The 144,179-nt window shown below is 42.1% G+C and overlaps 1 protein-coding gene and 1 long non-coding RNA gene across 6 annotated transcripts; one reads left to right on the top strand and one right to left on the bottom strand.

Moving 5' to 3' along the window:
* Positions 1–88,914: 88,914 nt before the first annotated feature.
* On the bottom strand, positions 88,915–138,904 carry Atl2 (atlastin GTPase 2). Of its 5 annotated transcripts, none has more exons than XR_009584517.1 (15): positions 138,745–138,904; positions 118,662–118,906; positions 106,463–106,597; positions 106,109–106,213; positions 102,812–102,862; positions 102,488–102,544; positions 101,293–101,385; positions 98,650–98,788; positions 97,545–97,672; positions 95,608–95,664; positions 94,620–94,691; positions 93,172–93,603; positions 91,324–91,338; positions 90,998–91,228; positions 90,524–90,737 (listed from the first exon to the last, which is right to left on the bottom strand). XR_009584517.1 is itself a non-coding variant. In XM_060364063.1 (15 exons), the coding sequence occupies exons 1-14, from the start codon at positions 138,860–138,862 to the stop codon at positions 91,124–91,126; spliced, it is 1,752 nt and encodes a 583-aa protein (XP_060220046.1). In that variant the 5' UTR covers positions 138,863–138,904; the 3' UTR covers positions 90,524–90,737; positions 91,121–91,123. The 5 variants fall into 5 exon arrangements, 3 of the variants coding, with proteins under 3 accessions (XP_021490022.1, XP_021490025.1, XP_060220046.1); XM_060364063.1 differs by having other exon boundaries at positions 91,121–91,228; XR_009584519.1 differs by lacking the exon at positions 91,324–91,338.
* Positions 138,905–139,029: 125 nt separating this feature from the next.
* Positions 139,030–143,971, top strand: LOC132646341 (uncharacterized). The gene is made up of 3 exons (XR_009584520.1): positions 139,030–139,579; positions 139,932–140,060; positions 143,812–143,971. It is a non-coding gene; the product is annotated as an uncharacterized LOC132646341 (long non-coding RNA).
* Positions 143,972–144,179: the final 208 nt, after the last annotated feature.

Below are 144,179 nucleotides of genomic sequence, written 5' to 3'. Positions count from 1 at the left end.
GGAAGTATGTCTCGTGTTCCCTTTGGTAGAGTATTCGTGCCCTGTGTTCCTTCATCTCAAGATCCAGGTTAACGATACCAGTGGGTTTTAGAACCGTGTTAGGAAAAACAATCACAATTTTGCTCAACTTTCCCATAACATAGTGGCAGCACGGGGAATATACTTGGCTGTAATTTTTAATGCAACAGGTGGCAAACAAAAGAGCACGAAAGGGATAAAGTCCTGAGCAGAAAACATTTAAAAATCTCTTTTCAGTCCATCAACATTAGCAGCCTGAGAGGTTTCTAAACACATAGAGAAGCATGATGGACAAGCACAGAAGCTGTTAAAGTGTGATGAAAAGCTTGGGAAAGTATCTCCAAGCTTCTGAAGGGGTGGCCCTGCTTGTGACCTTCTGAGCAAGTCCTGAACTCCGGTATCTCACTTTAGTCCCAAACGGCTCATCTCTATCAATGTGGTTTGCCTCAGAGCTGCTAATATCTATTTCATTTCCTCCACTTAATGTTTGTTGATTGACACTAGTGGAAGCCATGTCTGGGCAAGTCTGATCTCTGTGGACACTGCTTCAAGGAATCTTATTCTCTAATATGTGAGAACACTGAATTGTGGTGTTTTGTGAACACACGGAGGGCATAGGCTTCCCGTAAGTGTGTCGTCATCATTGGTGATGGTCAATATTAGTCAAAAGTAACTTCTTCAGTGGCTCTTAGTGGAGCCCAAGCTTTTCCCATTGGTCCTGTTTTTACTAGGCAGTCTGTTTTAATACCTTGCTCTCAGAATAACGCCATCATCAGCCATTATCATATCACTCCATGGGAAGCAGCTCCCTGGTGATTTATTGAAAAAGAGAAAGGAGAAATCCTCACAGTCTAGGCAGGATGGAAGGAGAGATAATTGGGAGACTTGGGTGCTCAGCAAGAACTTGAGGAGTGGGCTAAAGCAACACCAATGAAGAGTAAGAATAAGCCGTGCTTATCTCTAATCTCTTTTTTGTGATGGTTTTCCAGGCTCCAATGTGGTTATTTTTTTGAGTCCCATTTAGAACTTAGTAAGGACAATGTGCCGTTTGTCAGTGCCAATGGGACAGAATGAATGGTTCCATCACTCAGAACAGAAAGCAAACTTAGGAAGTCAGGGTATGCACCGTGTTTGAGGGGAAATAAAGAGACGACAACACCCTATACCCTTCACCTGCTAGGTGATGTCACCAAGGGGCAGCAGAAACACGGTGCTGAGAGCTCCATGAAATTTTGCTGAAAGGAAGCCCTGGCCACCAAGAGCAGACACAAAAGTTCCCCCAGAAACCTGACTGCCCAGATCCATGCATTGGTCAGGTATTCACTGAAGAAGGAAAAGTGTGCTGCCTTGTATCAGACAGGGCTTCACCACACAGGCCTTTGCCTTTCTTGGGGAAGAATGCATCTGATTTTGGGTGGGGGGGGAAAGAAGTTTGGGAAGGAGATTGGCAAAATGTCTCAGTTTGTTTGCCAAGATGTTACCAGGTCCTTACCAGGAAGAAAAACACAGTGAGTTTGGGGAGCACAGACCACCATAGATAGTGAAACCCAGAGTTAAGGCAGAGAGCTAAATGAAAGTGCACAATTCTAAAATTTGTTGTTGTTGTTGTTGATGATGATGATGATGATGATGATGATGTTTTTGCTTCCATACAAACCAATTTTTTCCATGGGACAGCTTCTGGTGTCCACCCACTCCAATTTCCCCACATGGAGCATAGAGGGTCAGCATGAAGAAGTCCAGATGGAGAAACCATCAGAGGAGTTATTCATCACTCTAGGCAAGAGGAATAGGGATTGCTTAATTTGGTCCCCTTAGAATTGTACACTTTGTCCATTTTTCATCATTTGAGGATAAATATTGCTTTTAGACCTAAGGAAACCCAAGCTAACTGATAAACTTCTCAGTTCGTATTTTCAGCAGTGTACATATCTTTGGGAGAGCAGTTTTCACCCCTTCAACTCTCTCACTCCATCTCAGATTTTAAAAAGAAAAAAAAATGTATTAAGAAAATGAAGCCAAGTGAGGCAGAGTTCAGAACTGGGGAGAAAAACACGGACATAAAAGATTCGGCAGGGACGGAGATAGTAGAAAAGAAAGGGAAGATGGATAAGAAAGTTGGGTATTGGCCAGTAGAGCCAAGCTAGACCCATAGCGGGAGGTAAAGGGGGCAATCGGGAGGCAATATAATTAATTATTCTAAAAACACAGAGAACAAGAGACCGTTCTCAGGTTATCCAGAGGAGGTCTTCTAAGTCTGCAAGGGCTTTGAGAGATCCTCATAAAGGAAGCATGGAAACCCCTGCCAAGATGGTGGAGTCAGCTTCAAGTCAGGAGCCTCCTGGAAATAAATTTTCAGACCCAGCTGGCATCTTTGCTTTTTGCTTTAGTTAAGGGGTAAAATCTGTGTTTGGTGGCTTCTCTCGCTGCTCTCTACTCCCTCTCCGCTGAATCCTTGGAAGCTAATGACTGCACTGGTCAAGCCAACTGCAAGCAATAAATCAGGGTCAGGATTCTATTGTGTTCACTCCAAGAAAGAGCTGGAGGAATTGAGACAAAGATGCAGGCCAAACCCTGGAGGGTCCTAGGTACTGGCAGAAGCTGAAAATGAGGGAGTTGGAGTAAGGAGTGTCTCCTGATTTGCTGTTGATGGCCACAGTCTGGAGGGGAATCCAAAAACTAAACAAAGATTTCAGTATGCCTGAAAATAAATAAGGACCTTTTCTAATAAAGCTACAGGGACCAAAGGCTACGTGCTTTTTCAATGCAACCCTAATCTTATCGGGAATGAGGTGTGCCAAATACTTTCTATGATGATTAGACCTTTTTTTTTTTTTCTTAAGACAGAATTCTCTCTCCCCCCGCCACCCCGGCATACTATTTCATGACTTCTATAAGAGCCTCTCTCTCATGCTTCCTTGCCATGTACCTATAAAGCAGGTGTTTTCAGACTGGAGTTTTTGACTCTTCTGAGCTATTGGTGGAGGCACTATCTTTTGGCCTGTGGCTTTTTGGAAACAATCTGGTATGGCCCCTTGTGCCCGTGATGGCCAACTTCTTTTGCTGTAATTATATCTGCAGCTGATCAGCTACAGCCCCAGCAGTGCGTGTTGTTTTAGGAGCAGCCTTCAAGGACAGCTGTCTGGTCTGGTTTCCTTTCTGTGGCTGTGATAACACACTGGCCAAGAGCAACTTGGAAGAGGAAGAGGTCAATTTCATCTTACATGTCACAGTCCGTGAAGGGAGGGCACCTTTCTTCTAATCAGAGAACTCACTCACAGGGAAGGAAGCACAGCTGAAACCATGGAGTCATGCTGCTTGATGGCTCATTCACAGGCTTACTCTCAGCTATCCTAGGAACAGCTGCCCAGGGCATGGTGCCACCCACAGTGGGCAGAAGGCTCCTATATCACACACACACACACACACACACACACACACACACACACACACCTCTAAAAGGTCTAACCAGCATGGAAATGTTTTCACATTGTTTTCCTGTGACCTGCTTCTTAATAATTATTACATGAAATAAGCATAATCAAGTGAAACCTCATTCATTCTCATTTCATCTCCAAACTCTGCAGCAGAAAAAAATCTATACTTAGGGGAGTGTGGGTTATCCATGCAGAGAAAACCCTCCATCTTGGAATGAAGAGGGCCGCTGCTATCACCCACTATTTCATAATAGAGAGCTGCACAGTGGAGAACACATGGAAACTGAATTCACATGGAGCGAAGGACTAAAGATATAGAACCCTACGTTTCCTGGAACCTAACACTGTCTAGTTCAGCAGCCTTGGCGAAGAGTCCTACAAAGTCAGAGGATGTTGAAAACAAAAGTAGAAAGAGACAATTTGCCTGATTCTTCGGTTTGCCCAGGGCCAGTCCTGCATGTCAAAACACATACGTCCATCTGTTCACTAGGCTTGACTGATTTCGCTTGGACTCCCACAGTTTTCAGTTTTCAGACCTGCTTCTGTAGGAGGGAGAGCCATTTCAGGCTAAGGAAGACTCTGTGCTACCATCTTCCTGATGTCAGGCGGCACCTATTTATACTTAAGAGTCTACTGGTCGCCAGCCTTGTGCAAGGGCCAGTGTCGGATCTAATACTTGATCTCCAACTTAGCAAACTTGAAAAGAACCTGTTGCATTACTTATTTTCAAACTGGGCTGATTTAAGAATCTCTGGGTAGATGTTTAGCAGGTGTGTTAGCTCTCACACCTGCATGCCAAGCTGCCAAAAATTGGCTTTCTTCCTGCAGTTCTCATTAATCGGCCATCTCTTACCTTCCACTTGGTTGTAATTGTGGTAGCTAGTGGCAGTTAATGATCATTTGATTCCTCAGCTTTTTGTGTGTGGCCCAGCACAATTTGGACATATGAGGGTTGGTGGAAATCTAAAGACATGCTTCCTCACAAAGGACCACTAACAGTAACAAAACACCACAAAAATGTATGCAGCACTGCCAGGTTCATCTCTGAGACTCCAAAGGAGACTGAATCAGGACTAGGGTTTGGGTGATGTGGTTATAAATAAAGCTTGATGCTCTTCTAAGAATCTCCATCTTGGAGATATCTGACAATATTTCTAGAATTTTCTCCATTGCCACTTAACTGCTTTCACAGTATGGAGTGATGGATGGAAACTGAGAGGCCAAGAGAGCCAGGCTGAATCTTGAGAGATAAGACAAAAGGGGAAATAGAGATAACTGGAAGGTAACTTTTGATATGTTTTATCCTAAACTCTGGGCTTTTCCTCACATCTCGTGGCTATTGGTTTTGGTGGCCGCCATAACCAATGTCTCTCACTAGATACACAATGAATTATTTAGTGCAAGGCAGTTCTGTCTTCTGGGCTGAGAGCTGGGTATAATTATGACATAAAACATGATACCTGCTGTGTTTCCAGGGGTCATCATCAGAAGACATTCCTTGGTGTTTCCAAATTCTCCGCTAAGAGGGTAAGACTTCCTCTTTTCACTGCCCCTTCAATCAAGTCTCAGTAAACATCATTAGTTGAAAATAATGCAAGACACTTATTCTCAAATTTATCTTCACTTTCCGGTGAACCTGTTAGGATCCTGATACTTGGGACTGAAGAGATGGCTCCCTGGTTAAGAGCTCAAACTGCTATTCCACAGGACCCAAGTTTAGTTCCCAGCACCCATATTGGGAGACTCAACTACCTGTCCCTCCAGCTCCAGGGGAATCTAACACCCTCTTCCGGCTTTCTTAGGCCCTGCACTCATGTGTATAAAGCCACACATAGACACACACACGAACATATGAATAAAAATAATTTTTAAAGGAACGTGATGCTTGTATCATTGGGATCATAACCTCCTGAAGTTAGGTCAAGTGTTGATTGTTTCTTAAGGTGTCTGGCTTATGCAAAGATGAAGACAAAATTCAGAACTGCAGATTCAGAACATTTTCCTGACTTCTACAGTCCCTAATCTTTCTTCCAACCACCTTGTTTAAGTATGAACTTACAGGGTGGAAGCTGGAAGGAGACCGGTGAGCAGCAAAAGGGCAAGATTCAGCCTGGCTCTCTTGGCCCCTCAATTTCCATCCCTCACTCCATACTGTGAAAGTAGTTAAGTGGCAATGGAGAAAATTCCAGAAATATTATCAGATATCTCCAAGACGGAGATTCTTAGAAGAGCATCAAGCTTTATCTTGATTCATTTCTGGGGCCTCTAAACCTCATTTCAGTATAACATCAGCTTTTATTCTTCTCCAGCTTTTCATTTATGGGCATGCCTGGGTCATAGCAGCCATAGAAAGCTGGAAAGCATTCTCTTCTAATTAACAGATGCCTCAGTGGCTGAGATTATGTGTTAGGAACTGGGCCAGAACAGTGCTGGGAATGTTCGTTACTGTCAACAGTCCAAAGCTTGTTTGCAGAACTGATAATGATGGTGAAGATGTCACCACTGCAGTAAAGAACTCGTAAAAGGCTTTTGTCCTGTGCCTGTCAAATGTCATCTGGCAGTGGCTCCCAAATTTGCTTTTGGATGGACTGCAAAGTCAACGTGCCCCCTTCTGACCTTGAAGAGGTAATTAGGCCTCGGGGCTCTACTATTACGGAAGGAATGGGTTTGCTACAAAAGGCCCCGTTTCGGCCCTTCTTCCTTCTGCCGTGGGATGACACAGCCCAGGAGTAGACGTCCTAGGCTCCATAGCTATAAGAAAACCTTCTATCCATGTACACATGTTAAGTCTGAGCTCAGCTGCTAAAGCAAGAAAAGTATAAAAGCTCTGAGGCAAAGCTGATTTCTCTTTGACTGTTGTAACCATACTTTATTCTCATCAAAGCAGGGCCTCTGTCTGCCCCTCACCCCAGCCCACTCCAGCCCAGCCTTGCGACTGTTTCCTTGAAATTACAAACCTTCTTCTGCCTGTGCTCGGCTAGGTGCTGGTGTTCAGTACGGGGGCATTGGGGGAGCATGGCTTCTAGTCTCAGGCTCTTCCACACATACATCTCTGTAAAAGACACCTCTTGCATTAAGCTGGTACACCGTGACATCACAGAGGGGGTCACCATTCCTGTCTTTCCCTATTGATCCTTCCCGGCCCCACGTCCTTGGTCAGGGCCAGCTCTGCCCATGAGACAGTTTAATAAATCTGAACTGCAAATGATTTTCCCTCCAGGAATGTCCCTTCTCTTTACGTAAATTTATGTAAGCAAATAGATATGGGGATGGAGAGGGAAGGAGAGTACAGTCGATGGAATAAAAAGTTCTCTCAACAGACACTTGCCTTAAAACTTGCCTGCAAAACCCAGGACCAATTAATCAGTTCCTCCCAGAATTTCAGACAGTTTCTATCTCAAAGAGCCTCATAGAACTTACACAGTACAGCTTCCTGAAGACCCAGACTCAAAAACACAGACATTTGGGAGGCATTTAAAACCCAACCATGAGCTGGACCTGACAGCTCACGCCTGTAATCCTAGCACAAGGGAGGATGAAGGAGAAGGATTACCAGGGGGCTGAGGCCAGCCTGGTCTACAGACTGAGATTTTATCTCAAATACAAAACTATGAAAAGATCGCAATTATGGCATTGTGTTGCTCTGGCTTCTCTGCTTACTTTCCTTTGGGTCCACATGTGGTAAATCTGCACATCACAGGATGTGGCAGGTAGCTGTTCCTCAGAATATGACCATGGAATTGGCTCAGATATGTGCATCAGAACCAAAACCAACCAGAATTCAAAGACTCTTTACTTAGAGCCACAAGGATGTGAGACCGAAGCTGCTGGCAGCCACAAGATCACAGGAGGTTTATGTTAAAGGAGAGTCCGCTGGGAAGAAACGTAAGCCAAGAGCTGAGAGAAACGAGGTCCTTCTCACATAATTTGAAACTGTGGGTCCAGCGATGACTGGAGTCGCTGTAGATCTTTCGGCCACATAAGAAAACACGTCATCCTTTTGTGTAAACCAACCGTGTTGGTTTTCTGTGAGTTGGATGGAAGAATGGAAAAGTTCCTAACCATTACCATCCTCTTTTGGTGATAATTCGATCAATGCTTTTCATGAAAAGGGATACTGTAGTGGGACAGAAGGACATAAAACAGTTCTCTGTTGAGGCACAGTTGGTCTGTGCATGACCAACAACTTGTGAATAGTAAGCTGAGAAGCAGTGTGAAGCAATATCTGGACATATTTGTGTGAATTTACCTCCTCCTGTCAGAACTGAGTGAAGGCAGAATACACGGGCTTCGAGTATCTTCCGGAGGTGTGCTAGAACTGGGGCTAAGAGAGGGGGCGGGGCTAAGTAACGGGAAAAGGAATTGATAGGTATTGAAAACAAGCTGAATCCTGCCTGAGGTCATGTTTTCACTAATTGACTTTTGGACTTGAATCAAAAATAACAGAATTGAAAGCCTAATAAAAATAGGACCCACAGAGTGAGGAAAACTTTTTCATAACAACCCAAGTGAGAGTAATGATGTGAGCTAATCCAATTTGAAGTGTAAACAAATTAGTTATTCCATGCAATGGGACTGAGTCATCTTATTTCACAGCTAAATGCCATGAAATAGAGAGTAGGTGGGGAATTTGGCTTAAGTAAACTGGGGGGAAGGAAGGTGGAGACGGTTTTACTGGAGGGCAGAGGGAAAGAGAATGACACATTCTCCAACAGCAGCTGACCACAGAGGCTCTTTGAAAGCTGTGTCCTAATAACACTCCAACACATGCAGACTACAAGAAACTCATTGTGGAAAAGTAGCCTGTTAGTACCACGGAAGAAAAGTAAATTATACTTTATTGTCTATTTACGGTTGGTGAACTTGGCTTCCTGGGGCCAGACATAGGTAACTGGCTCTCAGATGCCAAGTTCTGCAAAAACAGAAAACTTCTTTAAAGTTTTCTTTTAAAAAGTGCTTTCCATCATTTTTTTTCTGCCAATATGTACACACACACACACACACACACAAAATGACAACTTCGTAGAGGTGAAAGGAACTGATCATTTCAGGCAGAAGTTGCTACCTCAGACATACACAGGGTCCCCCAATTAAGAAATAGCTCCTCTGGCCAGAAGCGAGGTGGGTCTAAAGGCAGAGAAGCCAGACTATCTATGAGATCAACTTTGTGCTGAAGCCTCATGGGAAAGAGCAACTCTCCCTGAACTACAACAGGGCAGTACCTTGGCTTTAGCTCTGCTAACTGTAAGACACTGAACAAAACTCCATCTTACGGAACCTTAGCCTGTGTATGTATAAAACGATAAAGTAGCCAGTATCCCCTACCATACAGGGTCACTGTGAGAATCAGGGGTGCCGTGTTCCTTAATGTGTTTCACAGCCGGAGAATGCTGTAGAAGTGTGTGACCGCACAGCATTGCGTCCTCTGCTCCCGTCTTGAAGTCAAGTAACTGAATGTGGGGGCTGCAAAACAATTGCCGAGGGGGAACGGCTTCTAATCACCCAACAAACGAAAAATAATTCAAAATCTAACACGTAAGGAACGCAAGCTGTTTGCGGGAGCGTTCACCTGGGCTGCCTGGCATGACTCTACTGCAGCTTTATCTCCGCATGCGCACAGTATGTTCGCTGGGCGTGCTATCCCCGCCCCCACACCCACACTCCCCCCCACCCCCACACACCAGTTAGCCATCTCAGCTCAGACTAAAGACTACCCCGTGTGATGAATTGCAGTGTTGGAGTACACATGGTTTTCTGCCCTTACAGAAACATAATGGTTTAATTACTTAAAAAAAAAAAAAAAACTTTTTCCTGCAATAGTTTCTGAGTATATCAATATCAAATTAGAATATGCTTGGGTTGTTTTGTGTTGGATTATTTGATTTTCAAAATTGCCATTTGGGTAGTTCACTTGAATTTCATTAAAAACTCATTAAGTGAATTTTGATTTGAATTAAAACAGAATTTCTAACAATTTCTGCAATAGCTCTAAACATATTTCTGCCATTTTTCCAGTAAGGAGAGGAATTCAAAGTGGCATTTTCAGCATTGATATTTATGAAAGCAAAATCCTGGTCAACTCCAAAAAAATATGTAAAAATACTCTGTGTCCTGCAGGATCAAATATTCAGCCCAGATTTTATTCTTTATGTGAAAATAAACAAGTACATTCAAAGTTTGTGTACTCATTTGTATCAAAGTTGGCCTCCTCTTTAATTAGTGGATATATGTATGTCTATGCACACATATATATTGACTTATAATAAATGTGTTTATAATTTACCAGCAAATGTTTCTTTGTACACTTATTTATGTAGCTATAGTCCAAGGTCGTGGGAAAATTTCTGGAACAAATAGGAGCCTGAGGAAAAAGAAAGTTTAAGGAGTCAGGATGTGATGGAGACCCACACACACAGTGCCAAGGTTCCCAGCCGCAGACAGGAGCAGCCGTGAGGAGAACAATGTGCCGCTGATGCTGCCGCCCATCATTAAGGAGCGAGGAGGGCAGTGCGTAGGAAGCGCCTCTGTTACTGGGCTTTTGAGCTGGGCCAAAGAGCTGAGGGAGGTTTGGCTTCTTGAGCACCTCTGTTGAAATTCCCTGGGGAATTTTGTTTTATGAAATCCCCAGCAACTGTGAAACTCACTGGCTAGTGATTCAAAGCCTAGAGAGCTCCCTGGTAGATGAAAAAAAAAAAAAAAAGTATCAGAAGTTGGCTGGGCGAGCTGTGGGAAGGAGTTAAGTTCATCCACGATCCACATATGTACTGACAGAAGCAGCCCCTTCCATTTTATTGATAATTACTTTTGCTTCCAAAGCCAAAGAAGATGTGTTTGAATTGGGCCTATCTATCCAGGATCCCAGGTGATGAAATCCTAATGAACAGGTGGGTTGTGCAATTTTCAAGACTGGATTAGCAATGGTTTTATAGGCGAAATTCTTTTTTTGTTGTTGTTGTTATTTATTATGTATACAGTGTTCCATCTGCATGTGTGCCTGCAAGACAGAAGAGGGCACCAGATCTCACTATAGATGGGTGTGAGCCACTATGTGGTTGCTGGGAATTGGACTCAGGACCTTTGGAAGAACAACCAGTGTTCTCAACCTCTGAGCCATCTCTCCAGCCCCATAGGTGAAATTCTTAACACTAGAAGTGCTGGCATGTATTACAGCATAGTTATCAAATATCAATGCAGAATAAGTTCTGACTATCTAGAGCAAGGTCTACGTTGTTGAGAATGGAGAAGTGGATGAAAGGTTTGCTATTAACAGATAATATGCTTACCTACTCTAGAGGTTTAGATGCTTATTCTAAGGGGTTGACTAGAATAAGGAGCAGAGGATCCAGAATAGCTCTTCAGAAAGTAACATCCATAAATGGAATAAGTCCTGGGATCCCTAAATTTTCAGTCTGCATGTGGGGTTGTGTTTGAGGAGGTACTATCACATAGCAGCTAAGAAGCAAGTAAAACCATTCCACATGCCTCATAAAGACAGTTGTTTAGAACACCCTTCTGAAGGCTTCCCATTCATGATGTTCTCTTACCAGCTTTGAAGGTTCAGGATGTCTGGATCTTAAGCCATTTCTCCAACCCTGAACCATTCAATAAGCATACGACCTTGTTTAGATTCTTATTTAAGCAAACCAACTGTATTGGAACATTCTAAAGATAAGGAGAGACATTAAGGACGTGGATTGTGTATTTGATGACATCAATAACTTATTGTTAGTACTGGCAAGTGTGGTAATGGCATTGTGGCTATGTGGGGAAACCCATACTCTTAGCAATCCACACTTAGATGCACAGGATGAAACAACATGATCCTGGGATTTGCTTTATTATTTTAGCCAAACAAGAAGAAGGAGGTGGAAGAAGAGGAGGAGGAGAAGGAGGAAAGGCCATGGGTGAAGTAACAGGTATCAAAGCAGATGCTGAGACTTATGGGCAACCTTTGGGCAGAGTGCAGGGAATCTTATGAAAGAAGGGAGAAAAGTAAGACCTGGAGAAGGCAGGAGCTCCACAAGGAGAGCAACAGAACCAAAAAATCTGAGCACAGGGATCTTTCCTGAGACTGATACTCCAACCAATGACCATGCATGGTGATAACCTAGAATCCCTGCACAGATGTAGCCCATGACAGTTCAGTGTCCAAGTGGGTTTCATAGTAATGGGAAGAGGGACTGTCTCTAACATGAACTGATTGGCCTGCTCTTTGATCACCTCGCCCTGAGTGGGGAGCAGCCTTACCAGGCCACAGAAGAAGACAATGCAGCCACTCCTGATGAGATCTGATAGACTAGCATCAGAAGGAAGGAGAGGAAGACCTCCCCTATCAGTGGGCTTGGGAAGGGGCATGTGTGAAGAAGGGGGAGGGAGGGAAGGGGGAGGGAGGGAGCTACAGGGGGGATACAAAGTGAATAAAGTGTAATTAAAAAGTAATAATAAATAAAACTAAATTTAAAAAAGCACAAAGCTGAATTTTAAAAATGGTGTTAATTTTGGAATTTGAGCAATTGCTATTTGAAGTTTATTATATTTTATCTTTTGTATTTGGAGTTATGCTTGAATTTTTTCCCTAGAAAATTTGTCTTTTTAAAGACAAAAAGAAGCTAGGGCATACATGTAATCCTGCAATCCCAATACTCAGGAGACTGAGGCAGGAGAATGTTGAAATAATATGATATACAATAAGCCCAATGTGGGCTACGGAATTAGATCCTGTCCCCTCCAAAAAAATCAAAAGCAAAATAAGACTGACAGAAAAACAGAAACAAATACAAATAACTTAAAATACAAAAGAATAATCTGAGAATTATATTTAAAGCAATAATAAAAGATATATATTGTTGACAGATAAGACCATAAAAATCCTAATATATCTGAGTGCCCTTCGTGTAGCCACAAGTCAATAATACAGTGTCAAATATATTTCCATGCAAAATACTGAAATACAAAGTTGTAGACAAATAACATTTCAAGTTTTTATTGTTTTCTAAGCCTAAAATAGCCTGCCATTCATAAAATACTTCCTAAATTTATATTGCTCTTAAAAATCACCATGCTGCAAATCCCTCCCCTCAGAGCTCAGAGAACTCTGCAGGAGAGGAGGCAGAGTGTAAGAACCAGAGGGGACAAAGGACACCAAGAAAACAAGGTCCTCTAAATCAACACTAGCAAAGTTTGTTTTAGTGTTTTTATTGGTTTCCTGAGTTTGTGAACAAGAGGGTCTCTGTTCCAGTGCTTTCTCCTAGGCTCCTTTCCTCCTGTTTGTTTGTTTTTGTTTGTTTTGCCCAATTTCAACGCAATAGTTTTTGCATTATCTTACTAGCTTTTATTTTATTATTATCCCTTAGAAGCCTGTGTGTTTTCTAATGAGAGGAAGAAAGGAGTGGATCCAGATGGAGGCGGAAGTGGGGAGGCAGTGGGAGGCTTCCTACTCGAGGGTGGGGAAACCACAATCAGGGTATATTATGTAAGAAAAAAAAATTTTTTAATAAGAATGTGAACCTCTAGTTTCACAAAAAAAAAATGGTTGCAAAAAAGGTATATTTATTTATTTAAAATTTTAAAGAAGATAGATTTGTTTGGTTTTCTTTAAAAAGCAATACAACATCCCTAAACTGAATAATAGTAACAAACTGATGTGAGGTGAGGTGGGGCTAGGGAGAGAAAAGTTGGGTAAATTTCAAAATGGAATAAAGCTCGTATTTTGAAAGCTTTGTTTTCTGGCGTGATTCACCGTCTTCTTCACACACTCTGGGGTGAGGCCAGCGTCTGGGGGACAGCATTGCTACTCCAAGCAGAATTTCAAAAAGTTAACATGGATTCTAAGAGAAACAGCCGCTGGTATGGGGGATTTTCTTGGGCTCCTCACAGAGTTCTGAAAGCACTGAAGTCTGAGGAAAATCCATTTGTAACAGTGTGGATGAATACAGAGGGCGTTATGCCAAATGCAAGAAACTGAATTCAAATCCATAAAATCTTCCTGGTATACAGAAAGTAAAATAACAAAGCCCACAGAAGCAGAGAGAATGGAAGACATGAGAGGTTATCAAAAGGTAGGAATTCCCAGCTCTACAAGGTGAGGAGGCTTGGAGCATCTCATATATGATACGGTGACTGTAGTTAACAATACAGTAGTGTGAATTTGGGGTTTGCCAAGAAGGAAGATCTAGAGAGCCCTTAGCAATACAGGACCAGCACAGGCACCCGTCTGAGATGATGGGTAAGTTAACTAACTTGTTGGTGGTAATTACTTAACAGCATGCGCATAGAGCAAGACATCAATCTGCCTACCTTAAAGATATTCAATTTCCATTTGCTCAATTATACTTTAACAAGGCAGAAAAATTTAAAAAAAAAAAAAAACAGTGGAAAGAGATGCTGTCATTCAAATGATAGTGTTGCCCTGCCCCATCCTTTATGAGATGTACAGGCCTATGTTGTGAATCCCTAAAGCAGAGAGCTCAGAAGCAGAAGGCTAAGCTCCATGAAATATTGCATGGAGAACAACCAGATAATGCGCACGCCTTACAGGCTCAACTATTTTTCCAGCTTTGGCTCTCATTTAAGCAAGCCCTGTGTGCCAAACATTGATCTCTTCAACTGGCTTAACGGAGAATTTACTCAAAGTGGTTATTTAGCATCTTGTTAGCCAAAGGGGTAGGGATGGCCCTTTGGACATTTCAGCTTTTTACACTAACGGGTAAAGCATGAAGGGCAGGAATGGAGGTTTCCCTAGCTGCAGAGGTGAGGTGAACATAGAGGACCAGTAAGAAAGCATGTCAGTACATCAGGTGTAGTCATGTGTAGAGATTTCAGGAAGGGAAAGACAGCGGGCATCAGAGAGAAGCTGTTTAGTTAGACAGCCAAGGACAGGAGTCAGAGAAAGCAGAGCATGTGCAAACACAGCAAGACTGTCATGTAGACAGCATGTAGGGAAGGGAGGAGGCTGAGTAAAGACACAGGAGGGTCAGGGGACTGATGGAAAACCTGGAACATCAAAACAGAAATGTGTATTATATAGTGTTATGCTTTAAACATAAAATGCATGCCCCCACACCACTCATGTGTTGAAAAAATTCTCAGCTGGTGGCATGATTTGGAGAAGCTATAGAAATTTTAGGGTGTAGGGCCTAGCTGGAGGAAGTAGGTCACTGATGGGCATGAACTTGAGGGGTGATCCCCGGCAACTTCCTGTCATTCTCTGCTTCTTATGTACAATGAGCTGAAGAAGTTCCTTTGCCATGTTCAAGGTGGATAGAGCCAAGTAACCAAGAAATGACCCCTCTGAAATGGCAAGCCATAATAGATCTTTTCTTCCTTTAAATTGTTCGTGCCAGGGTTATAGAAAGGAGGTTTATGTAGATTAAAGTATTGAGGGTGTTAAAAACAGGATCTAAGATGGCCTTAGTGAAGCTAAACCCAGCCATAGTGAGTAAAATGAACTGGAGCCATGAAAGGACAGGTGGGGACAGTCTACTGGGTTCACATCACTGGGTATTTAAAGGTATATATGTCATAGAGTTTTATTGCTGTGAAGAGACACCATGGCCACTGCAACTCTCATAAAGGAAAACATTTAATTGGAGCTGGCTTACAGTTTCAGAGCTTTAGTCCATTATTGTCCTGGCAAGAAGCATGAAAGCATACAGGCAGACATGGGGCTGGAGGAGCAGCTGAGAGTTCTCCATCCAGATTGTCAAGCATCAGGAAGAGAATGCCATACTGGGCCTGGCTTGAGCATCTGAGACCTCCAACAATGCCACAGCTATCCCAACAAGGCTACACCCACTCTCTATGAGTCTGTGGGGGCCATTTTCTTTCAAAACACCACAGTATATCTCTGTGTGTCCATCATTTGTCTGAATTCTCATAGCAAGAGATGTTATTGTCCCATCTAGAGACTGAGGCTTGGGGCAATTGAATGTGCAGCTATCAAAGCAGAGTCAACATTTTCATCTAGATGCACGTACCTACTCGATTGCTTCTTCCTGAAGCTGGGATGAGTGCTGGTCCTGGAATTCTCATTAGGTGGTGATAGCTGTGGAAAAAGGAATCCAACTCTTAGTAGGACTGACAAGACTTAGTAAACAGTACAGAAATACTTGATACAGAGTAAAAGCTATAGGAAAAGCCAGAGGAAGACTGAGAATGGTATTAAAGATTACTAATTTGCCTTTGGCTGCCTTGAACTATAAATGACATTGGGAAGTTTTAGGAAGATACCTTCCTAAAAATTGGAAATTAAATTGGTTCGAAGAAGAAGATGAATCTAGTAAAAGTAACTAGAATATCACGTGCAAGGGGTACATAGACAAAGAAAACCAACCAGACCTCCCCTTCTCTCCTCTCAGAATGAGTGACTTTTTTCCTCAGCTGCGTCTTCCCAAATAATCTACCCCACTCAGAAACGAAACAAGAAAAGGTCTTATGGAGAATAATTCTTTAACCTCCCATCTCTGGGAGGAAATCCCTTTTCTAAAGCTGGCATTCTGAATAAAGCTGTGAAAGTCAAGCCAGCGTGTCTTTGCTCTGTGTTTCTCCCAGGAAATGGGCTATGAAGGCTTATTCTGCCTCCCTAAGGGCCACCGCAGGCTTTGCTTGGAGAACCAACACAGCTCAGAAACCTGAGAGGTGAGACTCAACACACTGCATCCCTGCAGGGGCGAGGCCAGCCGGTTCTTTCCTAGACCGCTGAAGAACAGAAAGGGCAGACAAAGGGCAGATTCCACAGGGGAACTCTGCCGAGGGCAAATGGAGATACTGTTAGCGGGAATGAAAATGAAACAGAGGCAGACGGTCTGTGCAATTTCTTGCAGCTCTCCACCTCATCCCTCTTCTCTGATAGATGATTTCCCATCACTGCACTGACCTATTGGTCCCTCGGTGCATGTTGTGTCAGATTGCATGGATAGCATGCGAGCCGGGGTTACAGCGGAATGGCTGGCTGAGTTACAGGAAGGAAGATTGCTTTCTGAGAGTTAAGCTTCACAGTCAATCCAAGAGTACAAGTAATCCCTTTAAAGAACAGTTGTGTTCCTGCCATCACGGGGCTCAACTAGACTCTGAGTGCTGAGATTAGCCTCATGCGTGACAAGGGGAATCCTGCTGGGCTGGAAACAAGATAATTGTCTCAGTGATTACTTGTGAGTGGCTACTGTGTACCGACAGTCAGCTCTCATGCCATCTGAAGAGACAGAGAAGCCGATGCTCATGGTTGGGAGTGGATGCTGACATGAACATGCTCCATGAAGATCAACAGGACAATGACAACATCCAAGGCAGCAGGTGACATGAGCCGAATCAAGTTCTTCTGCTTCCCAGAAACAGGGGTGGATGCGGACCCCAGGACCGCATCTCTAGTGCTACTGTGACCTGCACACAGAGAAAAGGGCACGCCAAAAGTGTCTCACATTTGTAATCCCTGCTACTCAGAAAGCTGAGGCAGGAGGATCATGAGTTCAAGGTCTACCTGAGTGACAGAGGGAGGTCAAGGCCAGCATGAAAAGCTTAGTGAGATTGTCTCAAAATGTAAAAGGCAGAAAGTGAGCTGGGTGTGGTGTGGGGAGAGGCTGGTGAACCCTGTCCCTAACAGAGGAGTTATGGATAGTCAGTGCTTTCTGCTGATGGAAGCAACATTCTTCCTTAAGGATTCGGCCCCTGGTGAGTCAGCCACACCCCAGCAGAGGGCCCCACACCTGTGAGTGTCTGAGCAACATAAACTGGACTCAACATGTTATTAAGAAAATAAAAGGGACATCATGTTGGGAGGGATGGAAGGTGGGGAGGTTGAGTCTGGCAAGAGTTATGGGGAGAAGCGAGGAATGATTAGGATCAAAAGACACTGAATGAAATTCTCAGAAAATAAGAACAACAACAACAACAACAAAACATTTCTAAGTTGGCTATGGATGTGGGTCAGTGGTAGAACACTTGTCTGGCATGCAAAAGGCCCCAAGTTCAGTCCCCAGTTCCATAAACAAGTGTGCAACTCAACAAACTTTTCCCAAGTGAGCTCACCTTGGAGCCAGCACTCTCCACCCCTCCTCACATCCTTTTTGATTCCTGTAGTCCCACTCCCTTGTTAGGAGCAGCAAGGTTTTCACCTGTTTTCAAGCTCTATGTATGCAACAGGCCTCAGTGCACACTGTGTGGCTTCTTTTGCCTAACATTAACCACATCCATGATGTTTTATCTACAGGTGGATTTTGTTCTCATTATTGAACTGCTCTTGTGACTATAGCCCATTATAATATGCTCACTTGCTTTTTAAGTGGACATCAGGATCATTTCTTCTAATGTTTTGACAAATTGTTTTTCTGCACAAATATTTTAGAGCGGATTTGTTAGAAAACAAAGACTCTTGCCTGGCATTCTTTTGTTTTGATTCTGAATTCTTATTAGACTATTTAGCTTTTTGTTGATGAAAACAGAGGAGGGAGATTTGTGTTTTTCCAAACAAAAACAAAAAAAAAATTCTTTTTTAATAATGCTGTTGAGGACAATGATTTCTCTTTGCTGGCTCTTCAGCAAGGCACATGAAGTGAGTCTGTGTCAGCTGTGAGGTCTGATGATCTAAAACAACATTCCATGCAGATAGAACTCTGAGTTCCCAGACTAAATACATTCTGGAACAAAAGTTCTCACTGAGTTTTCTTGGGCTGCCACCCAAGTTGGTTAGGAAGTCTTCTCCACAGGAGTCAGAGGAATAACAGATCTGGAGAGCCTTCTCCACAATGCAAACGACTTTCATCTTGATTGCACAAGAATGGAGGTTTTGGGGTTATAGCTGTTTCCGTGTTAACCATTTTCCCAGCTGCCACTCTCCTGAGCTCCGAAGAACGTTACCAGTAACAACTGAGTGGAAAGGGAAATGACAAATTTTATGGTCACTCATCGTTGAGCTCTTCCTGTTTCTCAAGCACCCAACATCCATAGGATGACTTATCAACATCCATAGGCGCATGCACCACCTGAGTGGGGCTGTGGGGAATAAGGATGTCATTATAAGTGTCATTAGATCACTTTCCTCTCTGGTCAAGCTAACTGGCTAACTGACAGTGTAGTTAGTCAATACTGACTTTGGAACTATGGATTGGACCATCCTGCAACTGTTTTCTGCAGTTATTGAAAGAACCTGACAAATGATGATAATGCCAACTGCTTACCGAACACTGAGTGTGTGAGTCAGGTCTCAGCGGTTCCTGACAGAGGTTCACAAAACAGAGATATACTGGCCCGTTCTCTACTCGTATGGCCAAATATCCACCAGGAATTAGCTCAAGAGGGAAAAGTGGTTTATTTGAGCTCATGGTTTGAGAGTACAGTCATGCATGGTAGTGAAAGCTTCTCTTTGCCTTGGCAGCAGACATGAAGTTTCTTGTTCACAGCCGAGTGAATCAAGAAACAGAAAAAGGGTCAGACTAACACCTCAAAGCCCCAACTCTGAGGAATGCCCTTCTGCCAGCCACGCCCCACTTCCCAAACTGTCTACAACCTTCCAAAAAAGTAGACCAAGTGTTCGAACCCAGGAGCCTCTGGGAACATTTTACATATAGACTGTATAACACAGTGTCACTTCACTAGAGGCCAGACTCCTCCTAGTGGTGTCCTGAATACCATCCTCTTGCCCTCCCCATGAACTTTCTGTGATTGGCCCTTTTATCTCCTGCATAGTGAAAATTTCCCTCTTCCTTGGACCCTTTCCACGACCTGACAGACACATCCTTGTGCCTTCCTGAAAACAAAGAAGACTCCTTTGCCATTATGTTCCCTCCAGACACAGTCTCATGCCTTAACTCTTTCACAACACAGCTTCTCCCTGTGGGAGCTGTCTGCAGTCACTGCTGTTCTTCTTGCCGCCTGTGCGTGCCTCAGCCTACGCCACCAGCCTTCCTTATCTGCATGCTACTCCAGGGTAATGAACAGCCTGCTGTGCCCAGCCCAAGGCCACTTCTATGTCTCCATTTCACTCAGCTTTGCAAAAGCATTTGCCCATTTGACCACTCTTGTTTCTTAAACCCCCACCCCTCACAGAGATTTTCCATAGCACTGCTTTTCCCTCCTTTCTGCCCTTTGGTTGCCTGCCGAGCCTTGGCCTTTGTGCTCTTCTTAGTCCCTAACATTGGAGTGACTCTAGGCTGTGTCCCAGATCTTTCCCTGGTGTCTGTCTGTCCCACATCTTTCCACGACAGCCCTCTCAGACACCCCTTCTTTGTGCTCTTTGAAAATAGCCCAGAACAGCTCTGGTACCAGTCACATCAAAGTGCCTCCTCTCTCCAATACTTTCAAGTCTCATGTCTGATTGAGGAATGAGAGCTTTGCTCTCTGCTACAGGAACTTTATGCTTAGATGCCCCAAACAGAAGTTACCAAAAGGTGAGCCTTCCACTTGAGAGATAAAGACCCTCACAGTCAAATGACAGATTGAGGAGAGCCAAGAGGCTGGAATTTCAGTTAGGACCCAGGAAGTGGGACTAGCGAAAAAGGAAGGTTAAAGGAAGGTGACAGCAACAGAACACTGTGAATGAGCCATTCTCAGCTTGTGCATTGCAACCCCTTTGGGGGTCAAACAATCCTTTCACTGGGGTCACATACCAGATCTCCTGCATATCAGATATTTACATTAGGACTGATAACAGTTGCAAAATTACAGTTATGAAGTAGCAACGAAAATAATAACCACAATATGAGGACAGTTGAGAGCCATGGCTCTAAAAGTTCCAGAGGAAGTAGGGTAAGGAATGAAAGCAGAAACTGGAACAGACATGGAAAACACAGTTTGTCCATGTCAGCATTTTACCCAGAGCCACTCCAACGTGAGCATAACTCACTTAACCTAAAGCCTGAAAGCTGTTTCTGTGCCAACAAGGCCCATTTTAACAACAACAACAAAAAAAAAAAATGCCAACCACTTTTATATAAAATTCATTTGAAACATGAAGAGTTTTGATCTTTTATAGGCAGAACACAAAAGCTTTTAGTGTTTCTCATGGTTATTTCACCACCTGCACCTGGGCGAGTCTCACAACCTTGTTGGCATTCATTATCTTGTTTCCGAGCTACGGCGAACTACGCACTGCCTATTAGACTGGGGAGAACTCATGTTGGTAGTGAATTAAATGTGTACGTTGAAGGTCAGACGTGGCCTTCAGTTGTCAGTTCCAAGCATCATCTGTGGTCAAAGCCTAATCTCTCTGAATTTAATATTAAACAGCAAGTAGAATTAAGAGTCATGAGCATGTTGTCTGGTGACATGAATGTGTGGTTAGCAGCAGGCAGCCAAGATTTGTAGGATATTAATTGGAATACATTGCAAGCTCTGCAGAGAATAACGAACAAAGGAACTTAAAATAAGAGGCAGGAAATGAAAAAAAAAAAATGAAATTTAACTTGGACGTGTACCTCCCAAAGCTCCTGAAGAAAAAAAAAATTCAAAGTATTAGTCCTAATGGGAGAAGTGAGGGATGAGCTGTAATTATGCTAAAAAATACAAAGACAGGAAATTGGGTAGGAGCTTGCACTGCTGTTTTGATCTTGTGTGTCTGTAAAGGGAAACAGGATAGGAATCACCAAGAAGATCAAAATCATCCATCTCCGTCGCCTCACTGCTCCTCTCTCCTATCAAAGAGTCTCTAGCCGTCATCGGAACAGCAAAAGCTGGGATCGGATGGACTGTGCTCACTCTGGTGAGGCAGAAACTGCTATGCAGCTACCTGGAAACTTGGTGTGTTTATTGTGTGCAGCACAGGTCAAGGGTCAGCTAGGCTGTGTAGAGAAGCTGTCTCCCATTGCAGCCATCTGGAAGGAGGAAGCTGCAGTTGCTATATTTTGCTTGCACTGGTAAATCAGTCAGCCCTGAGAAAGGCTTTCTATCCCTCTGAGCCTTGCCTGGGGAAGGCTTTGCCACTTCCATGGACCTGAGTCGTCGGGGCCCTTGACATGTCTGTGTCCCTACGTTAATAATACATTTTTCACTCAGGATTTCATCTGCTCCCTGCAACCAGGAATTAGGGGAAAGGAGTGGGAGATGCTGGTCAAGGGTACAAAGCTTAAGCTGCGCAACGTCAGTGGGTTCTGGAGCTCCATGCACAACAACGTGACAATCGCTAACAGCGTTCTGCACTTCAAGCTTGCCAGAGGGTAAATCGCAAGTGTTTTCTGTGTGTATGAGGAAATGATAAGCATGTTAGGTGATGGATACTTAATTAGCTCGTGGGAAATACTTCATAATATGTGTAAGTGTATAAAGCCACTAAACTGTGTATCTAAAACACATGCTCTTTTTTCTTTTCTAATGGGGAGGTCATGCTTTGTGCATGGTAGGTAAATGCTCTATCACTGAGCTACCCCCACTATAGCCCCAATAGACACTTTTTTGTTGTTGTTTTTGTTTATTGAGACAGGGATTCCCTGGGTAATAGCCCTGGCTGTCCTGGACTCGCTTTGTAGATCAGTCTGGCCTTGAGCACACAGAGATCTGCTGGCCTCTGCCTCCCAAGTGCTGGGATTAAAGGTGTGCGCCACCATGGCCAGCCTGACACTATTTTTAATATCAATTATTCACCCAAAAGGTTGGAGAAAGGCATGACAAGTAATAAAATAAGAAACATCTTCTATACACTGGAAAAGAATAAAGTATGAGACCAAGAGTAAGAGACTAAAATTGAGTTGTGGAAAAGAGAAATTGAGGAGTTAGGGAAGACTACAGTTTAAATTGTGTAAACTACAACTCCTCTCAGCTGGTTTAAAAAAAAAAAACCTTCGAGCTAGAGGAGAGGACAAAGACTGTTCTGAGTGGTAACAATCTTGGTTGAGTTGAAAGAAAAGCATTGAACTCCAAATGAAAACAATATTCAAAGAGATGTGGAAGGGAGAAGCTACAGTGCCAAAAACATTCCAGTGCTCAGGGGACTCTCTCTGGAGGAGAGGAAGGATGGGGGAGCCTATAAGTAAGGAAATGCATGCAAAGAGAGTCTATATGAAATTCTAAAAAGAAGCAATATTTAAAGAAAGATGAAAGCACATAGACACAAAAAATAAATTTTAAGTTTCCTTTTCCGTGGTCTACTTTGGAATTCACCCAATGATTAGATTCTTGTTTCTCTTCTTTCTGCTCCCTGCTGTATAGCCACCAAAAGCTTGTGTTTGAAAAGTCTAAGGAAGAGGAAGTGAAATTCAAATCACCGTATTTTCCTGAATGTTGCCCTTATTGCTAAGGGTTCTGAGCTGGGGGACACGCCCGGAGTGTGGTTTGTAGAATGTGGGCTTTTTGTTTGGTCGGTCTTCCTTTGAGCTGCTGCGCCCACACTTTCTTCAGCTTACCACATCAAGTCTTGTTTAAGTACAAAAGAGAGAGACTCAACAAACACTTGACTGGTTTGACTGTGCTTTGTTCCTTCTGAACAGTCCTCAGCAGAATCCTCCCAACTTCCCGGTACAGATGCGAGAGGCCGTTGACCGAGCCGGTCCTTCGCTTGTGTTCACCCGAAACTGGCTCCAACTGAGTTCGAAGTTTGCATCAGCAAAGACTTTATGGTGGGTCTGTGTTGTAGAATGCCAACAATAATGTAAATTAGAGGGGTTCTTGTTTATAAAGATACAGTTAACTGTATGTATGTGTACATGGATATGTGGAGATGTGTGCACACAAGTGGAGGAGGCCAGAAAGAGCCCCAGATGCCCCGAAGCTAGAGTTACAGGCACTTGCGAACATGTGGATGCTGATATTTACAAGAGCAGTAAGTGCTCTTAATTACTCAGTCATCTCTCCGGCCACAGTAAATAAAAGAAATCCTAAACTGCTCAGGAAGATAAGTTGGGTTTTCAAACATTTTAGCAGTAAATACCCTAAATACCCACATACCAAAAAAAAAACAAAAACAAAAAAACCCACACACACAACAGATACAAATGGCATTATCTCCATTCACTGAAGCAAGCTCAGCCTGGGATCTTTGTAAACATCTTCCTAAATATTAGTTCAAACTGTTGCATACCCAAGTTAACTCTAACAGCAGTTCTTTGCATTGTTTTAGCATTTTGAGTCATTCCCTAAACTGGCATGATTTTCAAGCACCAAAATACATCATGTTTTTACTATGACTTAGAAAACAAGTCAGACAAGAACATGTGCATCTAATGTTACATATATATGTATTTATACACATACATATATATGTATGTAAACATATATACATATGTGTTTATATGTATATATACATATATGTTTACACATATATATGTATGTGTATGTGTATGACATTTATATGTATGTGTGTGTGGAGAGAGAGAGAGAGAGAGAATAAAAGCAAGTCTTGTGCAATGAATTATGGATGAATTAAAAGACCTCTGAAGACAATGAACCTCATAAGTGTGCTTTGGAAGAAGAGTTCTCGTTAAGCTTAACTTAGTGTGAGAGTCTGCTCTGTGAGAACCTCTGCCATCACCATCCACAGTTCTTTCCGTATCACCATGACACAAAATCTGAGGAAAGACCCAGCACAGCATCACACATCTGCAGAGGCAGCAGCCTTAGGGGATACCCAAGAGGTTTGTGGGAATATCCCAAGTTCTCTGGGAGAAATATGTCTTGTCTCTTTAATGATAAGCATTTTTTTAGAGTTATCAACAGAAGTTGTTTTTTTTTTTCTTTTCTTTTCTCTCTTTGAAAACTGGAAGAGCCAAGAAGCAGCAAAAGGAGAAAGGAAGAGATGTGGTATAGTCCAGGAGTCCACGTTCTCGCAGACTTTGACCTGTGATTCTAATTCCACTGAGCTCCCGCCTGCCTCTGAAAAGCAGGCCATTCTACCCCAAACTCAACTCAAGAACTTGTCCAAGTTTCAGCAAAATAAATCTTTTGAGAAAAGCCACCTAAGAGAGTGAGATTTCAGATACAGTGAGGACAAGATCTCTATGAGGCTGAAGCTTGCCTGACTCACAGAGAACATTTTCCCCTGTGCACTGTGTTTCATTTTTCTTGAAAGAATTACTTCGTCATTTTATTGTCACTATCTGAGGGTGACTGTGGGCCTGGCTTTGTCCCTTTTTTGTCTTCTTGGAACCAGATCATGGATAAGAGGTGGCACACCTAGATTGTTCTGCCTCCCTTAACCTTATAGGAAACCGTCCCGTTTCCTGTAACCATGCACGTGTCACTGGGTTGGCATTTGTCAAATGTGTCATTTGTTGTGAAGAGGCACAAGGAACAAGAAGCTGGGAGCCCCAGCGGTGACTCTCTTGCTCACATCTGTACCTGTCAAAGATCTGGGCTAGAGCTTACCTGGAAAGACAATCTGGCGGCCAGCACACAGGCCTGTAACACGGCTGAGTCGGTGTCACATTCCGCCACTCGTTCCTCCATCTCTCTTCCCACACCGCCCTTGTGTCACACATCCTCACTTAGATTTTCCTGGCCCCAACACAAACCCGACTCACCGCTTGATCATCTCCTTCCTCCATAAACATAAAGAAAAGACAGTGATTATGTCTAATTCTCCTTTCACATATCCAGAATGACCTAATTTCTAGAGGTAATCAAAACTGGCCAACTCTGGCACTTTGGGTGACTGTTAATCTTTGTTTTGACCACAGAGTCAGCCCACTGGGCCATCGTGTGTGTAAGTGCACCCATCAATCAGGCTGCTAAACAGACAATGCCCGAAGCTGCACGTAGCTTTGTTCATTTGTTTAGTCTACAGCAGGGGCCCAACTGCCTCTCTGCAGTCTAGAGTGGGGGTGCGGAGATAGTGTACAAACAGCACGCAGCTCTCCACGCTTCAGGAAGTTTCAGCTGAAACCTTGACTGGAGGGAGCCTGTGGCGCCTTTGCATGAGAAGCTGTCGTTAAGAACCTCTCAAATACGTGATGAACTCATATCCACAATGTTTGGACTCAAGGTGCATGAGGACTTGACAGGAGACTGTAGAAGTTCCCTGTCAGAGGAAACAGGAGAAAAACAAGGCTGGCTTGCTCAACACATGCATGTGGGCACACACACACACATACACACACATCATACACATCACATACACACACACCATACATGCACACATACACTACACATGCACACACACACATACACACAGTTTCTGGTATTTAAAAAGAAAGTAGAGAATAATGTCTCCTCTGAATCACTGATCCTTGGCTTCCTGCTATGCTCATTGTAAAACACACAATGAACATCCTCATGCTTTAAAGGAGTTGGATGTGACCAGGATCTGTTTTGCTGTTGTTGTTGCTGTGATGAAGTCACAAGAGTTTAGAATGCCCACTGTTTCCACACTGATGGCATGCAATATGTATTTATTCCCTTGAAACTCAGGTCTCACAATTACGGGCTTTAGGCAGTTCCTTAGAAGGCTGTTGGAAACGGTTAAACACAGAATTTATGCAAGAACTTCTCCTCCTGTGACGGTGCTGTTCTGATGTTTCAGTTAAACCTGTGGGTTATTCTAGTTAGAGGGCTGCGATGGCTGCCAGAAATGGAGCCCCAGGCTGCCTTCATGAGTGATGGAGGTTATTTCACTACAAATAGGGGATTTAGCAGGGTTTTCAAAGACTGTTGTTTTGAAGGAACAGGGAGTCTAAATGGATGTGGGCAGCAAACAGAGCCTGGACATGAGTAATACTGGTAAGTATTAAAAAGAAGGAAAAAGAAAAAGAAGTCTTTAGGAAGAAGAACTGGTAGTTCTTCAGTGAGTTCCCTTTGTGTTAAGTAACAAAACACTCAGGGCAGTTTAGTTATGGAAGAAGGACATTTATTTATCTCAGTTTAAGAAACTCAGCACCAGGGGCTGGAGAGATGGCTCAGAGGTTAAGAGCACTGGCTGCTCTTCCAAAGGTCTTGAGTTCAATGCCCAGCAATGACATGGTGGCTCACAACCATCTATAATGAGATCTGTCTCCCTCTTCTGATGTGCAGGCGTATATGCAGACAGAATGCTGTATACATAATAAATAAATAAATCAAAAGAAAGAGAGAGAGAGAGAGAAAGAGAGAGAGAAAGGAGGGAAGGAAAAGAAACTCAGCATCGCTGGGTGTGGTGGCACACGCCTGTGATCCAGAGGCAGAGGCAGGCATCTCTGAGTTTGAGGCCAGCCTGGTCTACAAAGTGAATTCTAGAAACTCACTTTTGAAACAGCCAAGAAACCCTGTCTCAAAATACTTAGAGAGAGACAGAGACAGAGAAAGAGACTCATCATTCAAGATGAGATTGCTCCATTGTTTGACATTTGGGGAAGGCAGTAGATGACATCACTGCAAATAGGAGAAGAGCCACATCTTAGACTAGCAGAGACCAGGGCAGGGATCAGGCTTGCACTTTTAAAATGGCAATTAGTGAGAATTACTATAAGCCAGACATGAAAGTTTACCTACAATCCCAGAATTTGAGAGACTGAAATAGGAAGATTATGCATTTGAGGTTGGCCTGGGCTACGTGATGAGACTCTATCTCAGAGCAAGCAAACAGACTCCCTTAAGGATCACCTGAGAGTTGCTTGATCCCTTCTGAGCAGTGGTCCAGGGAGCTATCTCTTTAAAGGTTCCGCCAATCTTCTCTACCACCTTGGAAGCCTTCTCTGAGCTTCTAACAGATGAACCCTTGACAGTCACTGAAACCACATCCCATCAACAGCATCTTCATAACAGAGCAGATAAAAGGACTAAGAAGATGAGAGTGAAAAACACGGATCACTTCAAGGATCCTGTCCAGAAGCTGGAAGTGAGGAGCTTTTAGGAGTACAAGCCTGTTTCAAATGCTTTAGATAAACGACCCAGGGAATCTTAAAGCTTGAACAAACCCAGCTTCCCTCCTGCACTCCAGAGACAAAGCTGAGTTCCAGAGAAGGGCGGACACAGGGCTTAGTTTTCTCAGCTCGCTGGCCTGGAGTAGATAGACACAAGTGCCCAGTCTTTGGTTTCCTGAGGTTATTGTAAAATTGTCTTATGAGTGAGTCACAAAACTTTTGTTACAATTAATAGAAATCCCACCCTGACTAGAACCAGTAAAGGAATGTGCTGGGTTCACATATCTGTGAAGCCCAGAGGCTTTGGGTAAAGTTAGATCCTGCAGTTTAACAGTGACAGTCCCTAGTTTCTTCTTTTCTAACCTCTGCCCTATGTCATTTGTGGTTCCAGGATAGCTATGAATGGGTCTCTGGGCTGTGCAATTCCTCACTTACATCCAAAATAAGCTAGTTGGTACAGAGTTCAGAGTAGAACCCCTGAGATTCACTCTAATTGGGTTTTCTAAGTCTTGTGTCCAACTCAGGACCAGTCCCAGGGACTGGGGAGACAATACAGTGGTACAGCTCACACAGTCTACCCAAAAGCCTGAGGAAGAAACAAAGTCCATACAGCCGTGGGTCCCCAAACTGGCATGGAAGACCCATGCAAAAGGGCAGAAGCTAGTCAGTCGGCAAGTGTCTATTATACATCACGTGGCTATATCCCTTTCTGCTTTCCATCCCAAATTTATGATTTGTATGTCAAATGCAATGGTCAGTGATTAAACAGTCTGTCAGAACATTTCAAAAACATACCTAAATGACAATTTAGCCTTGCTGCATGGAGAAAAGGAAGCGACATTCTAAAGGGAAAGAAACATTGTTAAGGGAAGGAAACCCAGAGTGAACAGGCTCACATTCACATATGTGCAATGGAGTCTTTGCTCTGGAAATGTGCGAAGCTGCGTTGTTTAAAGTTAGGTAAAGCCTGGGACTTCCTGGGCTGAGGCTTCACTTCATTCCTGGGCTGGGGTGGTAGCAAATGGCCCTGCAGCATGAGGCCTCTTGTCACTCTGGTATGGTATGACCCTGGATGGCGTGGAAGGTTTGGGAGACCTTTAAGCATTACTTAAAGATTACTCCAAGCTTTGGGATTTTTTTTCCAGCACTATTGCATAAAGAAGCCTTCCGAAACCACCAGTACATGCCCCTGAGAGCCATCTGACCGCAGAATGTCTTCAATTCAAAACACATTACTTGTGGGAAGCAAGGAACTACCCAGCCCAGACACACCCATCCCTAATGTTGAATAAGCTTAATTTCTGACCTCCACACACTGCTTCACAATGCTGTCAGAATATGAAGAATCTAATTAAAACCCACAGCCTGGGATCACAGCAGGGCCTTGGGGAGCCCCCTTGACAAAGACGTCTGAGCAGCATGTCTGAATGTTGAGCTGTCTGGCTAGAGTAGACAGACAATACAACCTTGCCAATCACACTTGCCAATGAGGACAGACAGACAGAGAAGCCAAATGCTCATTGGTCCTAAAGGTTAGCTTTTCTTACCAGGTAAATGTCAGCCCTGCTCTGCTGATCAGCCAAGAAAACCCAAGAATGGAAACATGTGTGTAATTATGAGAAGGGTTAGGAAAAGGGTACTGTGGACAGTGAGGAGAGGCATCAGCCCTCCCCTCCCAAGTCAAAGAAGTCAATCCCCATCCCCCAGGCCCAAGTGAAAAGAGAAAGAAAAGAGAGGAAAGAGGAAGTGAAGCTGGGGGCTTGGATGACAGACCAGAGACAAGGCAGAAGAGCAAAGGAGGCTGTGAGTTGGAACACTCAAACAGGAGAGCAGAGAAACAGTAGTGGAGAAGAGTAAGAAAAACAAGGCAAAGATGAAAGAGAAGTGATGGGTCCAGGAAGAAAATGTGGCACTTGTGAATTCTGACCATCCCCACCACTGTGGGATGCAGAGCTTGGCGAACGTTCTCTGTAAAGTGCCAAACGGTATTATAGATTTTGTAAGTGGTGCTGTCTCTGTGGCTCTCTCTGTACTCGACTCTGCTATTGTACATGAAAAAAAAAAAAAAAGACACAGACAATGTTATCAAATGAGCATGGCTGAGTCCCAGTAAAACTGTGAGATAGAAGATGGACCCAGGCTTGGAGTGTGCTTACAATGTAAACCCCATAGACAGGGTGTTTTCATATTTCTGTCACCCCAAGAATATAAGACATAGCCACACAATGCCAAAACACATGAGGACTACATGGGAAAAAAAAATTTAAGAAGGCTTGGATAGCTCAATTGATAAGGCTCCTAACCCTGAACTCTTTTTCTAAGGGAGCTGGAGAGTTGGCTCAGCAGTTAAGAACACTGACTGCTCTTCAAGAGGATCTGGGTTCAGTTCCCATATAGCAGCTCACAACTGTCTGTAATTCCAAGATCTGACACCCTCACACAGATATACATGCAGGCAAAACACCAATACACATAAAAATGAAAATAAATAATTATAAAAACATTTTATAGACAAAAAAGTGTTCAAATGGCAGCAATTTTTCAGTGGTTTATAAAATGACTTTTGACCTAGAAAATATCAGTTTCCTATGTTCAGTTTACCTGTTCCAGCACTGACAATTTGATCCCCAATCCACAAACGGAAGCAAGGAGGAAAGAATCAGTGCTTAAAGAGACAAAGCCAACAAAAGAATCCATGTTATCAGCACAGACCAAAATAGGCACTTACCTCCTCAGTCAGCTTGGGTACCATAACAAAACACTTCAGACTAATGGCTTAAATAACATAAGCTTATTTTCTCAGTTTCTGTCTTAGTCCAGGCTTTTTTGACAAAATCCTTAGTGTGTGTAATTTATAAAAAACACAAATCGGTGGCTCACAGTTCCCAAGTCTGAGAGTACACAATCAAGGTGCCTGTGGATATAGTATCTAATGAGGGCCTGTTTCTCACAGTGACACTTTCTACGTATCTATACAAGGTGAAAGGTCAAACAACCTCCCTCAAAACTCTTTTATAAGGACTTAATCCCATTCGTAAGGATGGAGTCATCATCACTGTGGTTCGAAACATCCCAAACGCAAGTTCATCTTTTGAGTACTTCTTCCCCAGCTTGCGGTGCTAATTTGGGGAGATGATGCCTAAATAAAGGAAATGGGCCACTAGGAGTGGGCCTTTGAAGCTTACGGTCCAGTCTCAAGTCTCCACCATAGTCCACACTTCCTGGTCCACCATGATGCAAACACCAAACACTCCCAGCGCCATGCACTGAGCTGCCCCAACATGTCACCCCAGGCGTGACGGGATAACAGTCTCTGAAACTGTACACCAAACCAAATCTGTCCCCCCTCAATTTATTTCTTGCTGGTATTCTGGTCCCAGTGATGTTGAAGCGATGACCCCAATGACCTGACCACCTCTTATAGGCTCAGCGTTTTGGAAGTAGCACCTTGGTGATTAGCTTTTGATATGTACATTTCTGGAGGACACAAGTGATGAAACAGATGATCTGGAAGGAGAGGGCCAAGATCAGGTGTCAGCACAGGCAGCTCGTGGTGAGGCCTTCGTGATGCCTGACAGATCCTTCCCTCTCACAGAATCTTCCCAGGGACATTTCCTCCCTTCATAAAAGACACTAATCCTATGACCTACATGACCTCACCTGGTTGTATTAACCACTTCTCAAAGGTCCCATCCCCAAACACCACCACACTCAGCCTTAGTGGATCCACACAGGACATGGAAGGTACATACATTCAGTTTATGTCATTTAGGAAAGACCTTTCATTCAAGCTCATTCTAAGCTAAGATACTATTGGTGGGATTTTTTTTTTTTTTTGGTTTGGTTTGGTGTTTTGTTTTTTGTTTATTTCATTGTTGCTGGAAAGGAAAAGATGGGCTATATGACATTCTCTTGGACTTCCTCTGTCAGCTGGATATTATAATGGTGCACACGGGTGAGATTCTCTAGATGGCCAAGTCAGGGATTTACACAAAACACTTAATGATAAAGCTTTCAGATCAGGACAGAATTCTCATACATTACAAGTGTAAGTCCCCGGGAGATATGGGCCAAGATCACCCCAGCGGCCAGACGCCACACCAATTCCCTATCTCTGTAATCTGACCTACCCCTAACCCTAACCCAAGCCTGACTACAGAGCTCTCCTCTCTAACCACCATTGATTACTGCTGGAGTTTGAGTGTTGTATGTGATAGGTATTCTCCACTGACGAAATGAGCCAATTCAAGCCAAATTAAAATATATAAAGGCAGGTTTCTTGGGGCAGCTCTAGGGCAGGAACAAAAGTGCCTTAGAGAAGAATGCAAACCGAAATGTCTGGATTATATAGGGAAGAGCCTCTGGGTGAAAGGAAGCCCAGCCCCTGGGGCTGGAAAGTTCAGTGGGGTGTGCCAGCCATGCCCTGTAACAGGTAGAGACTGAGAAATGCTGGGAGAATCTGGAGGCCAGGTCTGCTTTGGTTGTTAAATAGGCTTAGCCACTTGTCCTGGGTCTGGATCCCAATAGTATGTACCCCCAAAGTCCTATGTGTTAATGACTTGGTCCCCAGTGGGTGCTACTGAGAATTGGTGACGCCCTTGAGAAAGTAAGATTTTGTAGAAGGTCCTTGGGCCATTTAGTGTGTGTCCTTAAAGGAGACGGGCACCTTGAAACCTTCTTTTCTCTCTTCATGGTTTATGATCTAAAGTCCCACCACAAATGTTCTACCACGTGATCTTGCCTCAGGACACAATCAGGGCTGACTGATCACGGACTGAAATTTCAAAACTGCGATCTAAAATGAACTCGTGGGTTTTTTAGGTTTTGATTAATTGAGGTATTTTGCAGTAATAACATAACACCAACTAACACAGTTTCTCAATGGGGGTCTACTCAAGGGTAGCTTTGGTGACAGATGGTGAGAACATTTGAATATAAAATGGTCCCCACGAGCACATTTCACGCTTGGCCTATAGATGGTAGCAGTTTTTGGAATGTTGTAGAATCTTTGAGACACGAAGGTCTAGCTGATGGGAATAGGGTACCGAGGGTGGGCCTTGCGGGCCGTAGCCCAGCCATGCTCCCAGTTCATCCCTGCTTCCTGTCTCCGCCAAGGCGTGAGCAGCCTTAGTGAACTCTTACTATCACAGGACAAGCCTTAACCCATGCCATCCTCATCGTAATAGGCTGGTCTTGAAACAGTGAGCCGAAATAAACTTTCCTCCTTTTAAGTTTCTGCTGTCCGACATTTTTGTCACAGCCACAACAAAAGTAAGTAATGCAGATGGGGAGAAGGCTTAGCTAATCAGAGTGCAGGCCTTAGAGCCTGCCCAGGTCCCAAGGTCAGAATTAGAGACCTGAGGATTTGTTCTGCGACCAACCCTGACCCTCTGACTATGACATCATCTTCTCTCCTGTGGTTTCGGTATTCTTCCTGACCTGGGACGTTCTTGTTAGGTGAATTACTTCTGTCTTCCACAGTCTCCGAGACTTGGTGCAGGGCATTTGAAGCCAGCTGTGTGTCTGGTTCGCTCTCACTTACTTTCATTGTTACCTGGCACCGAGGCCATCTTTCCAGGGCGGTCTTGATCCCAAGGTGGTCTTGACCGGTGACTCCAGCTGTTCTTGGGGCACCAGCAGATTCTGAAGTCTTTCTCAAGCCAGTTACTAGAGTAGTACAAGCTACCTTGTAACCTATCAGTGTGGGGCAATGGCCCCAGGGCACACCCCTTTGAAGCTACAGGAGGAATGATGCAGCTACCCAAATCCCTGTGAGGAAGGTTAGATGCCACCAAACATCCACTGAAGGAAGAGCCAAACAGCTCTCTAGTGTAGCCGACAGCTTCGCAGTCCAAGGTTGGCTTAGCCCTGGAAGAAGGGCTGCTGCTGTGGCTCCTCAAATTCAAGAAGCGCGGAATCTGTAGGGATGTTTTTTTCTTGAGGAGGATGTTGTTGACCATGCTTGTACTTGGTGTGGGCATGTGCACACTCACCTTAGCACCTTCTGTAGAACCAGCTGTCAGCAGCAACCCCACCTACCGGACACCCTGTGTCTTCCCATCTCAAAATGACCTTTTTGCTCCTCAGAGCAGCAGCTGATGTGTCTCACAGAATCATCTCTGTCCTGAGCCCCCTCAGCGCTCTGAAGTTGACATTTCCTGACTCTCCCTGGCCTCTCCCATCCACCCTCTCTTCTGTAGTCAGGCAGTTACTCAACACTTACTTACCAGAGAAGCAGCAGGGGACTCCAGGGGCTGGCTCTGCCCTGCCACCATGGGCGAAGAACCACTGAAGCTCCATGAATCCACACCCAGCCTGAGGTAGCTTCTACCTGCCCCAACCCCATCCAACACTGCTCAGTGCCCACCACATACCGTTTATCTTCTTGACCAGATTTAGGCGTTGGGGAGAGAGGATTCCAGGCCATAGTCTGTGGTCAAGGAACATAAGTACACTGGTTTTGGTTTTGGTTTTGATTTTTATGTCTGCTTAGCACACAGGTTTAAATCTCCCGGGCTCTTTTATAATATTGTTTTTCCTTTGATGTCTCAGTTTATATGGAATAAAGAAACCGGCTTTGTTTAAGGCAGTCTGAGTTTACTTAGCTTAGCCAGCCTCTTCTTCTTACTATGTAAAAAGCAGTGACACCAGCTGTCTCAGTTCGGGCTTCTATGGCTGGGATGAAATGCCATGACCAAAAAGATAGGGAGGAAAGGGTTTATTCAGCGTGCATGTCCACATTGCTATTCATCACCAAAGGAAGTCAGGACAGGAACTCAAGCAGGGCAGGATTCTGGAGGCAGGAGCTGATGCAGAGGCCGTGGAGGGGTGCTGCTCACTGGCTTGCTTCCTCTTAGCTTGCTCAACGCGTTTTCTTATAGAAAGCCAGGACCACCAGCCCAGGGATGGCTCCACCCACCATCGGCTTGGCCCTCCCCCACTGATCACTAACTGAGAAAATGCCTGACAGCTGGATCCCATGGAGGCATTTCCTCAACTGAGGCTCCTTCCTCTCTGATGGCTCTGGCTTGTGTCAAGCTGACACACAAAACCGCAGTACAACATCTCACTGCCCACACTTCACCAGAGCTGGTGTTAAGTGTCAGGACTGAAAAACAGGTCAAATCCTTACCATGAGTCTTAGCCGTTACTGGAGCTCAGTACCCCGCTTGGGCCCTCCAAGGCAGAAAAGAAAGCTTCTCTATCCTGAACGCACAACACTGTCACCTGGGGATGTTTGCATAGCACCTGTGACTAGGAAGCTCCGCCTCTGAGCTATCAGGAGTAACCAGCCTCTCCTAGGTAGTGTTTGATACTCAGTAGCACATTCCATTTTCTTCCCCCTTCCTGCCTCTGTCCCCCCTTTCCATGAATTGTTGGGGTCATTTATTACCCAGAAATAGACTAGTATACCCCTCCTTTCACAGTGTGACCTACCTCTGTCCCTGACCTTCACAAACACTGTCATATTACATAGCATTTTTTTTGTCCAGAAATAGCATTCTTATGCTATTTATAGTATGCACCTGTTGGTAATTTGATGGGAATTGCATTGAATCTGTAGATTGCTTTTGGTAAGATGGCCATTTTTATTATATTAATCCTGCCAAGCCATGAGCATGGGAGATCTTTCCATCTTCTGATATCTTCTTCTAATTCTTTCTTCAGAGACTGGAAATTTTTTTCATACTAGTCTTTGACTTGCTTGGTTAGGTTCACACCAAGGTACTTTATGTCCTTTGTAGCTATTGTGAAGGGTGTTGTTTCCCTAATTTCTTTACAGACCTTGAAAGAAAAATTCTCACCTTCATGTGGAACAACAAGAAACCCAGAATTGCTAAAACAATTCTCTACAGTCAAAGATCTTCAGGAGGTATCTCCATCCCTGATCTCAAGCTGTACTATAGAGCAACAATACTAAAAACTGCATGGTACTGGCATAGAAACAGACTGGTGGATTGATGGAATCGAATAGAGGACCCTGACATAAATCTACACGCTTATGGACACCTGATTTTTGACAAAGATGCCAAATGCATTCAATGGAAAAAAGACAGCATCTTCAACAAATGGTGCTGGTCTAACTGGATGTCTACATGTAAAAAAAAAAAAAAAATGAAAATAGATCTATACTTATCACCCTGCACAAAACTGAAGTCCAAAAAAAAAAAAAAAAAAACTGAAGTCCAAGTGGATCAAAGACCTCAACATAAAACCAGACACATTAAATCGGTTAGAAAAAAAAAAGTGGGGAATACCCTTGAACTCACTGACACAGGAGACAACTTCTTGAACAGAACACCAACAGCACAGGCTCTAAGAGCAACAATCAATAAATGGGACCTCATGAAACTGAAAAGCTTCTGTAAAGCAAAGGATACTGTCCTCAGAACAAAACGACAGCCTACAGATTGGGAAAAGACCTTCACCAATCCTATATCTGACAGAGGGCTAATATTCAGTATATATAAAGAACTAAAGAAGTTAAACAGCAAAAAATCAAGTAATCCAATTAAAAAATGGGGTACAGAGCTAAACCAAGAATTCTCTGCAGAGGAATATCAAATGGAAGAGAAACATTTAAAGAAATGCTCAACCTCATTAGCCATCAGAAAAATGCAAATCAAAATGACCCTAAGATGTCATCTTACACCCATCAGAATGGCTAAGATCAAAAACTCAAGAGACAACACATGCTGGAGAGGTTGTAGAGAAAGGGGAACCCTCCTCCACTGCTGGTGGGAATGTAAACTTGTAATATTACTCAGCAATAAAAAAAAAACAAAAAACAAAAAAAAAAAAACAAGGAAATCATGAAATTTGCATGTAAATGGTGGGATCTGGAAAAGATCATCCTGAGTGAGCTATCCCAGAAGCATGCACACGGTATATACTCACTCATATAGACATATAATATAGGAATAATATAGGATAAACCTACTAAAATCTGTACATGTAAAGAAACTAATCAAGAGGGAAGACTGGCTATAATGCTCAATTCCTATCCAGAAAGGCAAAGAGGCTGGACATCAGAAGAAGGAGAAAAGAGGGAACAAATCAGGAGCCTGACACAGGCCTCTGAAAATCTCTGCCCTGCAGACTATCAATGTAGATACTGAGACTTATGGGCAACCTTTGGGCAGAGTACAGGGAAGCTTAGGAAAGAAGTGGGAAATAGTAAGATCTAGAGAGGACAGGAATTCCATAAGGAGAGCAACAGAACCAAAAAAATATGAGCAAAGGGGTCTTGCCTGAGACTATTCCAACCAAGGACTATACATGGAGATAACCTAAGACCCCTGCACAGATGTAGCCCATGGCAGTTCAGTGTCCAAATGGGTTCCATTGTAATAGGAACAGGGACTGTCTCTGACATGAACTGATTGGCCTGCTCTTTAATTTCCTCCCCCTGAGGGGGAAGCAGCATTACCAGGTCACTGGACAATGCAGCCACTCCGGATGTGATCTGATAGACTGAGATCAGAAGGAAGGAGAGGAGGACCTTCCCTATTAGTGGACTTGGGGAGGGGCATGCAGGCAGAGGATGGAGGAAGGGAGGGATTGGGATAGGAGGAGGGAGAGAACCACGGGGGGATACAAAGTGAGTAAAGTGTAATTAATAAAGAAAAATTTTAAAAAAAATGTATGCACTAAGAGTTTGAGGACTTGGGCTTCATTTGATGAGTGGCCGAGTCCATTAGCTTTGCTAAAGCAAGAATGCCTTCCTAATAACAGCTAAATTCTCAGTCCTGAGCTTTCATCTCCTAGGAAGCAAACTTCATCCTAGGGATCTTGGACAATTCAGCACATGGGAACACAGGGTAGGGATCTTCTTGCAGTCATTACCATGGCCTTCCAGCCCAAGTGTTGAACATGACCAGGGACTGACAGGTCCTTGCTCTTTAAGAGTAGACCCTGCTTTTAAAGGGGAAACCTCACTAACTTGTGGATCCTTGTGTTTCTCCTTCCTGGCTGTGCAAAGAGAAGCAAATGCCCTTCAACACTTTAAAGCCTATACTTAAACACTGATTATTGGGCTGGGTGTGGTGGCTCACACCCACACTCCCAGAACTTGGGAGGTAATTGCTCAAGAGCTCAAGGCCATCCTCTACTGTGTAGCAAGTTCAAGATGGTCCTGGGCTACCTGAGACCATACCTCAAAAAAGTATCTATATATACTTTAAAAAGGATACCTGCACATACAGGTAGATGTTTTTGTGCTAGCCACCCTTTTTTTTGCATCATAACTGCACTTTTATACACTTAGCTCTAATGACAAGCAAAGCCAATTTGGGCATGCTAGTTAGCCATTGCTATTTTGTTTATTTGATGTGTATCTATTTGCCGTGGAGCTGAAAGAATATGACTAGATACACATAAAAACCACTAATCTGACAGGCTCAAAAGCTCTTTGAATGCAGTGCATAGCCATATGTCCAAGCAATAAGCTTAAAGCACTCCAGATTTTATTCCTAACCCAATACTGTAGTCAGCTAGCTTCCAATGAAACTGGAATATTATATATTAAAGAGAAGAGAAAGCAGGGGAAATAGAAAAGAGCTGGTTCAGGAGATTTAAATCTGTGTGCTAAGCAAACAGGAACGATGGGGCGCTATGTTGTTCCTTGACCACAGACAGACCATGGCATGGGACCCCCCTCTACAAAATTCCTAAATTTGGTCAAGAAGATAAAGGGCAGGTGGTAGGCACAGAACAGCATTGGCTGAGGTTGAGACAGGTTGAGGACACCCCAAGCTGGGTGTGGGGCATAGAGCACCAGTCTTTCAGAAAAGAATAGCAGCAAGAGTTTGAATCCAAGCTTCATGCCTTTGGCCACTGTGACTGAGGGCCTATTTTTCAACAGAGCCAGGAAAGAGTCCTGAGGTAGAAATTCCTGATTTTCCTTGTTGGGGAGACTATGTTTCTGTATCATATCTTAACCGGCTAGAGTCACCTAAGGATAGTAGAATGAGTGTCCCCAGAAATTCTCAAGGTTGCTAACATCAACCACACAGGGAGGCATGGGTCCCCAAAGGTCCCGCCACGCAGGGTGGCATGGCTTCACTGGACCTCACAGAAGGTGCTGGGTGGCCACAGATAGTGTATTATTGCCCTCAGTTTACCTTCTGCCTCCAAGTTTGTTCTTCACCTCCAGGCGGCCATGATTTTCCAAAAGTAGGACTCTCAAGAGTTCAAACCCAGTTTCTGTGCCAACTGGGATGCAACCGTCACCCCATCACTCACAAAGGACTAGTGAGATAGTTGGACCAGCTCCTTGCCTCCTCCCTGGAAGGAAAGAGGCAACCCATATCTTCTCATCGGAAGAGAGGACAGAAGAACATGCTTGGAATTGCCGTGATTAATGTGGATCTAAGAGTCTTACTGTGAGACTGAATAACAGCCCAGCACATATAGCCAGGGTAATTACACACAAAGCTGGGGAGGCAGGGCGGACACAGGAAACACACAGCTGTGAACAATTTGCTCATTCAACAGAGCCCGGGTCCCCCAGCAGCAAGGCCTGGCTCCCCGTCCCTACCTCAGGGGGCCGTATAGAAGCTGGTGTGGATTTGAAACTGCTCCAGTCCATTCTCCAGGAGAATGCAGAACCACAGAGGGCCTCGCATCAGCAGCATCAGTTCAAGCAGGCGCCGACTCATAATGACGCTGGTGGATATTCCAGTGACGGTATGCTTAGAGCTACTCTTGAATATTAGTTTTGCAACAATTCTATGCTTGGAGGCCAACCACTGTCACAGTTAGGAACACAGACTTCCTAGTGTTCCCACTGACGAAATCCCACTGTTTTCCTACCGTACATGTAACTCTCACCCTTGCCAGGGCTCCGAGCAAACCGCTCAGAGTCTGAATTTGAGACTGGCTCCTCTGGGCATCTAATCTCCCAGAATGATTTTTATCAGAGGAAGACAATTAAAGACTGACCTGGTCGATGGGATGGGCCATCAATAATAGTCACACACTTTCAGCTGATCCTTTATCCATCACCAGCCTCCACCTTGGCCAAAACAGGAAAACTGGGTGGACACAGTCACACAGCCTCCCTCCTTTTGTCTCCCCAGGCGTATGGCCTAGCCACATTCCTGGAGAGAAAGTCCACACCAAAGTAGATGAGCAAGCCGACACTCTTCCTAAGCAAACCAAAAGGTCTTGATGCTTGCTTTTCCTGCCTGCCTGATGACTTGACAGCTTCAGACAGCTTCCTTCCTGCCCTCCATCAGCACCCCACCCCATTAAAATGCCCCTGAGACAGCCTTTCCTTGTTACTTCAACCAAAGAAGCTCATGTTCAGCCCTTAAGTTCCCCTCACTTGAAGTGAGTTGAACAGTGTTCTTCACTGCCCCGCCCCACCCCCCCCACCCCCCGCAATTTCATGTCTACTTCAGCCTCTGAAAGTGACCTCACTCGGAAATAATATCTTTACAGATACAATCAAGTCAAGATGGGAAATAAAATCACCCTGCAGTGGGGAAGCCCCAATGAAATAAGAGTGTGCTTTAAACTGCCCCTACCACAACTCCCGACTCCCTCGACAGGCTTAGTCCCATAGACTGCCTGTGCCTCCCATCCACATCCAGCAAACTGATCTTTTACCACCCAAACATTTGGATCCCATCGGCCACCTGGGCATGCTTTCCGTATGCCATTTCTCTTCCTGGGAATACAGGATGCTCCTCCTCCTTCCACCTTAGTCCTCGAAAATGTTGTTTCAAAAGGGTTTTTCCGGTACAGCCCATCAGGGTGGAACTTCAGAAAGGCTTCAGCCCTGTTCAAACACAGCCTCGAATAGCACAGGTGTGTCCCGTGAGCTGGTGGCAGGGGTCCCTCCCCCCCCCCCCCCCCCAGTGTGAGCTTGGAGACTGGAACCTGGAAGCTGGAAGCCAGATTTGTAAATCGTTCTTGTGCTTGTCTGTTCGGGTTTTTGCTTTGTCGCTGTCTTGATTCCTGGCTTATCCTTCCAGGACCTTGAGCGATGTGTGAAAGACATGATTCTAGAATGAGTAGAAATAGCCCGGTGACTTCAGCAGAAGGATGGCGCGCTACTCTTCCATCCTGAGATCTGTCTGCCCCTCCACAACAAGCAGTAACTCAAGCTCTGCATGACTTCCTGACCAACAGTTCCGAATGGACTTCTAGGCAGGGAAGAGGGGAAATGGTGGGTGCAATTTCGCAGGCTGCACTGTTCTTCTGTTTGCGAAGATTTAGGAGATGCCTATGAAATTATCAAATAAAAACAGGGGCCCGGTTAGAGATCCCACATAGTCAGGTGAGAGGACTCAGGAAAACCCTTACTTGGGGGTCACTGTTGCTGCCCTTGTTGCCTCAGGAATTTCTTCCTGGTAGATTGGCTGGAGTCGCACTGAGCCCAAACCACACAGCACTGAATGTAACCACTGTGTGCAAGCACATGGCCATGCACAGCCCTCTGTCACTGGTAAACGGTCATTCCCAGCAGAGTCCCGCTGGCCCGCTGAAGGTTTGCTTGCGGCTTTTGCTTCAGAAACATGACTGAGTGTTCTGGGGACTCAACTAAGCCATTTAGTGTTGACTCCAGAAGGAAGTGTGCCCAGGCCCTCTCGGTGTCTCCCATTCCTCCTTCTGCCCTTAAAGTTACCTTCTTTGTCACTGGTTTCTGTTTCTCTCTATCTCTCTTTCTCCTCCCCCTTCTCTTCTTCCTCTCCTCTCTCAGCACTGCATTTAACAGGAAGGCACAGGAAGATTGCTGTTCCTAGTGAAATTCTCCCCATATTAAATAACCCAACGCTCAGACCTTCAAAAGGATTTTAAGACATCATTTCCATTCATCAGAAGGCCCTTGAAATTACACTGAGCAATGTCTTCAGTCTCTTAGGAATTAACTGTGGAGAAAAGTGACCTCCATAAGGTACACATACAAGTCTCTGGAGTTCTTCCTTCTAGGGCAGAGAGCCAAACACTCCATAGCCAGCCCAAATTTGCTTCTAAACAGTAGCTCACCATAACATACTTAATTTTCTTTTCTGAAGCCTTCCTTCAACCTTATGTATTGGCACAAGCTAATTATTAGCATGCCAGGAGAAAAGGTCCCTCGCAATCTGGCCATTTATGGACACAATCGTTGGTAGAGAAAACCCTTCACGTTCTGTCTTGTAAATTAAGAGAATTCTCTGTATGGGCTCTTGTTGAATTATCACTGACACCATGTGCATAGTACAGTCATGTGACCAAATTCTTTCCAGATCTAGCTCTGCAATTCACTCTTTGCTACAGGCTCTTCCATCCTTGAACTTGACTTTTTTTTTTTAACTGACTATGGAATTCTGATTGTATATGAAAAGAAACAGCTTATTCACTACTCCAAGGCATACAATGTTGTGAAGCTCAGATGTTGGATCTGAAGACTACAGAGTCAGGATCAGTGGCAACAGCCACAAACGCCCAGGTAAAGTCGCAGGTCTTTAGCTTCTGTTTCCTTACTTAGTGGGGTCAGGAATTTACAATCATTTTTAGTTTCTGCTTACGTCCCTTCTAGGAATCTTAATAACAGACAAATAGATGGATGGATATATAGGTAGATAGATTATAGATAGATAAATACTGTGGTGGTTTGAATAAAATGGCCTCATAGGCTCCTACAGAGTAGCACTATTAGGTGTGGCCTTGTCGGAGTAGGTGTGGTCTTGCTAGAGGAAGGGTTTCACTGAGAGGGTGAGCTTTGAGGTTTCGGATGTTCAAACCAGGCCTGGTGGCTCACTGTCTCTTCCTGCTGCCTGAGGATCCAGATGGAGAACTCTCAGCTAAGCCTCTAGTGCCATGTCTGCCTGTGTGCTGCCCTGCTTCCCGCCATGATAACAGACTAAACCTCAGAACTGTAAGACAGCCCCCAATTAACTGTTTTCCTTTATAAGAGTTGCCATAGTCACGGTGTCTCTTCACAGCAATAGAAACCCTAAGACAGACAGATAGATAGGCTTATGAGTAGATAGGTGTACAATGTCATGGGATAAATTGTTCCCCCAAATATTTATACATACAGACCCTAGGCCCTTGTACCTCAGGAACTGTGTTTGGAAATAGTGTCTTTAAAGCAGTTACTAAAGTCAAATGAGATCAAATTGGTGGTCTTAATTCAATAAGAAAACTGGTATCCTATTGAAGGAGAAATTAAGACCACAGACATGCAGAGAGAGAAGACATCCATTAATAAATGAAGGGGAGAGTTCTTAAAAGCCATGCTCTCACCCAGGGACCTAAGATCTTAACAACTCAAATGTATAAGGAAATAAGATCCCCCCAAAACAGGATAAACTCAAGCTCTTCCCCAGTGGCTTGGGCCTGCTGGCCTGAGCCCTCCTTCTGGAGTCTTAGCAAATTCCTGCTGAAACATCCCAGAACAAGACCCTCTCATGATGACAGAGCCAGCTCCAAGCCCATTGTTACATTTCTGAGGCCTGGGGAGTATTCCAAACAAGAAGAAAAGGATCCATTCAGGAAAAATCAAACTCAAAGCCATCAGTTTGCTCAAAACCGCTTCTTCTTCTCAAGAATTTTCTCCCAGGAACTGTGAGCTGTGCTGTTTTCCCAGCCAAGAATAAGTGAAAAGGGGAGGGGGTACAGAGGGAGTAGCCCTTGTGGAAAAGACACTGTGTGTAAATATAAATGAGACATCCTAGACTTGGATTTCATTATTAGGTATGTCTGGTCAGTAGCTCTCAAGCCAATACCTGCTTATAACACAAGTTGATGTTTAAAATGTTTAAGTGTTTAAGAGGAGGGAGGGAGAGACAAGAGAGAGGGAGAACGGAGGAGGGAGGAGGGGGAGAATCCAATGATTCCTCTGGAGATTTCTTATCTATTCAAGGAGAAGTTTCAATGGTTGTTGAATGCATAACTTGAACTCTTTATGTTCCAACAACCAAATATTTCTGTGACCAACCCTATAAAAATTAGCAGGAATTTTAAATGAGAATCAAAAGTGAAGAGCCCTCAGAAACATCCACTTGCCACCCGGCCAGGAGGAGGTGAATTTTAGTAGCATAAGAGGGTCTGAGACACTGTACACCAGTAAATGCCTGAGGCAGTCACTGGAGGGGCTTTCCCGAGAGCTACTTTCATCAATGGTCAGATTAATAGAGGGGCTTTTTCTTGTATTTATTTGGGGAAAAAAAAAATCTTGCTCCATGTAAAACATTCTAGTGTGTTGTCTAGAAACATGCCCAAGCCATTCCCCTGAGCTGCTCTCCCTCTCTCAGCTTTTAGTTACATTTGGTCTGAAGCAAACAGGAAGATAATTCTGTGCTTCGGTGGGGAGGTCTTAGGGTCACTTAAAGCGAGGGCACGCTGACTCTACACTGTGCTTTCAGTTATTTGTGATTTCCTTACACTCCTACCTCGCATGAACTTTTTTCCTTTTCCTCCCGTTTCCTACTAGGCTGTTAGAATTCCACCAATTGCTCTGACCTTGAAGGGACAGCCATTTAAATATGGTCCACCAGGTTTCAAGATTGTGCAGTCCCCTGTCTGGGGCCCTTCTAGACCCATCATCCTTAAAGGACCCAGATGGCTGTCAGCCTTCTCTCCTTCCAGCAAACAGGGATAGGCGTGGGGTTGCCTGTTTGAGTATTCTCATCTACTTCCCGATTATATTCAATGAGTCACCCTTAGTCCAAATCTATGCCCTAAAATATATGCCAAACATGTCATCCTTCACAAAGGGGCCTGGATGCAAACGGCGGCAAGTGTGGGGACAGGATGTAAGAGGCCTGGGTGTGGGCTTTCCCATCCTCGCCGGAGGTCCACCGTGCCTCGCTGTCTGCAGATTCGGGCTGAGCTCTGCCCCGCGTTATTCATAGAAAGAAAAAGCGGCTGTTCCCCCTGACTGGCCCTTCCCTGCTCCAAATGTCCGAGACCAACAGCTCCAAGACTCTAATTGCCGCAGCCTATTAGAAATAATGAGACTAACATGGCAGAAGCCAAGGGTAAAAGCGACATCTTGCAACATGAAAGGTTAAAATCAACATATACTGCTAGCGAGAGCAAAGGGCACAGCAACAGAGTGGCTCATTACGACGGGCTAACCCACCGGGAACATGTCACTCCCCAAAGAGGCTCCCTCAGGGTGTGACAGCAAAAGTTACAAAAGATAAGGACCAGCCTGTGGAAAGCCCTCAACTAATGAGAGCTGAAAATCGTTTGAAATATCCCGATGACCTCACAGATGGCGACGGTGATTATGATGACTACGGGAGGCTCCTTTCTTGTCTGACAGCCCAGTGAGAAGCCTGGCTGAGTGTAACTAACAGGCCGTGAAGGTGTCTCCATCTTCTCTGACAGGGTCCGTGCCTTGGGCAAAACAAACACAAAAGTTAAGTTCCACCCCATGTGTAGGCTGGAATTCCGCTTCCAGGCACATTTTGAGGAAAGAGGTGGGGAGGGAGACATTGGCTACCCTTCCCCTGTTTTTTGTGAGAATTGTGTGACTGATCGCATGACTGCGCTGGGGGTGAGCCAACAGCAAATTGAGGTCTTGAACACTTGACAAAGCAAACCCATCGCTCTGTGGGGGCAATTCTATAGAATTTCATGTGTAATTAGGTAAAGTTTCCCAAGCGTCTATACCTCAATCGCACAAGGCGGATATGAGGCACAAAGGAATGATTCCCACCATAGCAGAATACATCTATAAACAATGGGGAAATGTCAAATGCTTCCCAAGAAGGAGCCTTTCACAGAGGAAAACTGACTGCTCTCTTAACCAGTATCTTTGGCTCCGCAAAGAAAAACATGCCATCATAGATAATGCCACCTAAATTCACAGGAGCCATAAGGACTCAAGCGCATTTCGTTCTGCTATCTTAATGCCTGCCCACTTGTCACCTCACTGACAATGACAATGTTTTCTCACAGCCATTCCTGCTCGGATTCACAGGTGAGCCATCCCTGAAATTCCCATGTGGTCCACAGCTGATGCTACGATTTTAGGAGGTTATAGAATCTTTACAAGGTGGAGCCTAGCAGGAAGATGCAGGCCACTAGGGGTGCAGGTCTTGAGGGCTATGGCCTAGCTGCCCGTCTGAACTCTAGTCTAGTCTAAACCTCTGCTTCCCGCTCTACCAGGACATGAATAGGCTGCCACAAACATGGAGCCACCTACCACTCTGCCCTCCCACATCCACAAGCATTGTGCCTTCACTAGTGTTACAGACATGTGACAGACTGTGTCACCTCAAACTGTGAGCCAAAATAAATTTTTCCTTCCTTGACCTACTTTCTATCTGAGCAAGAACAAGAGAGGTACAAAGGCTAAGAAAAGGGAACACTTTGTAATACGAAATGTTCAGTATTAGTTTAGTATTAGTCACTTAAGTTGTGAATATTTTTGTAGAAACAAATGAAGATGTCTAACAAGCAGTTATGAGCACAAACCCAGTACTAGCTGCAATGAGGGGCTAAGGTTGGACATAATTCTATGAATGAGGGATACAATAGAAAGACTAAATTAAAAATCACAGATTAAATTCACAAATTGATCAGGACCCAACAAAGAGTTTTATGACCCAGAATTGTAGCACAAATCTACTATACACCAAAACTTATTATTTTTTTTTCATTCTTTGGAACAGATTCCAACAAAGTTTATGTGAGCACTGAGTTATGTCATTTCCTTTGTTTAGGCCAACATTAGACTTTATACATCTTTATTGACCAGACAATCAAATCCAAACTTTTGCTCTCTAAGGGGTACCAACTAAAAAGAAAAAAAAAAAGACAGGGCTAGGGAAAAGGCTTGCTGCACATGAAGATCTGAGATCAGCTCCTGAGCAGCCATGGAAACTTCAACTGAAGACATGCCATGTGTGCCTCTACACCCCGTGCTGGGGTCAGAGGGGTGGGGGACGCTGCAGGGATTGGCAATCCTGTGCTCTCTGCCAGCTAGCCTAACCCAAACAGTGAGGCCCAGGGACAAAGACTCTCTTCAGTGTGTACGCAGGCAGGGGTAGCTGACACATACCCATGCAGCACACACACACACACACACACACACACACACACACACACACACGGTAAAAACATTAACAGTGTATTTGTCTGATTTAAGAGAAGCCCTGGGGCTCAGTATGATGTGTGCTTCACTGAAGAGGGATGTGTATGGTCAACAAATGCGTGAGGAGTGTTCAGCATCATTAGTCTTCAGCTGTCTTGCCTGTGTACAAGGGAAAACCACAGTGGGGTTCGGTAAACTTATTAGATCAGCCAAGATGAGAAAGACTGATGGAACCAAGTGTTTGCCCATAGGAAGAGGATCTACAATTTTTACAAGCCAATAAGGAGAATATAAAATAGTACAACCACTACCAAAACACCCTCAGCAGTTTCTTTAAAAGATGAATATCCATATGCAACCCAGGCATTTCACTCCTTAGTACACAAAAGGTTTTGCACAAACGCTATTAGCAATTTTCCTTGTAATACCCAATAATTGTAAGCAATCCAGTGTCCATCAACAGAGGAATGGATGAGTAGTTATAATATATTGTGATAATAAAACACTGTTTATCAATTAACTTAAAATGATAAACTACGTATTTGTTACACATACATATATATAAAGAGAGAGGAAGGAGAGAGCACATGCTTAAACCTTAAAGACATTGTGCTAATTTACAGGCAAAACTGAACAACATGGAATTTAGCAATTCTATTCGTAAACATGAACCTAAAAGAAGCTGTTAAATCCACTAAAAAACACTTATATAAGAATATTCAAAGCCGTGTTACATACTGCAGCCCCAAACTAGAAATCATCCATCAACTTTGAAGGATTTCATGAACTGTGGGATATTCCCTAAAGGAACATCATAGAGTAAAAAGAACAAATCGGCTAAGAACAGTGCAATGCACTGGGATGTTATAAAAATGTATTAAATAAAAAGACAGTCAAAAGGGCACGTAAGTGTGATTCCATTTACCTGAAGTTCAAAACAGGAAAAACTTATCAGAGGTATTAAGTGTCGTGACAGTGGGTCTGCAGAGGTGGCTTGGTGGCTAACAGGACTTACTGCTCTTCCAGAGGACCTGAGTTCAATCCTCAGCACCCACATCACGTGGCTCACAACCACCTCCAGCTCCAGAGGATGTGGCCTCCCAGGCACTGTACATACTCGCCCACATGCAGACATACTCACACCTACACACAAATAAAAACACCAAAAATAAATCTAAACAGAACCATGGCAGTGACTCCCTTTGAGGCAGGGAGAGACAGGGTGTCTGGGGTGCAAAAGTTCTAGTTCTTGAGCCTAGTGACATTGACAAAGGATTGTTTCCAAGCAGGTGCAGTGGAGGGGCACGCCTTTAATTCCAACACTTGGGAAGCAGAGGTAGGTGGATCTCTTTGAGTTTGAGGCCAGCCTGGTCCTACAGAGTGAGTTCCAGGACAGCCAGGGATGCACAGAGAAACTGTGTCTTGAGAAACCAAAAAGGAAGGAAGGAAGGAAGGAAGGAAGGAAGGAAGGAAGGAAGGAAGGAAGGAAGGAAGGAAGGAAGGAAGGAAGGAAGATTCCTTCTGGAAAATTCCTTTAACTGTATACTTATATGAACATTTTCTGCATTCATTTTTTTATTTCACACACATACAGAGTGTATCGGAGATCAAATCTCATCTGCTCAGACACTTATCTTTGCATGTGTTACTTCAGATTTCTAATTATTCTGAACTACTCTATAAAGTGTTATAGACCTGGTTGCCCTACTGTGCTATTAAAACAACAACACCCAAAAACAAACAAACAAACAAAAAACTAGTGCTTACTCTTCCTTCATAGCTGTATTCTCCAGTTACCTAAGTTTCAGCTGTGCTGTGTCCCCTCCTCTGTTCCCCTCTTAGTCCCCAGGAGCCACCACTCTCTCTTCTTCCGCCACATCAACTTTTCCAGTTTCTACAAGCGAATGAGAACATGCAGTGTCCGTCTTTAGTGACTGGCTTATCTTGTTTCTGGTGATGTCCCCCAGTTCCTTCTGTGGTACTACAAATAGCAGGAGTTTTGTTCTTTTTCTGTTTGAATAATATCCTACTGTGTGTACGTACGTTTTCTTTATCTACTAATCTTTGGATGGACACCTTGTTTGATTCTGTCATAGCTGTTGTGAATATTGCAGCAATAAATATGGGAATAGAGGTGTCTCTTATCCAAATTCTGCTGTACAATTATTTTAGCAGTATACCCCTATAAATGCGAGCTTTATAATTAGAAGAAACTGTATTTCTATTTAAATTGAAGACAATGATTTTGTGGAAATGTGGGATGTTCAGGAAGAAAAATAGGAACAGTGTATACACTGGGGTGTTTCTAGATAAATATATGTGTGTCAATCATTACAACTGTCATAGATTGTAACAATAACAGGAAAGCTAAAGAATTTCAAGGAAAGTCACCTATGAGTGTTGGTGCAGGAAAACAAACAGGTAGTAAAGGACTAAGAAAAGAACACATAAAACCTAGGGCACTAGAAAGCTAGAGAAGCAACCAGCTGACCAGTAATGGGGATGGGGCTCACAGAGAGAGGTCTTGGGTTCAAATCCTCCACCTTCTTCTCTACAAAATGAGGCTACTAATTGACCTACCTCGTGAGGCTGCTTCATTTGACCAGTAGCTAGCACGTAGCAGAGAGCTCCGGAAACATGTGAAGTGTGAGAAAGGGCTGCCAGGCTCACCGGCTAGGAGCCACGGTTCCCAGTAAGGTAGCAGGACAAGCAGAAACAGCGTGTTGGTGAGGAGCCGCCATGAAAGGGCTCCCGGGGCACTCACATAGGGGACGCTCATAGGAAACAGAGTGTGGTCGGCTTTGCTTTCCAAATACACACTTGTGGAAGCTGTGTGTTGACGGGGATTCATCAGTCAGGACGTCCGGGCGTTTCATCCAAGAAGAACAGCATTGTTCACAGGTGTCTAAAGAATTGAAATGCGGACACACACTTATAGAAACAATCCTGTTTCTCAAATTAGATCATTTCTCTAATAAAAATATGTTGGAGGACATTGGAGGGGGCAAGGGAGAAGCAAGAGGTGGAGAAGCAGAAGGCTGGGCAGTTGCTCACAGTGGGCCAGCTCTGCAGGTAAATGGTGGGACCTGGAAAAGATCATCCTGAGTGAGCTATCCCAGCAGCAAAGGGATGCACATGCTATATACTCACTCATATAGACATATAATATAGGATAAACCTACTAAAATCTGTACACCTAAAGAAACTAATCAAGAGGGAGGACTCTAGCCATAATGCTCAATCCCTATCCAGAAAGGCAAAGAGGCTGGACATCAGAAGAAGGAGAAAAGAGGGAACAAGTCAGGAGCCTGACACAGAGAACCTCTGAAAAGCTCTGCCCTGCGGACTATCAATGTAGATACTGAGACTTATGGGCAACCTTTGGGCAGAGTGCAGGGAATCTTAGGAAAGAAGTGGGAAATAGTAAGATCTGGAGAGGACAGGAACTCCATAAGGAGAGCAACAGAACCAAAAAATCTGAGCACAGAGGTCTTTCCTGAGACTGCTATTCCAACCAAGGACTATGCATGGAGATAACCTAAGACCCCTGCACAGATGTAGCCCATGGCAGTTCAGTATCCAAGTGGGTTCCATTGTAATAGGAACAGGGACTGTCTCTGACATGAACGGATTGGCCTGCTCTTTAATTTCCTCCCCTGAGGGGGAAGCAGCATTACCAGGCCACAGAAGAAGACAATGCAGCCATTCCTGATGAGACCTAATTGACTAGGATCAGAAGGAAGGAAAAGAAGTCCTCCCCTATCAGTGGACTTGGGGAGGGGCATGCAGGCAGAGGGTGGAGGAAGGGAGGGATTGGGATGGGAGGAGGGAGGGAACCACGGGGTGGGGGGGGGATACAAAGTGAGTAAAGTGTAATTAATAAAGAAAAAAAGACACTTTTTTTTAAAGTAGAGTTGTTACTAGCATTAAGGATTAGTGGCTAGATAAATGGTAATTCGGAAATCTATGAACATGAGGAATGTTTTTATAGTTTAAAATGCACTAAGTGGAATAAACAGGATATTAAAAGTGTCAGACATTGATTTCTGCCCTGTAAAATATTATATGCACATTGACAAGAAATCAAAATAAACATGCAAAAGCAAAGGTTATGTTGGGGTGAGATTACAAGCAGACACGTTTTTTCTTTTCTCGAAAGTGTTCCAAGACAGCTTCTCGACACACAGAAGATGTGTGCTTTCCTGTCTGTCTCTTCTGCTCAGCAGAAGTGGAAACCTCGGACATTTTATGCAAGAAAACCTAAGAAAGAGGAGAAAGAGAAGGCACGGCCAGGCACGTGGAGACCCCTGGAATGCCTTCATAGTGAGTTCTAAGTATTTTCCTTTTCGACTCAGATATTTCAGACATGGAACTGAAGAAACCAACAGCCGCCCAAATACCAAAAGACAAAAAAAAAAAAAGTCATGGTGCTTTATACCTTTCATCTCAGGACTTCGGAGTCAGGTAGGTTTCTGTATACTCCAGGCCAGCCAGAGCTATATAGTGTGACCATGTCTCAAAAAAAAAAAAAAAAAAAAAAAAAAAAGGTTTAAAGACACCCCCCCCAAAAAAATTCTCCTCTCAAGCATAAGCAACAGGGAAAGGGAAAGCTATAAAGATGAAAGTCTTTAAGAAGCACTTAGAGACGTGGGTCTCAACCTGTGGGTTGCAAGCCCTACCGGGGTAGGATTGAACAGCTTTTTCACAGGGATCCCATATCAGATGTCCTGTACATCATTAGATATTTCCGTTACAATTCACAACAACGGCAAAACAGCAGTTATGAAATGGCAACGAAAATAATTTTGTGGTTGGGGGTCACCACAATATGAAGCACTGTATTAAAGGGTCGCAGCATTAGGAAGGTTGAGATCCACGGACTTGACAAAGGCCTTTAACTCAGCCAACAGCACAGAGAAAGCACGAGCCACTCTCGCTCACCCAGGCAAGGGTTAAATACGGCCTAAAGTCCCAGCCTTCTCAGGCCCTGGTCAAGGCTCCTCAGACTCCTGCCAGGGTGCTATAAGAGAAAAACAGTACACCAACCCTCACCAAGCCCCAGGGGTCCACCTGCCTCTCCCTCCCCAGCACCGGAATTACCCGGCCACCAGTCTCAACTGTTTCCAGGACTTGTAAGGACAGAACTCAGGCAGTACTCAGATAGAACTCAGCAAGCTCATTACATACTGGGCAGTCTCCTCAGCCCTACTGTATAGCTTTGCAGCGATTCCATTTTATGCAAGAAAAATCTTGCCTCTGCCAGAACTTCTGGTGCACCATCCTGGTGACATGAGGGAAAACAGTGCCTTTGGACTCTGACTGATGTAGAGCGGGGTCCTCAATGCCCAGCAGGCTCAGGATGATTGGCTAGGGGTTGCCCAGCACAGCTTTGCATGCAGCCTGGATGGTTGTCACTGAAGTACCTCCCCGGATGAAGTCACAGCTGGAATCCAGTGCTGTTTTTTTAACCCTAACAAGATCTGTCATTAAATGTGACTGAAGTTAGACCCTACCTCTTTTCCTTCCAGCCTCACTAATGGGGATCAAAGGTCATGTCAGCCTTCAATGCAGCCTCCTGGGGCTCTGGCTTTTGTCCCCTGGGCCTCATAGGGAGGATGGACAAACAGCTTGTATGCCCTTGGAGAACACACAAGCAACCAGCAAACCGTGATGTTTAACAAACAGCACATTCAAGAGCAGTCAACTATAACCACTGCAAGAGATTTCCAGCTTTGTGTCCACATAGACAACCAAGAAGAATGAGAAATGGAGTCCCTTATCTCCCTGAGAGGCACGGACTGCATTCTTTGCTAAAAACAACTTTCGAACAGAGCTAGGTGTCATTGAGAAACAGCTTTCCATCCCCAGACAGGCCTGGATGTGGAAGGGACATTGCTGAGGACCAGGGCATCTTTTACAATATGGAGGCAATATTTCTCACTTTCTCCTTAGCCATTAGTGATGTAAATAGATATGTATGGGTGCATTCCATAGCCAAACATCAGCACCAAACAGCATGACCTTGGCAGGCCAAGTTAGCACACCTTTTTATGGGATGTGCACATTTTTCTGAAGAAATATCCAGTAGGTCAAGCAAAGTGTCATGTCTGTTGTCCTTGCAATCGGAAAACCATGGTCTGCAGAGAGTGAATTTGGGCAGGGAACCTCTCCTTTCAAACAAAACGCATGCATGACTCAGAGTGTTGATTTAAACCTTGAAGCGCTTTGACTTCAAATAGGAAGCCAGAGCGTGGCTTGCTCGGCAACTCCGCCCGCCCATATCCATCCCGGTGCCGCTGTCTCCGCCCCAGGTGCACCCTAGAGAGGCTCCGTAGCCACACATCTGCCAGGTGTGTCCAGGGCTAGCTGTCTGAAGACCTGGGTACCTGATGGACCCCTCCAAACAACTGACATCAGCTTCATCATCTAGCAAATATGACTCCCTTGTTACCTGTGACCAAAGACACCACAGCAAGAAGATGGGACAGAGAGTAGTACTTTGCAGTACCGACAGTGCATTATAACCCACCCCCACGATGTGGGGGCTGGCGATCATATGGTTGTCTTCTCACAAACTAGCTTCATTCATCTAAATTCCATACTATATATATATATATATATATATATATATATATATATATATATAAAATTCACCATTGAAAGTTCACAACCAATGTTTGAGAATTTTCACACAGCTGTACAGCCACTGCCATGGTGATTATTAGAAGGCATCAACCTTGAAACACAGGCCACACTCATTCACAGTCTCTTTCTCTCCCCACCTCACACGCAGCCACTCACTTTACCTTTGCACAGATTTGCATTTCCTAGAGAATTTGTATTAAAGGAAATACATAGTGTATGAGTCTTCCTGGCATGTGTATTTCAATAAGCATAGCATTTCAATAATAATGAGCATTGCTATAATAATATGATAATAACTATATCAGAATAATTAATAAGAATAATAAACATTCTTCTTTTTGCAGCATGACATCCTGTCTAGCGAATATACCTTTACTATATTTTGTTTATACATTCATCAGTTACTGGGAATTCTGCTGCAATAAACATTCATATACAAAGTTTGGGGGTTTCTTTAATGATGGGTTATCTTGGACTAAGAAAGTCCATGGTTTTTTTTCAGATATTTTCCTATCCTATTCCAACATACAGGTTAAAATCTGCTGGCTTCTGTCTCTGCCACTGAGGAACTATCAACCTCATTTCTTCAAAAGCAATGATTCTCAACCTTCCTAACACTGTGACCCGTTAGTACAGTTCTTCACGTTGTGGTGACTCCCAAGCATAAAATTAATTTGCTGCTACTTCGTAGCTGTAATTTTACTACTGTTATGGATTGTAATGTAAAGATCTAATATGCGACCTCAAAGGTTCAAGCCGCAGGTTGAGTACCGCTGTTAGGAAATAGCAATGTTATGCAGCCCCTCAAAACACAGCAGTGAAGAAACCTGAGTCTACATTTGAAATAGGACCATTCAGATGGGTCATTATAGCCATGTGCTATAATGTATTTTGTATTTCCCAAAGAATCTAGTCTAATGTGGAGCTGTTTGAAAATTCTCAAAACTCCATACCTCCAAGGCAAGCAAACAGAAAGCTAAAGGTGCTGAGTTTATGCTTATTTCTTAGATTCATTTCTGCCTCCCACCCCAGCTATCAGCATCCATGCCATTGCCCAAACAGCCAGACACAGTTCCGGGAGACTTCTTAGGTCACATAGGGAATGTGGATTCTATCACTGCAGGGGGTCTGGGCCATTTCTAAGTCTCTGTTTTGCTTTGTTATGTTTAAAGCAGAGGTTATTAAACACTAATGCTCCATAGGTTCCCTAAATGTTCTGCATTTGCCGAAGACACAGCCAGATGTGGGAGAAGCATGTATGAGAGCTTTTTCCAAAGCTAAATCCTAATATGTGGGGAGAAAACTGCAGCTGTGTGGGACCAGAACAGCATCCCCCAATGCTAACCCAGGAAGATAGCCCTTCTTCAGAAAACCTAACTGCAAAGACCCCAAACCTCCCCAAAAGATCCCTGGACAGCAGGGCTCTCTCTTGTCACCTTGCCTACCTATGCTTGTGTGGCAAAGGTTAGTCTTATACCATTCAAAACCTTGCTCAAAGCCCCCATTTTTTTTAGAGCTGTCCCCTTCTACCTTTCACTCGCTCTCCTCACTGACATAGGAACCTCTTTGCAGCTTTCTATCAATGACATTACTATTTCCCTTGTAAGTGCAAAGTTGCAAACATCAAATTTGTGCCCCCCCCCAGGAAGCAAATGTGTGGCATCTTCCTCCCTCCTATTCCAGCTGTCCCTCTCTTCATCGTGCTTTGCTTTTTCCACCCACATTTGCTTGGACTGATCTAGTTTTACATCATATCTTGGGTTCCTTTTGGGCCAGAGTGTCAATCGATTTTTTTTTTCAATCTAAGTATAAGTTTGTTAGCACATGTTCTCTGTAAATATCTAAACTCTCTTCTACCTTAACATACCCCTCCTGTGGAAGATAAAGGTCTCAGAAACAAGCTATCTTGCTCCATGCTAGATTCTGAAGTTAGCACTCATTGTTTCTTATCTTATATTGAAAGCAAACATGAAAGAACCTTTCTTTGTTGTGTGTGTAATTCAAAACCATCGCTCTAAGTGACACATTAAGAGCCTTATAACCAGAAAGATTAAATGGATACTGTAGTGCCACCCACATAATAGGAAGAGTCAAGACCTGGGCTCAGGCCAAACCCTGAGCTGTGTAGAATGTAGGGTGTAGAGTGTGTAACACCTCACAGTTTGCCATGTTCTGAGACTGTTGAAGAATAACCAGATAACAGTGGTCCAGGGTGGAAGAAAATTCTGGAGGCAAAACTAGTAAAAACTGAGCTTGCAACATTGCTACAAATAGTTTTCACAAGAAGCTAAGAAGATTCTAAATGGGCCTATTCAAGAAAGACGAGACAGACTACTTAAGTAATAAAAACACTCAGAGTTTGGGGATAAACATAACTCTAGAAGACTTTCCATGTGTTTATTTACAAGTCTGGGTACATGGGAAAGAATGAGTGGATGGGCACACAGTGTGATTGTACAGGTCCAAGGCAGACTGATCCAGCTGGAGAACCACCATCATCATTCTGGCCCAACCCCTGGGGTATCAACAAGGATAGCCCTGTGATTATCTCCAACCCCAAGTGTTCTGGAAAAAGAAAAAAAATGGCATAGACACTTTGGGACTTCTGAAGCCAGAATCATGATCTGTGTTCACTGAGAATCTTCACACATGATCTCTCCATAAAACAACTTCTCCCAAGGTTTTCATGCAGAAAACATCCACCATTTGAAGGAGCATATGTCTGATCCCTAGACTGCTCCTGCAACATAAGAATATTTCAAAAATATTTCACAAATGACCCTTCTCTCTCCACAATGTTTGCATTCAATTTCAATGCAAAGCCACGCAGAGTAACTGTGGAGTTTCGCCAATGATTCTCAAATTTACACAAAGAACAAAGACTTCAAAATAAAGGCACTCTTAAAAAAGGAAAAAAAAAATCAAGGTATACTATAAAATTGAAATAATAAAAGTGGCTGCTGTATGGGCAGAGACAGGCAAGTGCTTAGCAGGCAAACTGAAGAACTAGAAACAGAGAGTGAGGCAGGGGCATGGAAGAAAACCACTGTAGGTAACTGAGAAACAAGAAGCCTCCAACAGTTGTCTGTATATTGGTCACTATACAGACAAAACCTGTGATAAAACTAAGCTCTGCTTCACACCACACAAGAAGTTCACACCTTTCCCCCTTAACCCTCAGCACTTAGACATAAGCAGACAAGTGATAGCACTATTTAAGATTATCTAGAAGAACCTCAAGATGGTAAAAGTTTCTTAAAGAGACACAAGTGTGAACCATAGGAGGGATGGTGGCACAGCCATTTTTACTGGGAAAGTCATAAAACCAGCATGGCTGTTTGACAAAGCTCCAGCAAAGCTGAGCCTAGCGATGTCATTGCTGTGGTGCAGTCTCCCACCTTTTGGCCTTGATCTTTAGTGTCACGTGCTTGAGGGAGCTTTTATTATTTGTAAAACTTAGGGATATTGGATTGATGGAAATTTTCTTATGAATCATTTATGCTTTCTCCCAGGAATACTGCTTCTAAGCTTTCCCAAGAATGTCCTGACTGTACTACCCCTCCTGCTTTTAGAGAGAGATGCTTATCTGACCCTACTTGAAGGTCTTCCTCATGCCCTGGAGGTTGTGACCCAAGTAATTATGCCAGAGACCTCCTTATGAGATTGTAACTCAAAAATACTCCTGGCACATCTGCCCCTGCACTAATTCAGGAACAAGATAATCAGAACAAAGTAAGCTTAAATAGGTAAACAATATTTGGTAGGCTATAGAAGTTGGCAACAGACCAAGTTAAAAGTCTCTTCATAATACTGATGGATAAAGAATGATGTGGATAAATGAAAAAAGAATAAAATATTAAGACTCCCTTTCTGGCAAAGAGGATGGACATCAGAAGAGGGAGAAAACAGGGAACAGGACAGGAGCCTATCACAGCCTCTGAAAGACTCTGCCCTGCAGGGTATCAGGGCAGATGCTGAGACTTATAGCCAAACTTTGGGCAGAGTGCAGGGAATCTTAGGAAAGAGGTGGGGAAATAGTAAGACCTGGAGAGGACAGGAGCTCTACAAGGTGAGCAACAGAACCAAAAATTTCTGGGCACAGGGGTCTTTTCTGGGACTGATACTCTAACCAAGGACCAGGCATGAAGATAACCTAGAACCCCTACACAGATGTAGCCCATGGCAATTCAGTGTCCAAGTGGGTTCCATAGTAATGGGAACAGGGGCTGTCTCTGACATGAACTCGGTGGCTGGCTCTTTGAACACCTCTCCCTGACAGGGAGCAGCCTTACCAGGCCACAGAGGAAGATAATGCAGCCACTCCTGATGAGACCTGATAGACTAGGATCAGAAGGAAGGGGAGGAGGACCTCCCCTATCAGTGGACTTGGGAAGAGGCATGGGTAGAAAAGAGGGAAGGAGGATGGGAATGGGAAGGGAGGAGGGAGGGAGCTACAAGGTGGGATACAAAGTGAATAAACTGTAATTAATAAAAAAATATAAAGAAAAAAAAAGACTCCCTTTCTTAGAAAAAGTTAACTCATACAGGGCCACTGTGGTGTTGTATGGCCAAAGAACAAAAAAATACCTAGATTAGATATATAAATAAATTCTACAAATACATAAAATATAAACATTGTATTATGGCAAAAATTAAATAATAACTGTAGCATATTTGGCCTGAAATTTTTTCCTGGGCCTAATGACAATTAGCACTGTGACTATTTGATATTGCTTAGGACATGACAACCTGCCCAGGCTGGCTTGGAGATGCTCTTTCTGTCCAGTGCCCTTATAACTGTAAGAACTACCAGCTTGAGAACAGGCTGTCATGCTTTGGCAAAATATGCTCTTGAAACTACAAGAGTGTTAGAAGTTGGGTTAGGGGGTTAATTTGGAAAAAATGATCATAAAAGGTAAATCTGTTCTGTCATGGTTTATCAATGATGACTAGATACATGACCAAGCAGAAGTTAAAACAATGTTGGGGACAAAAATGGTATGAACTATGTTTTAGAACAACATGCATCTATCCCTGCCTACTAAGGTCTGTGTAGATAAAGCATCCAGACTGCCAGTCAGTCAGGATGCAAAACTCCTCCCGATCCCCACACATGATTCATTCCACCCTTCTTCATTCAAGCCCTGACTTCACCCAGGGCCAGACCCTGGGTAGGATGGCTATGCTCAAATCGAGAATTTTGTTTGCTTTTAAAGATCTTTTTTTTTCTGTTTTGTGTGTGGAAGTGTTTGCCTGCGTGAATATATGTGCATCACTAGTATAACTGGTGCCTGCAGTGGACAGAAGAGGACAGCTCATCTCCCAAAACTGGAGCTACAGTCGGTGACCCAAACCTGGGTTCTAAGTACAGCAAGTGCTTTTAACAACGGAGCCATCTCTCCAGCCCTGAAAGTTTTTGTTTGACAATAGACTCCATGAAAAAAATTTATTAGATAAACCACCAGCCAGAAGATATTTGCAATAAATATAAAACCTATAACTTATCTATAGAAGGTTACCCTTTGAAAAATCTCTTCTAAGTCCAACAAGTAAATTATTAAAAAAAAAAAAGGCACAGGAGATTCATAGAGCAGAAAACATGAATTGTTGTACATACACAAATAATATTCAGGTTCATTAGCAATTGGATATTAATTAAGAGGCCAGTGAATGCCATTTTCACCCACTGGGTTGGCAAAAATGAAGAAGTATGATAGCATCAAGGATTTGGCATGTTTGTGAGACAACTGGATTCACAGACGCTGTTAGTAGGAGTTTAAAGCAATACAACCAGAAGCGCGTTGAATATTCATATATTTGTTTGCTAACAATCACACCCTAGAGACACTCTTTTGTATTTGCACAAGATTTATGTAGTTCTGTACTATGAGGAGAAGCTCATGCTAAATTATTTTAATACCAAGGACTCACGGGAAATTAAGTTTAGAATGCTGTCAGCCGGGAGGTGGCTACAGGAGAAGCCATCAGCTAAGGTGATCCTGTTGGTGGAACACTGGGGGGAATTAATCCCAGTCGCCCATGATTCTTCTCGGATTTACAGACTCTCCAACACAGATTATGAGGGGAGTGCAGGCAACAACCCGGCCATCCATACCCTTCCCTAATTAAGGGACTAAGTAAATGAAGGCTGAGACATCCCGGAATTTCCTGGAAGAGCCAGACGCCAAACCCAGATCGTCCACCATTGTTCCCTGATACCAATACTCGAGGCTCTGCCTTTTGCCCTAGTACAGAATAAAACAAAGTTTCCATTCTTCTTTATCTTTGTGTCTCCAGGACCTGGCAAGGCACAACAGATTGCTGACCCCCTCAGTGTCTGCCTACTGAATATTGCAGCATTCTGGTTGGCTTGATCAGAAGATTTCTCCACAATGCTTAAAAAAAAAAAAAAAAAAAAAGTATTTCTGTTTCCTGGCTCAGTGTCCACAAACCAAACAAAGCTTCCTGGAGGCCGAGCAGAAACCACAAGCAGAAGTGTCAATAGCGGGCACTGCCAGAGGTCACATGTGTGGGCATTCAGGAGGAGGGATCTGTGAGAAGAAAGAGGGAAGAGCCCTGAGCTTTGTGGCTCCACCGGACAGCTGGTCCCAGCAGGCCAGCCTGGCGTGACTGACTTCTTCAGCTAAAGGTGCAGACGCAGGGAAGGGAGCCAGGCCCGGCCAGTGTGTCTTGGTTGCCTCCCAGCAAAGGAACGTTCAGAGTCTGTGGCTCAGCTGTGGAAGGGGCAGGGGATGCAGATCTCTTCCGTTGCGTCTGTGTAACAGGCAGACAAACGGGCTCTCACTGTCATGACCTCCCGGCAACAGCACAGTTCCTTCTCACTGGATGAGCTGCATCTTGAGCCTGAGGTTTTCCCGAACGTCTGATCCTAATGGCCAGACTGCTCTTAGAGCTGTTGTTGATCTGTCACTCTTGGCCGTGAGAACGAGCTAGGACATCAGTGGCTGCCTCCCACAGCAAATCCTTCCTGGAGGAGGTTCTGACATGCGCATGAACGTGCTCCTGAGTGAGTTTCTGCATACTATATGTATGCAGGTGCCTGTAAAGGCCAGACAGCATCCCCAGAGACTGGAGTTGCATATGCTTATGAGCCGCCCGGTGTGGGTGCTGGGAACCAAAGCCAGGTCCTCTGCAAAGGCACCAAGCACTCTTCACTGCTAAGCCGCTCTTGACATGCTAAGCTCAGTTTCCTCTTTTAAATATTCTCAGTTCTTAATTCACCAAATGCTACACTCTTCCCAAAGGCTGTGTCCCCAGGTGTGTTGCTCTTTTTAGGGTGAAGGGTGACAACAAACTAACAAGTCGAGACAATGAATGGGCCGCTCTTACAAAGGCACACTTGCTGGCTGGGAGCTCGCTTGACCGTTGATGGCGTTCATCGTGACCACCATCCTTCACAGGAAACATCCTCCTGCTCTATGGAGACGCACTGCTCCTCTGCAGGTCGGGTAGAGAAGGGGAAGCTTGCTCCTGCTGCTTTATGCGGGTTCTGTATGGAGGTCCCTGGGTAGAGAGGACACAGCTCACCTTAGTGGAAGCTTTAGCGTGGTTCCGTCCAGCCCTGAAAGGCAAAGACAGGCACACCCTTCACCATTGCTCCCTCTGCTGGCTCTGGAGGAATAGATTAACTGTCCATCAGAAGCCGTTCTTTGGTGTGTAAAGTCATATATGTAGGCTGTGCGTATGCTTGTGGGGAGTTTGTGTGTTGACTTGCTTGTTAAACTGAGTTTTTAATTCACTGCCTATTTCAGCTACAAGCTCGGTGCCTGGTTTCCCATGTTGCTGACCCTGACATTCAAAGAACAGGTGTGTGCATGAGGCAGGTGTGCTTTGCTGGACCCAGCAGCACGAGTGGCCGGGAGGGGTCTCTACAGCTTGAGAAGCTCAGTGGGAAGCTCATCTGCTGGCTCCAGAGGCAGCTCACTGATTAAGGGCGCCAGCTGCTCTTTCAGGGGACCCGGTTCAGTTCCCAGCATCCACATGATGGCTCACAACCTTCGGTAGCTATACCAGCTCCAGGAGATGCAGTGCCCGCTTCTGACTTCCATGGGCACCGGAAACACACATGGCATGCATACAGAGATGCAGGAAAAACACCTAGACACATAAAATAAAAGATAAATTTTACCAGAAAGGAAGCTCATTCGGTGCGTCAACATGCTCATGACTATGAGTGACTTCTTAGTATTCATCTTTTAAAGACTACAGAACAGGGCTGGGATCTAGCTCAGGGCTAGAGTGCTTGCCTTGCAGGCCCAGCAGGCACTCGTGAGGTCCTAGGTTCAGCCCCCGATAGTGTGTGTGTGTGTGAGAGAGAGAGAGAGAGAGAGAGAGAGAGAGAGAGAGATTGTATACACATGCGTGTGTACCAGCTGGCTCCTCCTTAATTGCATTGATTTTTTTTTCCTTCACAGTTCTTTAAGAAAACTCTCTTTGTGTACCACAAAAGCATAGAAGACTTTTCAAAATTTTGTTTTTCAGAAAATACCAGCCCTCTAAGTAGAAAGTAGAAAGGGCCTTCCAAACGGTCATGAGTTCCAAAGAGCTGCACTCCATCAGTCCTGCTGAGACCCCTAGGACAAGCAGCCTGCCCCCTGGGGCCTCATCCCACCTACAATAGGACCAACAGTGTGCATCAGGTAAGATACGCTGAAGCACAAGAGATTGCTGAGAGTGTAAAGTGGAGAAGTATCCTCCTTCACTAAGACTAACGGAAAATGGGCCATCTAAAATACATAACCCGCAATATAGAATAACATATGATACACAATGCTGCGTTAGTCAGGGCTCTTTAGCGTCACAGAACTTAGGGAATACATATATGTATACACACACACACACACACACACACACATATATGGAAATTATTGGATTAACTTACAGGCTGGAGTCCAACAATGGCCAGCTGTGAAAGGAAAGTCCTAGAATGTAACAGTTACTCAGTCCCGCGAGGGTAAGTGCCTTAGCTGGTCTTCTGTATAAGCTGGGATCCTGAGGGAGTGGATGTGCTGGCAAAGTGAGGGCAAGCAGGTGAAGAATAAAAGAACGCTGCCTTTTCCCATTGTCCTTATACAGGCCTCCAGCGGGGGATGTGGTCCAGATTAAAGGTGCGCCCCGAGATCTGAATTAAAGGCATGTGTCTTCCAGCCTCAAGATCCAGTAACAGGTTTGTCCTCTACTTCTAGATTGTAGTTCATTCCAGATATAGTCAAGTTGACAACAGAGAATAGCCATCACAAATATACCATATTATATATAATATTTATCATATATAGTATGTATATGTCCAAATATGTATGCAATATGTCATATATAATATAATCATACATCATATAACTATATACGGTATATTATTATTTCACATAATATAAATGCATGTTATATATTGTATAATTATGTATAATGTATACTGTTTACTGTTCAATATATTTGATATATAATATGTAATGTGTAGAGGGCAATATGTAATGTGTAATGCATAATATGTCATATATAACATATACTTTCAAACTGGCAATGATAGAGCTTGTGCTTAGTAGCAGACAGACTGTGGATATATTTTTATAAGACCAGAAAGTGCAAGCAATGACAAAATAATAAGACTAATAATAATATTCCATGCTCATCGAGTGCTTCCCACATGACAGGCCTTGTGCTAAGTCCCCCATATGAACTGCTGCATTTAAGCAGGCGATGTCATTTTCTAGCTTTTTAACCAAAGAAACTTCCTAACACTAAAGTTAGCACATTTTATAACTTGGCCACATTCATTTATCTTCCAAATGGGGCACAGCTAGGATTTCATACTCAAAATGCCATACATCTTGATACTTGCCCTAAGGAATGTCCAAACTATGCTGGAAAATAAAGCATAAACATATTTAAGATGTGCTGAAGGAGAAAGATGGAGTTTATGCATTTACAAGCTAGCAACACCAGGTGTTCCGTGGATAAAACTATGCACTTAGCCAGTAGAGACAAAAGGCCAGAAGTTGCTGGGAAGTGATGAGTTTTATTCAAGTAGAGGGGCTAAAGGTGTCAGAGACAAAGGAAAGTGAGCAAAAAGGCCCCAAACCAGGAAACAAAGTGCATGTTGGGTAACATAGTTTGTGTGTAACTGGAATGTAGAAACAGGGGAAGACTTGGGCTAAAAGCAGGGGCTGCTGATTGTCCCCTGGTATTCATGTGCCTCTTCTGCCTTTCAATAAGAAACGTTCCATTTTATCTAATGACACAGCTTCCCAGACAAGGACTGTGGCCCCAGCCTGTCCCCTAGGCAGGTGCGTTTCTGTGACCAGCTCTGAGCCAGTGTGTCTTAGTTACTTTTTAATTACTGTGACAAAACATCAAAACCAAGGCAACTTATCAAGGAAAACATTCAATTTGAGGCCTACAGTTCCAGAAGGATGGAGTCTGTGACTCTCGTGGCAGGGATTATGGCAGCAGACAGGCAGTCATGATGTTGGAACCATAGCTGAGAGCCCATGCTTGAGAGCCACAAGCACAAGGCAGAGAATGCTAAGGATGTGGGCTTCTGACACTTGAAGCCCACCCACCCGAAATGACACACCTCCTCCAACGAGGCCACAGCTCCGAAGCCTTCCCAAACAGTTCCCCCAACTGAGGACGAAGGATTCAAATGTATGAGCTTACGGCAGCCATTCTCATTCAAACCACTACATCACAGTCCATAGCAGAGAGAATGTGATATTAACATGCTGCCCATAGTCCTGAAGACAGAGCCTCCTGCCCAGGACTTCCCTTTCCTCCTGTTTTTGAGGGGTAAAAAATGGTGATGCTAAAGCAGCTCTCTTGGACTTAGAAATGGAATCTGCAAGAACCAGACAACAAAACTGCCAGGCACTCCCATGCTCACACCTCACAGCCAGAAGAACAAGCAGTCACCTCATGTAAGTCATGAGACTTTGCATTCTTGTACAAACTCCAAAATCCAAAACTGTGCTCTTACCAACCCAGTGCCCCTCTAGCAGGATCTTGGACTGAAAAGTAAAAATGTGGGAAATAGTTTGCAGACAGCAGGGGTTTAGTCTGTGTTCACTCAGTAAGCTATGGTCACAGTGTATGTGTCCTTTCTTTTTTTTTTTTTTTTTTTGGTTGCGTTTTTTTGAGACAGACCCTATGTAGCTCTGGCTGTCCTGGAACTCACTCTGTAGACCATGTTGACCATGAACTCAGAGATCCACCTGCTTCTACCTCCCATGTGCTGGGACTAAAGGTGTGCCCCACAATGCCCAGCCAGCATATGTTTCTTAAGGAGCATTACCTTCTTGTCGTAAGCTTTTTATCAGCCAAGTTCCAAAGCACACTAGCTATCACTTGAGGTCAGCACAAACATGTTTTCTAGTCTCTCAGAGCGGAGAGTAGCACTGACTTGATATAATGTTATTGCATGAAGACAAAACAGTCCGCTGACTTGCAAGGTACTGGTAAAATTTGTTTTACCACTGTGTAAAAAGTCACTTGTGGTTAGGAGCTCACATTTAGACTTGAGCAATTACCAATTTTTTTTTTCCCTCCACATAGCTCTGCAGAAAGACATTAGAAAAAGCATGGGGTCTGTCGAGGGTGGGAGGGAGATGAAAGAGGGTCAAAGAGAGTAATTGAAATGTATTACACACGTGTATGAAATTGTCAAAGATAGTCATTCATTTTTTAAAACTGACAAAAAGGCAGAAAAGAGAAGAGAAGGGGAAGGGAAGGTGAGGGGAGGGGATGGGAGGGGAGGGAAGGGAAGGGAAGGAAGGGAAGGGAAGGAAGGGAAGGGAAGAGAGCAGGGGCCCTGTGGCAGCATTTGGCTGTATAGACAGCAGACACTGCACAGGGAAGATTAGCCAGTGTCTGTCCACCCCAGGAAGGTCATGACACCCCCAGCATGTCAGCCAATCACTGTGAAAGCAGAAAAAAACAAAAACAAACCTGAATTCTCACAACAACACGCCTTTTTGGAGTCAGTAGAGCTCCCATGGAAAGCTACTGTGAGAGAGTCTCACCCAAGGGCTTAATTCACTTCCGAAGGCAAATCCCAGTGTGCTGCCCTGCTCCTGTGTGGGTGTGAGTCCTGGCAAGCTGCCCCGGGGATGAGTTCTGACAAATTGTAGGGCTGGGAGCTGGCTGTAGATCATACACTGGTGTCTCTCACTCTCACAAAGAAAGAGTTTTACATCACTGAACTGACATCACGTTAGAAGCCAGGAGTGGAGCCTTCTCACAGTTGGGGACACCTCAGTGAACCTTGTCTGCTCGGGACAAGCACAGCAGTGGGTGACTGAGGCAATTACCAAGCAGATCTCAGCAGAATCAAATGTCAGTCTGAGCGACAGGCCCCTCCCACTGGAGAGTTCTGTTTCATTGTCTAAGGAAAACTCAGTGTCTTGGAGAACTGCCCCAGGCCCAGGCCGCAGTGCTGAGATGATGAACCCTTGAATCCTGATAAGAAAGGAGAGGTTAAGAGGCACACGAGTGCTGTACTGGCTGGTTCTGTGTCAACTTGACGCAAGCTGGAGTCCTCAGAGAGGAAGGAGCCTCAGCTGAGGAAACACCTCCACGAGATCCAGCTGTCAGGCATTTTCTCAATTAGTAATTGATGGGGGAGAGTCCAGCCCATTGTGGGTGGTGACATCTCTGGGCTGGTGGTCCTGGGTTCTCTAAGAAGGCACGCTGAGCAAGCCGTGAGGAGCAAGCCAGTAAGCGGCACCCCTCCATGGCCTCTGCATCAGCTTCCGACTCCAGGCCCTGCTCTGCTTGAGTTCCTGTCCTGACCTCCTCCACTGATGGACTATGATTGGGAAGTCTAAGCCAAATAAACCCTTTCCTCCCCAGCTGCCTTTCTGATCCTGGTGTTTCATTGCAGCTGTAGAAAACTTAACTGAGACAGATGCCATGGGTGGCCCTACCAAATCTCAGAGCCCTGCGGGCATCCGAGAGTGAAGCACGGGCTGCTTGCTCCACCTTCCCGTTTCGATGGCAGATGTGGGTGGCAATGAAGGCACGAATGAGAACCCAGCAATCTGAGGGGCTCACAAGGAATCAACTATGTGACAACAGCTGGTAACTCTAATAGTCTAGTTTAACTGAGATTACAGCAGGCCAAAAATGTAAATGTCTCCTCTGAGAGTCACATAAAGGTCTCTGTGTCCTCAGAAAGGCTGGGCTGCAGGGCTGCAGTCTCTGATGGAGGAATAACTATAAGGTGCCTCTGCTTTTTTCTTTTTTTTTTTTAAGCTTTATTTTGTATGTGTGGGTGTTTGCCTGTGTACATGTCAATGCACCACGTGTGTTTGGTGCCCACAAAGGCCATAAAATGGCATCAGAGTCCCTGGATCTGGAGTTACAAAGGTTAGGAGCCACCATGTGGGCGGAGGAACTCAAAGAAGGGTCCTTTGCAAGAACAGCAAGTGCTCTTAACCCGGGAGCCGTCTCTCCAGCCCCAGGTGCCACTGACTTTAATTTTCTGCTTCTGGAGTCAACAAAACATGATTCTTTAACCAGAATACCTACTCATCCCCAGCCCGTGCACAGGGTTTCCTGGCTTTTCTTTCCAAAGTCTGTCTGTCTGTCTGTATCTATCTATCTATCTATCTATCTATCTATCTATCTATCTACTTATCTACATCCCTCTCACCTCTGGCTGCCTCTTCCTATCAAACATGAGGTAAACAAGCTCTGCCACTTGCTCCCTCCACCATGATTTGCTGCTTCACCCCTGGCCCAGAAAGAACAGAGCAGGCCATGATGGGCCCTCTGAAACCATGGGACGAAATCAATCCTTCCTCCCTTAAATTGTTCTGTCAGGGGTTTGTGGTCACAGGGATACAAAAATAAAAAACAAATAAAGGGTAAAAGTATTATCAAAGTATCTTCCCAAGTAGCAGGGCAAACGCACATCCTACCTACATCCTGCCCTGTGCCGGAAACAACATTCACTGTCAGGATTTTTAATTCTGGCTGTTACAGTACATGCGCAGTAGTGGTTCATTGTTTTAATGTTGTGCTTCTTATCCTAGACTGGAACATTTTTCTAGAAATTGCACTTTTTTGTTGTTTCTTTCTTTCTTTCTTTCTTTCTTTCTTTCTTTCTTTCTTTCAATTTCTTTGTATGTTGGTGAGGTCCCATGATGGCTCCTGTCTTAGTTATGATCACTACTGTGGTAATGAAATACAATGACCAAAAGCAAGTTGGGGAGGAAAGGGTTTATTTAGCTTACACTTCCACATCACTGTTCATTGCCAAAGGAAGTCAAGACAGGGACTTGAACAGGGCAGGAACCTGGAGACAGGAGCTGATGCAGAGGCCATGGAGGGATACTGCTTACTGGCTTGCTCCTCCTGGTTTGCTCTGTGTGCTTTATTATAGAACCCAGGGCCATCAGCACAGAGATGCCGCCAACCACAATGGGCTGGGCCCTCCCCAGTTAATCACTAATTAAGAACATGCCTTACAGCTGGGTCTTATGGAAACATTTTAATATGAGGGAGAGCCAGCCCAAGGGTGTGAGAGTGAGAGAACTGGCCCCGCCCCTCGCCTGGGCAAAGTGGGAGAGCTGGCAGGCTGAAAACTCAGCTACCACCCAGGCCCAGATCCAGGGCTCTGAGTTGGCCAACCCCAACAACTACCCTCTATAAACTACTGAAACATGTGAAAGAGAAGGTTCTGCAGATTCAAAGCTGGGGGATCCCTGTGACACAGGGCAACAACCGGATATCTGAGAGGAGTCCCAGTGAGGATCCAGTATTGCTAGTGTAGCAGAAGCCAGCGGCCTCGAACCAGACCAATGACTCATGGCAGTGAACATTTGTAAATAGTGTGGACAGAGGGGGTTAAACTGTGGCACACACTGCAGCTTCCCCGGTGGGACTTTGTTTGCTTGTTTGTTTTCCTTTGGTGGGGAAGTTGCAAGGACAGAGGATGGATATGGAGGGACAGTGAGATAAGTAGGATTGGGGCGCATGATTAAAGTTTTTTTAAAAATTGGAACAAGAAGAGTAAGGGGTGGGATTTAGAGGAAAGCAGAACCGTCCTGTGAAAACACTATGGCAGTTTCAAGATGGTTTAGTTTCCATAGCTCTGTAATGCAGTTGAAATCAGGTATTATGATGTCTCCACCTTTGTTCTTCTTTGAAATTACTTTAGTGGTTCAGAGACTTTTGTGCTTGTAAACAAATTTTATCCAACAGTGTTTTGATGAGGGTTTAATTAAATCTGTTGATTGCTTTGGGTGTGTAAGTATTAAAACATTATTTATTCTTCCAGTGTGTGAATATGAAAGAAAACACTATGGCAAGGGAGAAAGGGAAGTGGGAAAGAAAAGGGAGCATTGCAAGTAGAAGCAGATTTGACCAAAACATATTATATGCCTATATGAAACTGTGAAGCAATAAGACAGACGATAAAAACTAAAATGTCATAAGAAACTTCTTTTTATGTGTAATTGGTACATGCTAATAAAAAGAAAAGAGTTCTAGAAATGAATTAGTAAAGATGCATGTCTTCTTATGACTCTGATATAATGCTTTCTGGAGGATGGAAAATCAATTCTGAAAGACGTTAAGAATTCTTTTCCAAGGCAACTCATTCAATAACATGTAATAAAACCCTTCTGCCAGACATCATGCCTTCTGATAGCCCAGCCTGCACCATACATGCAAACACACACACACACACACATACATACAAACACACACACACACATACATGAACACATAATTTATTTTCACTTCTAAAGGGAAGGCAAAAAAAAAAAAGAGAGAGATTCTTTTCCTCAGATCCCAGTGAGATCATTCTGCCCCCCGTGTTTCCCAGGGCCTTCCCAAGGCCTAACAACGCTACCTAAGCAGATCTGAATCCCAAGGCCTAACAACGCTCCCTAAGCAGATCTGAATCCCAAGGCCTAACAACGCTCCCTAAGCAGATCTGAATCCCAAGGCCTAACAACGCTCCCTAAGCAGATCTGAATCCCAAGGCCTAACAACGCTACCTAAGCAGATCTGAAAAGACACGATGTTCCCAACTACTTGCTTAACTCCACTCCATCGTCCCTCTGCCCATTTTAAAGCACCTGAAGAACATTTTCTTGGAATGACTCATCTTCTGAGGCTGCTTCGTATTGCCTGGAAAATACTCCTGTTCGAATCGAAGACCATGTACCAACACAGGCCACAGCTGACCACGGTGTCCGCAGATCAGGTATCTCTTCTTTGAGAAGCAGGGCCTCTCACCCAAGGGTCCACCCACCATCCCTAGCTGTCAGATGCCAGGGAGCCACATTCTGGATGCTTATCAGCAGTAGGGTTTTTTTTTAAGTGAGGGGCAGTGACTCACCTTGCTTCCTTCCTATGGGCAGTTACAGGGATTCCCGGTCACCCCTGAGCCCTCTGCTACCTACCTTCCACACGGCACCCCCAACACACACTTGACTTCTGTGAGAGTCTGCCTTCCCACTGGCACCTACGGACTGGACCTTGGGTTCTCAGTTGCTTCCTAAGCTTTGTCTCCAGAGCTCCTAGTTCAGTCTTCCTGTGTAATGCTTTCAAAGGAAGTGGCCTCAAGTCAAGCCCCTCACTTCCTCCTCATTGTTCTGTGGCCCATTCTGTGACTTGCAAACAGAACCTCCAATCAAACAGTTCAGGTGACTCTTGTGTCCAGTTCTCCAACCCAGCTGGAACTAACTCAGGAATGATCTGTCTCTCCCGTGCCTTCCCTCCCTTCTGCATGCCTGGGCTGGACTGGTATGCATGCACACCAACACCGTAAGGACAGCATTCCTTCTGATATCTTAGAACAACACAGGAAGTGAGTGTGCTTAAACCTTTGGCTTAAGCCGGATGAAAGTTTCAGCCCTGTTTTCAGGACTTCTCTTCTGTTGCCCAGAAAGCCTAAGAAGCAGGAGGCTGCCCCACAAATAAGATCTTAAAGGTCACATGGGCTGCCCCATCCAGCTGCTGGACACCCGCAGCTGTGACTGAGCTCTGGACAAATCCTGGGCTTATTGACAATTGAGAAGCATAGAAGGGCTTTATTATTCTCCATCCCCACAAGCTTCTGCTCCGGTCTGACACCTCACCACCTCCCAGCAAGCCTTCTCAGTGCCCCAACCCCAGAGCACCCATGCTTGGCGGACAGCCACCTTCCCATGAGCCAGGGAATCGCTGACCATCTGCATGCCCACTGACCATGGTAGATCATCAGAGAAAGACCCAGCTGAGACAGATCATGGAGATGGCTGACCTGTCCCAGGCTTCAGCTCAGCAGGGTCCTGAAGAACTGTGAGACAGGGGAACTGGAGGCCACTGGGGTCTTTGGTGTGAGCCTAGTTCTGTTCCTAGCCACAGGATGCCTCCTCCGCTTCCACAGCCTTGGCTAAGCCAGCCCACAGTGCAGACCCAACCTGCACTCTCCATTACCCATGCCACGGTTATGTGAGTGACTAAGAAAGTGGAATTGCTGAGGTTTGCCGTGGGCAGGCAAAGGTCTTCGCAGCTGATTTAATAAAACATGTTTTGAGCCCTTGCTTCAAGAAAAACAAACAAACAAAAAAACCTTGTTGAAAAACCAAAGAAACAAAACATGGGAAGGGCCTACCCCTACCCCGACTCCTGCACTCTCTGACTTCCATCCTCTTGGGGAAGGGAACATTTTCAATGTACTGTTTCCTGAGCTCACATCCATTCCCGAGAAGTAGAGGGTTTCTGACAGACCTTGGTAGTAGAAGCGGGCCAGCAGGTAGGCCCATCCAGGAAGGGTGTGAATGGAAAGAAAAACCACACAGGTCAGTGTCAGTCAATGTGTTCTTTCTTGTTCCTGGCAAAAGACAAACAACCTTAATCCAAACAGGACGTTAATAGAACGATGCTAGAACACATACACATCTACAAAGGGAGAGAACCTAAAACTGGGTCTCAATGCCACTTTTTTATTCTCTTCAGTTCAGATGGGATTTTCTTCACGCGACTGAAAGCATTGTCTTGCAGCCCTCAACTCTCATCCTCCTGCCTCCCTTCCATAACACGCCTTCATCACCAGCTCTTCTTAGAACAAACTGAGGCAAGGCATCTGATTGGACAGGATTCTGTCACGTGTCCATTCCTGAACCAACCACTGCAACCAGAGAATGGGTTCAATGCCCACCCCTGGCCAAGAAAACAGGGTTACAGAGTTTGCAGCCTTTAAAAATCTCAGAGTAATTGACTAGGAAGTAGCCCCGCTAACCCCAGCAAAATAGCTGCTTCTGTCAAGGGTCTCGTTTGAGCAAAGGCCATCTTGGAAGCCGGGCCTCGACCCAAAGGAATATTTCTAGTGAATCTAGCTTCATGAGTTAAGACTGAGGACGGGAGGAGAATCTTGAGAGCGAGTCTGAAGACCACTGCAGAAGGTACCTCCTCCCTACACAACCGGAACTGCGAACCAGGCCTTCCTATGTATTGCTTCTCCTTTTAGGCTAATTCAACTTGAAAGGACTCTTGGTCTTCTGCAAGTGAGCAAGGGAAAGTCTACTGGTTCCGTGGGTGATAAATAACCTCTCGCTATGAGAAACTCGATGCTTGACTCTTCTGAGCCGCTCGGTAACCGCAATCTGACATTACAGAAGCTTTGCTTGTGAGACCACAGATATCTAGCCACTTCCTTTTTCAGACGGCTCCAGCTAATGGCTTTCTGTGCTGTTAGTGGAACGCATCCAGGCAATCTTTGATTTGTGGTTGCTTGATTGGGCCCTGAAAGGAGAGACTGTTTTCTTGCAAAAAGGAATAATTGCCTGGGAATTCTTCAGAGATATCATTCCTGTGGCGTTGGAGGGAACATCAATTTTCCTGACACGGGGAATGTTTACAGAGAGGAGAGGGGGGTCTTTCTGGAGTCCTGTCACACAAAACCCAAAGCCACAGCTTAGCAGATCAAACCACATAACTTCAAGCAAAGTGTCAGTCCTCAGACTGTGCTTAAGCTCAAGGACTGTGTGTGTGTATGTGTGTGTGTGTAGGCGTGTGTGAACAATAGTTCGTGGCATGACAACCTCTGCTGGTGGTCCTCAGATGCTTTCCACCTTTAGTGTCTCACTGGCCTGGAACTCCTCATGGGCCAGGCTGGCAGATTCTCAAACTCCTAGGGATCCCCTGTCTCGGCTTCCCACACCGCAGCACTGAGATCACAGCTGTGCACCATACCTGGCTCTTTACCTGGCTTCTAGAGATCCGAATTCAAGTCTTCAACTGGTAAGGAGAATGCTTTGGTCACAGAGCCATCTCCCAAACCTTCTGCCTATGAGTTCTGCATTTGCTGCAGTCACTGTGAGGCAGTTGGAGTGCACTAACGGGAGGGAAGACAACGCTTTGCACAGGGCAGTTGCATGGACAGCCACCTGCTTCCGGTCCCACTTTAGGAGACGCTGGCACCATGTGCTCCAAAAAGGAAACGGCCGTTCAGCTCATCACCGTGTGATCCATGCTTCACAGGTCAGAATGAAGGCACCAGCCAGGCAGCATTTGTTTTGGTGCTGGAAACCTATCTTCCCTTTGAAAGCGTAACAACCAAAGGTTATCGGGCGCTTGGAAGGGACTTTTTCCTCCTTAATGAGTTCTTTTCTTTCAGAATAATTTGAGATTTACAGGAAGGTTGCTGGTGCAGGCAGAGAATTCCCATGCGCCTGCGCTCTGCTGCTGTCCACATTGTCCCCTGCCGTTGTCAGAAGGGAAAAGTAAGACGCTTGCATGGATGCTGCTGAGATGCCTCAGGTTCCCCAGTGATGCTCCTCGCGCTCTCCAGGTCACAGCTTCTCCTTAGTCTCCGCCCGTCTGGGATGCTCACTGGCGCCGCCCTTCACTTGTGTTTGCCAGCAGAATGGAGGCACATGACTCGAGGGAGGCTGGCTGTAACCAGTTAAAGGGGTGCAACAGTGAAACTCTCCCTCACCTTGACTTCACTCTCAGACCCTGCAAAGCTATCCTCGGTACCTGCTGGCACACAGCCACTCACTGAGGGCCACATAGTTTTACCTAACCTAGATAGAAATCTTCAGTACTGCAGATTCCGACTGAGAGGCCTGTCTCAGACACGGGGGGCGCCCTTCTGGCTTCTCCTCTTCCCCATCCACCATGGCTGAAGGTGTTCCACCCTTTCTTCATCACTCCTCCCCTTGTTGTCTTATCCAGACTGGCCTGAATGTCTAGGCTCAAAGTGATGCTCCTGCCTCAGCACCCCCAGCCAGAGATAGCAGGCTCATGGACTATGGCCATGATGCTGTCACAGAATCCAGAATCCCCTGTCATGGACCCCAGAGTTCTAGGCCCCAGTCTCCTCCTCTCAGACAGTGATAATAGCCCCCTCTTCTGTGTTTTCCCACACTTCCTACTTCTGTAGCCTTAGGGTCCTCACAGGCATTGAGGTGACCACGGCACATTCCCAAGGGCTCTGCTAATGTCATTATCCCAGTGAAGAGCAAACCCAGCATGGAGGAGAGTGAGTCCTGGACCGGGCATCAAGGGATCTAGTGGTCCTGTTTCCAGTGCTGTTCCTAACCCCTCTTTTACCAGCAACTAAATCAGATGCCATTTTTATCCTCCTTGACCACCTCCTGGTTTCTGTGATGCAGAAACAGGACCAAGCCACCTTAGCGCCTCACTTGTTCTCCTGTCCCTCAAGCCCACCCAAGTCCTCTATCTCTCATAGTGCCTCAGCTTGCTCTCTTGCCTCAGCTTGCCCTAAGTGTTGACTGGACAAGAAGAAACAAGCTCGTTACCAAACAAGCACAGCATGTGAGTGTGTTTCCAAACGGTCAGGCTGCACAAGCATCTGAAGGGCCAGAGGAGAGCTCTGGCTAATTCCTAGTCATATTTTTATTTTTATTTTAATATAATTAATTTTTTATTTTTTGTTTTTTTTTCAAGACAGGGTTTATCTGTATAGCTTTGGCTGTCCTGGACTTGCTTTGTAGACCAGACTGGTCTTGAACTCACAGAGATCTGCCTGCCTCTGCCTCCCCAACTGCTGGGATTACAGGCTTGTGTCACCCAGCCTGGCAGACCAGCTCCCTTCTCAAAGAACTTGTTCTGGCCAGGGCCTGGCTAAAGCTGAAGCTGAAGACACCTGTCTCAAATCTGCTTATCAATTGACTGGCAAGTTACCAACAGTTTCTCCCCACTTCTTGAACTGTCATATAGACAATAAACCAGAAGATAAAAGTGATTAAATTGGAACATTATGTGGAGTTGGAGCTGCGATAGCCATGTTGATCCATTTCAAGGACCAAAATCCAATAGGATAAGAGAGGCTGGAATGAAAGACGGGGAGAGATCATCTGTGCCTCTAGGAACTGGATTCCCCAAACCCCCGTGGCACTGCCAGTTCCCGGATCTTTGTCCTGTCCTTGGACGTCTAGAGATTGCTCCTGGGCATTCTACAAATTCTTCTTTGCATAACCTGGAGATGGGTGGGGCTCAGGGTGTCTGTTTCTTCTGCAAAGGTAATCTTTCTTAGAGACACTGGGGAATAGGACAGATTTGTCTCGGGTCCGAGTATAGCACAGGGGTCAGGGAGAAGCACCCCTTAGGGCTGAGACTTCTGCTGGAGTGAAAAACAGAAGCAAAGACTCTCCTCTGGACCACTGCAAACTCTGAATTGGTCACAGCAGGCTACCTCCCAGGGATACACATGCCAAGATCCTGAGCTGAGTGAGTAGAAAGCAGGCAAAGTTTCCAAGGAAACAATCCCCAGCTGGCTGTGGTGTTGCCCCCAGAGCTGAGGGACAGCTACTCATGGCCAGTCCAGGAGGCGTCCCAGTCCTCTGTCAAGACTGGCAGGCTCCGAAGGGCCTCCCAAACCAGGAAATGGCTGGGGTCAGAGCAGGTCAAAGTGCAAAGCAACCACATGAGCGAAGGACAGAACTGAGAGAGGCCGCTAACCGGAGGCATGGCCGCCCGGAAGGAAAGCATTCCTATCGGGGCTAACAAGTAGCTTGGGTGGCGATTGTCACGGGCTGTGAAACCCCGGAATTTTGCGGTTCTAATCTGTCTGCCTCAGAGGACATTGTGTTTATTGATTTTCTTCCGTAAGAGGCAGAATCATCCATTCTGTTTGCCATTGTTGAAAGCTCTCTGGTTCCTGCACAGCACTTGAAGCAAGAATTGAAAAGGGCATTTCCATGCTGTGTTTTGTCCCAAGCATAGAGTAGAGAGATACTGCTGTGACGGTGGCTTCCAAACAGCTGAAATTTACATTTTTTTCCAACTTGGACACTGGAAACGCTGGAAGGAAATAGACATCTGTTCAGTAGCATGTGCCCGTATGCATACCACAGCACAAATGTGAGGGGCGGAGAACAGCTTCACAGAGTTGCTTTTCTCCCTCCGCCTTTGCATGGGCCCCAGGAGTCAAACTCGGGCTTTCCCAGCATGGTCCTTCACACTCAGCCCCTGGGACCCTGCCACCTTAACTTTTAAGACAGGCTTCCCCGCCCTGAGCCTGGAGCTCCCCGATCACATTACAGTGGGAATGCTTGTTCTTCGGTCCTGAGCTTCAAAGGCTGTTAGCAAGTGGCTCTTCTACTTTGAAAAGAAAACATTCTCTCCCGAGGTTGTTTCTAAGCATCCTTGAAAAGGCAGTCCAAAACTGGCAGTTGGCACTTTTCTTGCACATACGCAAGAAGATGAGGGACCAACAGAAAGTAGCAAGATGATGAACCATTAGGATCTGTTCATTCTTAGGCGATAGCTACACCGATGACATTATATTATTTTCTGTTCCCAACCAAAAGGAAAGGAAATGAGACATTCTAGAAATGGAGTAATTGCCTCAAGATTTCAGTGTTACAACCAAACATAGACTTGTCTTTGGGTTCTACAGAACTCCTCATTTGGACAAGTGGGCTTGTTCGAATTCTTACAATCAATAGATGAGATTGAATGCTCAGATCTGAAGGTCTTTAACGGAAGCCCGTCGCTACTCCTGCTGCCTCTACCTCTCGTCATCCTCTCAGGAGAACTGGGAACCCCTGGGAGTCACACATGGACACACTCAAACACCACCAAATAAGTCACGCCTTAGGTATCTCAGCCTCTTCAGTTTTTCACTGTCGTCACGGGAAGAACCAGGATGCATCAGGCGCAGCGGCACGTGAAAGGTGTTGGGAACAGGCCAGTCAGGGGCTGGCAAGACACGAGTGGCCTTGCCCACAGAATTTACTGTCTTGTAGGGAAGAAAAATCTTGAACAGAATGCAAAGATGTAATGAGCTCTCAGAACGGCTAGGAACTAATTAAGCACCAACCCAGCCCTCACCCAAGATCCCCTCTTCCTTTCCCCGTTCCCACTACCTTTCTAGGGCCCGGCCACTAGGGAGTTGGTGGTAATTTTTTTATTTTCCTGAGCAAAGCCACACACACTTGCTTTCTTTTCACTTCTGAAATTTTCTCTTTGTTCACGTTCGAAATAGGAGACTGTAGTTGAGAAGCTATTATTTTGAAATAGGGACAAGATGAGCTAATGGCACCCTCCCCGCAACAACAAAAATGTGGCCGCAGTTCAACCTAAGGAAACACCGGCATAACATGTTACATTTATGGAAAACTTCAAATCGAATTCGTATTAAATCCATTTATCGCTCTTTATTTTTGAGCGAACTCGTAGTAAAATAGGATCTCTTTACTTAAAGGGCTATGCCAGAAAAAATCTTTGCTTTGCAAAACGAAATGTACCTGTTTTCTGATCTGTTGTTATTTATAAATCCAAATAAATAACAAGCATAAGCACAGCACCAAATTCTGTTTTCTCTCCGAAACCGAACAAAGTAAGTTATTAGAATAAGTGGGAAGTGCTGCGTGACTGTGAATAATTTCATAAATGGGCTTCATCTGCCCCCTGCTGGACTCAAGGTGAATGGCAGACATTGCTACAACCGGGAAGGAGATGATGTTTTGGCACGCATCTGGCCTCCGAAGCTGGAAAGCAAAGGCCCGAAGGCAGGGTCCTCAACCTTCCTGATCCTTTCCTCAAGCTGTGGTGACCCCCAACCATGAAATTATCTTTGTTACTACTTCATAACTGTAATTTTGCTACTGTTATGAATTGTAACGTAAATACGTTTTCCAATGGTCTTAGTGGAAAGACCCCTGTGGCGACCCTTGTGAAAGGGTCTTTGGACCACACCCCAAAAGGGATCGCCACCCACAGGTTGAGAACCACTGCCCTAAGAGGCACCATGAACTAACGACTCACCACTGTGTCCTGCGTGTAGCTCAGCACCTGAGATACACTTAATACATGTTCTGGGTGAAGGAATAAACAAGACAGTCATGCTGACAACGCTGAGCAGGCATGGCAATTCCAACAGTTGTGAGCCACACACACACATACACAAACACACACAAACCCATGCAAATATTGCAAATATTTTTCAATGCTCTGTTCTTGCATGTTTTAAAATAACTTGGTACCCGTCCGGCATGCACTGTCACTCGGACACCAATCCAGAACAATCTTTTTTTTTTTTTTTTTTTGCTTTTTATATTAATATTTTTATTTTTAAATAATTTTATACATTCACTTGTATCCCAGCAGTGGCCCACTCCCTCTTTCCCTCCCAATCCTCCCCTCCCTCCCTCATCTCCTCCCTGCCCCCTTCCGAGTCCACTGAGAGGGGGTGTCCTCCTCTCCTCCTTCTATCTGGTCCTAGCTTATCAGGTATCTTCAGGATGGTTGTAATGTCCTTATCTGTGGCCTAGGAAGGCTGCTCCTCCCTCAGGGGGGAGGGGAAGCTCATGAGTCATGTCAGAAACAATTCCTGTCCCCCTTACTAGGGAACCCACTCGGATACTGAGCTACCATGGGCTATGGCTGAGCAGGGGTTGTAGGTTGTATCCATGCATGGTCCTGGGTTGGATAAACAGTCTCATAGAAGACCCCTGTGCCCTGATATATTTGGACCCTGTCCCCTCTAGGATATACTAATTCCTCCTTCCTTCATATGATTCCCTACACTCTGCCGAAGGTTTGGTTATAGGTCTCAGCATCTGCTTTGATACACTGCTAGGTAGAGTCTTTCAGAGGCCTTCTGTGGTAGGCTACTGTCCTGTTACCTGTTTTCTCCTATTTCCAATATCCATCCCCTTTGTCTTTCTAAGTGAGGATTGATCATCTTACCCCGGACCTCTTTCTTGTTTATCTTCTTTAGGTGTACAGATTTTAGTATGTTTATCCTATCTTATAGGTCTATATAAGTGAGTATATACCATGTGTGTCTTTCTGCTTTTGGGATACCTCACTCAGGATGATTTTTTTCTAGTTCCCACCATTTGCCTGCAAATTTCATGATTTCCTTGTTTTTAATTGCTGAGTAGTATTCTGTTGTGTAAAAGTGCCACAATTTCTGTATCCATTCTTCCGTTGATGGACATCTGGGTTGTTTCCAGGTTCTGGCTATTACGAATAAAGCTGCTACAAACACGGTTGAGCAGATGTCCTTGTTGTGTACTTGAGCATCTTTTGGATATATGCCTAGGAGTAGTATAGCTTGATCTTGAGGTAGCACTATTCCTAATTGTCTGAGAAAGCTCCAGACTGATTTCCAAAGTGGTTGTACCAGTTGACATTCCCACCAGCAATGGAGGAGGGTTTCCCTTTCTCCACAGCCCAGAACAATCTTCAAATAATTCCTGCAGGCCAAACAAACCAGTTTAATTAGAACATTTAGACTTTAAAAATATAAGTGAATGCTCTAAATATGACTGCCAAGAAATTATTTCTTTGAGAGTCTAGCATCTAAAAGCCACAGAGTGAAATAAAGCCAAAGATTTGCCTCCAAGACAACAGAACTTATTGGGAAATCAGACAGAGTTCTCCACATCATTGTCTGTTCCTTGCTCCAGATGGTCTTACTGCACTCAGCCCTCTGGAAATATGTCTTGCAGGAGTTAATGAAGGCCAATATGGCAGCACAGGCGCCATCTTGAGTGGAGGTACCATTAATTGAATATAAGTCATTCATAGGGGGCTAAGAGTTCAGCGTTTCGTGTACCTTAGCAGCTGGCTACTGGAAAGAAATTGGGAGTTCTTTGAGGAGTGAGACATGACACTCGTATGCAGAACACCTCCAAAGAGAACATGCTTAAATGTGTGTTTGTGGCACAGAAAACCAAAAACAGATTTCGAATTGGGATTTGGGGGTCCTTTTTTTAGGGTGGAGCTCCATGGCCCATATAAGAGAGAGCTGCCTTCTGCTGTAAAAGTTGAAAAAAGAGGTATGGGTGAACTGCAGGCAACCCTCATCCCTCACTTCAGTAATTCCCCAAGCAGAAATCCACCTTTCCTCATCTAGAATAATTGTGAGAGTACAATGAGACTTTAAGATTAGTATACCAACAGGTGCAACCATTTCCATCAACCAGATCTCCAGAACCAACACTTTATTTTGCAAGCAGGTGTTCAAAAAAAAAAAAAAAAAAAAGATAATAAAGTCAGTTGCACTGGAGGCTGTTCCCATCATGCACAGAGGCTCCTTGCACACTCAGCGGAAGTGAAAGTTTCTAGTTCCTTTAAAGACTCGAGTGTATCATGTGATGTTTTGCTGGAAGCTGTCTTGTGAGAGGGCACGTGATGTTTTGCTGCGAGCTGTCTCCTGAGAGGGGCATGACTTTGTCCAGCTGAAAACATCATGGGTGGACTTTGAGGAGAGGAGATACATAGAGGCCCATGGACAGTGAGACAACACTTTCTAGATTGACATCGATGCACTGTTCTTTGACATTTCACTTCACAGAGAAAAATGTTCCAGTCGGGGCAATCCAACAGAGTCTTGCAGCTTTCGCTGACTTGTTCCAATCTGCTGAATTGTGCTGAATCATATTGCTGTTTGGTGTTGGCATTTGGACTGGACTGCTGGTATCCAGGTAGCGAAGAACTACTAAAAATGTCTACAGCCCCCTTTTCTTTCTCCCCTACCTCTGGTCCCTTACCTTGAAAGGGTTAAATTAACTTTGTAACCTGTATGTCTTCTAAAGCCTATAGCTTTGAGTTTTAGGTTCAGGTTAAGCTAAAGCCTCTTAGTACCTTTCCAGAGAATGGAGGAATGTGACCCTATCTGTGAGGACAGATAGAAAAAAAAAAAAAAAAAAGGCAAGCAAGCAATGACCTTCACTCAGCAAAAAAAAAGGACCAGACCCTTGTCTTTGAGATAGCATTTCTTAGCAACGAACCCAGACTTCTTCTGAGTAGCTTTTGACCTGCAGCCAAAAGTCCGCAGCCCCTAATCTTCAAGGATGAGCTAACCACCCCCACCTTAAATTGCAGCTGCATCCACACTTGGCAGGACTGGCCAAGCTTGAGCACCTAAGACTAACCAATTACCTTACTTTATAACTTCCTCATCCAATCCTAAATTGCCAAAACTGCAACTTCAAATTTCCAGCAATTTTTCTTTTAAAAACCTAAAGGCCTTTGTCTCCTGGTGCCACTCTTTGCTGACCAGCAGGGGTGACCCCATTGTGCAATGGTTAATAAACCTCTTGCTTTTGCAATGAGTCTTGGTCTGGGGGGGTTTCTGGGAAGGGCACGATCTTGAACTCCTGAGCTGTGAGACCCTAGGTCTTACAACCTCTAGTTGGAAGGGAGATAGAAGCGTTTGAGAACCCTAAAGTAGGTTTGTTGTAAAATCTAAGCTTCTACTCAGCACTTAGGTAAGGTTCAGAGCTGTCTCAAATAGGCCTGCTGAGCAGCCTAAGAAATCTGCAAGCTTCTATAGCCTTTATGATTCCCTTCCTGCTTAAATTACCTAGAGGGGATCCTGTGTTTAGAACCAAGCCTGGTTTACTTAGAAACAAAGTATTTTTTGGGTCAATTGGTCTTGCCTCTCTCAACCTCAGTTTCCCCATCTTTGAATATTAACAAGCACATTTGCAAAGATTAAAAATAAATACAAGCCATGTGCCTCATACCTAGGAGATGCACTTAGCATAACTTCTTATTTTGCAAACACATTTCCAAAACCTACTTCTTTCCATCCAGGTCAAGGTCATTACTGCTCTCCTGGTTGATTTCAGTCATGTCTAAATTGAACTTTCTACACTGCCCTCTCCTCCTCAAATCCATTCTCACCACAATAGTCAAAATATCCCAGTTAAATACAAAGAGCTCTTATCACTCTCTGCTCAAACATGCCCTAATGTCTCCCAATTCTTCTGAGTAAGTCCTTTCCACAGCCTGAAAGACCCTATCTCCTAGTCTTCTCTCCCTCCTACACCCATTCCCGCTCACAATTGCCTCCTAACCATCTCTTCAAAATGATATCCACGCTCAGCCTTAGCACCAGCCAAAACATCTGTCTGTACACTCCTTTACTTTTCTCTCTTTGCTCCACTAACACCTTCTCCATGAATCCTGCCCTTGGTCCCATTTCCAAGAGAACACTCTTGCCTGCTACAGATACCCATCTTGTTCTGTTTTCCTATAGGGCTAACACATTCTAACAAACCATAAAAACTCGCTTCATTACATTTGTTGCTGACTGACTTTCATACAAAGGGATCCTCCCCTCCCTTTCTGCTCACTGAAATTCCCCTAAGGCCTGAAACTGCTACCCAATAAATGGTTGCGGGTTGAATAAGCCAACTGAGAAAGCATCTCTACAACTGCTATACTTAGCCTTAACGGCTCTTCTCCTTGGCCCTTCCATATGACGCCATATTACAAAGGCACCTTAGAACTTCTTGGGATTTACATGTGACATGCTACTTACTAAGTTTTTGTGGAATGACTGAGTTGAACGAGCGAATAAAAACTGTTTCTATACCAGCTATATTGATGCCACCACCACCACCTGCTGCCACTACTCCTACAAATGACTCTGCCACAGCCTCTTTCTTAACACTCTGAAGTTTACTGTCTTTCCCTTGGAAAATTCTGCCTGGATAGGAAGTGAGCCAGAGAGCAAGTTAGGAAGTGAATAGCATGTTTCCTTGTGTTCCATCTATAGTTCCATGAAACACAAATTTATTTTTGAGCTGGCAAGAGGGCGGGGTAAAAAAGGTATTGGCATTTTTCACTTATTTGTGCTTAAAGCACACCCTGACTGATGAAATCTGGACTGATTCATCCTAAATATGCAACTCTCGAGGAGTAAGAGATAAGGTAGATGGTTCCCATCAGTGATGTGTGGAGTCTGCAACACACAACACAGCTTGTGAATACTGTCAGGGACTTTATAAAAGTATGTATGAGACAACAGGAAAAATTTAGACAATGAATGGATATTAAATGTTAAGAGTCATTTTCCTTTGGGAACGACAAGGGTACGGTGGTTGCTAAAATTATGGTATCATTTTACAATACATATGGAAACATTTATGATTGAAATGATATAATAGCTGGGACTGCCTTCAAAGTAACTCTACTGTGAAATGAATGCAAGTACACATGTGAAAGCAATTTAGCGTGCCATTTAATCGGAGCAATGGACCAATGGCAATCCATTATTCTGCTCTATGTTATGTTTGGAAATTTTCATAAAATGTCTTGAAGCATCCCTTTATCAAAGTCTTCACTAAGTTTTCCTCTTATATCACATACTTAGCAACACTATTCTTCAATGAGGAAAAACAGCCACACACACAACAGTACAACCAACATGAAACCTGACATTCATTCAACGTTAGCATTTGCACACCTAAGCACCAACTTTGCTGGGCGATACCAGTAGAGGCAAACCAATATAAAAATGACCACAACTTTTTTGTTGTTGTTGCTCTCCTCAAGACATTTACTTCACCCACTCTTCTCCGCTAGTTTACCCACAATGTCCATAAAAAGATTTGAAAGAAAGGGCTGAAGATGGTTCAGGAATCAAGGGATCATACTATCCTTGCAGAGCACCCAAGTTTGGTTCCCAGCACCCACATTGGACAGCCCACAAGTGCATGAAATTGCAGCTCCAGGAACTCCTATGCCTCTAGCCTTCATGGGCTCCTACACACTGTGGGGGTAGGTGGGTCTCTGTAACCACCACAGCCAGTAGAATAATGATACACAAGAGGCAAGAAGGCAGTTTGGTGCAACACAATTAAGCAGCTAGTGCTGGTTTACACTTCAGGGATCTGACCCCGAGTAGTTTATTTGAGGCATACTTGAGTGCAGCAATTATCTATCGTTTATCTAGGATTGAAGATAGGTATATAGCCTAGACAATTCAACCGCAGAAAGTACAAATCAGAAGGGAGCCAATTACAAACTCTTCATGATTTTCAAAAATTGTTGGGAGATATTAACTGGCCAAGGCCCACAACTTAACTACTCAAGAGCTAAGTAATGTATTTCAAACCTTACAAGATGGTAAGGAATCAAGACAGTATAGTCCAAGACAATTATCAGCTGAGGCTGAGAGAGAATTGGCTCTGATAGAAAAGAAATTGCAGGATGCACATGATGATTGTTTGGATCTAAAGCTGTCCTGTATTTTAGTTATTTTGCCTTCTACTCATTCTCCCACAAAAATTCTTATGCAGAGAAAAGATCATATTTTAGAATGGATATTTTTAGCACACAGAGAAAAAAATTAAAGATCTATATAAAAAAAATTTCTGAATTGATTCTGAAAGAAAAATGAGATTTTTTTCAATTGGCAGGAATAGACCCAGCAGAAATTGTGGTACTTTTTACTAACGCTGAAATTGCCTCATTATGGGCAGAAAATGAACATTAGCAGAGCTTACAGTAATTTGCGGGGGAGAAATTAACAACAAATACCCCAAGAGCAAGATACTTTGGTCTATAAAAAGAACTAATTGGGGGCTGGAGAGATGGCTCAGAGGTTAAGAACACTCGCTGTTCTTCCAAAGGCCCTGAGTTCAATTCCCAGCAACTACATGGTGGCTCATAACCATCTATAGTAAGATCTGGTGTGCAGGCAGAATGTTGTATAAATAATAAATAAATCTTAAAAAAAAAAAAAGAACTAATTGGATTCTCCCTCATATAGAGAAAGGGACTCCAATTTCTGGAGGCCCTACATTCTATACTGATGCAAATAAATCAGGAAAGGCATGTCATAAAATAAGTAAAATGGCTCAAAGTTAAAAAAATATCAGAGGTATATGCCATTCTTATGGTATTATTAGATTTTCCAGAATCTCTTAACATAGTTACTGACTCTCAATATGCAGAAAGAGTTGTTTTGCATATAGAAGCTGCTGAACTTATATTGGGTGATTTAGAATTAACTTCACTATTTATTCAACAACAAGTAATCAGTCCTTCATGTATAACACACACCAGATCCCATATGGGTAAATAAGGCCCTCTGGCTTTGTAAGTTTTGAAATAAATTACTTAGCTCTGGAGTAATTAATCCAGTTGTAGGCCTTAGCCAATTAATATCTGCCAGCAGTTTTTGAAAATCATTAAGAGTTCATAATTGGTCCCTCTTGATTTGTACTTTCTCTGGCCAAATATGCTAAAGACCTATCTTATATCCTAGGTAATAGAATCTTCTCTTTGTATATTTTTTTTTCAGGAACAATTTGTAATCCCTAGCAAGACAATTTTTTCCTTACTTCATCAAACATATTTTTTATGGTATCTTCATCTGAACCAGCCATCAAGGCATCATCTATATAATGGTAAATTATTTTCAGACCTAACTTAATATCCTATATAATAGAATCTCATTATGAGGAAGTATCCCACTTGTTCTTTGTATATCCAAATTCCAATATCTTCAGGAAGTAACCCAAAAGGTACCCAAAGAAATGAAATTTGGCAAATGGATGTGCTTCATTATACAGAGTTTGAAAAATTAAAGGCTATGCACCAAACTATAAGATACATATTCAGGATTTCAATGGGCAACTGCTTTAAGTTCTGAAAAGGCTGATTCTGTAATCCCACATTTAGTAGAAGTTATGAGGATACCTGATCAAATTAAAACTGACAATGCTCTAACATTTGTCTTCAGTAAAATATAAGTTTTTGCATATTATAAAATATTACAGGTGTATCGCATAATCCTACGGGACAAGCAGTTGTAAATAGACCTAATCATACTTTAAAAGAGATACTTACTAAACAGAAAGGGTATCAAAGACCCCCCCAGAGATAAATTACATAATGTTGTATTAACTTTAGAATTTTTAAATGCTAATGAGCAAAAAACAACAGCTGCTGAGAGACATTGGATTACAGGAAAAAAAAATAAAAGTGCTGAACTAAACCAACCTGTTTATTTTAAGAATGCCTTAACTTCAGAATGGAAGGCAGAAAAACAAAGGTTTAGCCTTTGTTTCAATAGCAGAAAAGCTATGGATTTCTTCAAAAGTAATAAAAGTTAGATTTGACCAGAAGAGACCTCATGAGAATCTTGGCTGCAAACAGAAAGAAAAAAAATCCAAGAACAACAACAAAACAAGCAACCTATATACTGATCCCTCTACCTGGGAATACCTCTGTGACTGGCTGAGACATAAAAATGTCTCTGCCTTGCTGTAGTGAGGTTATTTATTTCCTGAACGTAGTTTGTTTTCTTAAGTTGTATTTTTCCTTTTAGTATCTTCTGTAACGCTGGATTTGTGTGTAGGTATTGCTAATACTCCAACCCAGGACCATACATGGAGATAACCTAGAACCCCTGCTCAGATGTAGCCCATGGTAGTTCATTGTCCAAGTGGGGTCCTAGTGAGGGGAACAGAGACTGTCTCTGACATTAACTCAGTGGCTGGCTCTTTGATCACCTTCCCCTGAGGGGAGAGCAGCCTTACCAGGCCACAGAGGAAGACAATGCAGCCAGTCCTGATGAGACCTGATAGGCTAGGATCAGATGGAAGGGGAGGAGAACCTCTCCTATCAGTGAACTGGAGGAAGGACATGGGAGAAAAGGGAGGAAGGGTAGGATTGGAAGGGGAAGGAGGAGGGAGGTACAGGTGTGATACAAAGTGAATAAACTGTAATTAATAAAAAAATAGCTAAAAAATGAAAAAAAAGTCTGCATAGCCAATAAATCTTGTTGACTACAGAGTTCTCATGACTTATATGCCATCTTTTCATATGACATGGATAGAAATTTATATTACAGTTTGGTTATACATTCCAAACAAACTTATCAAGTTTGATGCCTTTCACCTTCACAAAGAGCAGAAAATCATAATTAACTGAATTGTACACACTGTACATTCCATACATGTTAATGCAGAAATGTGTACTTCCTTTAAAATTTTATTTATAGAATATAAACACATTTGGACCAGACACCAAAGAAGACAAGTGGCCTGGGTGATCTAGCCTTACAGACTGCCTCAATAGCGCTTTCCTCAAAAATCTGCACCCTGAACAACATCAGAACAGCTATTGTCCAGCCTCAAGACTGTTCCAGGGAGGACTTCAGTTAAAGCCTGCACTTTCCCATCACATGAAGACTGGGCAACAAATGTTGTAGCTGGCTTTCTTAAGGCTTGACCAATATCCCGATTTTCTTAGGATCCCCAAAAGAGAACATTACCTCCAGACAGCATGAAGCAATTTTAAAAGAATTATGCCCTGTTCCCAAGAGGTGGTATGTGGTTTTGGATCATTCGATGGGTTTGTTGTCATTTAAGGGAAGTTGGTTTCAAGTTGTTAATGGTCTTGGTCAGAGAGGAAACAAAGTAAAGGAGGTTAGAGTCAGGGATTTCTTTTTCCTTCCTCTATCCTTTCTTTCCTATCTAGTGCTAGGGGAAAAGGGGTGGGAGGGGAGAAGGGATGAAAATGGGGAAGATGTAGGAATGATAGAATAAAAGGATAATTACTGAATTTACTTTCAAAGAGCATTAACAAATTAACAAATATTTTACATTGGTATGGATTTTTGTATTTTGATGCAAATTTAGTTTTATTTTCCTACTACATAACATATATTCATAGATATATTCATATCTATTTGTAGATATGTTTCAAGTCTTGTTTAAGGTCAACTCATTTAAAAATGTAGAGCTCTAGTTTTTGAAAGCTACTACTGCAAACTGTCTAGGATAATTTAAAAAATACAAGATAGTAGTCAGCCAATCAAGTTTCTGGTTAGGTGCTAGTTTGGTTGATTACAGAAATAAGCTTTACTTAGCCTCCTATAAATGTTTTCAAAGTTAAATAGTAAATAGCTAGAAACAAACTTGCCTTTTCAGATATCCTACACTTCAAAAACCTCAGGGGTCTACAGAATGTGGCATTTAAAGATGTTTTCTTAATAAAAGGCTTTTTTGACGTGTCTGCTCCTGGAAGCACCCCCATACTTCGAAAAAGGTGGGCACTGAAGCACCTCTTTATAAAGTTTGCTTCAAATGTAGCAAGCTGCCAGCAGGAAAGGAAAAAACAAAACGAAACCCTGTCCTTACTTCAATTGCAGACAGCATGCTATCCAAGCTGTGGATAAACAGAACGTGGAGGAAGTCAACTGCCAAGGTTTTCCAAGACAAGGTAGGCATGTCCTTCATAATTCCTGCTTCACAGAAAAGTCTGTCTTATATTGGCCCAGAAGGAAGAAGACAGATGCTCCAATGTTGCAAAGGAACCTTGGATGACTGTCCAGGGAGCCAGCTGTTTGTCATCTCTACATAGTTAGGAAGCTGCTTACTCTATCTTTCTCAGGTCTCTGATGGGGTTAAAAACTAGATAGTCTCACAATTAAGCTTAAGTTATTTAGTTTTAAAAAAATGTTTTAATGTCTAAAAGAATATAGAATTGCAATTTATGATAGAAAATTATTTAAATATAGAACTTTGAGCCCAAAAGACAGAATACTTTCTCCAAGGTTGCCAAATACAAATGGACTAGGTATTGTGAATGTAATTCTTACCTTATAGTTTTCCTGTTATTGTATAGTTTATTACTATAAGAGAAAAAACTTTTATTGGGTGATATTTTTGTGCTGTGTATTCAAATGCTGATTTCTGTACCCAAAGATCTGGTTACAGCTCCGACTCTGGTATTGTCATATTGTCATATGAAGCATCTCCTGAGTCAGTGTTTTGTAAAGCATGGTTCTCCATCACCTAATTGGTTAAATAAAGAGCTGAACAACCTACAGCTGGGCAGAAGAGGAGAGAGGGGAGAGATTCTCATACCAAAGAAATCTTCATCAGAACATGGAAAAAAGGAGGCAACATGGTGAGAATTAGATGACAGGTAATGAGCTCCATGGCTGGGAAGTAGATCAGGCCAGATTTGTCAGGTCAGAATATAGTGCCTGAAGCTTTTAAAAGAAATATAAAGGTCTCTGTCATTGTTCAAAGCAAAGGCAGGCACAGAAAACCATCAGCTCATTCCTGTTAGAAGGACAGAACTCGGGTCATAAATTTTCAAGCCAAACCCTAAAAGTGTGCAATGGATATACACCACAGTAGCAACTAAGCAGCTAATCAAAATGCCTACTTACTACCTGGCCAAAACAGCAAATTCTTACCTAAAAGGCCACTTGGGAGAAAGAGGGGGAGAAAAACGAATGATGTAAGTATTCTTTGATGTGTGAATACTTTTGTGTGTGGCAGTCAGGTGACAATTTCAGGTATGGGCTCATTCTTGCCTGCACCATGAGGGAGTGTCTTTATTGCAGATACCAGGCTATCTGGCCTGAACTTCCAGACATTCTCCTGTCTCCATGCCACCCCCACTCCCACCCCCTTCTTGTCATAGGAGCCCTAGGACCCCAGTTTTAGGTAGGTTCTGGGATCCAAACTCTACCCTTAATGCTTCAAAAAAAAAAAAAAGAAAAGAAATTGTACCGCAGAAAATACACCAATACCAAAGTTGTTATTTCAATGTTTTATCTTTAATCCATTTTGTTGGTTTTCGTTTTCACTGTTTCTTGCTTAACAATGTCCAGAGCCTTCCAGAGGAAAGTAAGGTGCTTTCTTGAAGTCCTGAAGAGAATTCTTGAGGGAAAATAGTGTTTTTAGCAAGAACTACTATGGAGTCCAAAGGTCTAGACTTTACTTTGAAGGGGGGAAGTGGAGGAGTGTAAATCTGTAAGTTCTTAATTTCAGAACAGTTGTTAGTATACAACAAACTTTTTATTTTTCATTCATAAAAACAGTTTACAGCATTCATAAAACAAAGTGGTCAGAGAAATAAAAGAGAATTTTTAGATGGATTCTTTTTGTGTAAGAACAGCAGCAGTTTACTACAAATGGAAACAAACACAATCCATACAAAAGCAGGACTGGAATAGGAGTGGGAGTTAAGATGTACCAACCAAGGCAAATTCAGACCTTTCATGCATGCAACGCAACGTTTGAATTCTCTTTACTTTACCAGGTCTCAGTAAGGAGGTTATAAAAAGTACTGAAAAAAGGTAGCTCTGCATGTAACACACACGCACACAGACATTCTCTCTCTCACAAGATCGGGGTGGGGTGAAAGACTGGAGAGAAGAGGAAGAAAATAAATTCCCAAACAGGCGATCACAAAAAATATTCTTTACATATTCAGACACAGAAAAATAACTTTTCACGAGCATAGCTTTGAGGTACACCACCTTGAGCTCTAACCTAGGTGTATCCTTACCCACACTCCTTTCAGCATGAACAAAAACAAGTTATCTGGTGAGATACAGACTTGAAGAATTCCTTAAAAAAGAATCACAAGTTTCATTTTATATATACAACAAATTTTTAATTATGTACTGAAAATAAATTACAGGAAATAACTTTAAAATGCAACAGAGGACAAGTCACAATAAAACATTCCCATTGAATTCTCTTGGGGGTGAGACTGCAGTGCTCAAGGAAGATAAATATCACAAATATATCAAAACTTCAAATTGTCTATGCATTCACACACTGACATGAGCCACAAACATTCCTTTCACGGGGACTGTACTTATTAGCCTACCACAGAACCAGATTTTGCCATAAACTACAAAACTTTTAATACAAAATTGTATTTATATATTTATAATTCATATACATGCCCTACCTGTGATTTTTAGAAAATAAAAGCTACACACTGTACAGACACTCTTAACTCATAGCTGTAGGCAACATTTTGGATGGAATTTCTCCCCCAATAAAATTAATGGCATATTTTATGTACATGAAGGCTAAACTGTAAGAAGACAGTTCAGTTTCCCAGATAATGCATCTTCTTTCAGGGCAGGTTTACAAGTTTAAAAAGGCAAGACAAATGTACACCTCAGAGTTACCTTCTTAGCTACAAGAGTTGTCATGTGATTTCTGTGAAGTTTCTGATACATGCATTTATGTAATACTGGCATTGAAGGCAGTAAAGCAATATACACTTTTAATGTAGTGGCTCAATAAAGGCTTCATTGTCAATCTGATCTGATTCTTGATACAGTGATTCATAAATTCTCTAAAAATTAAAACTTCAATGGGACACTATATTAAAGAGACTCTAAATAGATTTCTTAAAATATTTCCCTGAAATATCCTTTTACATAAGACAAATTTCACTAACATTAAATTCAGTAAAAAGAAAGAGAAGAATTAAACATGGCACAAATGTGCATGATAAACTAATGCTCCTCCGCCAATCTCCGGGTCTAAGGAGACATCAAAAGAAGGCTGAAAACCAACAAACAAGGTTCACACTCTGTGGCAGCCATCTGTGAAGCCAGTTATACTAAACTACTTCTACAGTTGATTGTAAACTTTGGTTTATTTTTATTTGAGTTCTCATTGTACAGCAAGCATGAAAAAAAAGGGAGAGTGGAGTCCATGAGGAGATGAACTGTCAGTCTGTCTTTAATCGGGCATGATGAGACACCTGGTCAGTCAGGCCTGCTTTGATAGAGTTTGTTACAGACTGCCTTATGTTTTCCTCCATCAAATTATCACCCAGGGGCTTCAATACCTGTGGTATGAGAAATGTGCAAAACAAACAAAAACATGAGGTAAAAAAAGAGTACATAGAACAGATATAAAAAATTCAATTCAAATAAATGACAAAAATAATCAGGAATGTGAGAAATAAAAGAATGCTTCTCCCAAAAAGGAAAAAAAAAGTTATGATATTAACAACAATGCAATTAGACATTTTATAATGCAACAAAAATTACTTTCCTCTCATTCAAACCATTTACAAATCCTATGAGACGGATGTGCAATCCATACCCTCTATGCAGCATCAAATCTGGTATGTATACAGCATTTATGCAGACCGGCCCAGACGGTCCTGCTTATTGTCCTACATGTATAAGTGTGAACACTTCAGATAGAGAAAAAAGTTAAAAATACTGTCTAATTTTTCTTCTTGTTGTTGGACGACAGCCTCTGTCGCTGTGCTGATGAAAGAGCACGATGGACCATTCGACGTCTAGTAACTTCAAACAGTTTGGAAAACACCTAAAACATGGAGTGATGTGTTAGGAAAGTGACTCAGAGTGCCTGGAAGCTTGAGTTCAAGACTAGAAGAATTTTAGACTTTGTAGGTTTCTCACCTTCCTGGGACTCCTCTGAAGCAAAGGAAAAGAGAAATGCAAAGAAATTTTAGACAAGGCTTGTTGAACACAGCGCAAGTCTTCTCTGACTTGGGATCGTGACTTGAGGCTCCCACCTCACTATCTTACACTGAAAATAACTACACAACTGAGACTCTCCCATGAAACTGCTCTATAATAATGGCACCTCAAAAGTCCTACAGTCAATGCTAACAAAAAGCATTTCAAAAGACACTGTTTATTATTAAGAGCCAGGGGAGAGAAAAATAGCATTGGTTCAAAAATGCAGATTATTTTTAAAGCAGTGATGAGGAGATAATTCTTAATCCATCTTCTATTAGAAACTATCAAAAGACAAGAACGCAGTAAGACTGATTTTAATAGATAAAAATTTGAACTTAAAATGTCCAAACACAAACTCCAAAAGAGATATTAATACTCAAGGGTAGTTTTAAGCTGGGCGCAGTGGCACACACCTGTAATCCCAGCACTCAGGGAGGCAGAGGCAGGTGGAACTCTGTGAGTTCAAGGGCAGCCTGGTCTACAAAGCCAATCCAGGACACTCAAGGCTACATGAAAAAAACCTGGTCTCAAAAAAAAGAGAGTACTTTTAAAAGAGAAAAAAGTCAAATTAATAGAGCGGATTAGTTTATACCAGTGTTTCAACTGCAGTCACGAACCCTCTGGCAACCCTCTATTCCCCCCCCCCCCCGAAGTTTTACATTATGATTCATAACAGTAGTAAAAGTATAGTTATGAAGTAGCAACAGAAGTAATTTTACAGTTGAGGGGTCACCACAATATGAGGAACTGTAGCAAACAGTCACATCATTAGGAAGGTTGAGAACCATTAGTTTATATAGTCATAATCGTGTTAGCACTTTTCTCCAGAAAAAAAAAAAAAAAAAGGTTGAATCCTTCAGTCTTTGAGCTGAAAGGCAAAACAAACATGAACCTGCACATCCTAATCTCTAACAAGCCCAGACCCTCACTGATCCAGAAATGGCACGGAAAACACCTGTAACACTATGTGTAAAAACTACAGCTTTCACTCTGCTCCTCCATACAATGAGATGATGTTTGGGTACCTGATGAAAATCATTTTAACAACAACCACAAGAGAAATTATCTATGCTCAAACGATCAGGGTGGAAATATATACAACAGCTTTCCTTAACAGATACTTGCTAGGCAAGAGACTTCAGCTTGGCTGGACTCTGGCTAAGGTAAAGGTTAAAGTTGATGCTGTTTTCTCTGTCTATGCTGTTCTGCTCTCTTCACTGTATTCCCATGGAATACATGTCAACGTTTCTTTGGAAAGAAGTCTCTGTGAGGTTACTCCTTAGAGTGCTACAAACAACTGCCACCATCTTCACAGAAGACCAACATAGTTCTCCTACACTGCTTCTTGTTAATAATATTGGTTAGGAAAAAAATTCATTTTCCTCACCAAAGCACTGACTGTACTTCCAAACTTTTTTTCTTACCTTTAAAGTTACTCATTGAAAATATTTTCTTTGGTCAAAAAAACATTATTAGTAAATGTAGCCCTGTCCACTGTCTGGCATAATCATCAGGCTTATAACCAATAATCAACCAAAGATATTACAGACTAAAACTAACCAAAGTAAACTTATAATGATGAATAACTGAATTAGACTCTACTTTAAATCAAAATCTAAACAATACTATTACCACCACTCCCTCCAAAAACCCCACCAAACTCTTATCCTCTTGTCCCTCCTCATGTAGAGGAAACAGCAGGTGTACAGATAAGGCACGAAGGGGATGCTGGAAATCACACAGAAGTGAGATCAGTCACTGCAAAGCCAAAAGACAGATACCAACCTGTTCCCATAGTGTTTCAGCAATCTGATCAATCATTGTTCCAATTTCTCTGAACTCCCCAGAGTACTTAACATATGCCCACGTACAAAGGGACGTCAGTGCTAGCCCCATGACAAGGTTGCATAAGACGGCTATAGAGTTTAGGCCAATGAAGCCAGTCAGTCCTGAGATTATATACATAGCAAACATGACTGCGAACAGTGTGGCAGGGGTACGAGCAGCATAGAAGATATTTTTGCCATCATTGTGCTTTATAAAATTTGCATAGGTTTCTTCAATTTCAGCTTCAAGCTGGTCCTGATACCGACGGCAGAATTCGTCTCCACCCATTTTCTTCACAGAACGAAACTGTTTAAGCGCCACTTCCTTGAGATCCAAGTGTTTTCGCTCCAAATCTGAAGGTGCAATGTAAGGCTTATCACCACCACATACCTGTACAAGCCAAATTATAATGAGAGAGATCACCTGCTAGAAGAATTGGAAAGCATTCCCTGCTCACAGATTTTAGTCTCTTAAAGCACTTACATAGCTATTCTCAACTTGAACATAATAATGCGTAAGTAATCATATCCTATGTTAACTGTCTATGCTGGCTAGTCTTATGTCAACTTGACATAAACACTAGCGTTATCAGAAAGGAGCAATTAAGAAGATGCCCCACAAATCAGGCCAAAAGGCCATTTTCTTAATCAGTGATTGATGGAGAGGGTCCATTCCACTGCAGGTGGGGCCATCCCTGGTCCCAGGGCTGGTGGTCCTGAGTTCTATAAGAAAGCAGGCTGAGCAAGCCAAGTAGAACAAGCCAGTGAGCAGCACCCCTGCATGGCCTCTGCATCACTCCTGCCTGCAGGTTCTGCCCTGTTTGAGTTCCTGTCCTGACTTTCTTCAGTGATGAACAACAATATGGAGTATAAGCTGAATGAACCCTTTCCTCCCCAGTTGCTTTTGGTCATAGTGCTGTGTTGCATCAACAGAAATCTAAACTAAGACATTGGCTCAAGCAAATAATTTTCCAAATGTGACTAAACCACCAAAACAGAAGGCACAGTATTTACACTGCCCTCTCTCTCTGCGTTCTCTTTATCCACTAGTAAACCAAAGCAGCACAACAGATTACTAGCAAGAGAATCAATTAAAGAACACATAACACAGTGTTTCAAAGATGAGCAAGCTTAGTGCAGAAATTGCTATTGGTCTCAAGGTAATGTTACTTTCATTTCAGGCTGCTAATTCTGAATTAAGAGAAAAAACAACAGCAGCATTCATGTATCCTGCATGCTAGCCACATGACTCACTTTCTAACAGTTTATTCCAGCAGAGACCATAAAAAGACAATTACAGAAAAATATAGCACGACAATATGTAAGGAGTGCAAATTAGTTTATTTACTTTAAATATAAAACATCCCCTACTCTTATTTAGCTAAAGCTTAAACATGCGTTACAAACCTGCTCCATACTTTTACAATAGATGTCTCTTGCTCCCGCTACTGCAGCAAGGTTATTAGCCTCAGCTGTTGCCTAAAACATAAAATTCAATATAGCATCACTGTAAAAAAAAACACCCTAGGACTGTAAATTCCTATTAACACAATAGGTTATATAAAACAAATCATTCTGGAATGAACAGAAAAAATATCAGCCTCTGGTTTTACTTTCCTTTGGAAGGGCATATCAGTATAAAGGATATAACACAGGCTTAACAGGACTCCCTGTCTGGTTGCAATTTGTGTTAAAACAGACTGTAGACAATATATCACATGTGCTCAGGAAATAGAGATAAACAGATAATGTATACTCAAAATGTGCTAAGTTCTTGGGAATCAAGAATTCCTTGTATGAACAACTAGATTCACACTAGTCATTTCCAAATACATAAAACTTTTTTGTTGCATTAGCTTTAATACAGATACTGTATTAAACTGAGGAATTGCCCAAAGTGGTAAACTTTGAAATATAGAAAATGAATACAAATAACAGTACCCAAAAAGCACAAACACACACAGAGAAAGTTTACCCACCCTAGAAGCAGTTTGTTATTAGCAAATGAAACTAATCCATATTTCAAGCAAAAGCCCTTTATCAAAGACTCAGGGCAAAAGCATTTTAGTTCAGAGGGGCCTATAATATACCATCCTATGCAAAAACATTTTTGTATACTTTTAGGATTTGAAGATGAAGTACCAAGGCTGATATTTCTAGCAGTCAATACATGCTCAGGGTCTACTATTTGCAGTTATATCTATAAAAAAAAAATTAAATACAAACTTTAGAATTCATGTTATCTTCAACATATATAATTTTTGTATGCAATAGAACACATGTTCTCTATTTTCTATATCCCTCTAGAGCCACGATTTTAATTCTCCCTCAAACACTTACAACCACACCACACACACATACATACCCCAATGCACACGTATGTTCTTATTCTTACCTGGAGCATGGATTTTGGATGTGGCAGTTCCTCTCCTTGATATATTTTAATGTACGCCTAAAAAGACAAAAGATTCACTGTATTGTTGTACAATGCAATTTGATACTATGTCCCCAAAAAAATATCATTAGGAGTTCACACCACGAAAATGAAGTTCTAGGCCTTAAAACTTATACATCCTATTACAACAAAGTCACTCCCGTCCTGAATATTATCATATAGACTTGTTGCCAAATAAAATACTCTAAAGAATCATTCTAAATATAATTCCAACTCATATAAAAGTTTTCCATCACATTTAGAAGTTTTGTAGATAAAATGCCATCTATTTTATAAAAAGAAATCTTTAATTCTTTCCCAACTTCAATACTTCAAATAGATATTTTTTAAAAAGGCTATCATTTTACTTTAAATATTTGAACTCAAGAGAAAAAGAAATCCTAATCTGTAGTCAAAGCATAAGACTGGGTTGTTATATATAAAATGGGTTATTAATGTTTATTATTAATCCATAGATTATTGTGGTTAATTATTTAACCTGCTACCGTATCAATAAAGACACAGATACCTGTTACATTTTAATATGCCTTAAACTCTGGGGCTGGGCAGAAACTAACCCCTAAGCTATCTTTACCTCCCAGCCCCACATCCCATGCCAACTGCTCTAACAATTCCTGGGCTACTTCTCATCCAATAGCCCATAAATACTTGTACATATTTCTCATCTAGGCCACTTTGCTACCTCACATCTGCCCTGCCCAGCTGTAGACATTTATTTAGCCAATCAGGGATAATTTGGAGGCAAAGTTACACAGTATCATCTTTGGTACACATGAGGGTTTGCTTTTAACAGTAAGAATCTCAGGGAGCAAGCAATTAATTAAATACAAAGCACTAGGCATGCTGTTAACACTGGGTTTTAAAAAAAAGTGCATGATGGTTCAAGGGGAGAGTGGTGAGGGGCTAGAGGATGAGCTGTAGCCAGGGAATATAGCTCAGATTTAATCAACACTCACTATAGACAAATACGAAATTCTCATACAATAAAAGGATGGAGGACCAGTTTATGGCATTCGAAGAGGAGTCTTCACCTCAACTTCCTACTGACTCAAACTTAATTCATCAACAGTAACTGCATGAAAGTGATCTAACCATTAAGCAAAAATTCATTAACTTCACTAGCTGTATTTCCCCACCCTTCTACAGTGTAGGTAACTTTAGCTACTCCTGTTAGTCTCAGAACTCTATGGGAAGACTTTTGTGAGAATTTGGGATATAGAATTACGCAGCCAGTTCCAGGTATGATTTGCACTGGCAGAGCTGTGTTACAATATGATGAATGGCTCATCTCTCCACATAAGAGATGCAGAAAAGTATATTCTGAGAACAAATAGTATTACTGCATAGAAGACACAGTGTGCTATAACCTTTTTAAAAGAGTTTACTTAATGTGTTTGTGCATCCCACGTGCAGACAGGCACTTCTGCTTGTGAGCATTTATGTGCACTCATGTCTGGGTATATTCAACACCCCTATATTACTACACAGAGACTACAAGTACGTGTTCTCCTCTCATGCTCCTATGCTTTGCAGTCTTTCTCTAAACTTGGGTCTCATAGTTTCCCAGTGACCTAGTAAGCAGCAAGCCCTAGTCCTACTGTCTGTACCCTCTAGAAGCAGATCACAAACACGTGAGACAGCTAGCTTGTTCTGTGGTGTCTAGGATGCAAACTCAGGTCCTCAAGACTGTGCAAATACTTTTAACAACTGACTCATCTCTCCAGCTCCTGCTGAGTCCTTAATGTTGATATAATGAATTCAAGGCAGAAAAGCATACATTTATTTTGGTAGAAAGTAAATCTCTTGTCCATAAAGACATTTTAAAAGTTAACTACATTTCTTTTAAGACAGAGCCATTTAGCTTAGAGTTTACCTACCTTAAAATATTCTACAAGATCTCTACAAGTGACTTTAGATCCACTTATCTCCTTCTCAACAAGATTTTCAGGAGCAAGCAGCAATGGAACCAGATTTCGAAGTTCCCGTTTAAAGTCGTCATCAATATCTGATGGACATGAAATTAGCCAATATATTAGACCAAAAACACCAACAAGTCCTCACTGACAAAAGTTCAAGAAATTTTGTTTATGAAGAGCACACAGAATCTACTACTTAAGTAGATTCTTTTTTCTAAAAAGTTCATCTAAATATGACATGTCTCCTACAGAAAAAAAAGAAAAACCCTAGTACTCTTCTATCCCATTTCTCCCATTCTCCAGTAATTTTTTTTCAGCTCAAATGGTGAACTTTCAAAATGAATTCTATAGTAACTAAAATACCTTTTTCAAAAAAAGCAAACCATACAGGGTTATTATTATTAAATTTCAGTATTAGTGTTTTTCTAGTTATCATGTAAATCATATCAATCTCAATCCCTTTGCCATCACACTTAAAATAATCCCAACACACACACACACACACACACACACACACGAAAATTCTGAGTCCATCAATTCAATAAAACAATAAGGCTTTTTTTTTTTTTTTTTTTTTTTTAAGCAGACTGTAATCACAGGAAGTTGTGAAAGGCTCTCAGCCCTCAGAAGCTGCAGGACATGAATCCTCAGCAAGACCAAATTATGATATGGTTAATCATTATGCTAAAGAGGGGCAAAGCAACCAAAGGCAAGCTAGAACCAATACAAATGGAATGCTGAGAATGGGAGAAATAGTCTTCCTCAAAGAGGAGCAAACCAAGTGGTTGTCCAGTACCAAATGTTCAGCTCTGAAAACATACGTGAGTAATATACAAACTGAGCAGTTATGTTTAGAAACAGATAACTATATACACATACTTATATGCACGTAACAATGAAAAGAAGGAAATAACCTTGAAAAAGAGTAAGGAGGGGTATATGGGAGGACTTGAAAGGAGGAAAGAGAATACTGTAATTAGATTATAATCTCAAAAACAAAAGAAAACAGAGTACAAACTTGCAACTGCTGACTAGTAGTAGTTTTAGCAAGCATGGGAATACCCACCTTTCAGTCGTCCATCAAAACTAGGGTTTGTGGCAACTTTGAGACCAGGATGTGGTAGAAGAAAGCAACCAAGATTTGAGAAACAATTGTGGATGTGCTTCCTGACATTCTGTAGTTCTTCGTGCTGATTTTGTTTTACCTGAAAGAAGAAATAGAGTTGCAATTTTTTTTTTAATTTTAAAAAGAACACACATCCGTATCTCCATACATGCACACTAAACTCAGACTACACCGCACTGGAAGGAAGTTTTGTTTGCTACTATTACAAATTTATTTCTAGTTGCGTTTATCAACTTGAAAAGCATTTTCTTTCTATAGAGAAAGCTGTCTGAAATTCCAAAACATACAAATAACTAATCACAACACCTAATACTTGAATAACAAGTTGTGATCATAACTTAGAAACTAATAAAGAATCTGCCTTGAAAGCACTTATGCCAAAATATGAAGCCAAAAAAGCAGAACATTAATCTGCCTGAGATTAAGAGATTAAGATAGCCTTGGAGCAAAGTGAAAAACCATCAGAGCTCCAGCGTGGGGCTAGAGTGGCGGTTCTGCTCTGGTAGAGAACCAGTGTGAGTCCAGAAGACTGCCTGTAAGTTCAACTCCAGGACATCCCACACTTCTGGCCTCTAAGTTCCCTGCACTCACAGACACACAAACATATACTTTTTTTTTTTTTTTTGGAGTTCCTGTCCAGACCAAACAGAGTAAAATTTTCAGTAATCTCAATTATTATTATTTATGCCAAGCATCAGATCTTTAGGAAGAGACTGCTACATACCTTCTTTAAGAACATTCTTTTAAAAACACTTTTATTACATTTTATTTAGCTTTCTTTTGTATGTGTGCACATACATATAGGCATAGGGAGGGCATGTGTGTTATGGCACATACGTGGATCAACCTTCAAGAATTGTTCTCTCCCTCCATTATATGGGAGATGAAACTAAGGCCATTGGGCTTAGAAGCAACTGTCTTTACCTGCTAAAACATCTCACCAGCCCATGAAAGAAAAGTCTTGAAAAATAAATAAACAAGCAAACAAATAAATAGGTAGGTAGGTAAATAATTACTAGCATGTCTAGATTTGTGGGGGGGGGTGTTATTAAGACAGGCTCTTACTATGTAACCCTGACTGGCCTGGAACCTTCTATGTAGATCAGACTAGCCTCAAACTCATAAGTAATCCACCTGCCTCTGCCTCCTCAGTGATGGGATTAAGGGTATATGCCAATGCCAATACTCCATACCTGCATGTCCAGGTATTAATTAATTCATGCATTCTTCCAAATATTCTTCCAAAAGCCCATTCTAACAAAACATGCACTGGTCATAAAACCTGCAAACTACCTAAGTATTCATCAACAGAATGAAAGGCTGCTTTTTAGTGGCATAATATTGTACAGTAGTAAGAGAGAACTAATAAACTATATGCAACAATATAGTTTAATCTCAGGAACAAAAGACTGAACAAGTAAGACACAAAAGAATATATTCTGAGCCAGGCATGGTGATGCAAACCTTTAATCCCAGCACTAAGGAGGCAGAGGCAGACGGATCTCCGAGATCCTTGTTTTATGTGTACTTTGTATGAAGTACAAAAACAAAATCTGTTAAAAATGATAGTGAGGTAAGCACATGGAATTAGGTGATTTGGGGTTATACAAAATGATTATACAGCTATGATCCTTTTTAGAAACTCATCAAGCTGCATTTAAAATGTGAATAATTTTGTGATTGGATGTATCACTGTAATAACTTTAAGACCTTTTCTTTGAAGCACAAAATTCAGAGTTTAGTTAGCATGATTAATATATGTTGATTTCTTCTAAATAACCAGGAAAAAAAACCAGAACTGATAAATTTCCTCAAAGGTCTGAAAATGCCTTCAAATAATCTATTGAATTAACCTGATTTTAAGAATAAGAAAATCATACTGTGCCCCAACTGTCTGAGTATGGTTTGGAAATGAAATGTTTTATACCACAAACAGACAAACTCTTGTGAGCCGGCACATAACACAAGGATCTCTTTCCACTGTCTTCTGGATGTGGAGATGTGTTCTGGAAACACCAGAGTATTTCCACAGGAAATACTGAGGGATATAGATCATGACCTTGTTCATGAGGTAATTTTCCAGGAATGATCTATGAAACATATTACATAGGAATAAGGATATCTGGGTCTTTTTAAAAAGCCTAGATGGCTCAGCATATAAAGTGGCTGTCACAGAAGCCTGATGACCACAGTATGGTATCAAGAACCCATGTAAAGGGAAAAGGAGAGAATCATCTATAACAAAGTTGTCTTCTGATCTTCACACATATACCGTGACATGTATATACCCAGATACACACCACAGGCACACACAATAACAACAACAACAATAATAGTCACTTTCAAAAACACCAGTCTTTGAATATTTACTGGTAGGTAGTTCCCTCAACAGAGGAGTAACTGTTTCTTATTTTTTATTTTAGACTATCTTTTTTGGTAAGAGTTCATCACCTACACATCATTTGACTACACGGGGACAATTCATTTCTTCCTGAGAATAAACAGTAACGTCAGGTAGTCCAGAAAGCCCACCCCTTTGCCTGGCCTGAGGCATATGTTTTCCTCTCCCTGTATGGGGCTTACCTGCAGTCTCTTTTCAAGGAACTGTTTTCCACCTTCCAAACCATACGAATGTTCATAAGGATAACTCCAATCTCGAATCAAAAACATTAACGTCTACATACAGAGAAAAATACGAATCACTTCTTACAGAATACTAAGGACCCTGAAAACTTCTTTCCATAAATAACCTTAATCAAGGCTATAATGAGCAGCTCAGTGGATAGAATGCACAACCGCATTCTTGAGGTCCAATCCCCAGAACCAAAAATTTAAAAATAAAAATGGTTATAGTAACCAAATCCTTGTGGTTCTCATCAACGGCCCACCTAAGGCAAGTTCCCAGCCCTTGCACCAACTAATCAGCTCCACTTGAGAACACACAAGGAGCCATCTGTGGAACAACACCCAAAGCCAAAAATGAACAAAAGTATATTGGGGTTTTTAGAGCACAATTTTGTTAATCTATACAACTATAACAACTGCACTTTTAGACGGCTAATTCTACACTGATTATAAGTTTGGTATTAAAGAGACATTTTTCACAAATGTTTTATCCATACAATGTTTAATTTCTCAGCACTACTGACATTTTGAATGAGATAATTACTTGTTCATGGCTGCCCTTGCATTACAGCAAAGTGCTTCTGATCTCTACTTTACCTGCCAGTAGCATTAAACATCCTTCAAAACTGTGACAATCAAAAATATCCCAGATGTTAACAAATGTCTCCTAGGTGGATTCTAGATTAGAAGGACAGATATAAGCCAAATATAGTATGTTTCACCCATATATATATATGAGGAAGCCATTATCTGCCCAACTGTTTCATAAAAATGTTTGCCTAAAACAGAAGTGCCAAGTAAAAGTGAGGCAAAATTTGTGAAAGGCCAGTAATATTGTAATTGGTAGAAAAGCCATCACACAGGAAAACAGTATACTGTAACCAACAGTATGAATAGTACTGCAAATATTTATTTTTTGAAGTGACTAGCTTGCAAACTAGTCACTTCAAAAAATAAAGCACCTTAACTTGTCTACATGAAATAAAGAGTAGCAGAGGGACTGACTTCAACTTGCAATACATTACAAAAAAAAAAAAAAAAAAAGCTGATGTTATGCCAATAGTTTGTTTTGGCACTGGTGCTAAGGAAGTTTGTCGTGTCCTTGGGCTTGAAGCTTCACACAGAGACATTTTTAAAGTGTGAAAACACTTACTTGAAACGGCTTCTGGTAGATCTCTTCCATTGCAAGTCTTCCATACTCTGTAAATAACTATTAAACCAAGTTATTTAAAATAATGCTGCCAAGGAGACTGCAAGAAGTCATTCATAAAACTTTCTGTATCAAAGTAGCAAATGTCAAGTCTTTTTCTTATCTCAAAGTCAGGCATCACACTGGCTAATGAATCAAGTATATCAGAAATGCCCTCTAGTTAAACAATCAACCATTTCTTTAAGGCCATAAAAATTCAAAAATATTATAGGTTTCTAAACATAAATTTACAATAAAGAATACTTTGACATATTTTCTAAGACATACTTGTAAGTGTTGAAGATCATCTTCTTGAATATTCTGAGACAAATTATATACCTGTTAAAACAAAATGTTTTATTAGTGATTTAATGAGTATAAATCCCCTTAAAGTAAGAAAGGTTATTTTAGACCTCATTACAAATTAATCGCTTAGCTTCTACTTTAACCAGTGGTATATGGAAAGCGTTCTTATTAAAAAGAAGCCGTAAAATTCATAAATGCACACATAGGCATGCCCTGAGTGTATTATGTAACATCTTTTCCCCTTTCTCAGTCTCTCTAATGTTATGTCACGGGCACTTTAAAAATAAAAGACAAGCTGAAGCTAGGTGTGATGATGCACTCCTAAAATCCCAACATTAGGGGGTGGGAGCATAAGAATGGATGGAGTCAAAGGCCATTATGGACTACACAGTGAGGTCCAGGCCCTGCAGGAAAAGGTAAAGGTTGTCTCACTTGCTAAGTTGGTGAATGTGAGGAGCAATTTTAGGCTTTGTTTTGGATTTTTAAAAAAGGATTTCCCTACTTAGCCTAGACTGGCCTCAAACTTTTACAACTTTCCTGCCTCTGCCTCACATGAGCTAAAATTTCAGAGTGCTGCAATTGCTGGCAAGTATCCTCACACATGGCATGGTCCCTTTTTATGTGGATTGATGAGCCTAAGCAACATGAAATTTTTAGCAGGCTGTGGAAACTAGTAAAAACAGCAGTGGGTGGCACTACTGCCCTTTTTAGAATTTTTTGGAGGCTTTCCAAGACACATAGAAGAACTGATAATGATTGCTCTCTGTTCTCAGGGTCAAGTTCAGTCTTTTCAGGACAGATTTAGAAAAGAAGGTACTACAGTGACACCTACAGACACAACCTCTAAGAAGGATCTCAGCATCTCAGTAAATGCAGCTGCTCCAAAGATAGAACAATGTGTTCTAACAACAAATAGGTGATAATCTAGAGAAACTTGAGAGGTCTAGAGTATAAACACCAAAAGGGTATGCTTAGTCACCAGTTAATCCCAAACAAGGTACCTAAAAAAGAAAAAGCTAACAGCATAACCAACATATTCTTATCTATGTAGGTTTAAAATTTTAGGACACCGGTGTAGATCCTTTTCCGTAAGGAGTAGACAGACTCTACAAGCAAAGAGAGATGGGCACCTGTTGTCTTAGATCATTGGGTCTCAGTATACTGCCTTGTAGTCACTAAGACCTAAGAATCTGTTGAAAAAGTAAACAAAATCAATGTGTCATCTGTCTACTAGCCCAAAAGAAAAAAATGTTTTCATCTCTTGCTACGTAGCTTAATACGGCCTCTAACTAGCTCTTGTTATGTAGCTCATCCTCCTAACTCAGCTCCCCAAGTGCTGAGGTCACAGAAGTGCACCACCGTGCCTGGAAGCCACAACTTATTCAAGGAAGAAAACAACCTTCACAGGCCTGTGGAAAGTAATACTAAGGGCTGGGACTGTAGCTCAGTGGCATACATTAACACTGCAAATCAATCCACATCAACATCCCCTCTCACAAAAGAAGCACATATAAAATATATACACTAATATAATATACATTTTATTATTATATGTATTATTTCATTTAGAGCTCATCTCTTATATACAACAAGAACACATCAAAATCCTCCTTTTATAAATAAGAAAAGTGTCTGAGCGGTGTAGTTGTCCAAAACCAAATCTCCTACCATCAAAAAGTTCTATAAACAAAAGAATAGTAACAAACAAAGTTCAGGATAGAGAGCTCCTTCATTATAATTTGCGAGGCAAATCCTAGCATCAGCTCACCTGAAGAGCTAAAATGTAAAACAGAACTAGAAAACAGTGGCTTCTGCTGCCTCTTAGGACCTATAGTCATGCTATTTTACAGAGGAAAAAAAAAAAAGACAGAACAAACATGAAAAATCTTCTGAGGGTCCTAAAGAGCATCTCTAGGTGAGTAGTGACAGATATCTTTGACCTATAACAGAGATTAGGCTGAACTCTCTTTGCACATAGTAATACCCAGTCCTCTTCCCACTCAGGTACTTCAAGTTATGGAGGAAGGAAAAAGGGAATTAAATGAGACTGCTTATGTTTCAGACATTATCAGAAAATCACAAAAGTTTAAAGATGTTGTGACAGTACTGCCTATGAACTACCACTGACAAGGACAATTTCTTATTGTAGGAGAATATTCAAATATCCTTCCTCATATACTATCACCAGCAAGATGCAGGAGACCATACTACAATCATTAACTTTTGAGCCAGGGAGATATCAACATAAATGATCCCAAAAAAGAAAAGGAATGCAAAATGCTATATGTTGACTGAACGCACTCACTCTAGATTATATAGAGATACTCTATTTTGAAGAAAGGAAAACTTGAAAGGACAAATACAGTTAGAGTGTGAGTGACACAAGTGAAACATTACCCCTTTCTAAACCAAATCAGTGCTATAAATTTCTATCACTTTGCTTTTCTAAATTAAATATTAATTATTGACAGGAGATGATGGCACACGCCTTTAACCCCAGGACTTGGGAGGTAGAAGCAGGCAGATCTCTGTGAGTTCAAGACCAGCCTGGTCTATAGAGCAAGTTCCAGAATAGCTAAAGCTACAAGAGAAACTTACCTAGAAAACAAACAAACAAACATTAACTCTTAAATTTTTATTTTTAGTTCAAATAATCAAGAACTGTCAGAGAAACCAAATAAAAAAACAGGTTGCTATTTAATTATTTGGTGTTTTTGTTTTGCTTTTTTGCTTAAGTAGTCACATGATTGATTTTAATTACAGATGCTATCTAATAACTTTTCCTCTAAAGATCTGTTAATATTTATTTTATGTGTATGAATGTTTGCCTGAACGTATGTATACCATAGGCATGTTATTAACACAAATTGGACTTAATGGTTTGTTGGTATTTTTAAAATGAAGACACAGTGGGTAGGAAGGTGGGGAGAATCTAGAAAAAGGTGGGATAGGGAGGAAACAACAAAACATTGTATGGAAAAATTATAACAGAAAAAGAAGAAATGAGGATATAAATTTGGGTAGGTAGGAAAGGGGGTGGATCTGGAAAGAGCTGGGGAAAGGGCGTAAATATGATCAAAATAAGACTGAATGAAGTCACCAAAGAATTAATAAAAAATTAATTCTATGATGAAAAAAATAAAGCAAACATGCTTACCTTCATCCTTAATATCTATTCAAAGTATATAATTTTTCTTGCCCACCTTTTCTTTAATCAAAACCATTCTGTAGAGGTTGCACAAAGGTAGGATTATTGTATGAACTGATCACAACACTCACCTGGACAGAGCTAGTCATAGTGCTCAGAGCAAACACTGTCGCACAGTCTTTAATGGTTGACTGGCTATCAAAGGCACCCTGGGTATCCATTAGCAGCACAGCCACCTAGGAATTTGTAAGTTTAAAATTCTTAGTAAAGGAATCCCCACAAATGCCTACAAAAATCATACACTAAATGATAACATTTAAAGCAGTAATTAAATCAAGAAAAGTATTTATAATACTATACATTTTAACATACTAATCATTAAAGTTACCTGACAAGAATAGTTTTGTGTTGTGTAATTTTAGTACCAGAAAAATGCTCAAGAAAAAAATACAGGAGAAAATAGCAAAGTTTAAGTAGAATTTTACTTTTGTTCCATCAGGTCTGTCAATCACAAACACTTCATTCCAAACTTGTATGCCTGTTGTTTCTCTTTCACAACCACCTCGCCATGTAAAGCCAGTCAATGGTTCATTGTTTCCACCAATCCAACTTTGAGAATCCTGTTAACATCAAAGATAAATGTAAAATAAACACACCACAGCTAGGCACTGTAAAATGTCAAAATCACTTGTTCCCTACATATAAAGGAGAAGCCTGTGTTCAAAGAGAGAAAACACACAGTCTAGCACCATGCAAACGGCGAGGTCCTGCGCAGAGTGCTAGAGGAACAGCCTCCTAAATCAGCCTTGCAAGCCAATTCACACTTCCACTTACTCTAGCCTTCTAGGTGAGTGGGATACACACACCCACTCTTCCCCTTTTGGAAGCTGTTCTATGTTTAAAGATTATAAAATACAGAAACTAGCTATTTTAATATGTTGTTTCACACAACAGTAAAACCAAGTTCCAGACAGCAGGACTGTCAAAATAGTAGCCCTCTCCTAGAATAGTATATACAAAAACACTTCAATACTGCTGGGACTGTCTTAAAAATAACTAAGCCTTGTTTAGAACCTGATTCAAGTAATCTAGTTTAAGAGGGAAAGAGGGCTTCTTATGAAACAAACAGATTATCTGAACCCAAACTGTACTCCCTATGAGATGCTAAATGGACATAAACATTTTTTATTTAAAATAATTTTTCATACACATTCCTGATCATGGCTTCTTTCTCCCCATCTCCTCCCAGATCCTCTCTACCTCACCACCCATCCAACCCCAGACATTCTTTCTCTCTCTTTAGAATGAGGGAGGGGGCTACAGCTGGGATACAAAGTAAATAACCTGTAATTAATATAAAAAATAAAAATTATTAAAAAAAAGAATAAAAACAAGCAAATTAAAAAAAAACAGAAAGCACAAGAAACGACATTTCTGTGCAAGAAAAATATAATTGAGTCTTTAGTTACTAGATGTCTAAATATTTGTGATGGAAGGATGCATCTTCCTGGCAACTGCTTTAAAAGTCCAGGAAACACACACACAGAGAATATAAATAAAACAAGACCACCAAATGTTTACAGGTATATTGCAGTTCATAATACTATGTTTTTTATTTTGAGGTAAGTTTGAGAAATTTTCTGTAATAAAGTCTCTGGAGAAAATCTCTGGAGGTTGGAAATTTAGTTTAATGGTAGAATATCTGCCTAACAAGGACAAGGCCCTGTGTTTGGTCCTCAACACCATCGGAGAGAGGGAAGGGGGATGGAGAGGAAGAAAGAGGGAAGGATTGAGACTGAGGGGAAAAGGGGACATAATCTCTTTTAACTCAATTCACAGGGCTACATATGCTATAATTGTATAGTGTGGAGCTGGGGCATGTTACAAGGAGAAGGGGGAAATGAAAGGGTCAGACTAACTTTGTAACCCATATGTCTTCTAAAGCCTATAGTTTTGAGTTTTAGGTCCAGGTTAAGCTAAAGCCTCTTAGTACCTTTCCAGAGAGTGAAGGAATGTGACCCTATCTGTGAGGACAGATAGAAAAAAAGGGCAAGCAAGCAATGACCTTCACTCAGCAAAAGAACGACCAGACCCTTGTCCTTGAGATAGCATTTCTTAGCAACGAACCCAGACTTCTTCTGAGTAGCTTTTGACCTCCAGCCAAAAGTCTGTAGCCCCTAATCTTCAAGGATGAGCTAACCACCCCCACCTTAAATTGCAGCTGCATCCACACTTGGCAGGACTGGCCAAGCTTGAGCACCTAAGACTAACCAATTATCTTACTTTATAACTTCCTCATCCAATCCTAAATTGCCAAAACTGCAACTTCAAATTTCCCGCAATTTTTCTTTTAAAAACCTAAAGGCCTTTGTCTCCTGGTGCCACTCTTTGCTGACCGGCAGGGGTGACCCCGTTGTACAATAGTTAATAAACCTCTTGCTTTTGCAACGAGTCTTGGTCTGGGGGAGTTTCTGGGAAGGGCGCGACTGAACTCCTGAGCTGTGAGACCCCAGGTCTTACAGTCCAATGGGAGAGCACTTGTCTATGCACATACCGCCCTGCCTTGGTTCAATGCCCACAATAAATACTATGAATAGAGTTAGTATGCCACAATGTAATTTGTGTAGAATAGCAAGTATGTAATGTAAATGACTAACTCCACCATATGTCAAGATGCCTACATTTTAAAGTCTACACATCCTCTATGTTACAGGAGTATTTCTAATAAACTCGAATCTCTAATTCAAAACAAATTGCAAAACCCAAATTAGAGCTGGAGAAATATTTAAGACAAAACAATAAGAGCTGATGTAACTTATGAAGACCCATACAGGGTAGGAAAATAAAACAAAGCAACACCCAAATATCATCTACTGAAAAAACACAGCCCTGATCTTCAATCTATTACTGTCCCATAAAACCCCATTCCCAAATAAATTATCAATGCTGTGCATTACAAAATTCTCTTGCATTCATTTATTGCCCTCAGTGTTCAACACATTATCTCAGGCCCTCCTTTCTGCTTGTTACAAGAAAACAACACCATACAAATTTATTCATGGTAATTTCTGGACTTGTGTTTCCCAAAGTATCCTTCAGAGGGGTTAGAAAAACAAGTGTCTAGTCCCACTCTGTATTTCAGCTATTCCAAATTGGACTCTTTGTATCACCTTTCCATTCCTTTTCACAAGAAATGTATCTTCTGAAAAGCTTCTACACAACCTGTAAGGCCATCTGGAGCTCTACTGTGAGGTGATGTAACAACTTTCCCGATATCTGTTCCCGACAGTCCCAACACAAGCAAACCCATGCCTCCGTGTTTCTAACATGGCAGAACAATCAACCCCACATACATGTTTAGCTCATCCGTACCTTCTTCTGCCTAGACTCAAAGACTTTTTGACACTGGAAGAATGAATTGTTATATGTAAGAACCTATTACTTACTCCCCCACGATGTCAAAGTAATCTGGTACTGGGGAAGTTCTTTTTTCTAGTTTAATCTACACAAATAAGTTAAAAGAATCTGTTCGCAGAGGATCTGTTTTTATTCAGTATGTTAAAATATATGAGAATATGAGTTCATGAAAACTGAAGTTTTGCTTCATTCTACCCAGTTTATAAGGAAGCAGTAACAATATTAAATAAACATTTTTTACTTATAAAATTCAATATGGTTTCTTTAGAATATAGGTATCAGGCATAAAAGAAATATGATTGTTCTATTCCTAGAAATAAGGATAAAAACAGTAAAAATAAACTTTAAAAGATGACAAAAATTGCAGACCTATAACATGCTTGTAAAGCCCCATCATCAAAGAAACTAAAAAGAATTAGTGCCTCACAGAAATTGGTCACTATGTAAATCTCTAAGTTGGCTCTATGTCTAGTAAAAAAAAAAAAAAAAAAGATAAGAGTACATTAAATATTCTAGATAACAAAATTCTTTTTTTTTCTGGTTTCATGCTGTTTTAATTTTTTATAATAATTTTTATTTTTTATATTAATCACAGATTATTTACTTTGTATCCTAGCCATAGCCCCATCCCTCATTCCCTCCCAATCGCCACTCTCCCTCCCTCATCTCCTCCCTGCCCCTTTCCAAGTCCACTGATAGGGGAGGACCTCCTCAAGTCTCTTCAGGACTGGCTGCAATGTCCTCTTCTGTGGCCTAGCAAGGCTGCTCCTCCCTCTTCTGTGACCTAGCAATGGTCGTCAAAGAGCCAGCCATTGAGTTCATGTCAGAAATAGTTCCTGTTCTCCTTAGATAACAAAATTCTTAAACACATAAAATCTATTATTTCTCTAACATAGTGAACACTGAAGGCTTTCAAAAAATAGTTGTTAATTTAGTGAACAAACCAACTGACCCTCTACCAAATTCTGAACACTGTTAAAAATCTAGAGTTCTCTAAATGAGCAAAAACATTCTTGCCCTCAAAAACCATTCTAGTGGGTTCTAGAAATTGTCTTGCTTTTAACACTTGATTTCCTTCCCAAATTTTGTTAAAAGCAAACCCGGAAATTAAAAAAGCATAATGTGGTACCATTTGCCACTGTAAAGACAAAAATGTCTCAAAACCCATATTCCCTACATTGTTCCTCATGGTAGAAAACACAAGATCTTTAAAGTGAATCTCAACTGCAGAAGGCAATCTCAACTTTGTAAAAGTGTCTGAATTTCAAGTGTCATCAAACAATAAACTCAGCTCTTATACAAAAGACTTACCTACATAAGACAACTTACTAGCAATAAACTCTAAAGACTGAAACTGACATTTCTCCTATGCAAGGAAATGCTCTTCGTAACAAAGTGTAACAGCTAGGTAAACTTCCCAGCATCCCAGCTTCCCTCTGCCAGCAGTGAGCTTACGCCTTCCATGATGGTGAGGCTGGACAATAAACGCCGTACTCATCACCGTGAAAGAGATGAAAGAAGCCCCAAATTAAGGAAGGAGATACATCCCTCATTATAAGGCATTTCCCAAAGAAATAATCACAAACAAAAATCTTAAATCTATATAAAGCCCAAATTAACAGACTAGTTTGTACACTTTAAATACCTACTATAGTCTAGTATTCTACAGTGACGGTGAGAGCATGAAGTCCTAGAAGAAACTATAAACATCCCAAACAGCTTAAAACTACGTATTACCCATGCACCCAAATGTCCCATGTCCAACTCCCTTATCCTGGGGCTGACGAAATAGGAATCATAAATGTCCCAAGTCACAAACTCGGACACAAGACAATTCTAACACATGAACTTAAATCTCAATCTGTTTTTAAAAGCTCATCTTGACCATGAAAACACTTAGCTAAGCCAAATAAAGCAGATACAAAAGAAATACAAACACTGTGATTTCTCCTCCTAAAGGTGCACAGAATAGTCGAGAAAAAAAAGAATGCTGGCTTCCAGAGCCTAGGAGGGGAAATGGGTTAGTATCTTAAAAGTTTTAAGCTTCAAACCAAAAAGATAAAAGAATTCTGAGTGAAAGATGACAGCTGCCACAGGGTGATTAAACTCAATGCAGCTGAACTGTACACTTGAAAATGCTTAGACACAGTAGATTTTATGCTGCAGGCACCACTTTTCAAAGTGTCCCAAAGGCTGCTAGTGTGGAAAGGGGAGACAGTTCCAGTTACAGAGCTGATGTCTGACATGGAGATCTGATTTGCATCTTCCACTGGACTTTTAGTTTCAGCCTCATTTGTAAAAGCTCAAGTCTTTACAAGATCTTGTAAGAAAAAAGGTTAACAAACTCAAAATTATGATTTTCTTTTCTTGGACAAAAAAAAACTAAGTTAATAAGCAAAACACAACCTCACAACCTGAGAGGCCAAAAATTGATCCTCAAGCCAAGTTCACCAGCAGGAGCAGTACTCATGGATAATGGCAGTAATGTGCAAATGCAACTTCAAACTGCTAGAATGAGCTAAGCTAGACTGAATTTAGAAGCCTAGATAGAGGCAGACCCCATACTTGAAAGCGGTGCTCACTGAACTCCAAAGTTCTCAAGGTACAGCTGGAAGAAAGCAGCCATTTTTAAATTCAGTAGGGGGAAATGATTATTTTCAATTACATACTCACAGAACAGTCCTTGTGACAGAGGCCTGCCCTGCAGGACAACTGACATAACAGAGATTTACGTGGAGCTGAGAAGGCACAATTAGCCAATTCCAGTCCCTCTATCCTTCTAGGCTAAGGAGTGGAGATAGAGGATAAGAACTGAAGAATCAGACCAGATCGGGTGCATTCAACGTCCTTAGCCATCAGGGAAATGCAAATCAAAACAACCTGAGATTTCACCTTACACCCATCAGAGTGGCTAAGATCAAAAACTCAAGTGACAATACATGCTGGAGAGGTTGTGGAGAAAGGGGAACCCTCCTCCATTGCTGGTGGGAATGTAAACTTGTACAACCACTTTGGAAATCAAACTGGTGCTTTCTCAGAAAAATTAGGAATAGAACTACTTCAAGATCCTGCTATATCACTCCTAGGCATTTATCCAAAATATGTTCATTTGCTCAACATTGTTCATAGCAGCTTTATTCATAATAGCCAGAATCTGGAAACAACCCAGATGTCCCTCAATAGAAGAATGGATACAGAAATTGTGGTACATTTACACAGTGGAATATTACTCAGCAATTAAAAACAAGGAAATCATGAAATTTGCAGACAAATGGTGGGATCTAGAAAAGATCATCCTGAATGAGATATCCCAGGATAAGAAAGACACACATGGTATACACTCACTTATAAGTGGACATTAGACATATAATATAGAATAATCATACTAAAATCTGTACACCTAAAGAAGCTAAGCAAGGAGGAAGACTGTGGGTAAGATGATCAATCCTCATTCAGAAAGGCAATCAGGATAGACCTCAGAAGAGGGAGAAAACAGGGAACAGGATAGGAACCTACCAAAGAGGGCTTCTGAAAAACTCTACCCAGCAAGGTATCAAAGCAGATGCTGAAACTCATAGCCAAACTTTGGGCAGAGTGCAGGGAATCTTATGAAAGAAGGGGAAGATAGAAAGACCTGGAAGGGACAGGAGCTCCACAAGGAGAGCAACGGAACCAAAAAATCTGGGCCCAAGGGTCTTTTCTGAGACTGATAATCCAACCAAGGACCATGCATAGAGATAGCCTAGAAGCCCTGCACAGATGTAGCCTATGGCAACTCAGCCTCCAAGTGGTTTCCTAGTAAAGGGAACAGAGGCTATCTCTGACATGAACTCAATGGCTGGCTCTCTGATCACCTCCCTGAGGGGGGAGCAGCCTTACCAGGCCACAGAGGAAGACAATGCAGCCAGTCCTGAGGAGACCTGATAAGCTAGCCTGGGATGGAAAGGGGGGAGGACCTCCCCTATCAGTGGGTTGAGGAAGGGGTATAGGAGGAGAAGGGGGAAGGAGGATGGGATTGGGTAAAGACAAGGGAGGGGGCTACAGCTGGGATACAAAGTGAATAAATTGTAATAAATAAAAAATAAAAATAAAAAATAAATTTTAAAAAATAACTGAAGAATAACACTGTGATCCCAGCACTTAGGAGACTGAGGTAGGAAAAATTATATACATTCAAGACTAGGCTAGGCTAGCAAGACCCCATCTCAAAATATTAAACATAAATAAAATGAAAAAAATTAATGAAGGTCATAGTCAGTCATCATCCAGAACACTTCAAAAGATACAGAAAAGGCCTTTGACAAAGCCCTATATCCCCTTATGATAAGAGCCTCAAAGAGCCTAGAAATAGAAAGAAAACTCCAGTATAATAAAGACCACATTAAAAAAAAACAAAAAACAAAAAACAAACCTACAGCCAATATTATACTAAATTGGGGGGAAAGAAATCAAAGCATTTTTTCTAAAATTAAAATTGGGTATGTGTGTTCCCTTCTTCCCTCTTTTTCAATGTAGCCCTTGATGAATTAACTAACTCAGTAGAAGAAAGGGACTCAAGCGGGAAAGGGAGAGGTAAGTCACTCTCATTTGTAGATAAGATGTTCTCATACACAAAAGCCCCTGGACAAAAGGAGATAATGTGGGACACACTGTGACAAACCATAGCTCCCAAAATGAGAATTTTTTTTTTTTCTGTTTTGGAGGCAGGTTGAAAGGGTAGAGGATGGATACAAGGGAAGAGGAAGATGAGTGGTACTGGGGTACATGATGTGAAATTTACAAAAAAAAAAGTTGTTGTTTTTTTTTTAAAAAATCTAACAATGGGAAATAATACTAAGGAGAGCAATGGGATTGTATGAAATTAAAATTTCTGTACCACAAAGGAAAACAGTGAAGTTAAGAAATACTCTACAACAAAAAGTGGAGTTTTAAGGAAATCCAAGACAGTGGAAGAACACATAAGAAAGCACATGGCCCCATAACTACAGAGAGCACAGGACAGAGGCTCCTCCATTAAATAACAGAAGTCCACAATAAAACTCTAAATCTCTAAAATTCTAGTAATCTGATATTTCATGCCTGACTTTCAGATATCCAAAACTAAAATACTGTATGACATGGATACCATACTTTTTTATAATGCCCAAAAAAGGCAGTACATATATTCTGAAGCCAAAAAGTAAAAACTGAAAAAGTATTTCAGATGCTACAATACAGGAATTCATAATTTGCAATTTAAAAAGGCCCTTGTAAAACATTACATAAAGGACATCAAACAATGTGCTGTAAACTTCTCCATCTCATCCATTCCTAACTTCTGTAACTTCAGCAATATATAATAATTTTTTTTCTGACTAAAATCATTCACACTAGTATAGACACTATATATGAAAAACATACGGAAGACTGAAATTTTTATTTCAGTTCCAAAATCAAAATCTCAGAGAAGGAAGGGAAGCAAATGTTTAATCAAGAGGCCACCAAACATCAGCATCTCATCTGCTTAGTTTGTATTTGGGGGAGAGAGAAGAGAAACTTTTTTTTGTCACTGAGTCAAAATTCTGAAAATTCAGATCAAGCTTTGCTTACTGCTCACATTAGCAAAAACAACAAAAATTAAATTTTAGGCACCCTCTCATATTAAATTTATAATGTTTCAATTGTACTGGATAAAACAGTGAAAATATATCAAGACTAAAAAATAACCTCAGAATTTAGGAAAGACTCACAAAATGTTATATTAAAAGATACAACAGCTGGGCAGGCGGTAGTGGCGCACGCCTGTGACCACAGCACTCAGGAGGCAGAAGCAGGTGGATCTCTGTGAGCCTGAAGCCAACCTGCAGAGTCTACATGTCGAGCTCCAGGAGAGCCAGGGCTGCACAGAGAAACTGTATCTCAAACCAACAAACACAGTAGGATATATCGTCACCTATGCAGTACCCTTGGCAAAGAAAAAAAGTAAAACTCGCCACTGAGGTAGTCTGTAGACTCAATCAACAATTTACACAAAATACATAGGACAAAGAAACATCAACTGGAGCAAAACCAGCACGTCCAGAGCAAGAAACTTCCAGACCAACAATCAGCCTTGTCAACAAATGAACTGCCAGAAAAAAGAAGAATGGAGGATGAAGAACACTTTAAATACAGGCCTCAAATGGAACAAACCATCTGAAGCAACTAAAAAACTGATCAACTAGAAGATATTGTAAAACACAAGGAAACGGAAACTTTGGTTTTTTTATATATAAAAAAGACCCTGAAATATTTACTGATGCAATTTATATCTGAGTTTCCTTCTAAACACCAAATAAGTATGGGATAGTCAGATTATAGAGGAAAGACAACTGATAGAGTTCTTGACTACAAAAAAATAAAACGATGGGTGTATAATCTTAAATTGTACATAAAAAGTTTCAAAAGGACTATTAGGAATGAGATAAAATAGAGGCAACTGTATGGAATTAAGAATCTTAATCTATATTGTCTATCATCACTACGTTGTCAGTATTCTAAGTATTGTGTTAAGTTGTCCATATAGTATGTAATTTAATTCTAATAAATCATTTTTCTTTTTAAAACTGATTCCTAGAACTGAAATTTAATGAGTATTGCTCTAACAATTCCTATTAATTCAAAGACTGTGATTCATACAAGCAGCAGACTAAAAGTTAAGGTCAAAGCAAATCAAATATTCATCAACAGATTAATGAGTAAGTAAATATATTTTACTCATGTAGTAAAACAAGAATGAGTTATATTCCTGCATGCAAAAGCACGAATGCATCTGATAGTTACAAAGTTGCTGAAATAAAGGAAGGATTATCTATGGCGTGTCTTCATTCCCTGGATTTCAAAAGCCAGAAGCAGCAGACAGAAAGAGGCTCAGCATAGTAGTTACTCTGGAATGGTGGTCATGAAGGTGTACATACATGTATAAAGTTTCATCAAGCTGAACATTATAGGTTTATGTATCAGTTTGTAAACCATACTTACATTTTAAGGAAAAATGTATTTACCTGAATTATCAGTAGAAACAAATTAGAATTCTACACAACACTTGAGAGTGGACATAAACTTTGAAGGGGAAAATCAACCATTTCCCATTACCATCACCAATTCTGTCTCTGGATGCATGATTTAATTTCCTCTTCTATAACTCACAAAAATAAAGTAACTATAGTTTCTCCTTTGCCTACCTCTCACAGGAAAAGCATGATGCACCACGAAATCAGTACGTTATCAACAAAATAGAAAGTCAGACACAGTCTATTACAATTTCTGATTAACAAAGTTAGACATTCCATCAGGCATTCTATTATATAGAGAGAAACAGTCTAACCGACAGTGAAGTCACTTGAACTTAAAAGCCACTAAATAGCTATGTACCCTTCCTCAGGTTGCCCTTTGAGTGCAGAACCTCCTTAGCAGATGAGTCCTGTGATTCTCAACATGTAATAAATGAGAACTGCCTCTCCCCTCTGGACAGTCACTGACTACCCAGAGAGATAGAATGTCGCTTGAGGTGAAACTTATCTATTATTCCTAGACAAGTGATCTACATTTCATTCCACTCCCAACACTCTACTTACTATCTTTGGATCTATTTAGAATCAAAGGTATTTTCAGTTCACAGAATGCAAAGGTATACTATAAAAAAAGTTAATTTAAGGAATTCGAGAACCTCAAAATACAGAAGATCTTTATTGCCTTAAAGTACACAGATTAAAAAAAAGTAAAATGGCACTATTCATACATTTCAGTACTTCAGAAATAAGTCTTAAGTGAAAAACTTTAAAATAACAAGCTTTCTTAATGACTACACACATGAAATACTGTTCACTAATATGAACTACATTCTCAATACTCAGGTACCTTTAAGAAGCTGGGGGGGGCGGCACATATCTGTAATCCCAGCCCAGGAAGCAGAGGCAGAGCCAGGCAGATCGCTGTGAGTTTAAGGCCAGCCTGCTCTACAAAGTGAGTCTAGGACAGCCAAGGCTACACTGAGAAACCCTGTCTTGGGGGGAAAAAGAAAGAAAGAAAGGAAAAAAAGGAAAGGGAAGGAAAGAAGGAAGGAAGGAAGGAAGGAAGGAAGGAAGGAAGGAAGGAAGGAAGGAAGGAAGGAAAAGAAAGAATGCCTGGCGATTCCTATGAAAGGAATTACTGCAATGCTTCCTGGAAAACCCAATGAGAATGTTTACCTTCTTTCTTATTTCAAGACAGATGCACTACAAAGGTGAGAGTCAAAATTCAGCTAAGTGTCACGTTAGTATTTTCATGTAGCTTCTGAATGTCAGGGTTCCCTGTAAAGCAATTCCACCTTAGTGTCCTACTCTAAAAATTCCCAAAACCTTCCTCTTGCTCGCTGTCAAATTCCCATTCCCCTGCTCAAATTTTAGCTATTAAAAAAGCATTCTGATTAAAGTGAATCGTTTCCCTCCACTTTTCTTCAGGGAAGAAAAAGATAAAAACTCTCATACCATCTGAAAGTGGGAAGGTGTAGAGGAAGGGAAATGCACCTATCAAAACAGGCAAAGCATGCCTACTAAAAATGTTTTGGTAGAAGCTAGAGTTACATAATCAAGAAAGGGATTTTTCTGAGACAGTAAAATAGCCGGGGGGGGGGGGGGGGGGGGAAGAACAACTAAAAAGCAACATTAGTTAAAATACCTGAACCATTAGTGGGGTGGTGGTAGCACATGCCTTTATTCCCAGCACTCAGGGAGGGAGAGGCAGGCAGATCTCTGTGAGTTCAAGACCAGCTTGTTCTACAGAGTGATTCTGGGACAGCCAAGGCTACACAGAGAAACCTTGTTTCAAAAAACCAAACCAAACAAACAATACCTAAACCTTGAAAGTAGGGAAGGGCACATAACAGCTCAGAAGTAGATTATGAAAAGATCAGCCACGAATATGCAAAAAAAAAAAAAAAAAAAAAAAAAAAACACCAAAAAACTATGGTACATTTGACTTACAGGAAGACACGAGGCTCAGACAGCATGGAAACCTCTCTAAAGAACTGAACTTTAGCATCTACAAGTGACAATGTGAGGGATATAGATGTATTTTCGCAAGGTCCCTATCCCCCTACTTCACTCACTATTCGTGGCCAAAACAGGAAAAATAAAGAAGTAACAAAGGTGGGAGGTATACACAGTGCCTCAGTCATCTCGCAGGGTGTTTGGACATAGCTAGAAATTTTTTTTTAGTTGGTTGGCAATTTTTGTATTAGTTGGGGTCAGTTTAAAAGACACTATTCACCTTGTTATACATATATCTAAGCATGAAGTCCAGGAGAAATGATTTCCCTTTCCGAAAAGCTCCTGCCACAGATACCACAACTATGTTAAGATCCCGTATGTGCTCCTGTAGCAATATCTGCTCCAAAGCCTCTTCATCAAGCTCAAAGTTATGGTCATCTTCATGAGCAAGAACAATCTGTACTGGGCATGGTTTCTTCATAACCTCATCTGAGTTTACTAGGTCATCATCTTCGTAATCCTCACCTAGAATTTAAAAAAGAAAGAAACAGATTACTTTAATCTCTACATTACTAACTTCTTAAGGACCACACCTAAAGCAAAATTTGAAATAGCCCTCTCTACAGCACACTTGAGAATAGTTATAAAAAAGGGATATTCAAGTTCCTGGAGTTTTCAATCCTTCTACAACAGGACAAACACTATCAGTGAGATTTCCCATTTTATAGAGAGAGAGGCAACTACACCAGGTCCTCTCTCTCGATTAGACAGACTGAGCAGCTAACCGTGAGCACCAGCTGTTCTCCAGCACTCCAGCACTCCGCAAACACTCCCAGTACTTCGCTGCAGCTAGGCATAGGCACGGGCAAAAACCAAATTCACTGACTACTTTAAAGTTCAACTTTCCTTGTATTCACACCTAGAAAATTACTCCACAGCACAAAGATTAAAGCAGACAGAATATAGTGATTTTCATCCTGGAATTTGAAGAGTAAAATTAGGGTTCTAAGGAGTATCCAAATATGACCCAATAAAGCTAAAATTGGTGTCCCGAATTTTTCAAATAAGGCTTGCAGCTCCCTTGCCAAAGCAAGGTACACAGGACTGTTTAGTGGAAGAAAACAGCCACTGGGATGGCAGATGCTATTGTCCAGTAGGGCTTTTTCTCAAACACCACAGCCACAACTTTAAGAATATGTAGCTTCTATAAACAACTGGACCCTTTCTTTGTTCACCATCACACACCTAAAGAAAGAGCTTTATTGAATAATGATGGAGAAGTAAGTACAGAAAATATAAATGGAGACAACTGTCAAAAGTTTAGTTGTTCTTTAAAAACTAAAAATATCTAATAACTTTTGATATGTACCTTGCTCAATTTCTCTAGCAACTTCCTGGTCCCATGTAACAATTAAGTTAACACTAAAGACTTTATCAATGTTCCTACATCAAAAATTGTAAGCCACACTTCCTAGAGCTTGTCCATTAAGTATCAGTTTTCACTCCAAGGAGACCTCTCATTTCTATTATGTTCCATGCAACGACTCTCCATTCTCTCATGAAAAGGGCCAATCTACTTAGTAGTAGAACGTTATTAGTCAACAACGGAACAATACATTATCCATATAAACCCATCCACAGGTCAGCATTTCTATCTCTAGCAAGGATTTTTTCAACAGAAGGAAGCATCTAGTTTTGCTCACCTGTTTTGCCTCTCCTGTCATACACAAGGCACCCTTAACATTGTATAGCCAAATGAACAACATTAGTTCAAAATGTGCTCTGAGGGGTGATAAAAGATTACAAAGAGCAAGCAAGTCTGAAGGAGTTTTTGGAAGTAAAAACAATCAACATTTAACTAAAGAAGGCATTGTCATTTCCTTTTTCAATAACGTTTGGCTGCAGCCCATTAAGATATTTTAATTCGCAAAATAGCTTTGTAGGATAGGTACAGACAGTTAAAAATCCCAAGTTAAGAAATCATAAGGAAAGGCCAGAGCAGATAAGATATAATACAGTATGCAAAATGTGTGATTAAAAGTTTCCAAGGTTAGCCAGTGGCTAACAGCAGAAGAAGGTAAGATTCCCAGATCCACTGAGGGCTTCCTGTGCCTGTTCTGTAAGTGGCAACCAGGTGTCTGCCTCATGGCTGTCATCAGCGTTAAAAGAGTTTAAATATCTACACAGTAAGCACTTGAGTGTTTGTTACTGAGGTAAAAGCAGTTTAAATTTTTCAACAGCCACTTTTTACACTTTGAAATGCCAAAACACTACTGTGACTTTCATTTCAATGGCTACAGACTAACATCACCATATACTCCTAGCTAAGGCACAAATCAGGCCATCTTTAACATATACCCCCCCATCCTTTAATCATACCCCTTCCTCTCACTACCTTTTATTTCATATATCATATTTGTATTATACTGATTTTTATCAACACACTTGCACCCCTCCCCAAAACTAATCCAACCTCAAAGAAATATTTATATACATATATGTGTAGATACATATTTATATACATACATTATATATTTACATACACATATATGTATATATTTATATTTTATACATATATAAATATTTATGTGCATATATAAAATATATACATATAAAATGTGTGTATATAAAATATATATGAGCGCACATTACTCTCATTACAATCCGTCCTACAAACTCTTCTCGATGCCCATCTCTCTGTCTGCCATTTGGTTCAACCCTTCCCTCAGTAAACCAAGCCAGCCTTCCTTCAGTCTTCACACTAGTAAGGTCATTCTAGACACATGACCCTCCTCTGCATGGAGTAGCATGCATTCTTCCCCATGTTAAACCCTAATCAATTCATAGTTCCCAAGTTTCAACTTCAATGTAATTTTCCAAAACAAGAAATCTCCTCAGTCCCCTTATAAAATTCAATGTCCCTACACTCTGTTAACTAAAATCTATCATTTGAATTTTTATGTAAATACATATGTATTCCTTCCTGAACAGCTAAAATTCTAATAAAACTCTCACTGTACTTTAATCAAAAAATTCATAAAACAATAAAAGAAAAATTAATTTCTTTTTAATTTATTTTTATTAATTACAATTTATTCACTTTGTATCCCACCTGCAGGTCCCTCCCACATTTCCTCCTAATCCCACCCTCCCTCCCTCTTCTCCTCCCATGCCCCTCCTCCAGTCCACTGATAGGGGGAGGTCCTCCCCCCTTTCCATCCCAGGCTAGCTTATCAGGTCTCCTCAGGACTGGCTGCATTGTCTTCCTCTGTGGCCTGGTAAGGCTGCTCCCCCCTCAGGGAGGTGATCAGAGAGCCAGCCACTGGGTTCATGTCAGAGATAGCCTCTGTTCCCTTTACTAGGAAACCACTTGGAGGCTGAGCTGCCATAGGCTACATCTGTGCAGGGCTTCTAGGTTATCTCTATGCATGGTCCTTGGTTGGATTATCAGTCTCAGAAAAGACCCTTGGGCCCAGATTTTTTAGTTCCATTGCTCTCCTTGTGGAGCTCCTGTCCCTTCCAGGTCTTTCTATCTTCCCCTTCTTTCATAAGATTCCCTGCACTCTGCCCAAAGTTTGGCTATGAGTTTCAGCATCTGCTTTGATACCTTGCTGGGTAGAGTCTTTCAGAAGCCCTCTTTGGTAGGTTCCTATCCTGTTCCCTGTTTTCTCCCTCTTCTGAGGTCTATCCTGATTGCCTTTCTGAATGAGGATTGATCATCTTACCCACAGTCTTCCTCCTTGCTTAGCTTCTTTAGGTGTACAGATTTTAGTATGATTATTCTATATTATATGTCTAATGTCCACTTATAAGTGAGTGTATACCATGTGTGTCTTTCTTATCCTGGGATATCTCATTCAGGATGATCTTTTCTAGTTCCCACCGTTTGCCTACAAATTTCATGATTTCCTTGTTTTTAATTGCTGAGTAGTATTCCACTGTGTAAATGTACCACAATTTCTATATCCATTCTTCTATTGAGGGACATCTGGGTTGTTTCCAGATTCTGGCTATTACGAATAAAGCTGCTATGAACAATGTTGAGCAAATGAACATATTTTGGATAAATGCCTAGGAGTGATATAGCAGGATCTTGAAGTAGTTCTATTCCTAATTTTTCTGAGAAAGCACCAGTTTGATTTCCAAAGTGGTTGTACAAGTTTACATTCCTACCAGCAATGGAGGAGGGTTCCCCTTTCTCCACATCCTCTCCAGCACGTATTGTCACTTGAGTTTTTGATCTTAGCCACTCTGATGGGTGTAAGGTGAAATCTCAGGTTGTTTTGATTTGCATTTCCCTGATGGCTAAGGACATTGAATATTTCTTTAAGTGTTTCTCTGCCATTTGATATTCCTCTATTGAGAGTTCTCTGTTTAGCTCTGTACCCCATTTTTAATTGGATTACTTGATTTGTTGCTTTTTAACTTCCTGAGTTCTTTATATAGTCTAGATATTAGCCCTCTGTCAGATACAGGGTTGGTGAAGGTCATTTCTCAGTCTGTAGGCTGTTTTGTTCTGACGACAGTTTCCTTTGCTTTACAGAAGCTTTTCAGTTTCATGAGGTCCTATTTAAATACAAATAGATCCGTATTTATCACCCCACACAAAACTAAAGTCCAAGTGGATCAAAGACCTCAACATAAAACCAGATACTCTAAATCTGTTAGAAGAAAAAGTGGGGAAGAGCCTTGATCTCATTGGCACATAAGACAACTTACTGAGCAGAACACCAACAGCACAGGCTCTAAGAGCAACAATCAATTCTTAATTTCTTTACCATGGCCTCCAGAATCTTGACAGTAAGCTTCTGCCTTCCCCTCCATCATCCTACAACACTCCTGTGTATCCCCAAAGCCCCAGGCCATCTGGCCTTCTTGGTGTCCCTTCAGCAAACAGACCTGCTTCCCACCTTAGAATCTTATCCTGGAGCTTGCTCTGTAAAGACTGTTCCGGCCTTAGAAATTTACACAGCATCATACCTCCTTCTTCTAGGTGCCAGCTTGGCAGTCTCCCCCTTGTGTGGTCTTTTTGGACCACTCCCTCATTAAAAATTACAGCCTCCATCCCACAGTCCTTCAGTAGCTATAACACTTTCATGTGTATCTCCTGTCCCCTGCTTCACAAATGTGTGTATTACCAAGCATCCTGTTAACTGTCTCCTGATACTTAGATGATGCTAGGCAAGTGAGGTGCTCCATGTGTTTAGAAAAAAAAAAAAAAGAGCACTGTGGCACAATCCTGACAATCTGAATTCAATCCTAGGAACCCACAGCAGCAAGCACAAGCCACATTCCTTAATGGTCTTCTCATTTTCACAAGCAAGCAGTAATGATTGTGTGTGCTCATGTCTCTCTCTTGCTCTCTCTCCCACATACAAACATGTAAATGACAGGTGTTTAATAAATACTTAGTAAATGTTATACTTAGTAAAACTTAAATATATTACTAGGCATCTTAGACATACTCTTACATATTTCATAAATAAATGACAACTAGCTTGGAGGAATACTACTAAATCGAGAATAGTAAACTCCAAAATTACAATAAAGTTATTATAGTTCTGCCAGCAAAAGACTTCCTATTATAAATGATTACAAACTGTTAACCTGTACATGTATTTTAGTAAAATTTATAAATAGCTTTCTTTTATTCAGTTGTTTTTAATTAGCATTTGTTGGAAATACTTATCTATTTGGTCCAACTTTAGGGAAGAAACAAATCATACTAAGGCGTTAACATGGATAAATTAAATCATGATCAAGTCTTTTTCAATTTAGTATTACTCTGAGATTTTAAATGGAAATTAAACCTGTCTATAAAACACAAATTCTCATTCTTCCATGCCAAAATGCTGGGAGAACGAGATGTTTCTGTACTCCAGTATTTTCTGTGATTCCTCAGTCCTGAGTCAATTCTCCCTTTCCAGCTCCTAAGTGTGATTTTCAAAGCCAACGCTTAAGACAAAAAAAAAAAAAAAACCTCCAGAAGATCACTTGTTTCTCAAATCTCTCTCCACAGCTTAACTCTAAATATACCCAAGTCTACTCATCACAAGACCTACAAAAAGAGAGCTGTCCTGTTCAGTCACTAAAGCATGAGGACCTGAGTTCTACTCCCAGAACCTCTGTTAAAAGGCTGGGATGGTGGTGTGTGCTTGTAGCAACCACAGCTCTGGGAGGTGGAGAAGGGCAGATCCCAGAGGCTCACTGAGCAGCCAACCTGGCTTAATGGGCAGTGACAACACTCTCAAAAAACAAGGTCCATGACACCTGAGGCAGATTCCTGGCACAAGGGAGTGGAGAAGCATGTGAGCATGGGGAGCATGTGCACATGCATGAGCAGACAGACAGACACACACAACCTATCTTATTAAAAAAAAAAAAAAGCATATGGTTGTCAGTGGTCAGAGCAAAGGCCGGTTTGGGTTTGGGGGCAGTGAAAGGATATAACTGTGAACACCACTCATTCCACATTTACATGTCACTTAACTGGAAAAAAAAAAAAACAATATACACTGCTAAGAGTGGACTCTACTGTGAAGTGTCTGTTCTGGATACTACATCAGCAAAGGCTAATGTGATAAATAAACTGCTCTTACACAGGGCACTGGTAATGAGGAGGGATATTTGGAAGCTGTACTTTCTGCCCAGTTTTTGCTTGAACTTAAAATTGCTCTAAGAGATAAAATCTACTTTAAAAAGATACCTAACTTTTTACTACTTAATCATACTTTAAGTCTACCAATACATAAATATTCACCATGAATTCCAATAGCAAAATTTATCAGTTCACAGATTATCCACCTAGCTCTGTCACCAAATTATAAAATCTAATTATAAGACAACCTAGGTGCTTACAATCTGCATTACAATAAAATGCTGCTAATGAGCTGTATTATACTAACCCAGACCTAAAGTTATAGGAGAGCAAAGAACAATTTACTTTCAGAGACAATGAAAGTATCTTTTAGAATATTTACATTTCAAACACAAACTTAACTTTTATAAAAGGAAAGTTGACTAAGTCTGCTTAGTTCATTAAAAAGAAAAAAGTTATCTGACAAAAGCTAGTACTTTGAAGACTAGTCCTTGGACCTTAATATTTACATTCCATGTTCAAATAAGAGTATCACCTAAGCATTCACCAGATCATTGTATCACATGGTCGTTAAAGCCTTGAAGAGGCTATACCTTGGGACCGGAATTCCTAGGAACTTGTTACAAGGAAATAAATTAAGGTGTTAACAAATATGTACAAGTTAGTCTCCCCCTTCTAGTAGTGAAAAATTAGTACTGAGTATCTCAAAACTAGAAAATGAACCAAGTTTTAGCCATAACTGACATACAGTTATCTTTGTGCATGTGTGTGTGAGTGTGTTCTGTGTGTAAGTAAAATGTGGGTATGTGCATGTCAGTGCAAGTGCCTGCAGAGGTCAGAGATGCTGGGTCTCCCAGGAGCTGGCATGCCAGGTGCTTCTGCGACCCTTGAGGTAGGTGCTGTGAACTGCTCAGATCCTCTGCAAAAATAGTGTGCGTTCTTACTGCTGAATTTCTCCCCAACCTGAGAATGACTTGTAAATCAGCATAAAACTAAATGAAAAAAAAGCAAATAAAGTAGTGGGAACCAGCCCCAATTCTTCTTTAGCTTTGTTTTCTTTTGCTTTGCTTCTTAAAAATATAAGTAACTGGGTGCATGAGGAATTGGAGACATGAAGTCACAAAGAATAAACAGTGTTAAGACTGTGGCACTCTGCCACAAACACCAATTAAACAAAACATGCAAGGCATTTTTTTTCCAAACACTGGCCAGCATGCAACACATAACAGCAATTCCTAAGAAGGAAACTCATAAAGTGAGCACTATGCTCATTTCCAATCCCTTGGGAGGGAGCAATTTTCTAACTACAGCGTGAAGAACTGAGCACAGGCACAAATACTAAAGCAGCAGGAGGCTGCAAGGCTGCGCACTAGAGCAAAAGCAGCCAGCAGCCCTGGGGCAGGGACAACAAACCTCACAGGTGCAGGGACACCTCACCATACAAGGCTCACCTGAGGCCTGACACACGGTGGGAAGGGGAACCACCCGAGAGCAGGCCCTTTGGAGTTCTGGCTGTGACAGACTGGAAAGGACTTTACACATCAAACCTCAAGCTAAAGCCAGCAAAGTCACACATGTATGCCTACACATAGTACACACAAAGGAAATTAGTTACAAACAATGAGAAGGGTCCTTCTCAGTTTTCCAAATATACAACTTCAAGGGTGAACCATAATTTATCAATTCTGAATGGCCATAAAGTCAGAAGACAATTTTAATTTATCACAACAAAAACTGTGTCAAAATCCAGAATCCATAATGCATAACAATATAATATGAACAGTGAGGGATCCTGTCTCAAAAAATAAGGAAAATACCCACATCAACCTCTGGCCTTCAAACATGTATGTGCACACACATACACAACTACACCACATACATACCCAGACACATACAAAAAATAATTTAGTGTAAACACAAAATGCTTGCCACACAAGCATCAGAAAGTGAGTCTGGATCTCTGACACCCACAAAAAATACCAGGCACACATCTGCAACCACAACACTGGGCAAGCAACAACTAGATCCTACCCAGTCTAGAAGAACTGGTGAGCCCAGGGTTCTTCTGATAAGAGCGCCTATCTCAAAAACAAGGTAAATAGCAACTAAGAAAGACGTGTCAACCACTGGCCTCTGTGTGTGTGAGCATACACACACCCACAAATATACCACACCAACATAAATAAATAAAAGAAAAACTAGGACAGAATAACATGATAAATAAAATGTTCATTGAATAGACATAAGGAGATGGGGAAGCAGCAGCAGAGTTGATGACCTTGAAAGCATCCAAGGAAATTCTCTGAGTAGCAGGGATAAAAATAATGAAGGAAAAACTAAGTCTCAGAGAAGTGTGGCCCAACATGTAACTGAGCGTCCCAAAAGAACACAGCTAAAAAATAAGTTTTAAAAAAGAACAGTGGAGATGAAAATGTCACCATATTTGTTTTTAGAGACTTGCAAACTCAGTATTCAGTCTAAACACTGTTAATGTCAAACTAAAAATCACTAACAGTTTTAAAATCTAAAGTTCTGCTTAGCCCAAATATATACTGCTGCTTTCTTTGCACAAATTTTTTTCAAATTTTGAATTTTTTTTACTTTGTCTTCTCAATTTAAAAAAAAAAAAAGTAGATCTTCAAATGTCAAATTGTTTAAAAGTAACCCAATTGTCAGTCTGGAAATGTACAATGCTATTTTAAACTCTGAAAAACAAGAAATGAAAGAGTATAAGTTATCTTCCAGCTTCAGCCAATAATATCAGCAAAGCATAGCCATGAAGAACAGCGCGACCTCGCTGAGGGAGTGGATCTCAGTGCAAGCACCAGTCGTTTCTGTTGAAACTGACAGGTTGATTAATGATGAGGGAAACATGATAGGATGCCTACAAGCAAATACAAGAAACCCAAAAAACACGGACCCAAAACAATTTCTTTAGACATACTTTAATCTGCAATTTATAAAAGGCTGAAGCAAGCTCTCTCGAAGGAATAAGTTTTAGTGCAAAGTATGAGAGACTGGGGGAAACAAATGATTAACAAGTGCCATTAAAGATACACTGAGGAGTTTTCCGGTGAGATTACCAAGACGTTAAAAGGGAATTACTATTAGAGATTATCATCAACAAAATAAGAATTCCTCATGAAGTGAATGCATATGCTAAGCTACAATGCAAAAAAAAAAAAAAAGCAACAAATGATTTCAAGGAATATTTAGCTGCATTACTAGACTCTCACTAAAAGGAATTAATTAGTAAAGCACTTTCAAAGGGGGAGTCATTTAGGGAAATATTTGTTCTCTGGTATCTACTACAAAGTTTTAGAACCAACAAGAAAAATAATAACCAGTTAATAATAATTAAATAATACTAAAATGTTTAGAATAATGTAGTGCTCCTCCGTTGCTAAAACCTACCAAAAAAAAGAGTATCCTGATCTTATTTTATTCTAGTCCTAGAAGAATTTTAAAAAAATTTTGACACCTCCATCAATTTAGCCAATCTAGTTGAAAAAGGTCCTACAAGCAGCTGTGGTAATACTAAAAACATAACTGTAATTCAATATGCTTTATTTGTTCTTAATAAATGCCTGTCAAATAGCTTTCCAAACATCATTTATTTTCAGATTAAATGACATATAACACAAAATAATATAGATTTCCTAAAGAATCCTAACTCAAAACATTTACCATTTACAGGAACTTAAGCCTGTTAATTAAAAGTGTTAGTTCGGGGGCTGGGGAGATGGCTTGCAGGTATCTCTTCCAGGAGGCAGGTTAGAGTCCCAGCACCCACAAGGTGGCTCACAGCCATCTGTAACTCCAGTTCCAGGTCATCTGTTACCCTCTTCTGACACATTACGCACAAAAGTGGTGCACAGACATACATTCTGACAAAGCACCATACACATAAAAGTAGAGGGTTTTTTTGTTTGTTTTTTAAAGAAAGAAAAATGAAATACACTAACATCTGGCTGGCTAAAAGGTGATTACTGGTATGAACGACTGCAAAGAAGCAGCTATAAAATCAAATCCACTGAATGCCCTCAAAGAGAAAAGTAGGTACAGATGGCCTCACTAGTTAATTATACTAAACATTTAAGGAAAAATAAAACCAATTCTATAGACCTTCTATAGGAAAGGGAATTCCTCCCAATTCACTTTATGCAGCCAAAAATATTACTGATATCAAAGCCAGACAAAGGCAACAATAGAAAACAAAACTATAAATCAATATCTCTCATAAGTAGACAACAGAATCTAATACACAGAATACAAAGGAACTCTTAAATTAAAAACTATTTTTAAGTAGACAAGACATTTCTATTACACAGTTGAAAGAAGATACACAGATAGTAAACTGGCACAGGAAAGGACAAAAATATAAATTAACCACTTCCAAATACTACTGCAGAACATGACCAGACCAATAGCAATACCTTATATGTAGCTAAATACTTGTCAGCAATCACACTTCTAGGTAGCTAGAGAAGTGAGAACATATGACAATAAAAGACTTAAACACAAATGTTCACAGATGACTTATTCATAATATCCAAAACCTGGAGACAACCCAAATGTTTGTTCATCTACTAGAAAGTAAATAAACTATATTGGATCCATCAAACAAACTGTTAGACCCAACAGACAAATTGCCATTACTTGGCAATGCAAGAAATGGCTTATATACATACATTCTATGTATTCAAATATATACATAAAAACACAGGTAAGCCTAAAAGCACTTTATCTGCTAAGCGAAAGATGCCTCACATACATTATTGCACTGTGATTTCATTTCATAAAATTTATAAGCAAAACCACAATCACAGATTAGTAGTTAGCAGAAGCTGAGAATGAACACATTGACTATATAATAATATTACTTATATATAACTTATATAATAATTATTATATAACAATGACGAGAATAAAAGAGTTGACTACACAGGGACTTTTAGGTTTTTGAGGTATTACTCCGTATCATGATTTTATAAACTATATACATCGTTGAAACTCATCTAAATATATTACACCAAATCCATGGATTTTATGTACATTATCTTAGCAAGGCATTTTTTAAATCAGAGTGTGCCTAATTCCTCTGAGCAATTTCATTTAATAGAATCAATACTACCAACTTAAAACTCATTTTGCAGAACAAAAACATTCTAATCAGAATTGTCCACGTCTCTGACAACTTTCAGAAAAATTATACCGATGTGAATAAAAGCTTGAGCTGGAGAAATGGCTCAGGTTAAAGGCACAAACTGCTCTTGGAGAGGACCTGAGTTGACTTGGCACCCATGGCAGGCAGCTCACAACCCCATCTGTAACTCACCAGTAACAGGATACAAAGCCTCTGGCCTCCCCAGGAACTTGCACTCACACGAACATACCTAGACACAGACAGGCAGGTAGGCAGGCAAAGAGACCTCCCCAGGCACCTGCATTCAAAAGAACATACCCACATACAAACAGACACAGATACACACTCTCTTAAAAAACAAATATTTTAAAACCGGAGCTATCCACCAATTCTAATACTCCTCAATTTAAAATATTTCCTCATGAACTAAAGGATCTTGAAAACATAATTTTGAAGTTTCTGATAGTATCAAATAAGAAATCTCTTGCCCACTTTAAGAAAAAAAGAAGATAACTGTTATTTAATTCTAAGTTACTCAAATTAACTTTTTTGTTTGTTATTGTCGTTTGTTTGTTTTGTTTTGTTTTTTTCAAGACAGAGTTTCTCTACATAACAGCCCTGTGTGTTCTGAAACTTGATCTGTAGACCAGGCTGATCTGGAACTCACAAGAGATCATCCTGTCTCTGCCTCCTGAGTGCTGGGATTAAAGGTGTGTGCCAGGCTTCATACTTAATTTTTTTGTTTTTTTAATTAGGAAAAGGGGGTGTTTTCCTAGACCTAGGAGTATCTTGGGGATCAATAAACTACACATATATTCCCTAGAAGACAAGTCATATGCACATTGAAATACTAACACATGTGCTTAAAAACTGGCCTCTACACTTAAAATTAAATGTCAAGGACTTTATAGATTATATAATCTAGAAGGAGACTAGATCATGGCGTGTCTTCCACAGCAGTCATTCTCACACTTTTAACATAAATCTAAGGATCTTGTTAAAATGCATGCTCTGACTCCTTAAATCTAAGGTAGAGGTGAAAACTAAGTTTGTAATTAACTTCAAGATGATGCCAAAACTTATAGTCCTAAAAACATATGGAGTAACAAAGGTCACAATATTTTACTGAAGTTCCATATATAGATGTTATCCATTTAATTGTATTTCAGCTAGTCTCTAATAATGTTCACACAAAGTCAAAGACGGGAGAAGTTTTCAGGCTGTGCTATAATACTGCATTCTTCCTGGAGACTGCTGATACACTTATACAACCAAAGTTAAGACTGTCTGACTACTGAAACTATAGGAAGCACAAGAAACAAAGAACTAAACAAACTCTACTTATAAAAAAAAAAAAAAGATGAAAAGAGTGCTTTAAAATCTTAACCTTAACTGTCAGGACTGAAAACAACTGCTCTGGAGTGATCAGCAGTTGCTTAGGTGAGCTTTTATAGTAGTACTGGGACTTGCCTCCCAGACTCATGCAATGTGGAATAGAATACTGACAAAAACACAAACCTGAACTTCAATTAAATGTTTTATTGAAGGAGAGAAGCAGCTATTAGCCAATCAGGCACTGAAAAACATTTTAACTCATAATTTGCTCCTACCAAAAAAAAAAAAACAGTAGGAATTTATAAAGCTAAATTTTTCTCTACAAAACTAGAACAAGTGGGGAGGAGGGAGATTTGGACTCCAAAAAGGATTTATTGACAAAGTCAATTATCACATATTTTTCCCCCATTAGTACTGCCCCCTTGTTAGGAATATGCTACCTAACTAAGGGCCTTAAAAATGCTTTGTAGAGTATATAATGCAGTTTAGCTCCTTCATTATACTCAAACCAGGAAACAAAGAGTTGTTTTTCCTGTAAGATTCACATATTATCTTCCATGTGAAATCTACCCTGTTTCCATAGCAACCAGCACTGATGCCATACCATTTTTGCTGTTCCCACTTAAAGAACACTATGGCATAAAATCCTTCTATTCACATTATGGAACTAGATGAGAAAAAAAATGAAAAATATATTTCTGTGGATGCAAATTATTTTTCCAAAGACTGCCACGAAGTACTAACCAGTTCTTTATACTTGAGCACTACATCATTTAAGGATTTAAAAAAATACTTAAGCTCTTGGACCTGGCGGGAGCACTATTCTGTATTTAAAATCAGGTTGTCAATGAAGGCATCCTAGAGATAAGGGCATCTCTCTGTTCCCAGAGAGGTCAGGTGAAGGCGAACCTTAAAACTGTAGGCTAAGAATACAGGACATTATCCCGAAGGACAGCCACTGTAAATTCCGGAGCAGAGGACTGACGAGCAAAGATGCGCTGAGATAACTGAAAGTGATGAGTGAGTAAGAACTGTAAAGGAGTCTAAAAATGGGGAGATCAGATATAAGGCAATCAGAAGAACTTGAGACATGGCGAGAAGCCCAATGCCACAGTGGCAGTAAAGATGGCAAAGACACACACAAGAGCATGTTCATCAGTGCTCTTCTTTGGCCTGCACAATGGGCTAACATTAAAATTGTTCCATATTTTATAAGGGTACTATGTTCTTCTTAAGAGCCTTTACTAAGTAACAGTACATGCCATCTCCACTTCCAAGATTAATACTGGCAGGATGACTACAAGGTTTTGTAACAATCAGGAGGAATAAGCCAAAAACCAGAAAAGGCTTCCTTGCTTGACCTGAACAAATAGCAGTTCCCTTTTTGGCCCAAAAGTAACTTTGTGGATGTGAAAGGGTAACAAATCTGTGATGACTATCTAGCCAGGGAATCACACACACATACAAATATTAGGCTTAAATTCGGAACAGTTACCAGGGCAAATCTCAAGATTTAAGGAAATTTAAAACATAAAAGGCCATTTTGCCCTATCTCTACCTCAGACAACTATTACATCAGCAGTTCAAAAACAGAACCTATTCAAGACTCAAATTTGTCTCATTACAGGCAAAATGGCTAGTGAGAAATGGGTGTGTGTGTGTGTGTGTGTGTGTGTGTGTGCAGGAGAGAAAGAGAGAGAAAGAATGGTCCCCCAAACACATAACTATCCTTCAAACTAGATAAAATGTAACTAATCTGAAAATACAAAGGACTGAAAAGTCAGCTTTGCCTTAGCTGGCATGAAGGCACATCCTTTAATCCCAAAACTCCAGAGGAAGAGGCAGGTGCATCTCTGTGGGGTGGAGGCCAAGCTGGTCTACAGAGGGAGTTCCTGAACTGCCAGGACTACACAAAGAGACCATGTCTCAGAGAAACACTACTCTCTACTTTGTCTATTCTACTCTCTCCTTTTGTTCCTTCTAAGACAATTTTAGGGTCCCTGTCAGGATTCTCTGTGGCAAATAAATACACCTGCTCAAAAACAAAACAGCTCCAGAAGTTTTTGGATTGGGGGGGAGGATGTTTATTTGTTTTTAGTTTTTTGAGACAGAGTTTCTCTGTGCAGCCTTGGTTGTCCTGGACTCTCTTTGTAGACCAAGACAGCCTCCAACTCAGAGACTCTAGAGACCTACCAGCCTCTGCCTCCTAAGTGCTGGGATTAAAGGCACGGGCCACCTGCATTAAGGTCTGTTCCACTTAATTATAGAAAATTAGCCCATATTGCTTTGTTATTAAACATGCTTAACACCAATGGATTTTTCTAGTTGCCTCCAGTTGCTTTTAAATACTTTATACCTCTTTTAGATTGAAATTTTTAGAAACAAGAATTTCAAGAATGCTATAAATTTCTAGAGTACTTAAATTATTTTGTAAAAGGATTAAATAATATACTGCCTATCAAGGTACATGTCTTATATTTCCATATAAAGACCCACCAAATCTTCAAAGTGTAATAAAGCCCACAATAAGACTGGGGAAATGCCTTGAGTAAGAGTGCTTGCCATCAAGCCTGAAGACCCTGCGCTCCATCCTGAGACCCCACAGGGTAGGTGAGAACCGACTGGCTGCAAGCAGTTCTCTGGCCAGTAGGCACACACACACACACTGATGCTCACTTTGTCAGCTTGACACAAGCTAGAGCTGCCTAGAAAGAAGGAACCTCAACTGAGAAAATGTCTCCATCAGATTGCCTGTAGGGATGTCTGTGGGGACTGTCTTGATTAATGAGTGATGTGAGAAGGCCCAGCCCACTGTGGTGGTGCCATTTCTGGACAGTGGTCCCAGGCAGTATTTAAAAAAAAAAAAAAAAAGGAGGAGGCAAGGGAAAAGAAAGAAAGAGAGAAAGGAAAGAAGGAAAGAAAGAAAGAGAGAGAGAGAGAAAGAGGAAAACAGGGTGAATAAGCCATGGAGAGCAAGGCAGTAGGCAGTGCTCCTCCATGGCCTCTGCTGAGTTCCTGCCTTGGCTTCCCTATATGATGGACTGTGATCAGGCCACAGAAGCCAGATAAACCCTTTCCTCCTCTAATTGCTTTTGATCTGTTTTATACAGCAATAGAAGCAAACTAAGACACACACAAATAAGTTTTTAAAAGTAACAAATACATATTCTATCATCTGCTTCCCATAAAAGCCTTGTGAGGAGCTTATGAATACTACAGATGGACACTTCAAAACTTAGGCAAAGTTATGCAGTTTATATAGTGACTCTTCTCACCTACATTACTATCCTTCTCCACAATTAAAGACCATGGTCACAAAAGGAAATTTTACAAAAAAGATGAACTGCACTAGAGAGCCTAGGTAACCATCTTTCTTCAGGTGCCTATCTCTACACCTACAGTCTGGCAGTAAGCTATCTGGGCAGCTGCTAACTAGTTACAATCACTAGTTTCAATCACGAAGCTGTAGTGCTACGAAAATATCTCCATTAAACTAAAGTTAGAAAGTAAATCTCCTTTATTCTACTTGTAATGGCCAGAAAACCATGTACAAGTTAGTCAAAAGTGCATATTATCTCACTGGGAAAGTGTCAGATTAGTAATGAGTTTTTCATGACTTAAAAGTCATTTCTAGAAGCAATCATATGCTCATAAAATCAGCTATTGTATACCCATTTATCCCAGAGTGGTGAAAATCACTAACTTACTACAAAATCCAATCTGGTGTGTACACACACACAGAGACAGACACATGATAACTTCGTGAAAATTCTAGTTAAACAGCTACTTGGGCTTTGTACTTCTGAACCCTCTGACCCTCACTGTCCCCACCTACTTCCTTTAGGGAAGTAGGAACTTTCCACAGTATCCACTTTGCCCACCTACTTTTCCTTTCAAGTCTAGTGAGGGTAGTGTGACTACTACAGCTCCATGAGAACACTTGCCTCTGTGGGCAGGGCCTGGTTCACTCTTCAGCACCACACCAAAAGCAAACAAGAAAGACCAGCCCATTTCCCGACCTGCCTTCACTTTCCCTTGTCTCTACAAGTTGCCTTCCCCAATAGCATTTAACTTCACTGACTCAGCGAAGCCTTATTCAGTCACCTCTAATCATATGTGGCAATCCACTGAGGGCCCCCACCTCCTCTAAACTTAGTGAGGAATGGATCAAGTATCTGAGAAGCTTCTGTGCCTGGAGAAACAGCACACACTCTCTTTATTGGAAATAGTGAGACGCCCTCTCCGAAAAGGGGGAATTTAAGAAATAACATACAAGGGGTTTAAAGTGCTTTCTTAAGCACCAAATAACACCTGTCATTCAATGTTCAGGTTGGTGTTTTCTTCTGACTAAATACTTAAAACAATAGCGAAAGCCCAACTATTCCACATCTTGGTGGCAATAGAAAATAGGAGATGAGACAAAACTTCAGAAATGAATTCATTGTGGGATCAAGTTCAGCAATTCTGGAGTCTTGTCTTATCTTCTTAATGTTAAAAAAAAAAAGCCAATTTCTATAAAGTAACACACCTGGGATTAAAAACCTCTAATGGCTACAAAATCAGAATAGCACTGTATTTAAGGAGGAAAAAAGAGAGAGAAACAAAAATTGTTTCTCTATAGAAACAACTGGAAACAAAAAGATGAAATGTACTGGAGAAAACCCTCCTTATAAAGTCATTAAGATAACACTTTAAAAAAAAATTCTGTCTGTAACATTTCTGGCTTTTAACTTTGAGCTTGCCTGAAAAGGCTTTACTCACATATGTGTGTCAAACCGATATCCCAACTGAACACAAACAAGAATTTTTAAGTATGTCTCACAGTTTGGAAAAAAAAAAAAAAAAAGTCAACTCCAGCACCATCACACTGGCCTCAGTCACCATCAGGAGCTGCCTAGTTCCAACTGTGGGAAGATATGGCCTCAAAGAAGGTCTAATAACTTTATTTTGGGGAATAATCAGAAATTTTACCATAAAGTTATAATAAGTCATACCAAAAAGAAAGAAAGCAAGGCTGTAGAGATGGCTCAGTGGTGAAGACAGCACGCTGCCCTTCCAGAGAACCCACGCTGAGTTCCCACTACCCACTTAAACAGCTCAGCATCACCAGTAACTCCATTTCCAGGTGATCTGACACTTCTGGCCTCTGTGGGCACCTGTACTCAGGTGCATGCATGCATGTACACACACGCACACATTTTTTAAAATATACCTTTAAAAAGAAACAAAAATCCCCGAAAAACTGAACACCTCTGTGTACTCCACCTACAGCTACAGTCTCATTTTCTCTCCTGACTGACTTCCCTATAGTAAATATCCCTTTACTGAGCTTCTCCCCTCCACGTAAAAAGAATTCCACAGAACTTCCAAAGCACTCTATCAAACAGACTGAGCACCTACAGAATCCTAGACGCCTATCAACCTAAAAGGCCAGTCGTACATTCTGGATAGGGGTTGTCACATATAGCACTTACCCTAACATTTGGAAAACCCTCAGTTTGATCTTCAACACACGGAGGGAAAATGATTTGGGGGGTTTTTGTTTTTGTTTTTGTTTTTTACGTGAGCTCACACAAGCACACAATTTAGTCTGTAATGCAGTAACAAGTGACCTAGAAGCAAATTAGCAGTTGTAGGGTCAGTCTCAGGGAGTCACTTGATGGGAATGGCTATTAAGTAAAGTCCTCCACACGACCACCAAAAGAAGGCCGATATCTATGAGCAGCAGACAAGAGCATTTAATAAAGTTGACCAAACACTACTCATCAACGGTCCCCAAACGCTCATCTCCACTCGGTGTTCAATAGCATAAAAACGTTTCTTAACCATGACTGAATCAAATGCACGCTTTTCCTATTGAGTACATCAAGTATTTTGACACTACATCTCAAATGTTCACACACACACACACACTCAAAAACTTCTTAAATTCAACCATCAGTCACCTGCAGGAAGAAAACGCCACTCTAGGAGTATTTTCAAGGGCAGAGAGCGACCACTGTAAACAGCTCTCACAAGTGTTTGTAGTTGACGGGTACAAAGTTCATTTCCTTTACTTTTTCTCGTAGGGAAAACTCTAATTTATCCCCACCGCTGACATATGTCCAAGAGCTGCCATGAATGATTACATGTAATCTAAAGTTTTCTATAAAATGTCTGTGGTAAATATTTAATCAAAAATGCTTTAAATCTCATCCAGTAAAACCTTTATCAGCTTGTGGAAAAGGAACTATGAAAGCAATCTCAATGTGTTTACTGTCCTCTTATCTCGATCTCACATATCTAATCATAGGCTTTTAGTATTTCTAAGCCTTTTGAAAAACTTTATGCCTTTCACCTCCACCACAATCTCAATCAGGACTTCGTGCGTTCAGCTCACACCACGTTAAAAGATCAAATGCTAAACTCCTAAAAATAGGGGTGCTTGAGTGAAAGCAACACACAGCACCGCGCGTGTCGGCCAACGCAACTGCGTCTTCGAGGGGGCAGGGGCGCCGTGTACACATACAGTAGGAGCTCACATTCAGCAAAACCCAGGAGCGATGGATCAGGTGACTTCACCCTGGACACTTTCTGCCCGAAGAGACGAGCAGCGGCCCCGGGGCTCCTCACCCCAGTCTGACAACCTGAGCCCAACACATGCAACCCTAGCCATGCACAACTGGCGCGAACGGGTCTGGCGGATCCAGGGGCTGCGGGAACCTGGCCTGCAGACTGCGGCTCCCACTGGGAAGGGTGTGTGTGCGTGTGCGCGCGTGTGTGTGTGTGCGCGTGTGTGCGTGTGTGCGTGTGTGTGTGTGTGTGTGTGTGTGCGTGCGTGCGTGGAGAGCCCGGCGACCCGGCAGCCAGGTGCCAGCGCTTCCCGCGTCCTCCGCCACCGCCGCGGGGCCCAGCGCGTCCCGCTCGTCCCTCCCTCCCCGGCCCGCGCTGGGCACCGAGGGCAGCGGCGCCCGCCGGGTGACCGACCTCGCCGGCCCCGGCTCAAGGCCGCCCCCTCGGGTCGGGGCGGACACCGCGGCAGGCACGCGGCGGCGGCGGCGGGCAGGGGGCCGGGCCGCGCGTCCCCACGGCGGCCGCGAGAGCCGAGGCCCGCGGTCCCAGGCCGCGCGGCGGAGCGCTGGGCGCGGCCGCGCTAGGCCCCGCGAGCGGCCGCGGCGGCGAGGAGCGAGCCCGGCCAGCCGCGCTCCTCCGACCCCACCGGGCGACCTGTGCCCGCCGGCCCGAGCGGCCGCGGCCTCCCCGACTCCCGGCCGCCCCCGGGCCTCGGCCCCTCCGGCCGCGTACCTAGGGAGGTCGTGGACGAGACGTGGTTAACGCCGACACTCGCGTCGCTGGTCTGTCGCCGGCGCCTCAGCCCCTGGTGCGGCTGCTGCCTTCGCGCTGCCTCGTCCCCCTCCGCCATCTTGTACCGATTTAAAATTAACTCCCCACTGACGTCAAACGCCGCCGCCGCTTTATCAACCTCCCGGGAGCCGGCGGGGCGGCCTGCGGGTCCTAGCGCCGCCCTCGGACGGCGCGGCCCCGCCACGCCCATCGGCGCCCTCGCTCCGCCCCCGCCCGGCCGGCCTCCGCCGGGGCTCCGCAGCCCTCAGGCTTCTGGGGAGAACTGGGGAGACCCCGCTGCGGCGTGCGCCGCCGTCTCCCGCCCCCCACCTTCCAGGGCTCGGCGCCACACCCCCTTGCCGCAGGGCAGAGAGGGCACCTCCGGTGAACCCAGTGCCTCCTTCCCCAATCCTCTTCCCATCTCTAAGGTTGACTCGTGCCCTGCACGTGAGCTTGAGGTTGCACCCTTTCCCTCCTTGCCTTGGCAGACCTCTGGCCTGCGAAGCTAGAGTCTGGCTCCTCCCGTATTTTCTTTGCCCGGCACAGAAAGGATGTCGCTTCCCACCACTCCCCTACAATTTGTTTGCATTAACTCTCCATCTGCTTCCGAGCCTACTTTGCGCTCTTAACTATGCATATCTGGTGCCAAAACAGCGCTCTAATCAGAGAATGAATCCTAGCTGCGGTGAGCCTTCTTGTGGGAATCCACTGACATCATGTAGAAAGTTCGGGAAACTTTGTAACAGAAATGTCAACCTGTGGAGGCATCTGTGGAGCACGGTTCCTAGTCTCACGGGTGTGTGCCGCTACCACAGCTGCTTTAGGAATTCCTTTCCTCTGGTAAAGGTGGGAGCCCAGGTGTCCAAAATGGCTGTCCTGTCCCCACCACGTAAGCCTAAACCTGGCAAACTTTTAATTCCATGAAACCTCTATAAAAGCATTAGTGTCATAAACCTTGAAGGGCATCATTCTAGAGGGCCTTTTGTTGAACTGCCTGGGGATTACTAAATCACCTGCTCTGTCTTTGGGAAAACAGATTGTGCGCCCCCTGTGTCTATCCCCTGAGCAGCCTACCCAGGTGCTTGCTTGGGGGGAGGGGGGTTGTTTTTTGCCTTTGTGTGTCTTTATTTTTTGGTTTGTTCAAACAGGGTCTCTCTGTATAACAGCCCTGGCTGGCCTGGAACCCATTTTGAATCAAGACTAGCCTCAAATTCACGGAGATCTGCCTGCCTCTGCCTCCTGAGTGCTAGGATTAAAGGGGTGCACCACCACACCAGGTATGGGATTTTCTTTCATAATCTCTCTGTGTGATAACTAATATTGTACATTCTGCTGTACACAATACCTTGGGCATGAAAGAATATGCCAAGCTTTGTATTTTTGCCTTCAAAGACTAAGCCTTGTAGTGCTCGTTTTTAAAGCTCTACTTTATTTGGGATGTTTGGGCCTCAACCTTCCTTCCACCTCCCAGGCCTGCAAAGGAGAGAGGTTAGTGGAGAGAGAGGGCTCCTTTACTTGTGGCTGCTTAGGGTCAGGGGGTTCTTTAGGGTTCTATACCAACCTCCAAGCAGCTACACGGCAACACTGGAAGCCACACCTTCTCATCCTGTTCTCAGCTTCATATAGACCACACCCATCTCTGTGCCACACGTGGAAGCCATTACCAGCTGGCAAAATCCACGCCCCACACGAGACAGTTAACAGGTGTGGACAAACTATAGCCCAACTAAAATCCCACACTTGGGATTAAAAAAAAACAAAAAACCTATTTACATAACATAACTGAGTTTACAAAGAAGCCAAAACTTCCATGACGAAGCTTCTGCTTGTTGTTAGCAGTTATGCGGCAGTGAGTGCACCCTATCAGATATCCTGGGGAAGTCAGCCATTCCCAAAGCTGTGCTGCTTACCAGTTGGTCCTCAAAGAGGCACTTCTACTAGACACTGAAATCTCATAGTCTTAGCTAGAGTGCCCAGGACAGATCCACAACTCCTGACTCCCATGAATACAGAGAAATCTAACTCAGAGGGTCACAAGAATGAGCACTGAGCCACAGCGCCATGTTTAAAAAGCCACCTTCCCTTAGTTACCGCTCTTCAGTTTCAAACCAGAGAGACACATTCCAGACTCCTTTCTGGCTCTTATATCCTCCTCTGTCCACCCAGGTGTTACACTGTCAGCTGTGACTCCTGAATCTCTCCCTAACTCACTTCCTCTCCAGCACCACCCCAGCCTGTGTCTCCATTCCGATCCTCTTCATCTCCCCCAGTCCCACTGTGACAAGGCTTTTTCCTTCTGCGGCTTCTTCGCCCAGCCTCAGGCTTAAGATTTCTTACATATAAATAGGATCACAGGATATCTCTACTCAGGGATGAAGTCCAAACTGTGGCTAACAAAGCCTTTAAAAATCTGGGCTCTGCCATTTTCCTTTCCATTTCTCTGCCTTGTTCTCCAGTCAGTCACTCATTCCTTCATTCTTAGATTTCACGCATTAATCTTGCTCTGAGATACCGAAGATGCAAGTGATAAAATAGATGGGTTCTATCCCCTCTGCTCCAAAAAAGTGGGTGGCAAGAGCTCAAAGTCAGTAGCATCTAGACCAGTGCATGGTATACAGCAGAGCCTCAAAAAATACTTGTGGAGTATTCAAATGGGTAAATTAGTGAATGAATGAATTAAAATTCTAGTCTACTGATTCACCTAATGTATCTAAACTTCCAGGCTCCACAATGCTAGACAAAAAGCATTTTCATGGGATCAAATCAACATACTGAGACTATGATCTCATATTGATGGAACCAGAACTGTTTCAGGCTCTGGTTAACATGCGTTAAGGAAGATAATCCTGAGAGGCGAAGCTGTCCCAGCTGTCTGCTTGCAGGGCTGCAGGTGTGAGCTAACCTGCCAAAGCGGCAGGTATAGCGTTGGAAGGTAAGCAGGGCACCTCCTACAATCTTGCCCACTGTCCCAGTGCCCTGCTTGCAACCGAGAGTGTCTACAGGGTGCAGTTCATGTCCAACCCACAAAAATGCTCTTCTGCCTTCAGTTAGCGTAAGTCATATAAAGGATACACTGACAGGCAACTTGAATTGTTCCCCTGTAGGATAAAAGTAGGCAGAAGGCATCCACAGTATGTTAGAGCAAGGTTCGACTGTGTTTTCAAATGCTGGTTCCAGTGCCTAGAGATCTGGCTACCACCCAGCCACGGGCATTGTTTGAATGTCGAATTATCACCTGAAAGCGTGTGAGGATAAGAAATGTTCCCCAACCATCCCTGACTGGCTAAATAAAGATGCTAAAGCCTACGGCTGTGTGGTAAAAAAGGTAGGGAAGGTTTTTCAGGTTCCCAGACTTGGGTACACCAAGAGAGGGAGGAGAAGAGAGAAGGGTGGCAGGAGGAGAGGAAACCAGGAAGAGGGGAGGAAGAGAAGGCAAGATGGCGATCAGCACGTGGCTGTAGGAACACACATGGAGCAGAAGATGCCCCAGGAGTCCTCAGATTGGCAAGTGATTGGCTTTCTATGGGTTTTAAAGGTACTAGGATTAGGGTAGCTCAGAATCTGTCCAGCACATTGCTTACAGCTTAAAAATAAATCATAGTCTTTCTGTGCCAGTCCTTGGGGAACTAGCGGTTAAAGAAAATTGCTGATGTAATTATTTCCTGAATTAATAGAAAAAGAATAATCCTTTCTATAACAAAGTCACTGAAAATTTCTAAAAGTGGACCTTAAACAAAGGTGGGAAGAGCTAAAGGACAAACATTGAAAGCCAAGGCTGGAGCAGAGAAAGGTCACCACCATAACGAACGGCACCAGCAGGCTGACAGCAGAAGGTAGAGTCAGAGAGGTAGACCTCAGCAAGTGCAGGGTGGAGAAAGGGAGGGGCAGGGCCAGTGCTCAGTTTTCTGAGATGGCTGGCCATTGCTGAGGGTCTTCTTATTCATCTGAGAAACATTAAAATGACAAATAGAAACTACTTCAAACATAACTTGACAAAAATTTAGAAGTTTGTGATAACACTGTTCTGACAAAGATGTGGAGAACATTCCTCTCACGAATTGCTGATGAGAATGCAGAGTGGTGTGACCCTATGCAAAAGACTTCCGAAACAGCCAAAAAACCTACATTGCTTTCCCACCCCACCCCCACTCCACCCACACCCCACACCCCCCACCTCCCGTTGATGCATCTGAACAACAATAAGGCTCTAGCTCTCAACACCACCCAGGGTTGCTCATTGCCATAGCTCTTGCAAAAGACTGAGAGCTAGACCTCCACGCTAGAGGAACTTTGATAAATACTTACAATGGATCACTCTAAAGCTCTCATAAGAAAGAAAGGAAAAAATGAAGATCTCTGAATTGATCTGGGGTGATTTCCAAGAAAAATTCTTACATGAAAAGAAAAGCAAATTGCAGAAACACATATTCAGTGTACTCTTACCTTTTGTATGAGGAGAGGAAATACCAAAATACACATATATCTACTTACCAATTCAAAAGGACATCTAGGAAGGCTAAACAGGAAGTAATAAAGTACATTCCATGGCAGAAAGAATTACACTTCCCTGTGGCAGCATTGAATGACACTTCTCAGAGTGTAACCTTTTGGATCATAAATATTTCTTAATCTTATTCAAAGTCAGGAAGGAACACACACAAAATCAGAACTTTTTTTAAATAAACCTTTTTATAGAGATATGGACAATGCAATTGTGCTGACTAGTTTTTCTATCAACTTGACACACAACTAGACACCTTGGAATAGATTTTTTTAATTATTTTTATGTTATGTACAATGCCTTTTTGCCTGTATGTCTATCTGTGTGAGGGTATTGGACCCCTTGGAACAGGAGTTACAGACAGTTGTAAGCTACCATGTGGGTGCTGGGAGTTGAACCTGGGTCCTTTGAAAGTATAGCCAATGCTCCTGGAATAAATTTTAATTGAGGAAAAGTCTCTATAAGCGTGCCCTGTAGGCAAGTATGGAGAGCTCTTATTTTATTTTATTTTATTTTATTTATGATAGAAGGGCCCAGGCCAGGTGCCACCCCTGGGCAGATGGTCCTGGATGATTTAAGAAAACCAGCTGCCCAAGCCATGGAGAAGAAGCCAGCAAGCTATACTCTTCCATGGCCCCAGCCTCAGTTCCTGCCTCCAGGTTCCTGCTTTGAGACCCTGCCCTGACTCCCCTGGATGATAGACTTTAAGTTGTAAGCGGAAATAAACCGTTTCTTCCCCAAGTTGCTTTTGGTCATCGTTTTGTCACAGCAGTGGAAGCCCTGACTAAAACAGCAATTTTTATTTTAAATTTTTATCTGAATTAGTTTTAGATTTATTACATGAGAAGGCAAATGAGTTAAAAATGCCTTCACGCTGTGAGGAGCCATGGTTGTC

This window comes from Meriones unguiculatus, chromosome 1 (assembly GCF_030254825.1).
Source record: "Meriones unguiculatus strain TT.TT164.6M chromosome 1, Bangor_MerUng_6.1, whole genome shotgun sequence".
Lineage (NCBI taxonomy): Eukaryota > Metazoa > Chordata > Mammalia > Rodentia > Muridae > Meriones > Meriones unguiculatus.
Note: the sequence above shows the minus strand (reverse complement) of the source record. Positions and strands in the feature narration are given on the sequence as shown.

Bases quoted from the DNA above. Each gene is read 5' to 3' on its own strand.
- Atl2 (XM_060364063.1), bottom strand. From the start codon at position 138,862: ATGGCGGAGGGGGACGAGGCAGCGCGAAGGCAGCAGCCGCACCAGGGG. The intron at 106,214-106,462 runs GTAAAATTCTAC...ACAAATTCCTAG, and splicing joins ACAGACCTGATGGAACAAAA to GTGGCTGTGCTGCTAATGGA. The intron at 102,863-106,108 runs GTGAGTGTTGTG...TTGTTTTAACAG, and splicing joins CTATGACTAGCTCTGTCCAG to GTATATAATTTGTCTCAGAA.